We start from the raw sequence: 121,896 nt of genomic DNA, 5'->3' as shown, positions 1-121,896 counted from the left end.
AGCGGTCACCCTGGGTGGACTGTGTGCGTGTGTACATAGCACAAAAGGTAGGCAGGGTCACATGCTGGGTGGGGAGTTGCAAAGCACCACATAGGCCAATGTTCACTTTTACAGCCTTGTCTTTAAAGTGTAGCCTATTGGGATGGTAACATCTGTGTAAACAGAGGACCCGCCTCTGCAGCAGGCCACAGAAGCTGCTCCACTGGCCCCAGTCCCCTCCTGCACCGTCGTCCCAGGGGCCCCAGAAATGAGTGAGAATCTCAGGACTGCCCCAAGAGACACCTCTGCTCCCACCTAATGACAAGACCACTTGGAGAATCTTTTATTGTCTTAAAACATCTGGTATTACAAATAGAAAATACAAATTATGTTTATAAAGGAATGAATAATCTGGTAAACATTTTGTTAAAAAGTTTTAAGGAGCTGAAGAGTAAACACCTTTCTCCTTACCAGAAAGTAAGGCATGCTTTGTCTCCACCTCTCTTCCACTCCCCACTCAATCCCTCCACCAAGTGTGAACTTCTATTACATACAGAACATATTAAATGTCTGTACACACACACGTGCGCACGCGTGCGCGCGCACACACACACACACACACACGCCTCCCCTCAGGCAGTGGTCCAAGCACCCTGGCTCTGCTGCCAACCCAGGCTGCTCCCAAATGCCAAGCCTGGGCAGTGGTCACAGCCAAACAGCACCATGGTCATGATCACAGCTGCTCAATCCACAGGATAAATTACTAAAATGTCTTCTTTTCAGGGGACACTACCCCAGCCCGTGAGTAGAACCAGACAGCAGGCCAGACAAGACAGGAGGTCACCCTGAGTTGGTTTAAAGGGAATCCCTTTAAATTTACAATATCTGTTAAAAGATCATTGCTGGAAGGGGATGGGGAGAGGGGGATGAGGAGATGCAAATACTATCCCCTCCAGAGGCAGGATGCACATAATTCAAGTAGACTCAATTCCCATTTCAAGGGCCACCTTTCCTTCTGCTCCTTTCCTCTCATCTCAGAAGCATCTGTGAATTTCTCAGGGTAGAATGAAACACGGTTAGTTTTCAGTAAAGGTTACAGGACAAAAAAAAAAAAGTTACAGGACATTGGCAGGGATTTCCCTCCCTTTGAAGAAAGCAAGCACTAAGGCCAAATGGCAGAGTTTCTCAAGGCAGTATCCACATGAAGGCATCAGGTGACTATGACATGCACAGAAGTCCCTGGGCAGAGATTTTGCAGAAAAGAACTTTCCCATCCCCAAATCAAGCTACCAAATTCGGGCCTTCCCAAGTGCCCTCACACACCTACGTAGTTCACTCTCCCAAGTGGATTTCTCCTTCACGGCCACAGCAAAGTCTCTGTCAAGTTTATTGATGTTTGGTTTGATCAGCTCTTAGGAAAGGGTTTGGAAACAGACCCCAACCTTAGGGAAGGAGAAGCGAGGCCGAGTCCTGATGGGTTGGTTCTGATGCAGTGTTTCCTGATGGTGCTTTTCCACCCACAGAACATAAGCAGCCAGTATGGATGACCCCCAAATCACCCTCATCCAGAGTAGCTGCCTCTCCTTAGAACTGGGCTTCTAAGGGTCTTAGATACTAGAAAAAGTTAATATCCTGAATAAGCTTTCTTTCCATGATAATTTTGCAGGCTCTCTCCTTGCAGGATCGAGGTGAAGGGGGAAGACATGGTACCACCATTCTCCAGCAGCCTCTCCCAACACCAGCTCCCGCAACCTACAAGGGGGAGGGGGCGGGTATCGAGTGTGCATTTGGTGAAAGGTGCCATCCTCCCTAAATAGACCATGCAAGCTCTTGAGTGGGTTCCAGAAGGCAGAGGCACTGCCGTCCAAGCCACAAATATTCCAGCCGGATCCCTCCCAAAGCTGCTCCAGCGAAGACCTGTGTGCGGGCAGTGAGCACTGAAGGAAGAGGTGGGGAGTGCTTTCCATGGTCCCTGAGTCACCACCACCTTTTGCTCTCAGAGATTCTCAGACACAGTGGTGGGTGCTTTGCTGGTATTACTCTCTTCCTCTTCCTCTTCCTCTTCCTGGAGTTTCTGCAAGGCAAAACAAGCAGGCAGCCCTCTGGGTGAAGAGGTGAGGTACTCCACCCCGGGTTCGGACAGCTGCCTGTCCGTGACTATAATCAATGGGAAAATCAAGAGCCACAGGCCGCTCAGCAGCCCCAAGAGCAAATGAAGGGAAGTAGCAAAACAGCAACCAGCCTCTGCCAGTGTGCCCTTTTAAACACATTCACACTATAACAGCATCAGAGAAAAGCCAGAAAGTCCAGCTCTCTGTGACACCACAGCCACCCCAAACCACCTCGCTCCAAGTGCCACTATTTAGGCTCCCTCTCGGGACTGAAACAGAAGCAGAGCCCACTCTCCCTCTCCATTCATCATGACAGCCTAAAAATTACCTGGACTGACCATCAAGTAGCTATCCAAAGTGCCAGGTCTACAACTTCCCCAGAATTTCCGACTACCTGCCTTTGGAGGCAGCCCCCAGGATGATGAATATTATTATAGTGTGTGTGGAATGGATGCCACAAAGAGGATTTTTATAAAGGCAAGATGCAAATGAACACAGTGGCTAAAAATATGTATATATACTTTATGCCTAGAGGAGAAGACTTTGGGTCAGTTCGGCTTTGACTTTCTCAGGGAAAGATGGCCCAGGATTAGAAGGGTCCTCTGAGTCACACTTGTTTAGGTGGGTCTAGAATTAAATATGGCCTCGAAATGATCCTGTGAGGGCCCCTAGGTGTATGCTGTGCTTTGCTCCTTACCTCAAGCACTCATCTAGTTAGCGGGAAGGCCTTGGCACTGTACTGCTCCATCACCACTTGAGAGCTAAAGGAACATCTACAGACCCATGCCAACTGGACAAATGGTGCTTCTCCCCCACCAACTGTCTCAGGGCTAGTCCACGGCAGTACAACAGCTGTAGAAACCCAACCTGTCCATTCTCATTCTTGCCAGTTTGTTGGCACCAGGTCAGCCTCAGCCATGAGCAGCCTTCATTCAGTCCACGAGCAGCCTGCTTAAGTCAATCAGGCAGCCTCTCTCTTCTTGCTGACACACATGTGCACGCACATGCCCCCCTCCACACACACCAGCCCCCCTCCAAAGCCATCACCTTGAAAGCATAACCAGAAACACAGATTAGTGAGGGCAGAAGTACATCCACTGTCTGGCCAAGAACCACCAACTGGAAGAAAAATGGAACCCCATACAAGATTTTCAGCATCTAGATTAGTCATTAAAGCCAAGCTAAACATTCTGTTTCTTTTTACCAAAATGATTCAAATCATTTTGAACGATGTCAATCACTAATTCAAAAGATCAGCTCTGGCCACATATATTGGGGGCCCTGTCTTCACCTAGCTCTGAGAATGAATTTATGTGCCAGTGGCCAGGCCTCAACGCTGACTGCCATGGGATGTGTGGAGGGATGCTCCGTGACAGCCCTGGCTCCAGTGGAGGGATGCTCCATGACAGCCCTGGCTTCCCTGGTGTCAGCCCACCAGGATCCTGACCTTCCCACAACAATAAGCCTCCCCAGCTGCAAATGAGGTTCGAAGACCACGGTGAGTGATCTGGAGACACAGACTGTGGAGCACCATCCCCGGATTTGTCTCCTGCTGCCACTCCATGCTATTTCCAACACTCCATACAGAAGATGACTGAGCCAACAACTCCAACCTTGATTAATAAGTCTTCCCTGTGCACCAAGATACTGCTGCAGGAATAGTGAAATATTGGAACAACCTAAATATTAAACAAGAGGAAATGGACATACATATATGTAGATCCAAGGTGGTAGAATGACTGTGGAAAGGTTGTCAAACTACTGTTAAGTAAACAAACTGATTAGGCACCCCACCTGTCCAGGAGACCCATAGAAAAGAGCCCTAAACTATGGGCTACAATGTTACTAGGTTATCTCCAGGTGCCTGGATTATAGATGACCTTTTCTTTCTTCCTATTTGCCTATATCTGCCAACATAAACACAGATTACAAAGTAAACAGCAAAATCTTATACCCCTTGACACAATTTGTCACATTGCAAATTGAAACCTCCTCACAAGAAACCACTCCTGTTCCATTACGGGTACCTTTTTCTCAAGCTCACTATATGTTCCAAACCATTATGTTTCCTTGTACATGGCCCAGGTGAGAGACCATCACCATGGCACTAATGCCATGGTCCTCACACCAGTCTAGAGGATAGCATTTCTGCTCCAAGGCTTTCCCTGTCTCCCTGCTGAATTTCCTGTGCCTGGGGCAGCCTGACAACTCCAGAGTATGATATCAGAAGACAAATAATAAACTAAAGCTTATCATCTGTCTCCCAACATGTGTCCTTATGATAGTAAATATACTCTTTCAGATACCGTTTTTGCCTTAGAAAATTGGCAAAGTTCTCCAAAACAATAAATCCTCAGGGTTGGCACTCCTCCACTGCTACAGCAATATAAATTGATAGGATTGATAATACCTTTCTAGACAACAGTTTAGCAATACATATCAAGATCTTAAAAATATGCATGACCGCTGATCCATTTCTCAAGGAAATACTGTGCTTGAGAACATGCACAAAGATTCAGCTTCTAGGACATTAATCAATATTGTTTATAATGATTGAAAACAACCTTAATGCCCTGCCATAATTAGAAGTATGTTGTAAAAGAATAATGACCTGATAAGGTGTTCACAAGTAAAAAAAGGAGATAGAAGATTTCCATTTTCATTTTAAAAATATTTACATATCCATATGTAAGTATATATGGATATATATATGCGTGCATATTGTATGTATATATAGACACATAGTAATGGCAAAAAAACAGTATTTCATCTGCAGGTGATGATGTGACAGGATGATTTTTAAATTTCGTATACTTTTCTGTATAAAATGTAAAAAATATATTTTTTAGTTTTCCTACAAAGAACCCATGTTACCTCTATAACAGATTTGGGTGGTTTGTTTGTTTTTTAAGTAATATCCCACTTTTCCTCCTCAGATTTGAAATTGCTTTCATCCTGGCTCAGATTTGATACCTAACATTTTGGTTAAAATACTTCCCAGCTGGCACATCTGGGTGGCTCAGGCTCAGCAGTTGAACGTCTTGCCTTTGGCTCAGGGTGTGATTCGGGAGTCCCAGGATTGGAGTCCCGGCATCGAGTCCCACATCGGGCCCCTGCATGGAGCCTGCTTCTCCCTCTGCCTGTCTCTGCCTCTCTCTCTCTCTATCTATCTCTCATGAATAAATAAATAAAATCTTTAAAAAATATACTTCCCAGTTGATGAGAGCAGATAGGGAAACCCTCTTCCGTTCTAAATCATACTCCTGGTCCTCCCCCTTCTACCGCCATCAGCTCCTACTCCCTGACTTGCACTTTTAAAGACTTAATAGAAATGCACTGGCTCCATCCCTCCATCCCCATGGCACTGCCTAAGGGACTGTAACATGCCCAGGAGAGCCACTGCCTTGTGGCCAGCACCACTGTAGTCAAGGTAGGCTCCCACCTTTCCAGCCACTGACCCCAAGCTGAGAGCAGTGGAACCAGGGTCTCAGGACTTGTCTCAGGATCCAAGGAGTGGGTGCTGCTCAGTAGACTGTGACAACAGTGATGTACTCTGGGGACCACAGCAGGGAAGCCAGGAGAAGGGAAGGAAGCAGAAAAAGTCCGGGAAAGAGCAGCACAAAAGCCATGCTGAACACCCACCAAGGAAATGCTTGGGCGCCATGTTTATGCGAGTGGAGCTGGTCTCACAGCCTCCAGAGAACCAGTCCACTCTGGGAGCCCCCTGGGCCCACCCATGCTGCCACATCCTCAAACAAAGCCTGGGACCCAGCTCTCAGCCCAGCAAGCTTCCACATACTCACATTCTCAGGAGTTTCTTTGTTTGCTTTCTGCCTCCGAAGATCTGCCCTAATGAATGCTGAGGTCAAGAGATTGAGAAAGAACAACAAAGACAGAATCAATAAGCAGACCGATGTTCAAGCTCACCCAAGAAGAGGAGCCCTCATTTTATAAGGGTCACAGGTATCTCAGATCTACTCTAGATATTCCAGAGAGACAGAGGTTCCACTCGCCAACTTGACAAAGCCTCGGATCACTGATGTTCCTGACAGGCAGAAGGCAATGATGACATTGGCCTTCATTTACAGATCACTTATACTTGCCAGGGAGTTTTTGCACACATTGCTCTAATCCTCACAACAACTCCCATTTTATAGATTTAGGAAGTGAGCCTTCCAGAAGTTGGTCCACTTGTCCTATGTCAAACAGCTATGGAGGTCAGTGTCACAGTCTGGGATGCAAACAAGAGTCTTTTGGCGCCAAATCCCAGGCTCATTCCCCCAAAACACATTACTGCCTCTCAAACACATTTCCTAACAAGCCTTCCCCTCTGCGCCTCTGCATGTATGTCACCGATCTGTAGGATCAATCAAAACACTAAGGCTCTCAAATCGCCAACAGCCTAAGCCCATGAGCAGCCTGAGAATCATCTTGTCTTGAGACCCCAACTCACCAGTGAGGGCTGCTCCAAGGGTGAGGAACACACAGAGAAAGATGTTCCCAGGCATGGTTCCATAGTTGTCAATAATCTGGCCCTGGGAGATGGTGAAGATGATTCCGAATACCTGGAGAGGCACAGAGAAGACTGGAAACAAGGGACCTGGCCAGCTAGCCCATGGGATAACTGAGCTGCCATGATACAATGCCTGCAAGTAGGCCAAGTCAAGTAGGGAACAGAGAGCCACTGTTTTGGGGCCACCACCAAATAAGAGCCCTACCTGGGCAGACACGTTCAGAAGGCCAGACGATATGCCTTCTGATTCTGGGTATGTCAGCTCCACAGCAAACTCAAATCCCAGCGGGAGGTAGCCAGTCATGAAGAAGCTGAAGGCCAGATCACAGAAACAAGGTGATGGAGAACTTCAAGAACAAGAAGGTGAAGGAGCCCACCTCGCCTCCTCCCTTAGAACTCCTGTTCCTGTTTTGTTTCTTGTCATCAAGACATTCCAGGCCTTTGAATAATCAGGCCATCCCCCCAAGTGGCCACACCCAAGAAAGAGATACCCCTACAAGTGAGGAAGAAGTTCCTATGTAGGCTTCTTGCTCAGGAGGCCCCTGGGGTCCCCTGCTTCTTCTGTCTGGCCATTACTTACAACAGGGTCAGCATTTGCAGAAGGGCTAGGGATGCCTGCAGCTGAGAAATTCTGCATCTTGGGTCCCCAGGCTATGTGTTGCGAGTGGGAAGTCCCTGGACACTGAACAGCATCTCTATGCTCTCTAGGCTTGGAAGGAGGAGCTCAGAGTCCTCCTTTTTCCCTCTGGAGAGTCGCCAGTTGAGAAAGTCTCTGTCTCCCTGTCTCTCTCACACACACACACTTGTGTAGTGCCCACAGGACAATAACTGGGATGGGAAGCTAAGCAGAGACCCCTGTGGAAGGTGTGTCATTTCCTGTGCTTTCTCGTACAACTGGTCCAGAGCATTCCAATTATAATTTCTTATATCTGCACCACACTTCGTGCTGCTTTCACACCTGTGACTCTCCCACTCCTTGCAACAACTCTACAAGGCATGCTACCCTCATCTTCATTTCCAGATGAGGAAACCAAGGTTTCAGCACAATTAGGGGACACATCTGTCATCTAAAGGTCAGCAGCAGAACCGAGACTAGGACCCAGACTTCCTGATCCCCAGCCCTATGCACTTTCTTTGACCCCACACTGTCCCAGGCAGAGCTACAAAAGACTCTAAACATTTCCTAGCCTCCCTGAGGTCTGTGAAGGACAGACTCCATCCCAATGGCACAGAAGCCCCAGGCAACCTTTTGAAGTGCTTCAAGTAAACAAGACCTCTGGCTATAATTTCGACATCTTCAGGGGTCAATGAGAAGGCAACAAAGGGATCAGTGTTGCTTCCAAGGATGTCGGCAGCTCTAGGAGCCAAGGGATGCTGCTTCCCAATTAAACAGATGAGAGGCAAAACTTACCCCATCGTGCCAGCTGTGATGAACACTACCCACAGGTGTCCCAGGTTCAAGGTCAATGTGTACACCACCATGCCCACCACAGTCATGATGTAGACCACCAGGGTTGTTTCCCTGCAAGCAGAGGCAAAGAAGTTGAGTCATACACTTCTAACTATAACAGGATCATTCATTCATTCATTCATTATACAAATATCAATCGGGCATGTGCTGTGTGTCAAGCCCTCCACTGCGTGCCAGGACATCTGGTCTCACAGAACTTTCTGTCCATGAGGTTGATGGACACTGAACCTGTAATCACACAAATGGTTACTAAATTACACTGTGGCCAGTGCTACAAAGGGTAAGACCAGGAGAGTAGGAAACCGTCCTGCTGCATGAGTTCTCCTCCTGCAGAACCTCTCCGCAATACCAAGCTGCACCACAAGAAAGAAGGGCACAACCCCCTTCTTTCCTCATCCTCCACAAAAACAAAAACACTCCACAGAACGAACAGCAGCTATGGTCAGGCAGCAGTGGCGTGTGGGGCTACCCCAGGAGCCACCTAACTGTGCTGGTCTGCTTTGTCCTGAGACCCCATGGCCATGCTGGGCAGTGATCTGACTTTTAGGTTCTCTGTCATCTCAGAGTTTTTCCTGTGCCAATGGCACAGATTTTTCACCAAACCTGAACTACTCCACTACAGACAGCAGAAACTAAGCAAGAATGTTCTCCAATCCTGAACTAAGTGCTTAACTCCAAAGCCAAAGTGAGAATGCTCTGCCCACTTCCTGTTACATTTCCCTTTGCCAGTCCTCTCAGAGGGACCATCAGCAACCTGCTGCTTTCTGTTGGGTATTTACCCCACCTCTGTCCTTCCGCACACTTCTCCCATATTGCCCACTCATCGCTCTGCAACAGCCCTGACTCCTGCAACTGGACCTGTGTTCCTCATCCTGTCCTGCTTATTACAGGGTGCAGGCTCTGCACATCCCTCTGCCCTCCTGCCACAAAATGAAGACTCAGCAATGAAAGCTTAAAGCCTTCCCTCGTCTCCCCTGAAGCCAGAAACACAGTGGGGGCACCAGCAGATATATACTATGGTTGAATCAAGTGAATCCTGCATTTATTGGGTGCCAGGAATTCTGTTAAGCACTCTACGTGCATTTATTATTTCATTCAAGCCTTGCAAAAGCCCTGCAAGAAATGTAGAACTAGCCTTAATTTTGCAAATGAGGAAACTGAGGCCCAGACCAGTTAAGTTACTTATTCAGAGTCACCCCTTGAGTAAATGCAGAGCTGGGATTTGAAATCTATGCTGCTCTTTCTACTGCTGCAATACAGGATCTAGGACACTAATATACACAGATACACTACAGGGTTGCGTCTTTGGAAAAGCTCAAGGCCAGAGGCTACAAAGGATGCCCATCCCACTTGGTGCTTCAAAGCAGCTATTGAGGGTAGAGGAGCTTCCTTGTCCTCTACTGTACCTTCATCTAGTCCCACCCACGCCACAGAAGGCAACTTCATGGAGAAGTTGGCGACACAAGCTCCTCTTTTGCCACATTTGCTTAACCATAGCTTCATTTTAAACCACTGACTCATTTAGAAAAACTATATGTAGTCCCAGCCTCAAATAAAGAGACATAACCCACCCAATTTCCAGCCTCCAAACCAAATGGGACAAGTCTGGGAGTTGTCCTCAGGGAGAAGGAAACTGACACCAAAAATGACTAGATCACAGAGCTCTCATACTTTCTCTGCCCGGGTCTTAGCCCAGGGAAGACATCTCATGCTAACTGCTGGGGTCAGACATCAGTGACACTAGGAAACAGTGGCGTCTACATTCTCAAGTGTGCCCTCAGCCCTTTCATCACTGTATTTTCTAGTTCTTCTAAGTCATCTGGCTGCCCACAGCCCAGCCCAGCTGATGTTCCAATCCCTCCCTTCTCCAGCCACAGAGCGAGCCCTGGAAAAAGGGACACTGCTGTTCATTGGCTTGGAGGTGGCCAGTCCTCACTGCTCTCATGTCTGGCTGAAGCAAGCCACTGACAGATGGCAGAGACGAGATGGCAGCCAAGCTCCACCAGCAGTCATTAAGCCAAGCCAGACTCCACATTGTATTCAGCCAGGCGGCCACATCCTCAGAGATGGCCTCAATTGGCCTTTGTCTAGGGCAGCCAGAGTGAGACCTGGTCTGACCAGAGCCTCACAGAAGCGAGTCTGTGTGACAGGGAACAGGTCCACCACTGTCTGTCGCCTCCAGACACTGCATGCACAGCACTGGAAAGAAGCAACAGGAAGAGAAGGATGTTGAGTCTTCATTCTCCAGAGCCTTTTGTCCAAGCCTGGCTATTGAATTGAGGCACCCGGGTGGCTTGCCTTTTTGCTTTTTACAAATGCAGTTTCCCCTACTGAATTGGCATCCATGATAGTGGAGCCCAGGAATCTATTTTTAATAAGCATCCTGGATTAGCATGGCATATGCTAAAATCTTAGAAAGACTGCTCTGGGCTCCTGGAAACACACTGGGCATTCAGGCCCAAAGCACATCACAACATTTATGAAAGAGGTATAAGCAGTTGCAAGATGATACAATGTAAACCAGAGCAAGCACAGACATCTTGGTCAACCCATGGGGTCCAACAGGAAACTGGGGAATGGGGCAGAGGATCACTTCCTCATCACCATTCTTTGGGGTTTTCGTAAACTTTCCAACTGCTGGCATTTTTCTACCCTCATTTTCATTTCTCCCTCATCTGTCCCTTTCACAAACTACATGGGAGGGGGGGGAGTGTTCATGCTAGGCCTTGTGTCCTCCATCTCTAATCTTACCAAGATCCTCATGGAATGGGTACTATTTCCCTCACTTTATAAATGGAGAAACTGAGGCTTAGAAAAGATTAATGTGGACCACTTGGCCACTGAGACTCCCAGCTGCTGCACCCAAACCTTTGGAGCCATATTGCTTGAGTTCAAAACATGGGTTCAGTCCAAGAGGAGGTCACTTACTTGTAGGTTTTAGACCTATCCAGCCAGATGCCTGAGATCACAGCCCCAAGCATTCCTGCAATGACGATGGTCAGGCCGATTCTTCCAGCATTCACTTCTTCCCCCTGGGAAAACCACAACCCCAACGATCACCCAGGAATGGGACAAGTCACCAGACAGAGCATAGTCACCATGAGATGAAGGGGCAAAGGCAAGTAATTCAGTCTCCATTAGAGTCAGTTCTCTGAACATATCAGGGCAAGATGGCCTTTAAGAAGTTGCCAGTGGGGAGAAACTCCTAGAATAACTGTTCCTCCCAACCTAAAATAACCCTGGTTGTGTGCATGCTCATGATCCTGGATGCTGGAGTCAACCAAACTCTCCTAGTCCTACTTCGATGTGGATTTTTTTTTTAACTTAATCCTTACAGCAACACTTTTATCTTATTTATCATTATTCCCATTTGACAAATGGGGAAACTGAAATACATATATCCAAATATTCCACCCTTAGTTTTTTTGAGCTATCTGTGCCAAAAGGAATAAGAAGATGACAGTTATATAATCTCATTTGCTTCTCAAAATTCCCCACCGTAAGTTTAGAAATCAATATTCTCTACTTTACACATGAGAAAACCCCCAAGGCACAGTGGGATTAACCTACTAGCCCAAGGTCATGAGGCATTTAGTAAGTGCAGAGCTAGGATCTGAACTCAGACCTATCAAACTCCAAAATTGGAACACTTTAGCCACAGTGGCCTGCCACTTCTAAAGTATGAGACCTTTGTCCTTTCAAAAGAGGGTTGGACCTGGGATTCCTGACCCCAGGACACACAGTATCCCACTTCCAGAATCCAGCTCTTACGGGCTCTGGAAACATTTAAGAAATGCTTACAGTTGAGCAACTAAGAGTTCAAAATTAAATTCTGCCCCTATTTTACAAATTAAGTCTTTCATATGTGATCTATATGTACGCACGTTTACCTGCTGTATTGCTAGGCATCATGCCATGGGCTTTACATACATATAACACATGAATACACACACACACACACACACCTACATAGTATTATTTACTTTCTATCCTAAAAAAAAAAGAATGTTTCTAAAGTAATTACATTTCTCTTGCAGAAAGGAGAATAAGAGCTCAGAGAGGCTAAACAGCTTATCACACAATTCAGTGCCACCAGAGCCAGGGCTATTTCCCTCCGAATCCCATAAGCATACCACCATACCACACCACCTAGAACTTGGGGATGGGGAGCTAAAGTTAATCACTGCCCCAGCTCCTGCTGAGATGGACAGAAATCTCACTCTTTTCAGGCCCAGCATGCTCAGGGAACCCCCTTACCGGGTAGTGCAAAATCACCATACGATTCAGCAGAGTGGATAAGGCATAAAAAGCACCAGCATTCAGACCTGAAAGAGGGAGGAAGAAACACAGTATTAGGGGCAGCCTTCTGCTGGGGCCATTGCTAACTCCTCCCAGGTAGGGAGGTCAGAAATCCTCATCCTCATTGCCATTGTGAGTGGTGTCCTCAGAAAGGATGAGGCTACTCTGCAGTTTCTGTCAAAGAAAGACTCCAAAATAAACATTTTAACCATTTATCAGCCATACACCACTGCCCTCTGATCCCATTAGCCCTGCCCTGGAAACACAGGCCCTAGAAAGCATTACTCCCAGGTCAGAACTGTCTACCTCCCTCTCAAGCATTGACCTATTGACCTACAGGGTCAGCAGAACTGCTGGACACTTTCCATATCCTTCTGATGACCTGTCCCCTCTCCAGATTGCCTCAGGTCCCTCACCCCTAACATCACTCCTCCTGTGGACGCTTTCTCTTTTCTTTTCCCATTCCTTCGTCCACTCTCACTTCAGATCCAATGTAACACAAAATCTTAACATCTGGGCTGCCTGGGTGGCTGAGACAGTTGAGCATCTCTCTTCAGCTCAAGTCATGGTCCCAGGGTCCTGGGATCAAATCCCACATCGGGCTCCCTGCTCAACAGGGAGTCTGCTTCTCCCTCGGCACTTCCTTGCTGCTTGTGATCTCTTCTTTCTCACTCTCTCTTTCAAATAAATAGAATTTTTTTTTAAAAAATCTTATATCTGAAACCAGAAAGGACCCTAAGGAGTAGGGAGCTGACTCTCCTAACTCATCAATTTATCCAACAAATAAATGAAGAACCTAAAATTTACTGTATGAATCCATGAGGCCATTGGTCCAAAGCTATACAATGAATTAGTAGCTGAGACTGGAACTGACCCAAAGGAGAAAGGACCCTCCTGCCCTCCATCCATAATAACAATGGCAATGATGATGATGATGATGGTGGTGAGGATGACGAAGAGGATGATGTGAGGAGGGAGATGGCAACAGCACATACTTAAGTATTAGACACTATTGTAAGTACCTTACAATCCTCATAGCAAGGTAAGTAATATTATCATCCCCATTTTATAGAGGAGAAAAATGCATGCAGAGTTTAAAAAACAAATGCAGGGCAGCCCGGGTGGCTCAGTGGTGTAGCGCCACCTTCGGCCCAGGCTGTGATCCTGGAGACCCAAGATCGAGTTCCACGTCGGGCTCCCTGCATGGAGCCTGCTTCTCCCTCTGCCTGTGTCTCTGCCTCTCTCTCTCTCTCTCTCTCTCACTCTGTGTCTCTCATGAATAAATAAAATCTTTTTAAAAATTAAAAAATAAAAAACAAATGCAGAAGTCATTTATGATGCTTACCAGGGGTTGTTTGAATTTTAACTAATTTGGGGGCTCACAAGACCATCACTGACACACTTGACATTAGATACACTTAGAAGACTCAACTCTTGAGCAAGGCAGCCTCAGGAGTTCTTCTTCCATGAACCCCAGACCATGGAGCCATCCAGAAACCATCCTCTTTGGCCCCATGGTGATGGCATAGGTGCAGCGAAATGTGAGTATGGCAACCACCCTCCTTTAATACCTCACAGGAGCTACTATTGCTTGTAGGGTCTCCACAGGCATAGTGCCCAGGGGCCCCAGAGAGGACAGGCCAGTGAAAAGAGTTATAATTCTCAGAGAAGCACAAAGAATGGCCTCCTACCAGATATGAAAAGGTCCCCCAGTCCAGATAGTCATTTTTATCACAAGGTCATTTTTAAGGGGAGGAGGGCGGGGGGTGGGAGTGAATGGGTGACGGGCACTGGGTGTTATTCTGTATGTTAGTAAATTGAACACCAATAAAAAAAATAAAATAAAAAAAAAAAACAAGGTCATTTTTATCATATGCACTGTTGCCTAAATGCAGTTCACTTGCTCCCTTTATCACATTCCCAGAGGAATGAGACACAAAGTTAAGTGAAGGAAAGCATAAAAATGCAGATTCCTGTGGTGTTTGGGTGGCTCAGTCAGTTAAGCGTCTGCCTTTGGCTCAGGTCATGAGCCCAGAGTCCTAGGATTGAGCCCCACATTGGGCTCCCTGCTGAGCAGGAGCCTGCCTCTCCCACTCCTTCTGCCTGCCACTCCCTCTGCCTGTGTTGTGTGTGTGTGTGTGTGTGTGTGTGTGTGTCAAATGAATAAATAAAATCTAAAAAGAAAAATAAAGAAAGAAAGAAGAAAGAAAGAAAAAAAAGAAAAGAAAAGAAAAGAAAAGAAAAGAAAAGAAAAGAAAAGAAAAGAGAGATATTCCTGGGCTCTACCCTGGGTCTATTAAAACTGATTCTCCTGAAATGGAGCTAGGAATCTGCAATTGAAAATTAACAACAACAAGTGCCTGGATGGCTCAGTCAGTTGAGCATCAGACTCGATTTCAGCTCAGGCCATGATCTCAGGGTCATGAGATTGAGCCCCATATTGGGCTTCATGCTTGGGAGTCTGCTTGTCCCTTTCCCTCCCCCTCTGCCCCTTTCCCCAGTTGCTCCTATGCATGCTCTCCTTCTGTTTCTATCATGAATGAATGAATGAATGAATGAACGAATGAAATTTTTATAAACAACAACAGTGGGACCAGAGTGGCTCAGTCAGTTAAGCGCCCAATCTTGATTTCAGCTCAGGTCTTGATCTCAGGGTCTTGATTTCAAGCCATGCACTGGGCTCCACATTGGGTGTTGAGCCTACTTAAAAAACAACAACAAAACCCTATCATTTCTTAGATTCATTAGTTTGGAAATAAATGGCCTTGGGAATCTGGAAGATCAAAGACCAGGCCTAGGCTCCCAGGTGTTGAGGTTAACATGGTGGCAACTAGGATTGGAAGGGGCTTTAAGACCATGAGAATGACCCATAACATACCTACTTTAGAGGTGCTCAACCCTGCTGCAAACCAGAATTACCTGGAATGCCTTTTAAGAGCATATTCCCAGGCCCTCATCCAGACTTTCTGAATCTGAATTTCTAGAAGAAAGGCAGAGAAATCCAGGCACATACTCAACCAAGAACCCCAGGGGATTCTATCATCAGGCAAGCTTGGGAAACAGTGATCTTAGATCCTATCTCTGGGTTCTGGATACTGTGTTCATTTTCCTCGTGTCCTTCCTGAACTTGTTGTAAACGCTGGTTTTAAAAGGCCAGCCTCATCTCAGCCAAGCTCCAAGGAATCATGAGAAGGATATTATGCTCACTCTCAAGCAGGATCTGAGAGGGGCCATAAATCACCCTCCCTAAACCCATGGGGGATGGGCAGTAGTAAAGCTCTTGAGAGCTCCAAGGGAAGGTGATAATCTCCTGAGTTTGGATGCCAACACTAGAAAATTATTTAGAAGCATAGCTGAAGGCAAGGCTGGGGGGTAGCATGGAAAAGTATTCCCTTTGAGGACAATCTCTAGAAACACTTTTTTCAACATGGCAATCATTGTGCCACTGATGATAAGGAAGCAGAGGAGACCATGTGAAACAAGGCCACAGAAATCAAGGAGAAGGTAGCCAAAGAAAGGTTATTCTCTTACCCCATCCCACCTGTACCACTGTGATACACATCCTAAGGCCTTGCCCTGCCTCCAGACTCTAGCAGACCTATGGAGAAGCTGGTTCCAGCCCTGGGTCTTCCTGCATTGCCAAACCTGGAGAAGGGAGGGTATTTTGCTAGAGGAGGAGGCATTTTCTTATACCTGTGATATTTCAGCAACATCAAACACAAATCCCATCTCTACCCACTCCCCTCTAAGTTGGGCTGCCAGATGTAGGAGAAAAACAAACAAAAAAAAACATATTCAATTTCATTTGAATTTCAGGTAACAATTTTTTAGCATAAATATGCCCCCAAATACTTCATGGGACATGTTTATGCTGAAAAGAATGTGCTGTTTACCTGAAATTCAAATTAAGCTAGGTAGCCCCTATTTTATCTCTCAAAACTACCTCTGAGGGTATGATCAGAGATCTACAGGAAAAAGCCCCTGAAATTCCTCCAAAGCCCTCACCAGGCTCTGCTCTGGGCAGCTGACTCAGTGGCTTGGAGAAGCACTTTGAAAGCCACTATGAAGACAATACTGGACATCCCATCAGTGACATGGGAGCTACTCCCTACTTGGTGAAATCCAGTTCAGACCAAGGAAAGAATGAAAGAAAATCAGCAAGTTTACCAACACAGCAGCATATGGATTCATGCATGATCTATTTACAACTACTTTAAAAGCTTTCATTTCGACTCAGAGTACTCCAATGGGAAGCAAATTTGATTATTTTCTGAGATTCTTTTTCATGGGCACAGGATGGGTGAAGAAGGTATGCTCAGTAATTGGCAGAGCTGACATTAAAACTCAGACCCCTTATTCCTTACGTGCCAACTCTGGATTCACCACTCCAGCATTCAAGGCTCTTACTCCCAGACATGCTCTCCCATGTCCAGCAAATGTGCCCATTAAATGCTATCATCTGCTTGATCCAAGCTACGTGCTCTTGTGCATATAATTCAGAGGAAAATATGAATATCATAGGTATAACATAAAAAATTTGAACCATTTCCTTCTTCAAAGCCAACCTAAAACTACAGGAAGAATGGAGGACATTCTAGAGGGCTTCAAAGTATCTAGTTGAATTTATAGAGGGTTTTGTTTTGTTTGTAAATTGGAGCAAACATTTAATTTGGAAGAGAGCAGAGATTATTAGCTGGACTGAGTCCTAAACACTGCCCTTACATGACCTATTAGCCTTAGAGAGACATGCTAAAGTCAAGACCCCATTGTTTCCAAATCCCAAAGTTGGCTGGTCAGTATAAGTTGACCCTGCTTCAAAAACCCCAGAACTCGGCTCCGTGCGCTTGGTGCAGTGGGGCAGGGTCGTGGGCTAGTCATGGCATCCCCGTCTCGGAGACTGCAGACCAAACCAGTCATTACTTGTTTCAAGAGCGTCCTCTTGATCTACACTTTCATCTTCTGGATCACTGGTGTAATCCTTCTTGCCGTTGGCATTTGGGGCAAGGTGAGCCTAGATAATTATTTTTCCCTTTTAAATGAGAAGGCCACCAATGTCCCCTTTGTGCTCATTGGCACTGGCACTGTCATCATTCTTTTGGGCACCTTTGGCTGTTTTGCTACCTGCCGAGCTTCTGCATGGATGCTAAAACTGTATGCAATGTTTCTGACTCTCATTTTTTTGGTTGAATTGGTCGCTGCCATCGTAGGATTTGTTTTCAGACATGGAGATTAGGAAAAGCTTTAAGAATAATTATGAGAAAAAAAAGAATAATTATGAGAAAACTTCAAAGCAGTATAACTCTACGGGAGTTTATAGAAGCGATGCAGTAGACGAGATTCAAAATACATTACACTGTTGTGGTGTCACCGACTATAGAGACAATATTAGTATCCCCTCCAAGGGATACTAATTATTACTCAGAAAAAGGATTTCCCAAGAGTTGCTGTAAACTTGAAAATTGTTCTCCACAGAGAGATGCAGATAAAGTAAACAATGAAGGTTGTTTTATAAAGATGATGACCATTATAGAGTCAGAAATGGGAGTGGTTGCAGGAATTTCTTTTGGAGTTGCTTGCTTTCAGCTGGTTGGAATCTTTCTAGCCTACTGCCTCCCTCGCGCCATAACTAATAACCAGTGTGAGATAGTGTAATCATCAAACCACGGGCTTACTATTGTTCAGCTTTAAGGACATTTACATTCCCCCCCTGTGAGCTATGAGATTGCCTGGATGGAAGGTTGCCTAATACTACTTATGATAGACCAAAAAATTCCATCAATAATAGTCCGATTCAATCAAGACATTTGTGTAGGTCCACCTTTTGTCCCATTGGTGTTAATCATTGAAACCCCTGTATCACTGTGAAACACTGGAAGAGCTAATAAATTATAAATGAAGCGCAAAACAAAAACAAAAACAAAAAAAACAACAACAAAAAACACCAGAACTCTAGATCTGCATCTTAGGAGAAGGCAACTCCCAGGCAACTGGTCTGGAGGACTGAATCTGAGGAAATATATACTCCCCTAGGTAGACCCAAAGACTACTCAGACAAGTGGGGCTAAAAGACTTCTGTCTCTGTCTCTAAGATGTTCCTTTCTGCATGGGAAGGCAAAAGTGGCACGCTGGTTAGGAAGATGGGCTTTGGCATCAGATAGAAGTTTAAATTCAAGCTCTGTTGCTTGCTAGCTGTCCAGTTGTGAGCAAGCAACTAAATAGAGCCTCAGCTTCCTTGTATATAAAAAGGCGTGAGTTAAGAACTTACATCACGGTTTTGTTTTGAAGATTAAATGTGATCATGCCTGTGAAGCACTTAACATGGTACCTGACACACAGTAATGGCTCAATAAAATTCTTTCCAAGTCTATGATTAAGCCAAAAAATAATTTCCTTGTTAGCCAAGAGTTTTGTCACTAAGCCCAATTATCTATCATGAAAAAAAGGCTTGCAGTTTTCTGAGTATAATGAAATATATGCAAATATCAGATAAATTTAATTCTCTCTCATTGGAATAAACCCAGGCCTTTGAAAAACATTAATAAATTCTATCTGTACAATGGAGTCAAATGCTTCTAGAAACTCACAGGCAAATTATCTTTTTGGCTAGTGCTATCACAATTTAAATGACAATTTACTTCCATCCCTTCTCTCCTCACCTTCTGGGACTCCCATTATGCATATGTTGGTTTGCTTTATGGTTTCCCACAGATCTCAGGGGCTCTGCTTATTTTTTCCTAATTCCTTATTTTTTCCATTCCTCAGACAGGATAATTTCATTTAATCTATCTTCAAATTCACTGATTCTTTCTGCTGCCAGCTCAAATCTAATTTTGAGCCCTCCTGTGAGTTTTTCATTGCAGTTAGTGTTATTTTCAATTCCAGAATTTCTATTTGGTTTTTTTCTTATTCCTGTCTTTATTGACATTCTCTATTTGGTAAGACATTATTCTCCACCATTTTTTCATTCTTTAGACATGGTTTCTTTGGTTCTTTGAACATATTTATATTGTTGATTCATAATCTTTATTATGGGGCCCTGGGTGGCTTAGTGATTGAGGGTCACAGATCGTGATCCCAAGGAACCTGGAATCGAGTCCCACATCAGGCTCCCAATGGAGCCTGCTTCTCCCTCTGCCTATGTCTCTGTCTCTCTCTGTGTGTCTCTCATGAATAAATAAATAAAATCTGGGAAAAAAATCTTTATCATGCCCAACATCTGGGCCTCCTCAGAAACATTAAGAAACATTAAGTGCTTTTTCCCCCTTGTGTCTGAGTCATAGTTTTCTATTTCTTTGCATGTCTCATAATCTTTTGGGAAATTTGGACATTTTAAATACCATATCAACTCTGGAAATGAGATTCTACTCCCTCCCCAGAATTTGTTGCTGTTGCTGCTGTTTGTTTAGTGACTTTCCTGGACTCATTTTGTCAAGTTCTTTGTCATGGGTAGCCATTGAAGCTGCTACTCCATCAGTTAGTGGTGAGGTAATGATTAGGTAGAGATTTCCTTAAGTACCTTAAACCAATAAGTCTTCACCTTTGCTAAGGGTGTTCTCTGTGTGCAGGTTGAGGCTCTCCTTCAATGCTTCAGCAGGCAGATGTTAACTCTGCCTTAGCCTTCATTTCCTCCTTGTGCAGAACCTCGAGGCCAGCCAGAGGTGACAGTTTAGCACTTTCTCAGGTCTCTCCTGGTCATGTGCATGTGGACTTCTAGATTCCTAAAAATATGTCAGAGCTTTTCAAAGCCCTATGGCCTTCTCAGTCTCTAGATTTTTGTTTCAAGACTTTTTGGCCAGCTTCCTATTTACCCCAACTGATACTACTACCTTAGGCAGCTACAATGGTAAGCAGTGATTGTTTTCAACAAATGTCCTGGAAATAGTGCTTTTCCCACAGAGCAGGCTCTGAGTAGGTTAAATAAAAGCAGGTCTTCTGAATGGGGGCTCTTCTAGGGAACTGTCAAATATCAAATAATGACCTAAGAATGGGGCTTTTGGGGGAGCTCCAAAATTATTTTTGCCCCATCCGGTGGCTGGGAGGCTGCTGGTTTTCACAAGTATCATAGCTGTGAGGCTGCCGTTTTTCACAACCACCATGGCTGCTAGGCTGCTGGTTGTCAAGGCTACCACAGAGACTGGGAGAAGGCAGATCAGAATAGGGCAAGTTAAAACACAAAGCTCACTGTTCTTGACATTATTCAGCCATTTTTTTTCTTGAACAAATGTCCCCTGGATTGTTGCAAACCTTTGTTTAAGACTTCTGAAAATTTGATTTTAACAATGTTTGCCAGTGTACTTGTTTTATGGAAGAACAAATTATCCAAGGTCCTCACTCCAAAAGTGCTTCCTTATTTATTTCCTTTGTTATCATTTAACCAAATAGATGAATGTTCAGAAGTACAGCAATAAAATCACTCTGCCAAATTAAAGACCATATAAGCAACCAGCCATGCAAGAGGGGAAGAGGAGGAGTTGCTTTGCTCCCCTGCCTCTATAAAGGGATCATTGCCCAATTATCACCACTGTCATCATTCTTATCCATAGAAAATATTTATTAAGCACTCATCTGCCCTAGAATCCCAAGGTAGGCCTCAAATACCCTGATGTCAGATGCAATAAGATTTATGGTGTTCGAAGGTCAATGAACTTGAGATATTCAACTCAAGGAAGAATGAAAGTTCTTGGACCCATAGAATCCTGAGTCTGAAAGGGATTCCAAAGATCATCTGGCTTTACTAGCTTTATCCGTCTATGTAGCCTGATATTCTCCATAATATCCCCATTAAATGGTTGGTCCCATCTACACTTGAATGGGACACTCAAGTGTACTGATGGGCAATTCACATAACTTCTTTAGTTGTACATCTTAAGTATTGGAACCTGTCTTTATATTGTGGGTGCATGCAGAGACATATTTAGAACTGAAAAACTGGAGAGAATGAGAAATGGAGACCTGAGACCTTGAAGACTAATCTGCTCATCCAGCACTTTTCCAGGTGAGAGATCACTTATTTCTGTGAATGCCTGAAAAATAGGTGTGTCCCTTTACTGTGGATGATACTACCTCTTATCCAGAGCCTCAGCAGATAAACACTTTAATTTAGATAAGGAGCATGATAAGCCTAACATGAAACTCTGGCACAATCCTTGAAAGTGGTACAGGCATTTTGGAGTTAGATAAAACTGTATTTGAATCCTGGCTCTGCCAATTCAAAGCTGTGTGTTCTTCAGCTAGTTGCTTAACCTGTCTTGATTTTCAGTTTTCTCATCTGTTAAACAGGGATAACTATAGTACCTACCTCACATGGGCATGATGAGAGTTAAGTAAGTAAAATCATACATGAAAAGTCTTGGCACGTAATAAATGCTATTGTTATTATAAAATACAAAGGTTTGTGAACCTACAGAAAACAAGGTTATAGCCAACTGGGGTTTCACCAAGCATAAGTTATATCAAACCAACTTCATTTCTTTTCTTCTTATGGTTACTAAGTATGTTACACAACTGTTGACTCTTGATTTTAAACAAACTAACTACCTGCCACCTGAATGGCTCAGTTTGTTGAGTGTCTGACTCTTGGTTTCAGCTTGGGTCATGATCTGGAGATCATAGGATTGAGCCCTGTGTCAGACTCCACACTCAGCAAGGAGTCTGCTTTCCCCTCTCCGTCTCCCTCTGCTCTTCCCCCATGGCTTGTGTACCCTCTCTCTCTCCCTCTCTAAAATAAGTAAAACAAATTCTTTAAAACAAAATAAAAATAAACTTAACTAGTAGATTAAATGATCAAATGTAGGCTGGAGACCAATATAGCTAGGTGGGTCTGTTAAGACGCTCTTTACTGGAATGCCATAGGGCTCTGCCCTTGCCCTCATCTGGGTCAACATTCTTATTAAAGGCTGGAAAGAAGCTGCAGAAAACACCACGTTGGGAAAGTAAGCCAATATACTAGCATAAATATGTCAGTGTTTCTTACCAAAAGCCAAAAAAATAAAATGAAAGAGGGTCATGCATTCAGGTAAAAAAGCAGTCAGTGTTACAAGATGATAGAACATTGGTTGAAGAGTGGTTACAAGACTCATATGAACTCATTCATTCATTCATTCATTCATTCACTAAATAACTACTAGAGTGTCCAGGCCAGGCTGGCTACTCCTAGGGAGCTATAAAGATGAAAAGTCATAGATCCTCATTCTTGGGACATTCACAGTCTAGGGGGAAGACAGACCTGGAAATGTTGGGTTTTTTGTTTTTTTGTTTTTTTTTTAATGGTGTTAAGATGTACCAGGATCAGCACAATAAAAGAGGTAAAGGTCACTTTTACAGTAGTGACACTCAGATGAGACTTGAAGGATCAGCAGATATTTGTCAAACAACCTGATATGGGAAGGAATGGTTTTCTAGGTGAACTTTACAGAACATGCAAAGGTCCTAAGGCACAGCTGACTCTTCTGGTTGACCCCGAGAATGGCTTTACATACATATTTGGGATTTGGAAAAAGTAAGACACACAGACACATCAGATCTCTTTCTCACATTCCCAATTTAAATACACTCCTGGGCACATGTATACCTTACCGTAGGTGATGACTAGCAGCACAAAGTTGAGGTTTTTGAAGAGCCGGACAATGGAACTGAAGTATGAAGCATCAGGGGATGCCAAGGCATAGCTCAAGGACTGGGCTCTGCTGGGGGGATGTTTAGGCTTCTCCTTGAATACTGAAAGGAAAGAAACAGAGAGATCAATGCAAATCCCCATGGCCCCACCCCTGCAGAGCTGACACATGGACAAGAGCTGGCTCCCTCATCTGAGAAAAAATTAAGACCCAAAAAGGAAATATTAATTCTTCAATTAAATCCTTCAACACTTCCTTTCTTGAAGCTGCTTCTCACCATCTGTGGCTGAGTGAGTGGTCCTTTAATTACTTTTTCTTCATGGCCTGTAGATGGCTGCACTCCCTGGGCCTCCCAGGCAGTGTTCAAGGATCAAGGAGTCCCATAATAAATCAGCAAAAAACATACTGCACAGTGGTACTGAATATGCTGAATTCAGTACTGCATAGTGAAAATAACATAATAGTAATACATAGATAGAAAGGAAGTGAGAGCTGAGGCTTTGGGACGAGTGAGCCCAGTGAATGGCTTAGCACTAGAGCTCCCCCCAGAAGGGACTGTGTTGTCCACGCTCAGCTGAGAACCTGGCACATGGCAGCTAGGAAATATTCCCTGAATAAGTGACAAGATCTTCTATTGAAAAACCTCAAGTCCACTGATAGTTTGTCAAAGTCTGACTCTCATGTCTGCCTCAGGAAGAGACAAGAGGATTAACACATACCCCTACAGGAGTAGGCACTGTGATATGAAGGACTGGGGAGGGGCCGTGGGAAAACCATTCATTTTATGTTTGATTTTCAGCACAGTTGGTACAATCAATTTGATGGCATTGCTCTCTGTTCAGTTTCTGGGGGCAGAGAAGTGTAACCAGTTGTTTGGCTAAATTGGCCTCTCAGTTGGGTCCAGGCAAGCTCCATGTAGCCTTCTCCCACACCACAAGAATGCTCCTGAAAGGTCAATAGGCTGTCTCTAGTTAGAGGAAGCTCTGGAAATGAGGTTTACTCTCTTGAAGATCAAAGGGGCCCCCCACCCAGAAAACCTTCCAGCCCTAACCTCAGAGCCCTGCTTCTTCCTTTTCCAGAAATAGTCCTGGATCACTTCCTGCCACTAGAAACCATTCATACATTGTCTTGCCCATTCACCTCCCCTTGCAGCAGGGGAAAGAAAGCAAGGCAAGAGGTGATTTATCTTGGATTTGTTCAAGGACCTGGCCACCACAAATCAGAATTCAGATCAGATTTTTCAGTTTTTTACTCAATAAGCCACTCTCTGGCTTGATAATAAAATGTCAAAATATAGAAATGTCCTATCTTTGGAGTTTCAAATGCAAAGAAACAGGCCCTTATCTGCTACAAACACAAACATTTGAAGCTAGGCACATGACAATTTGAAACTTAAAGTTTGGTTGAATAAAAGGGTCTCTGGGCAGACTGTTCTTTCCTGCCACCATCCATTGCTCCATAGCTTCTCACCTTCCCAGAAACAGCAAGTTCTCTGCCCAAGATATCCTGCCAGCTTTGAAAAGCCATCAGCCTGTCTCATCTTGGACCCCAGATGAGAGAGAGAATGCTTCAGTGAGAAAGCTGAATGAGGTACACAATCATAAAACTGTTTTGTCTCTGGAGGTGAGGATGGCAGGGATGAATGAAACCTTTACCACATAAGGTAGAACGTTAGGAGGAAAGCTGGTTAACCTTTAAAGACAAATGACTAACTGAAAATGAAAGCCTCTACTATCCTGTTTCTGAATTTATCACAGCACATGTACTATCACTCAGATCATAGAAGAGGATATAAAATATATTAACCAATATCTCAATGATTAAATGTACATGCACATCAAATTAATAGTAGTTATCTAAGATTGGTGGTTGGAATTAACTGGTACCATCTAAATTAATGGGTTTTTTTAATTTTAATTATTTATTTAATTAATTTATTTAAGTAACCTCTAACCTCTACCCCCTACATGAGGCTCAAACTCATGACCCCTAAGATCAAGAGTTGCATGCTCTACCAACTGAGCCAGCCAGGCACCCTGGTTATTCTTTTCTTTATGCTTTTTTTGTATTTTCTAGATTTTTCCATAATGAGCATATATTTCTCTTATGATTTTTTATAAAAAGCCTCAAAAAATGTGGTCCCCAAGTGTTCTCAGATGAATCTATGAGAGTATTAATGTTTGTGGGTCAATTCAGTTTTATTTTGTTTTGTTCCAGAAATTTAAAGTATGGAGCTAGAAGGGTTAGGTAAGCTCTGCCACTTACTAGTTATCTGATCTCGAATGATTCACTTAACTCCTCTTAAGTCTCGTTTTCTTCTTTGTTAACTGAAATTGATGGCGATAATTTCATTCAATATTCAAGGAGATCAGGAATGCTTAGCACAGTGCCTCTGATATATATCATAAGCACTCACTGGGGTTTCATTAAGGGGATCAACAGCTTGTCCACTAATTCTAATAAGGTTTTATTGGGGAATTGGTTAATTGCAATTAAATCTTTACTTAGCAGCTAACAAATTACACAAGACCAGCTAGCACTGTATTGGCTAAGACACGTGAAGACCATCAGAAGCCTGGCCTCCAGTTTCTATAAATGTCCATGGTATTCTAAGGCCATGTTCGCAAGGTCCCCACCCAAGTCAGCAGAACCTCCCTGCCTCCTGGCCCCCCATCAGTCTACTAATGACCTTACCGATGATGACAAGGATGAAAAGCAGAGTGGCCACGCCTCCTATTATGTAAAACATGATGCTGATGTGGTAGGCAAGCTTGTCCCGGTCTTCGATGTTGGGTACCAAAACAGGAGGGACCAAGAACCCAATTGCAATTCCAAGCTACAGAAGACAGAGACAATCAATCACAGTTTCCAACAGCCAAGAAATGACAGCACAAATTTAAAGAGACTCCTGATAAGAAACATAAACCCTATCTTCCAGTCCTTCTTAAAACCCAAACAGGGATTGTTCCCCTTCTCAAAACACCAGAGAGATCTTACTTTTCCTTGACAACTCAACTCTTTCTTGATTAACAACATACCCCTGACCACCCTAACTATCAATACCTACTGAAAAACATTATAGTTGGAGTTCTCAATGCAGGCTGGCTCTTCTCTAGCTGCAGACTAATGAACAATGGTTTTCATACTTCCATCTCTAGATTAGAATAAAACAATGTTGGTTTTCTTTTTCCACTGAATTTTTCATTTTGCTGGATATGTTAACCTGGAGCTGAGAGACCAGCTAAGGGAAAAAGTCTACACCCTACAATCCCAAGAACTTGCATTCAGTAGATGAAAGCCTAAAGTTGTTACCCCATTCACAAATGTGAAAACTTAAGTTCATTGCATAGATAACTTTTAATTTACAAAGTATCTGTAGTGTGAAGTCACACGCTACAATGTAAATGTATATACACAGGACACGGGGACAGGAAAACTGGCTCTAAACACAGGCACAGGTAGATACCAACAAACTAAAACATCTTGTATCTGCCTTAGAGTTCAAACTCCAGTGACCCGACAGATAACGTGACTTGGGTATTTCCAAGGTCAGAAATGCCTTGATTCAGTAGTGACTAGCTGTGACACAACTCCCAAAAGCCCTTCTGCCACACATATATATTAAGGAAGAAGTTGGAAAACAGCCTGAGAATTCAGGTAAGCCTCAAATTGCAAAAGTAAAGGAAGATGAGTAAGTCTTTGCCTTAAGGTCCCACTTTTCCTTTATTGTACTTGAAAGGAACTGCAGGTAGAGAGCAAGTTGCTTTCATGCCACACTATAACACAATTCACTGGCTGCCCATCTGCTGACCACCTTGATTGCTTTCCCAGACTGCCAATTACAACTACTTGGGATGTTGGTTCTCAGCTCTGGAACAGTCACAAAAGTCATCATCAATAAGCTCAGTGTAGGGTTCCTCCAAATATGCCAATATATGAAAAATAAATGGAACAGATCTTTAAAGCATCTACTGTGTGAAAAGTAACCTGCTAGATATTTTACCAAGGTACCGAGATGTATATGGCATGATTCTCACCTTCAAGGAGCTTTATAATCTAGCGGGGGCAGGGAGTTTAAAACAAAGATACCAAAGATAACACAAATGGTGGTATTTGTGGGTTGAATTATAGAAAGTTATCGTTTTGAAAGTTCCTTTGTCATCATCTAGTACAACCTGATTATTAGAGAGTCAAATGGAGGGTAAATGAAATTAAGTTCTAGAAGGTAAGTCAGAGTCACAGGAGTTCTAACAGAGTTGAAATGAGAAAACAAATCTCCTAGCTTCTCAGGCCAGGACCTCCTCCACTGGTCCTGGCAAGGCTCTCCAGGGCTAAGAGCCCCAAGAAAGGGCCAAGTGAACAGGCCTCTCCAGAGGAGAATACATTTCATATCCTTGGAGCCTTATCTGATCCTGGCTCACAATGATTTGCCAGAATTGAGTCTAGCTTCTTAAGTGCTGATCTCCAAGACTTTAAGGGGTTAAATCCAGACATAGACAAAGGGACAAACACAACTGGCATAGCTGGGAAACAGAACCCACTGCAGGTCATATCTGGCCTCCCTACATATTTTAGCGTTGGAGATCTAGATGTTAAACAGAACCTCAAAGGGTCCCTTTTCCAAGAATGTGGGAATATTTAGGATATCATCCAAGGCTCTGTGATTTTTTTTACTCCCAAAAGGACCTTGACACAGGATAACCTAATTCCCATTAATCTTCTGCCTTGAAAAATATGTCCTCCCAGCTAGTTTTACACTACATGCCTGATCCCATTGGATCCACTACATGGACTCCATTCTCTGTCTATACCCTAGGGCTGTGTGCATGCTATTCCACCCCAACTTCAGCACTGAAGCCTTCTCCAGTTAGAAGGATGCAGCAGTCAGATGTAGGGGCCTGTGGGGACCCGACCAGAGAGCAACACTGCTTCACAGTACCCTCTCTTCAGGAGGAAATTGGCTTCCGAGGTACTCTCATGGTCAGAATGGAAAACAAAAACATAGGAATTGGACTGTCAACTGCTGCCTCTTTTTTGTTTTTTCAAGACATATTTGTTCCTGCTTCTTGAGAGCTATGTTCAGTGAGCGTTTACAGTTCTACTCAGCTCCTACTTCTTAAGTCTTGTCCCCTGGTAAGTGCTCAGTCATGTTAGCTGGTTGGACAAATGATGCACATTGCTGGAAAAATCTCAACTACACAAAGCTGGCAATATCACACAGATCCACGTTTTTTCTACAAAACACAGTGGATTCAGAGCAGTAAGGGCAAAAAAAAAAATGTTTACAGGGGAGAATAGGGAGAAGGCTGGCTATTTCTTGAGCATCGACTATGTACCAGGTATCTAAAAGAATTATCTTTTTTCATTTAACCCAAGAATCTTTACAACAAAGATAAATATGAGAAACACTGATGGTCTGTCCACACCTTGCCTAAGGTCACACAGGCAGCTAGCAGAAGAGCTGGCCGTCCTAAAGCAGTTCTGACTCCAGAACCTAAGCTCACCCACCGCTCATCTCCCATGAAATGTTGGTAGTCAACACGGAAGCCTCTATTCTTACCCATTCAAGTTCTGTCATGAATTTTCTAGGACACTTCAAGGGTAAAAATCAGAGACCTGCAGCCCAACTCAGTACAAGATTAATTCAAAGAGATGGGAGGATGCTGCCCTGGGAGGGTGGTGCCGGCACCCTTCTTACCTTCACAAAAACAGGACCCAGGCCATGATTGAAAATGATTAAAATCTATTGCCAACTGGTTTGGCTTGGCTTATGTCCTAGCATTTGTCCTAGTTTTATCATCCTCAAAAAAATATTAATCCATGGGCAAAATACACAATACACAGTCAAACCAGTCCAGTCTTAGCTCTTCAGGAACTTACTCTTTAAAAAATTGCTTTTAACATGGAATTAGATTCTCTTCATTTCTACAGAACCCATGGCAGTATTTCCAACATTGCCTGGAAAGGTCACCAGCCCTGACCCCACTGTGATCCTTCAGGTCTGATATTCGTCCTGAGTAGCTGTATTTTCATATGTAGGCAATCCTTATCAGCCATCAGGGGAGCTTGGGTGACAGTTTAGGCAGTTCCACTCTGCAGCCAGTGATATTTGCAAACTGTGATTGGATTATGTCCTTCCTCTACTTGCTTTTTTTTTTTTTAATTTTTTTTTAATTTTTATTTATTTATGATAGTCACACACAGAGAGAGAGAGAGAGAGGCAGAGACACAGGCAGAGAGAGAAGCAGGCTCCATGCACCGGGAGCCCGACATGGGATTCGATCCCGGGTCTCCAGGATCACGCCCTGGGCCAAAGGCAGGCGCTAAACCGCTGCGCCACCCAGGGATCCCCCTCTACTTGCTTTTAAACTAGGTAAACACACCCACAAAGTTGTGCAAAGGGGGGGGCGGTGGTTATCTGCCCCTGGTCAACTATTTACTCCCTGAGACCCTGCCACACTGGCCTCCTTTCTGTCTTTGAAATGTCCAAAGTGGGGCACCTGGGTGGCTCAGTCACTTAAGTGTCTGCCTTCACCTCAGCTCAGGTCATGATCCCAGGGTCCTAGGATACAACTCTGCCTCACCTCCTTGGGCTTCCTGCTCAGCAAGGAGTCTGCTTCTTCCTCTCCCTCTGACCGGCCCCCTCCCCTGCTTGTGTACATGTGCTTGCCCTCTCTCTCTCTCAAATAAATAAATAAATAAATAAATAAATAAATAAAATATTTTTTTAAATGTTCAAAGCACCTTCATGCCCAAGGACCACAGGGGATTTTGCACCAGCTTCCTCTGACCAGACTAGGAAGCCTTCCTTACTCCATTTCCCTGAGTAAATGCAGATCTCCTTCAGGCCTGAGCACAATCCACTTGCTCAGGGAGGCTTTCTCTGATGTCTCATTCAAAGTCAGGCCCCACACAGGTAGTTTTATACTTGTAAGATTATTCAATTAACATCTGTCTCGCAAACCAGACTATAAATTCCACAAAGGCAGGGCTCACATTTATCTCTAGAACCTAACACATAATACTAATCAGTAAAATGTACAGAGCTTTTCATGGAGTGTCTCCATCCTCAAAACAACCCCAGAAAAAGATGTGTAGGTATAATATTGTCTCAGTTTTACAGATGATGAAACTGAAGTGCAGAAAAGTTAAATGGCTTACCCCAGATTACACAGCTATAGGCAACAGAGCTTGAATTTAAACAGTAGTTTTGGGGCAGCCCTGGTGGTGCAGTGGTTTAGTGCCGCCTGCAGCCCAGGGTGTGATCCTGGGGATCCAGGATCGAGTCCCATTGGGCTCCTTCCACGGAGCCTGCATCTCCCTCTGCCTGCGTCTCTGCCTCTCTCTCTCTCTCTCTCTCTCTCTGTGTGTGTCTCTCATGAATAAATAAATAAAATCTTTAAAAAAATAAATAAATAAACAGCAGTTTTTATTCAGTAGTTCTGAATCCAGAGCCATGAGTCTAATCACTATGGTTCACTTCACCCCAAAGAAGGGGTTTAACAAATATGTGATGAACACAAGGATGAAAAGGCAGGCTGGGATATTCAATGTTCATATTCTATTTTATTTTTGCTCTTTCTGCAAACCCAAGGGTGACATCTAAACACTGTTGCAATCACTGATCATGAGTACTTTCAGAACAAATGTCACAGTCAAAAACACATCGGTGCAGCCTAAGGGGTTTGGGTAACAGGAAAAAACCATTACTTGTCATTCTTGCCTATTATGCATTTGGCAGAGCAAAGAGAAATCCAGAAAACCACCAGGCTGCATCCAAGAGGGTAAGATTTCCACATTTAATCCATTGCACAACACAATACATGTGTTATGTTGGCTCTAAGATCCACAGGACCACTATTCCCATCACCAACCACAATGGGGCATTCAATACCCCCCTCCTTCATTTCTACAGAACCCATGGCACTGAGTCAGAACCATGGCACATAGCTGCCCTTCTAAATGGTGTGCGGCCATGAATATGCCCAGACCATTAAACAAGGATCCTAGGGCTTCCACAAAAGGCAGGGAGCTCTATGTCAACACCATGGTGAAGTTTTTGGTCCTAATGGAACAGGGGCAGACCACTGGTCCCCATCTGAATCCTTTGCTAGGATTCTTATCATCTGTCCCTGGCCATTGGTAAGGTGGACACTGTTCTTTTTGGTAGGATGCAACAACCCCAGCAAACAGGTTCCCACTCACCCAACCTCCTCCTCTGCCCACTCCTGCCCCAGGCATACCTGCTAGTCAGACAAAGATGAGCCCACTCAGCGCCAGGGCTGGGCCATTCCTGGGCCATTGCCTCATTCTTTTCCCCTGGGCACAGTCACCAGGTCAGAGCCAGGCATGTCTCTGGGATTTCAGGGCTCCTAGAAGCTGGCTCCCTGGAGCCAATGGTAAAAAAAAAAATGTCCCCTAACTGGGTGGGCAGCTTTCTCTGCCACAGAGCCCCTAGGCTTGAAGTCTTACTTCAGACATAGTCTCCTTATGACCTAATGGAGGCTCACCTTGTTCCTCAAAGAATTCACATCTATGTTGTGTATATTTAAAAAGGAACTCCTCACTTTTCCTCCTTTCCACCTCAACAGTCCTAGAAGATATCATCACTCTAATACAGTGGTTAAGGGCTCAGGCTTTGGGTCAGAAAGATCTGAGTTCAAATCCCAGCTCTACCAATTATTATATGTCAGTTGAAAGTGGATTTACCACCTCGTGCCCATTCCCTAATCCACAAAAGGAATATAGTATTACTTAGTTATACTATCTCACTCTCAGGGTTGTTCTGGGGTCTAAATTAGCTCCTTTGAAAGGACTGTGCAGCAGAAAGCTTCACACCTAAGGAGTGCTGCAGGAACAGCTCTCCCCCGCACCCTCTCATAGTAATGGCGGACATGGGAAGCTACTGGGCTTTGGAGGCATGGTCTGTTTAGGGCAGTTGGACAAATCACCCTCCCCAGTTCCTTCCTTGCTGCTCTTTCTCAGTTCTCTCAGTCACCCCCGACCCTGCACTCTCACATCCACTCTGTCCCTGACCTCTCCAAGCCCTCCTTGGAGCCTACTTTGAATGGGCGTCTATGAGCTCTCCTCCATGGCCCTGCGCCAGGCACTCAGGTGCTGCTCGTTCCTCAGCGCTGTGCTGGCCATGAAACCCCTGCTTGGGAACCACCAAGGAGTCAGCCCTCTCAGAGGGAGGAAGGAAGTCCAAACCCCTCAGCCTGCTGTTCTTGGCTTTCTTCACCTACTTTCAACTACCTCTCCAGTCCCATCTCCGCCTACTTCCTGCTGTGTCCCTGATACTCCAGCCAGATTGGACTTGGGACGAGTCACGATTTCATTCTCTTCACGGTCTAGTTTCTACCTTTATGCAAGCAGCTTCCTTGTTTGGAAAGGACTCCCTCATTTAATCTTTCAGAGCTCATCTCAACAACAGCTCCTTTACTGGGTTTTCTCTGATTATCCTAGTGAGGAGAGATCTCCTTGCCCTAAACTCCTCTAATCCTTCCTTTGATGTTCTGAAATTTTTCTGACATTACTCTGGTGCCTGGTAAACAGAGCAGGGGCTCACTCAACAAATGGGTGTTGAATGAACGGGCTTCGGCTAACTGGCATGTCAGGAACATCACTCCACTACCAGAATAGCTGTGAACCTAGACCTGGGGAAAGATGTTGCTGGAAATAAATGCAAAGTTCTCACAGAAAGTTTGCTATTTTAAACCAAACCAAACAAACAAATGATTGAGGGCCCTTTGCATATTAGAGCCACACGAAAGATACACTGGCGTTCAATCCAGGTTTTCACACACTTAAAGTCCATCAATCCATGTGAGCAATCTTAAAGTGCACAGCACGATGCCACCCCCACAAGGGTATTTTTATATGATGAGTGACGAGATACACATGTGAACCTACACATCTCTATGTACACTAGAAATGGTCTTACTATCTAAATATTAATCTGAGGCTAAGGTTCACAGAGTACCACAGTTAAAGTAGCACCACAGGAAAAGTTAAACTACACAGACAAATGTCAGAAAATGTTACCACACAAAGGGTCATTTAAGTCCATGCAGAATTTTGGGCACTAAAATGTGCTAAAAAATGCAGTATGCCTAATTTCCATCCCATAACTAAATATGCCCACATACTTCTGGGGCTGTATGGCTTGACCACGGGTGTCTTAGGCACAAATAGCATGGCCACTGTCAGGGAGGCCACCACTGAAGCTTTGTCTCCCAGGACCACATACACGTGGGGAATTATGTGCAACACTCAGAAGTGACTTCAATACTCATTGCCCATTCCCAATGTGGACTGGTGTGGTATTTAAACACCCTAAAAATGGTGCTATTGAAACACGTTTATACACTTCAATATGTCATTTAGACATCTCTTTACACCTACATCTGGGTAAAATGATGTAAACGGGTGCTCCAGGGTCCCAAATGCAAGGGACTAGCCACAGTAAAGGCACTTTGCAGGAAAGCCACCTCTGAACTTGTGGAGGAGGCTCAGAGGGGCATCCTGGCATTGAGTCTGTGGATGCTTCCAAAAGAAGCAAGGAGGATGGGGTGGATGTTAGGACACTGAAACACTGAAGCCAAACAACAGTTGAACTATTAAAGTGAGCTCCAGTCACCTAGGAATGCCAGGCAGCTCCCAGGAAATGCCATAGTAAGCAATAATGTGCACGCAACGCCCACTCATATGACTGTATTTTTGAAATTCCCAAATCCAAGCCCTTGGCTTCTTTTGAAAAGGCCAACTCAGGATTAAGAAGGTGGCAGACCCTCAGGAACAAAACAATCCCATTGATTTGGGAGGAAATCACTCACCAAAGGGGTTTATGGATTTAAAAGGCTAAGCTGAAGTCTTGAAGAATTCAGGGAGCAAGGTCACAGTGGTCACAGACAGCTCATCAACTCAAGACTTCCTTAGGGCTCCCTCCCCATTCACAGGGTCTATCCTCAAATATATGATATGGCTTCTACTACCTGGACACTCTTGGACTTACTTCTTCAGTCCTTGGGGGGTGAGGGAGGAGATTAGGGAAATGCAGGAAGCAGCAGCTACAGAAATTAGGATAGTTTGCTTCTTAGGGAAAAAAACAGTAATAGCAGCTGATATGTGGAGCTCACCATGCCAGGCCACCATGGCACTACCAAACATAATCTTTTAATCCTTATCTTAAAACTGAGCATTCAGTGGGGGGAAAATGTGAGGAAATGACATTTGAGTAGCTTACCCAAGGTCCTATAGCAATAAGTGATAAGGCTTGATGTCAAGCTCAGGCTATCTGTGCTAGAGTCTGTATTCCTAACCATTAGGTTAAATGATCAGGTCTTGGGTATTAGCCAAACTGAAAGTAAGAGTCTGGTGCATAAAGAGTCCCTACTGTGTGCTAGGCAGTGTGCTAAATGATTTTTCACATTATTTCATATAATCCTTATGATAACCCCCTAAAGTTGCCATCATCATGTCTAACTTGGTTTTTATAGATGACAAAACATCTGTAATTTGCCCAAGGTCACTCAGCTTCTAATAGCAAGACTGGGATTCAAGCCCATGACTAGTTGACTCCAAATCCAATAAGTAGGGTAAATGTCACAGAAGTGACTGTCCTCAAACACCTGATAATTCCTCCAGTCTTATATGTTCCATTCTATAATTCAAGCACCTCCCTCTTGGTCTAACTGTTGGAGGTGAGAGGTATCTCCAGACATAGTCTATTTTGTTTACTACTTAGACCCTATAGGATTTCTTATTCTTATATGATACTTAGTTTTGGATTTTTTTTCTAGACAGGGTGTTGTTGTTTTCCCAAATAGATCATTAGCACCTTGAGGACAGGGTTGTTGATTGATATTGCTTTGTTTGACCCTTCCCCACATGGCACTCAGAATAATGCCAAGGGAAGAGATGGTGCTTGGGAAATATCTTCTTTATTCTATTTTATTTATTTATTCATGAGACACACAGAGAGAGGCAAAGACATAGGCAGAGGGAGAAGCAGGCTCCCTGCAGGGAGCCCGATGTGGGACTCGATTCCAGGACCCTGGAATCACACCCTGAGCCAAAGGCAGACACTCAACCACTGAGCCACCCAGGTGTCCTGGGAAATACCTTCTAAATAAAGAGTAATTCTTAGAATTGTGCAGCTCAGACCTAACTCAAATATTTACAGCCTCCTCTACAGCAAACAGGTTGGGCACAGTAGCAATTAGCTGTATTCTGAGAGTTTACCACCACAAGAAAGCAGATGTGAGGTGGAATGACAGAGTAGATCTCAAATTTAGGACTCTGAAGATCAGGGGATCCCTGGGTGGCTCAGAGGTTTAGCCCCTGCCTTTGGCTCAGGGCGTGATCCTGGAGTCCTGGGATCGAGTCCCACGTCAGGCTCCTTGCATGGAGCTGCTTCTCCCTCTGCCTGTGTCTCTGCCTCTCTCTCACACATCTCTGTGTTCCTCATGAATAAATAAATAAAATCTTTAAAAAAAAAAAAAAGGACTCTGAAGATCAGACATGGAGGCCATTGGAATATGGGACTTCCCACCCTCAAACCTACACTCGGTGTAGATTGAGCACTAAATGGTTGTACTGAAAAGAAAGGGAGGAGACAAAGAGCTCACATCACTAAGCTTATAAGCTATCTAATATACCTTGATCTTGACCTACAGCCTTGGTGCTGGGTTTCCTCCTCATCTTTGGGGGGTGCAATGTAGCTGAAGAGCAGAGGTACCCTAGGCTGTAAACAGAGAAGATGCTAAGTTTAGGGGAGGGGTTTGAGTGCTACAGGGAATTTTTTTAATGAAAAAAAAGGGGGGTGATGCTGACAAAGGGCTTTCTTTCTTTTTTTTTTTTTTTTTAACTGAGCCTCATATCTGTGCCTATTTTCAGTCATCGACTCAGGACACTCTTGGTACACACACTCCTTTTCCTCAGGGTTGGGGTTCCTCTTGACATTATCCTCCTGGTGACATCTACAAAGGGTCAGTCTAGGCTTATATGAGAGTAGACATAAAGCCTCCCCTGCCTTCCTCTCCACTAAAAGCCCAAGTCACTGCTGGCTTCACCATTCAAAGGTCCCTCCCTCTGCTGACAATGCTGATGGCCAAAGACTACAGGCTTCCATAACTCCCCCATGACTCAGTTGTGAAAGAAAGGAAACCAGGGGCAGCTTTTGAACCACCAGACCAGTCAAAATGGCAGAGCACAGACCTCACTTTCTCCTAGTTTTTCCCATTGGAAGTAGGCATGTGCACTGCTCTATTCAGCTGCTTTGGTGCTTCGCACCAACTCTATCCCAGATGCCCCCACACAGCAGCTGATGGATACACCTACTGTCCTGGGTACAGATGGTGGTAAAAGAGTCCAAAGCACTTGCTGTCATCCCTAAAGGTAGTTCACATACAATCAATGTCACTACCCATCCCAAATTTTCTTCTAAATCTAGCTGAACTTAGTGACAGCCTGCCCCTTCTGATTTCAGACCCAGGTGATTACTCACAGGGCAGGCCCTAGAAGAGTTACTACTTTCATGGGTTACCATGGAAAGACCCAGTTCCTCTTCCTTCAGGGTGTGCCTCCAGAAACAGGGTGGGCCCAAGCAGCTCTTTCCTAGGAAGCCAACTTGACAAGTTAACTAACCTTGCCTTGTGATCCTCATGAGAAATCTAGAAAGAGAAAGAAATCTAAGCCTCACATGAGGAAAACAATTAGCCACCCATATCTAACACTGCCCCAAGAAAGCAGCACCATCAGGTCTGGCCTGGTGATTAGGGAGTTACTTAGGGACCTACTTACACAAAAACATCTCCCAATATCCTGCTGTAAAGATGCCTCCCCTCCTACTTGGCCTGGTATTTTCACCATTAGTCACTCCATTAGTTGCTGCCTTACAGTTTCATGTCTCCTCCCTTAAATGTGAACTCAGAGACCTTTTCTTTCCCATTCACCGCTTCATCCTTAGCACTCAGAGTGATGCGTAGAATAAAGCAGATGCTCAATAAACATTTGTGCAGCAAAAAAAGCAAAGGTTGTGCTGCACTCTCAAAATAAACCCATAGCTCCAAGAGCGGACCATATAGGGCAAGAGCACTGAGCCCTAGACACAGAGCGTGTGGCCACCAACCCAAGGCTGTACTACCTGAGACAGGCCAAGAGGATGAGAGCCTTCCTTCACTGGCTCTCATTTGTCTGCTATCAACTGGAGAGATATGGGGAGGCTGCTTGGAGGGAATACGATTCAGAACAAGGTGGATTCAAGAAGACAAAGACGGGACAGCCCAGGGGCCTGTGCGGGTTATTTGCAAGGGACAGAGATCTGGCCCAGGGTGAGGACACCCCAGGAAAGGCCATGGGTTTTTGTGGAGCAGCATGAGAATACAGAGCTAGCTATTCCAGGGACAGATAATGGGGTACCCTCTTCTCTGAGGAACTTTGGTGAGAAAAAAGGAAGTGTCTTCACAAGGATAGCCCAAGCCCCACCAGTCCCTGCTTGTCACTGCCACTAGCTAACTGGCAAGAACAAGACCACCAGGCCCTCAGAAGAAAGTTTCTCACTCTGGGCCCTATCTCCTGATGGTGAGGACGGAATCAGCTCTGGGCTGTGCCACCACTGATACTCACCTACATTGAAGAAAGGAATCATCCTAGACACATATAAACTGAAAAGGTGGTTTGTGCCAACCCTTGACAAAAGCCCCTTCTGGGAATCAAAAGGAATCAGAATTTCTGCAGGACTCCTGGAGCTGCAGAATGGATCAGTTCAAGAGGCTCAAATCAGCAGAAATACTCCAGAACCCAGAAGCTCTGGGACAGGTTCCCATGGCCAGAATGACCAGAGCTCATTTTGAAATGAAGAGCTGGCTCTAAAGGTAAAAATGTCAAGGTCTGCAAATGGAGACTGTGGTCCTCAAGCCAAGTGCAACATCACACTTCACAAAAGAGATAGGACATTATTTGTGCACAGGAAAGCTGTTTTATTCCTTGAGGGTCCCTGAGCAAGCCCAGAGTCTTTTTTTCTTAAAGGCACTTAAAAGACAATGTTTTCACAACATATAATCTGAGCAGCAAGACAAACCCGGGGAGGCCAACAGCAGGATGCCTGAAGTCCTGGTGAAATGACACAGCCCTCTGAGGGGCATGCGGTGTTCTCCATTCCCTGAGTTAAAGCAACTTGCTGAATTCAGAGCAGGGAAGTAAACATCGGGATTTCTGATGCTCCCATTCCCAGCCCTGCTGTCTTCCCACAGAACCCTACAGAGTGATGGGGAAAGGGTCTGAGACTCCAGATGACCCAGGGCCTGCTGGAATCCTTTGCGATGTATTTGTTATACAACTGAGGAACGTGTTTGCGTCATCATACAATGGCTAACATATTTACTCTGTACATCTTATCAAAGTCCTTTCTGGACAGTGAATCAGGAGGCAGTCCAAAGGGAGGGGACAATGTGGCCTTAAGTCCCTCTAAATAAACCTCCAGCCAATGATGTGGGCTCTGAGAACACAACGTCATCTTCCCCCCACAACAGCCTGAGAACCCAACAGTAGCAAGGAGGACTGTCTCACTCCACAAACAGAGCGAGGGTTGTTGAGATGCTTGCCCCAGGGCCACAGAGCAGGCCGGGGACTGAGATTGTCTCAGAACAGACAGATTGGTGACAGGGACAAAGACACTCCAGGGCCACTCAGGACACAGGGGTGGAGATGGGTTAGAGGAAGTCACTCCAGAAACCAGAGAGTCCGGATCTTTACCGGTCCCGCCCCCCTCAAGCAGCCCCCCTCAGGCAGCCCGGAAGAGACAGGCTTTAACCACCTGCTGCTCTTCCTGAACACCTGCTTCAAAGGCTTCAAGAACTGAGGATAGAGGTGGAGGGAATCTTCTCAGGGGGCCTATTTACACACAGAAGGTGAAAAGATTAGTAAGAGAGTTGAGTGGAGCCACATTCTTCCCTCACCCCAACCCCTATCTGAGGCCACAGCTGACATTATTAGGTAATAATCACAGAAAATGCCCTGGAATCTTCTTTCAGCAATGAGAAGATAATGCCCCACAGCTGAAGTGTAAAACCAGAGCCCCAAAAATCCATCACCCCACCCGAATATCCTCAGTGGCTGCTGTGTGCAAGGCGTGGCCTCTTCTGGCCCATGTATTCTGAGCAAGGCCTTTGTGGGGGCTGATCTCTCTGCAGGAGGGCGGTGACACTGGCCCCAGCTAGCTCACCAGCTGAGAGAGTGGATACAGCTGGGGCTGCTTCAGTCCCCTAGTATGGCACTAGGGAGGGGGGATCTGCCAGCAAAGATTTCAGAGACGGTAGCAGAGATGAAGGAAAGTGGGTGAGATCTAAAGATGTCACCAAAAAATAAAAAAAAAATAAAAAAATAAAGATGTCACCAAGAGTGCTGCAGAGGCTGAGTATGGTAAGGAGGGAGAAGGTAGGTGTGGCCTCGGGAGCCATTTATGTGCTGGCCTTATTTATTTCAAGAGCTTCCACACTCTCCCTCACTTAACTCTGGTAGCAACCCAGATAACAGAGCTGATGCCCAAAGAGGGCAGGTGTCCTGCTGGATGCCCCCAACACAGCAGCCAGCAGAGCGGAGTCTGGGTTCCATGGCTTTTACACTAGGAGTTCTCAAACTTCAGTAGGCATCAGAATCCCTGACAGGTAATCAAAAACACAGATTCCTGAGCTGCCCCCCCAGACCCACCCCCAGAGAGGTTAATTCCTTGGGTCTGTCCTAGAGCCCAGGAATCTGCATTTTTAACCAACACCCTAGGTGGTTCTGATGCTGGAGGTTTATGGCCCACGTTTAACAGCAGCTCTCCGCTGCCCTCAAGAAGCCAAGAGACGATCCTCAGCTGTTGTCTTCCCTAGTGTCCTAGGCAGGGCTGGTGGGAGAGAGAGAGAGAGAGATCTGTATTCCTGCCTGGCTCCTCCAGAGAGAAGAAATGGTCCCCTGGGTGAGCACTGAGTGGTTCCACAAACATGTCCAGCACTGAACCAGAAGCCCAGGGCAAAGGTCTGAGGAGACACAGATTGCTTAAGGGGCAGCCACCACCCCAAACAAACGCCCATTGGAATGGGCCCTGCTTTAATATGATGACTCACGGCTGCTTACTTCCTCCAAATAGATGGACACCACGAATAGCCTTGTGTACAGAGAGCTGCCTCCAGAGCCATCAGAGGAGACCCAGGGATGCCAACACAGACATTTGGGGCAGAAAGCAGGAATTCCCAGGAGAGGAAAAGGGGAAAAAAGAAAAAGAAAAAAACAACTCCTACCTTTGCTCCACCTTCATTCCAGCACCCCACCACACCCACCACACCCCTCAAGCCAGCAGAACTGTCTAACCAGAAGCAGTCTCCTGAAAATGAAAGGGACTTGTGTTCACCCCCTCTCCAGAGAAGGAATCAGACAGGAGCCAAAGCAAACACTGCTCCATTATGAGGTTCTAAGACACACCAATTCCAAGAAGACCGTAAGCAAGTAAAGCCCAGCGCTGCCTCCCATCTCCTCTAAGCTGAAGTGTAAAACCACTGCCCTCAGGCCGAGCAAGACCTCATTCTGAACTGTGTGGGGCTGAGAAGCTGAGCTAATGTTTTTGCACAGCTTAAAAAAGGAAAGATGCCTGGAATAAGGGCAGAAAGCAGAAGAATCCAGGTGGACAGCCAGAGCCCACAGGAAGGCCTCCCACCTCTGAATGGTTTAGTAAAGAAAAAGGCCCTTAGTCCCTCAGAACTATGAGAAGAGAGACACTCCATTGGGTTAAGTTCAGGAATGGGACCAGATAGGAGTCAGGAGACAGAGAATGAAGAAAGAGGAGGAAACACCAGCTGTCACATTATCTATAGGGTTCTTTATCATCCCTGATGGGGTTCCAACCCTTATCCTGCAATCCACGCAGGACTGTTTCATGTTGGGGGTTGGAGGGAGTTGAAGTCCAGGAGAGGACATCCTGTTAACAGCATTGCTGGGAAAAGATCAAGAGCCAGGCAGTGGCAAACGACTGTGTCCAGCTAAGAGGCCTGGACATCCCACTTTCTCCAGTAGAACCTTAGGTTTGTGAGACTGAGGACTGAGGTGTGGGGGTAGTGGTTTCCCGGTATCTGTGTGACCCCAGAGGCTCCAAAGCCTTTATCACATTTGGTGTGATGTCATCACCATATGCTGGGAAAATACCCCCACCTCCCGGCACCTATATCCAGCTTTTAGTTTGAGTAGCTCTCTAGTGGGACAAGTCCCCATTACGATACTGCCTGGAGACTTCCCGGAATGGCCCACCGTCCCGAGTCACCCAACTCCTGGTCACTGCACTCATGAAGAATCAGCTCATCAAAATCACCTCCTCGGGGAAGCTGTCCAGCTTGCTGCCCATTGCGCTCACTCTGGGGTAATGTCCTCCCACATGCTGTGACCTCTAATGCCCCAGGCACATACATCTGTGAGCCTGACACATGGTGGTACTATGAGCATTTAAGTGTTGGCCACTCCTTCTAGATCAAGAGCCCCCTGCACACAGAAGCAATTACCTTTATTGATGGCAATACTGATAGCATCTGTTCTTCATTTAGCATTTTTTATGTCTGACCAATTCTTGGAGGAAGGGGCTCTCCCCTTGCCTCACTTAACCCCCCCCTTTACCATCTTCAATAGCCCATGTTATCTCCAGCTTACAAAGAAGAAATTAAAAGGCAGAAGACTTAAGGACTTGTCCGAAGGAACACAGCAGAGCTAAAGATGGTGTTCTCAACCCCCCGGGTCCGGCACGGTTCAAGGCACACAGTAAGGACTGCATAGCTCTTTCCATTGCAGGGATGAGAGTGAATCACATCAAAAGGACAAATCCAGGTATGACAGTCCCTTCCTCCAACGACCTGAGCTCTCAACTAAGTAGTCACCTTAATTCCCATGTATTAATTTGTCCTTCCATTGTAAGCACCTGTTACACCCAGAGCTCTGCTCTGAGGTATAGGAGAGGTGTATTAGTCAAATCTCCAGTCCTCTGACAAGTTTCCCATGTAGCCAAAAGACGAGGAGGAGAAAGAGGGGTAAAGGACAGAAGAAAAGATAAGAAAGAGGGGGGGAAACAAACCCTTCAGGCCAGTATCCCAGGGAACTCAGCTAGCACACAGAAGGCCCAGAATGCACTCCACCAGGCAGACTGATGAGTTGATGGCAAGGGGGTAAGCAGGTACCCAGCCAGAAGGAAACACCTCACAGGCAGTGGATCTCTCTCTCTCTCTTTTTGGTGGTAAACTATACATAGCATAAAACTTACCATTTTAACCATTTTTAGCTGTGTGGTCCAGTGCCATTGGGTCCATTCATATTGCTGTGCACCCATCTCCAGAACATTTCTCATCCTCCCAAACTGAAACTCTATACTCATCAACAACTAACTCCCCATCACCCCCCACCCGCCACCCCTTCTCTGGCAAGCACCATCCTACTTTCTGTCTCCACGAATTTGAGTATTCCTCGTACCTCTGATAGAATCAAAATAGATTTGCTCTTGGCCCCTGGTTCTGGGCACAGAGCTCTAACAGCCCTTGGAATCTCCTGAGTGATAGGAGTATCTTTTGTTACTCATAAGGAACCCCTTCTCCTCACACCTGAATTTATGCTATTGAGGTGACTCAGAGCAAGGCCTGATGGTCTTAGGATGATGGGCTAATCTCCAGAAAATTGTGATTAGACTTTGAGAACTTTCAGCCCCATCCTCCCCCTCACCTCTGAAGAGGGAACGGGAGCTAGAGATGACACTCCATAAAAACACACGAGCAAGGAAATTTGGTGAGCTTCCTGGACAGTAAACACATCACATCAGGGCTGGAGGGTGGCATGTCCAGAGACGCCCCCACGTCTCTTCTATTTGGCGGTTCCTGAATTGTATCCTTTATGATAAACGAGGAAAGTAAGTCACTTTCCCAGTAAGTAAAATGTTTACCTGTGTTCTGTGAGCCACTCTAGCAAATTATAGAACCTGAGTAGGGGTTGTAGGCACCCTCAATTTATAACTAGTCTGTGAGAAGTTTGGCTAGCCCCCAAGACTTGCAAATAGCATCTGAAGTGGAGGCAGTCTTGTGGAACTGAGCCCTTAACTTGTGGGGTTGGTCTGCATTAACGCCAAGTAGTCAGAGTCAGAATTAAATTGAATCGTAGGATACTCAGTTGGTGTTACAGAATCGGAGAATCGGTTGGTGTCCAAAAAAAAAGACACATCAAGACCTCATATAAGTGGAATCATATAGGATCTCTTTTCGCGGACTATCTTATTTCCCTTAGCATAATATCTTCAAGGTTCATCCATGTATAGCATGGGTCAGAATTTCCTTTCCTTTTAAGGCTGAATAGTATTTCATTTTATGTGTACATCACATTTTGTTTATCCGTTCACCTGTAGATGGATACTTGGATTGCTTTCTCCTTTGTGGCTATTGTGAATAATTGCTATAAACACGGGTATGCAAATATCTGTTTTAACTTCCTGCTTTCAATTCTTCTGGGTAAATAGCCAGAAGTAGAATTGCTGGATCATATGGTAATTCTATTTTTAATTTGTTGAGGAACTGCCATACTGTCTTCCATATGACTGCACCATTTTATATTTCATCAGCAACGCACAAGGGTTCTAATTTCTCCACATCCTTGCCTACACTTGTTTCTTTCTTTTCTCTTTTTCCATAGCCATCCTAATGAGCATGAAGTGGAATCTCACTGTGGTTTTAATTTGCATTTCCCTGATGATGAGCATCTTTTCATGTGCTTATTGACTGTTTGTATATATTTTTCAAAGAAATACCTGTTCAAGTCCTTTGTTCATTTGTAAATTAGGGTCTTTTTCTTGTTCAGCTGTAGGGATTCTTTATATATTCTAATATCAACTCCTTGTCAGATATATAATTTGAAAATGTTTTCTCCCATTCCATGAATTGCCTTTTCACTTTATTGATAATGTCCTCTGAGGCACAGAAATGTTTCATTTTGATGTAGTCCAATGAATCTATTTTTTTCTTTTGTTGCCCATGCTTTTAGCACCACAACTGAAAAATCATTGCCATCATTACCAAATCTGGAATCATTAAGCATTTTCCCTATGTTTTCTTCTTACAGTCTTACAGCTTTCCCAACACCGTTGGTTGAAAAGGCTAGCGATAATCATGGGTCAATGTAGGTTCATCAATTTTAACAAAGCTACCACTATGGTTTATAGTTTTCTCAACACCATTTGTTGAAAAGACTGGTGTGATCATGATGTGTTAATGTAAGTTCAACTGTAACAAATCCACCACTCTGGTGTCTGGTGGGGGTGCTGACGATGGAGGAGGCTGTGTATGCTGAGGAGTGGGGGTAAGAAGGGTAGGAAGAAATTGTACCTTCAACTTAATTTTGCTGCAAACCTAAAACTGCTCTAAAAGAACTTTTTTTTTTTTTTTTTTTTTTAAAGGAAAATGTTTCCATTGTCCTTGACATCCCTGTTGAAATCATTTGACCACATATGTGAAGGTTTACTTCTGGGTTCTCTATTCCATTGGTCTATATGTTTGTCTTTATGCCAACACCATACTGTCAGGATTACTACAGTTTTGTTATTAGTTTTAAAGTCAAGAAGTGTGGGACACCTGGGTGCCTCAGCTGTTGAGCATCTTCCTTTGGCTCAGGTCCTGATACCGGAGTCCTGGGATCGAGTCCCACATCGGGCTCCCTGAAGGGAGCCTGCTTCTCCCTCTACCTAGGTCTCTGCCAATCTCTCTCTCTCTCTCTCTCTCTCTCTCGGTCTCTCTGTCTCTCACGAATAAATAAATAAAATCTTTTTTAAAAATTCTACATGAATTTTTCTATTTTCCATTTTTCTATTTCTGCAAATAGTATCACTGGAATTTTGATGGAGATAGCATTGAATCTGTAGATTATTTTTGGTAGTATTTCCATCTTAACAATATTAAGTCTTCCAATCCACCAACACAAGATGTCTTTTCAGGTATTTATGACTTCTTCAATTTCTTTCAGCAATATTTTGTAGTTTTCAATGTATAAGTCTTTCACATTTTTGGTTAAACTTATTCCTGGGTATTTTGTTATTGATGCTTCTGTAAATGGAATTGTTTTTCCTAATTTCCTTTTTGGATTGTTCATAGTTAGTGTACAAAAATACAATGAGGGGATGCCTAGGTGGCTCAGCGCTTAGGCGTTTGCCTTAGGCACAGGGCATGATCCTGGAGTTCTGGATGAGTCCTGCATCTAGCTCCCTGCATGGAGCCTACTTCTCCCTCTCCCTGTCTCTCTCTCTCTCTCTCTCCACCTCTACCCCTTCTTCCCCCCCTCATGAATAAATGGGTTAAATGTTAAAAAAAATACAATGAGGTTAAAGTGTTGCAAATTTGATTCACAGAAAGTAACTGGCCATTGGGAGCACAGCATGGGGGAAATAGTAGGGGGTAGGACAAATAAGTAAAAAGGCCATGAAATTCCTACCATTTTGAATGGGGCTTTTTCTTGATTGGGTGTTTGCCTGGTTGCTATCTTTGACTAATCTCTAGAACTCCTTTAAAGACATTATTTTAGCTGGTTTCTAATTTACTTAGCATTTCTGTGGGGCGTGAGGGTCTAAAGCTTCCCAACCCACCATCTTGCTAATGTCATTCTTGGAGGCCTAAGGCTTATTCCCCAAGAGGCGAGTGTATCTTCAAGGAGAGAATTAAGGAACCAGATTGGTCAAAGCAAAGAGACAAGGCTGGAAGGGAACAAGAGACAGACTGCATAGAAAGAAATGGCAAGGAGTAGGGGTCTTAGCATGCTAACCTGAAGACTTAGATTTGATTCCACAGAGTTGCCAGGCACCTGCAATAATGCTGCCAATGCTACAAAGACAAGAAAGAAGTCAAGCCAGGCCACCCTAAGCCTCCTCCAGTGCCCTGAGCTGAAGGCCAAAAAACCAAAAGAAGTAAGATCATCAGCATGGTTCCACCTCACATTCCACCAGGGTCTGCCCCCCCCCCTCCATCCCCCACCCCCGGGTTGGAGTATATTTTTTTAAGATCTTAAATGAATCCGAATTATGAGCCCCAACCTCAGCCCGGCCTCTTTCCTCAATCTGACGGGTGAGTGGCTGAGCTCCCAACTGCTTCCACTTGCACACTGGACCAGTATACAGCAAACACATAATAAATCTGCCCTGACAAGAGTGTGGCTCCAAGCAAGAGGCTCTGCTTGGAGGTTCCCACAGCCTGGTGTTCTTCTCTCCTAACGATCCCAAAAACTGATCGCTGGTCTCACCTGGGAAGCCAGGTGAAAAGATAGGAACCTGGGCCCCACCCCTGGAGAGTCCAGTTAAGGTAGTCCAAGTGGGCGTCCAGGCATCTGTGTTTTTACCCAGCCCTTTGGGTGAGGCAAATCATCACCATTTTTGCCTTGGAGCACTGGTCTGATTTCCTCCTCAGAGAGACCAGCCTCCTAGCTCATTTCTGCTGGCCTGCGCCTTTGGCGAGGGCTTTCCAATTGCCGCAGGAGAGCTGGAATTCACTTCTACTTTCCCTTCCCCAGAAGCCTCAAACTGAAGTTTTATCTGATCCACAGTTTCAAAAAATAGACTATCAGTAAAGACACATACACATGAATTAGTTATCAGCACTTAAAAAACATACTTCATAAGCCAGACACAGAAAGACAAATATTGCATGATTCCACTTGTATGAAGTGCTTAGCACCAGCAAATTCATAGAAACTGAGAGGTAACTACGGGCTGGAGGGAGGGGGATAGGAAGAGTTATATTATTAGTATCTGATAGGAGGGAGGGAGGATAGGAGGAGTTATTATTTGATGTACACAGTTGTTGAGGGTGATGAAAAAGTTTCGGGTATAGATAGCTTACATAACATTGTAAATGTAGTTAATGCCATTGAATTGTACACTACGGATGGCTGAAATGATAAGTATTATGTCTCTTTTACCAGAATAATAATAATAATAATAAAAACAACAACAACAACCAGACTTCACCTAAAAATCTGGATCTCTGGTTTCTCTTTAAAGAAAAAATGAGGAGATCTGGCAATACCAGGTCATGCTTTGTATGCTAACAGTTGGCAGGAGCTGATGCATCTGCTGTCTTTAGATGGGAAATGGACTCTCACTTTACCATGACCCCATCACACCCTGATGTCATTTTGACTGTCACATTTATAAAACCTGGCTGGCTCCCAGGATCATTTGAAGGTATGGTCACAGCCTCACACCACTGCATGTAAGTCACCACTAGCCTCCTTCTGCCCTCCCAGTACTGGCCTATTCCTGTCTTCTAGTGCATAAGGGGAGGCCAGGAAGTGGTCAGCCACGTGGGCAGGCACCCCGTGTGCTTTTAGTAACAAGAATGATCACTAGAAGAGAACAAGACTTTGCCTTTGCCTCCCCCCACTTCAGTCAGACCTTGAAAGGCCTCTGACATTAGAAAATTCCAAATGATAAGCTTTAACACATGACCATGGCAAATGACCATGATTTCGGAACAAGAGTAGGCTGACCACCCACCTAATGACCCTGACCCCTGAGTCAATCTCAGATACCCAGCCTCTCTGGTACTACCACACGACCAGTCAGTCCAGCAGATGCCACCTCCTCAAGGCTGGACTCAGTTTCCTAGTGCTCATCTTGATCTGCTAGAAATATGATGTGGTTCTGGACATGCTCCTCCAAATGATGGCAGCTGGAATATTCTAAGCTGAGGGAGTCTCAGAAAACAGTAGAGCCAGCAGAGCAGGAGAGTCGTTCTGACTTCCTCCTCCTCCTCCTCCTCCTCCTCCTCCTCCTCCTCTTCCTCCTCCTCCTCCTCATACTCTCCTACCACTTCCTCCCCCTCCTCCTCCTGCTCCTCCCCCTACTTCCCTAAATCAGGCGCCTTAAATCCCTCCTATAAGAGGGGCCCCTCCCATACCCGGAGCAAAGCAGCACCCTTACCTCTGAAGACAAAAGGGTACCAGGTACAATCAAAACAAACAGGCCTCATTCAGTTTTCCAGTTCACTACACTAACTTCAAAGTCCTAACCTGCCATATTCCTCCACGATGCTGCATTTTCAAATCTAGCATAAAAGTACCTAGGGCTAACTGTTTCTTTATTTTCTTTGGAAGGCTCCCATATCATGTAATACTTACATTAAATAAATATGGATGACTTTCTCCTGATAATCTGTCTTCATCTGTTTAATTTTTAGACCCGACCAGGGCTCCTAAGAGGGTCAAGGAAAGCTCCCCCATCTTGCCCCCTAAATAGCTATGATAAAGTTCACTTTGTAAATTAGGCACAGTAAGAGATGAGCAATAACTAGTAATAAAATATAACAACTGGTAACAATATCCTGCAATAAAAGTTAGTTACGTGAATGTCACCGCTCTCTCTCAAAATATCTTATTGTACTGTGCTCACCCTTCTTACAACGATATGCGATGATAACATGCCAATGTGATGATATGAAGTGACAGGAATGACGTGGCATTAAGATATAGTATTAGGCCATGGATGATGTCCCTATAGGTCAGAAGAAGGATCATCTGTTTCCAGGTGGATCACAGGTGACTAAAACCATGGAAAGTGAAACCGGGATAAGGGGAGACTACTGGATTTTCTTAACTCGAAAAGCCAACAGTCTCCTACTACTCTTTCTGGTTGGCACCATGCCATCAGTTGTCCAAGGGTCCTTGAGAAAATCCCTTCCCATCTCGGTGCTCCAGGCTCCTCACGGGGGCTGAAGCTGACTTGGTCTCTCCCAACTCCCACATCTCTCCCTTCCAGGGCCACCAAGCTATCACCAGACTCTAGGACAGACAGGGCTTTCTTCCAATCCTTCCACTATAGCATCATCTATATCACTCAAAACACCACATGAATCATTTCCCTGACAGCAGTGGAACAACTGTTGCTACATGCCAGGCTGTCTCCACCTGTGCAAATGGCCAGAGCCAAAGGGATGAGGCTGTGCTACCATTCAAAGACTCCTTCCCACTCTCACCCCAGTTGAGGACCCACTGGTATCTTCTACCCAAAGACTGGAGCCCATCTTCCTGTGCCTCTTGCTAGGCTCAAAGAGGGAGAATCTGCCCTCAGCAGTTTATAACCCAGTGAGTGGGGAGGCAATGCTAATGCCAGGTGCTTAAAAACAGAAGGCAGAGGCAGAGGCTCTCAGATTCTGGAGAAAACTGGTGGACACTTCATCGCCACCAACAACCAGACACAAGGGACAAAATTCCAACCTCATAATCCTGCCCTCCCCCTTTATAAAAAATGCTTTAAAGTGGGTGCCTGGGTGGCTCAGTTGGTTAAGTGTGTGACTCTTGATCTCAGCTCAAGTCTTGACCTCAGGATCACGAGTTCAAGCCTTGTTCTGAGCTCCATGCTGGGTGTGGAGCCTACTTTAAAAGAACAATTAATTACTTAAGGAAATAAATAATTTAAAAATTTAAATATTAATTTAAAAAATTAAAAATACATGCTTTATCCACATGATAACTCGGTATTGGCCTATTGACATGGGCTTCTGGAGGTGGAGTTGCATTCAAATCTCTCTTCTATGATTTCGTAGCTGTATGACCCTGGGTAAGTTTGCTCCATTTATCTGGGTCTCATTTCCTTACCCATAACAATGGGGACAATTCCACCTGCCTCATAGAGTTGAAAAATTAAATAATAGATGAGAAAATGCATTGCACATGATAGGTGTTTGATAGATATTAGCTTCCTTCCTCTTCAATTTTCCCTAAGCAATTAGGCAAAGAAGATATTAAAAATCTCATGGAGTACTGAAAATAAATCCTTTATATGTCGATCTAGGCTTTTGTTTGTTTATCAGAATGTTAGTGCCTCATAAAATTTTAAAATCTAGTACAGGAACTCTGAGAAGGCAGAGATTATCTTTGTAGCCCTAGCATAGTGCCTGGCAAAAGGGGAGGCACTAGGTGAATGCTTCTTGAATGAATGAATGAATGAATGAATGAATGAATGACGAATTTAATGCAAGCAAGGCTGGTGCATGTGTGGAGTACCCAAGAGGCACTAGAAAAGAGAGGTCAGAATTACCAGGTACAGAGTTTTGCCGATCCATGTGGGGTTTGTAGGCCAAGAAGAATTATTCTGTGGAATAGCATTTGAAGTCTCTTTAGACAACTCTGTGGAGGCTTTTTTTTCTAAGCAGCAAAGCTCAAGGTACCCTAATACTATTTCTCCTCATTCAGCCATGCTTTATTCAGGAAGAAAGGCTAAATAAAACACATGCCAAGAACCAAACATAAGATAGTCATCTCTCAACGTGAGGAAGCAGAAACAATTCAGTTTTTCATCTTTTTTTTTTTTTTAGGGCTAAACCTAAAAGATCAAATTGAATAGATGGCTCCGTGATACAAATATATGCTGTCAGAGTGTTTTTAAATGTAAAATTCTTAGCATTTCCTGATCTTGGTGGGGACTGGGGAGAGGGAATTAATAAATAGTCTTATTAAATTTTAAAGATTTATCTGGCGTTAAGTTCCCTCACAGGTATGTGAGGAGGGGTCTGAAAAGCTATTAGTTTATGCATTATGGTTTACAAAAAAATTTTGGATTTGGCCACCTGAGGGCTTCTCCGAGTTAGCAATCCTGCTCTCCTCAAACAATGGGTTTGAGATTGCAGTGACCTAGTCTGTTCTGCTCCTAATAGGGAGATTTAACCATTGGGAAGTTTGAAAAGACCTACCTTTCACCTCGCAGTCTTACCCTCCTATAAGGGAAATATCTTATAAGAACAAAGGGTTACTGGTCATTTGTAAAATAAAATAAAATACATTAAATTAAAATAACAGCAACATTTGCAAGTGCTTCGGGGAAGAAATGAGACCTGGAGGCAGTGGTCTAGATAGAGAAGGACCCCATAAATACCTGCTTCAAATATTTGGAGAAGGTAGAGTCATAACATGCCCAACGTTTTGGGTCATAACCTCATTGAGATGCAAAGAATTTGAGATCATCCTTCCAAAAAGAAGGAAAGAAACGTGATTGAAATATGAACTTCTAAAAAAAAAGAAAGAAAAGAAAAGAAATTTGAACTTCCTGTGCCTTTCCAAAAAACTTTTCTAGGCCTGGGAAATTCAGAGCAAGATTTCTACTCCATCCTGCTATCTAACCCCCAGGGAAGCAGCGTGGCCCAAAGTACTATTCCCTCTGTCCTGGCTTCAGCTGTGTATTAAAGAAGGTAAACACGGAGCCAAACACCACCGGGCCAGCACTCTGTGATTCTATGTATAGTACAGGAGATGCTGCACTCTAGGAAAGCTGGTGGTCAGGTTAAACATCTGTCAAATTCTGACGATACCAGAATAATCTGGTCCCCAGGGGCTGCTCCCTGAGAAAGAACAGCTTTCCGGAAACCACAGGTCTAAGCACGTGGACTGACAGGGCCAGGAAGGAGATCATGAGCCCGTTGACATTCCAGAAGCATGCTTTCTGCAGGGGGAGGAGAAATTGTTGGTGAAAGACAAGGCCTCCTCTTTCAGCTCCCCTGCTCATCTCTTACACAGTCATCTAGTCACAATCCCCCACCCATACCCAGCCACGAAGTCACCCGGAGTCACAAACACTGCTGAAGTCAGGAAAGGCCAGGCTCACACAAGCAGGTGCCCTCAGGTCCAATCTAGCACACTGAGCCTCCCAATGATAGGATGCCCATTCCTCTGAACACCCGCCAACTCCTCGACCCACCTGATTGCCAAAGACAGCCATGGAGCAGGCTGTTGACACCTCATTAGCCCCGAACCAGACAGAAGCAATGCGGGAGGGCATGCCCAGGATGAACACCTGGGCCACAGAGCAGATGATCTGGCCTAGGACGGTGACGGGGAAGAGATGTGGCTTCAGGCTACCCAACTTCACCCAGGCCCCCAGGCAGTTGAGAGCAGAGCCGGTGAGGGCGATGGTGCGCAGGCCGAATTTCTCCAGCAGCCAGGCCACCGGCAGGAGCAGAGGGATGTAGGTCAGCATGTAACACATGGACAGCCAGTCGATGGCAAAGGCGCTGACCCCGTAGAAGTTCATGAAGATGTTGTTGATGGAGCCGTACTGGATCCACTGGAAGGCGTTGCACATGGAGTAGCAGCTGAAGAGCAGGACCACCACCCAGCGGCGCTTGCTCACCTTGATCACGCTAAGCTCCTCGGGACACGAGCTACTGGGGTGGGCCAAGCCCCCGGGCTGGGCCAAGGTACTGGGGTGCGCCGAACTGCTGGGGTGGGCCGAGACGCTGGGGTGGATGGAGACGCTGGGGTGGGCCGAGGCGCTGCGACCCGCGGGGAGTGCAGGCTCGGGCGCCGAGGGGCCATCGTCGTACTCCTGTAGGTTGGGGTCTTCATTCACCATGACCGCAGCCTCTCCTGGAGCCCGAGCAGGTGCCGGGGAGGCCTCGGGACAGAGCCTTGGCTGCGCCCTTAGGGCTGACAGCGCCGGCCCGGCCCAGCCCGGAGTACCCCGAGAGCCGAGCCCGCGTCCAGGCTGCGAGTCGAGCTCCCTGCACTCACCCCCCTTCGGCTCCCACTCTTCCTTGGTGACTTCGGCCCGGACCGCGGGCCCCCAGGCCGGCCGCGGACACCCCACCGGCTCCCGGTCCCGGCTCCCGGTGGCCCTGAGTCCTCCCGGGGCGGGTGCAGGCCAAGTTCAGTCCCCGCGTCCCGGAGAAAAGTTCGCGCCTGGCTCCGAGCCTCTAGGTGGGACTCGGCGCTGCTCGCCGGTGGCTTTGGGGCCCCGCCCCGGGGCGCACGTGACCGCCCCGCCCCCGTGCAGCGCGGCCGCCCCCACCCTCCTGCCCCCCTGGCCTCCCGCCTCCCGCGCGGGGCTGGGCCGGCTGCGCAGCTGTTTCGCCACAGCTTGCGGGGTGCATTCCTCCCCCACGCCCCGGGTGCCATGGAAACGGCCGGGTTAACCCCCACCCGCGCACCGCCCCTCAAATTCACTGCCCTCCGCCGGGGACCCCCCAACACACACACACACACACACGGAAATCCCCCCGGGGCCCCGGGAGGGAACCGCACCGAGACGGGCTGCTCCGCGGGCCCATCCCCGCCGCCCCGCGCCTCCAAAGTGCCCTCGGGGGATCCAGGAGGGATCCCCGGCTTTTTACCAATTGGATCCTTGCTGGACTTTCGGTACGAAGAGACGCGTGGGATTCCTCGGCCGTCGCGCTCCCCGGGGCCAACGGGAGTCGCAGGAAAGTCGTCTTCCCCGCTGCTGTGCCCGCGAACCTGGTCTCGTCTTAGGGAGCTCGGATTCGAACCCGGGACGTAGGCCTCCCCCTGCCGCGCGGCCCCGGACGGCCTGCTAGGCGAGCACCTGCGGGGGCGGGCGGACCCGGCTCTTCAGAGCTAGGGGCGCTGAGCGATGAAGTTCCCGGCCTGGCGCCGGCTCTGGACGAGGTCTGCAAATGGCCCTGGGCTGCCACCTGTTGACCGAGCCCATTACAGAGGCGACTCCTCAAATCATCGCCTCCAGAAAGTCAGGCCTGCAGGGCAGAAATGCCTGTTCGCAGTGTCCATTTCAGCCCCCGGAGGGAGAAGAGCCTAGATTCTCCCTGGGTTCCAACCACCAGCCTAGCAACTCCTAAGTGTGTGATGTAAATTAAGGTACTCCACCTCTCTGTGCCTCAGTTTCTTCATCCGTAAAAGAGGGGTGATGAAATCACAGTACCCACCTCAGACTGCTGTTTTGAGGCTTGAACGATACAAGACAGGAGAGTACTTTGAGAATTCCTGGCAGACCGTTAAGCGTTCCCCTGAGTGTTGGCTATCCTAATAATCCAAAGGCTAACGCGTGTTGTATCATGCTAAGCACGTTTACCACATTATGTTATTAAAGCATCACAAGAACTCTATGATGTAGTTACTATTGCATGCCTGCATTTAAGATCGGAAGGCTGAGGTTCAAAAAGTGAAGTGACTTCTTAGGATCCCAGCTGGCTTGCAGAGCCATAGTTTCCCAAGCAAGTCTGTATTCATTCAAGCTACAGACTCACGGCACAAATGCAGGCTGGGGACAGCAGTGTGGGCATCCCCCTGGCAGCTTGTTACAAGGGCAGACGCCCAGCCCACCCCAGACCTCCTGAAATAGAGGCTACATTTTAGAAGATCTCCAGGTGATTTGTTTGTTTGCACGTTAAAGTATGAGCGCCACTGGGTGCCACTGCTTTCCTTTTCAAATTTTCAGACACAAAAGGAATTTAAAGCTCTAAGCAGTGGTTCTCAACTTGGGCTGAACATTAGAATCACATGGAGAACTCAACATTGCCTGTGCCTCAGCCACAACCCAAATCAGGTTCTTAAAGAGTGGACCCCTGGCATGTACACGTTTAAAGCTCCACAAGGTGATCTCAGCAGGTAGCCAAGTCTGAGCACCCCTGATGGGGCCAGAGCCACTGGTTCCCGGGAGGCAGAACACTGTTTGGAGGCACCCACTTTTTGGCAAAAATTATGGGGTCTTGGATTATAATGGAATGTTTGAAGAGAAAGCTCATACCCACAAAGAATCTCCATGCTAATTTAACATTGCCTGTTCTCAAAATTCCAGCAGTGTTTCCTATCATTCTCCAAGGAGCACAACTTCCATTCTCTTGGAAGACCTTCCAAGACCTCTCACTGCTTCTTATTCCTAGATCATCATGGACCTCTCTCCAAATTCTTCCCAGGGTGTTCTTTTAAAAGAAAGAAAGAAACAAAGAAATTAATTTGTTAACTTTTTAGAGTAATCTCTGTACCCAAGGTGGGACTTGAATTCACAACAACCCCAAGATTAAGAGTCAGACACTCTATTGACTGAGCCAGCCAGGTACTCCTTTACAATATATTCTTAACTTCGCCTTACAGATATGGAAACTGAGGCTCAGAGAGTTGGAGCCTGTAACTCAGACCCCCACGACTACTTAGCATCAAAACAAGCAACAATACAGTTCTGTGAGTTCCCCTCCATGCAGCACACCTCCTCTCCCCACCATGTGCTCCTGTGGGGTAACGGATGCTTCAGTTTGGTGACAAATCCTAAGTGGTCTAACCTGCCGTTCTAGTGATATTTGGGGTTGCGTTTTATGGTACAGTGAGTCAGATTAAATGTGAGGTGCAGATATCTTCTACTAACCTCTCTATCCTTCAGTTTCTGATTTATAAAGATTCAAAAATACCTGCATATTGGTTTTGGTAATAATATTCTGGTGGCTGGGGATCCCTGGGTGGCTCAGCAGTTTGGCGTCTGCCTTCGGCCCAGGGCGTGATCCTGGAGTCCTGGGATTGAGTTCCACGTCAGACTCCCTGCATGGAGCCTGCTTCTCCCTCTGCCTGTGTCTCTGCCTCTCTCTCTCTCTCTCTCTCTCTCTCTCTGTGTGTGTGTGTGTCTCATGAATAAATAAATAAAAAATAAAAAAAATATTCTGGTGGCCACACAAGAATTCTGTCTCTTGGCTGGTTCCCATCAGGGGCGGACAGCTATATAAATGTTGGGTAGTTATTACATAGAAACCCTCTGTGTTCACCCATTGAAAAAACAAGTACTGAGCAGCTTCTATGTATTACATCCATCTATTGATCAATAGATACGTTCTATCTATAGGTGCACCTCGAAGGGGAACGGGAAATCCATTTTAGAGATTGCTTCCTGAAAGGGGGTCCTGATTCCTTGTTCTATCCCAGCTGATGTCCCAGGGACCTTGAGGGACCCTCTGGTATTGAACTCAAAGTCTCCTGGCCTTCAGCAGAATAGTAGCAAAGTCTGCCCTCTAGAGGCTAACAGCTACTCCCGACAATAAAAGTGGGGACTTGAAGTCCAAGCATCCCATCTGATAAGCAGGGCGCAGGTATGCGAGGCATGGAATTTGTTGAGTGCACAGGAAGGCTAAGTTGCTAATGAATGAATCAGATCGAGATTCTGGATTAGTCTCTCTTAAAAAATACTGGCTCTCGGAATTTGTGGAAATGTTGCTCTTACAAATCTTATATGTGTAATAGTGCATCCTCACCAATATCCTGTTTTTCCCTTATTTCCCACACTCCCATGCATTTCCAGGTCCTTAAGGAACGTTTGATGAGATAATCATACAGCACATGCTCTCAATACTTGTTGGTGGAATAGAATGGAATTACACATTACCATGAAGTTTGAGAAATCGGGGGCAAAGAGGAGCTCGGAGAGGTTTTCAGAGATTAAAAAACAGGTTTCGTAAGACGCTTTCCAAAAAAGCAGGCATAGAATGTCATCAGAGTTATCATCAAATCTGGAAACAGGAAGTCAGGGGACTGAAGCCTCTGAGACTCCAGACTCAACCCTGGAACTTCAGGGAAGCCTCTTCGGCCAACCGGTGTCCTCCAAAGCGGGGCCAGGGTGTCACCTCAGAAAAGTGGGTGTGTGGTCAGAGGCCCCATTACCTACACCCTAGTTTTGCCTGACCCTTCCTTGACCTTCTTACTGCTGCCGGTGACTTTGACACTTGCAGATTCTGTGGGGATCTTATCCCCTTACGTCTCCTACTTATGATGAAACTTCCATCGCGTCATCCAAAGATCATGCCCAGGTCCGCTTCTCCTCTGGGGTTCTGTCAATGAATAGCTCTGCCAGCAACCAGCCAGCCAGAGAAGGACCTGGAGAACTACCCAGAACCCTCTGTTCCCTGACTCTCAGTGTCCGCTGGCTGCTCATCGCCAACCCCCCCCCCCCCCCGGCTTCCCTTTCCTCCTTTCTCTTTGGCACCACCTTAGTTCAGCTTATTGTGGCTCCTCACCTCAATCCTGTGACCCCTTCCTTGTTGGTCTGACCCTTCCAGTGCAGCGCTGCGCCACTTCGCTTTGGGCCTCTTCCCTGCCTGGGGTCCTCCAGCAGCCACCCCTCGGTTGCAGAGGCTCCCCGCTCCTTTGTGATGCTGCTCTGGCCCCATCTCCTACCACCACCTACTCCACCTTGCACTCCAGGCAGGTGGAACCACCTGCAGCTCCTCCAAGCATTATGAACACATCATGCCTGCACACACCAGCCTTCACAATGCAGGGCAAGTGTCACCTCCTCCAGGAAGGCTTTCCCAGTGCCCGAAGCATGATTCAGAGGTTTCCTTCACACCCGTACCCTTCATACACACACCTTTATGGGAACTCCTATCACACCTGACCACACATGTTTATTTAGTTCTTTAAGTCATCCACTTGCCTTGAGTTTCTCAAGTTATCATGCCCTAGTCATAGTCAATGCCAATCTCTAGCTTGCTGTCTGGCCCAGACCAAGGAAATGAAGACGTGATTGAACTGCCTTCTGCGATGCAACCCCTAGACGAGGTCCACCTCCAGATGGCCTCAAAATGAATGAAAACGTGTCCAGCTTGTCCTGAATGCTCATGCCTCCTTTGCTTGTCTTTTTTTTTTTTCCTTAGAACTCCCACAGAGCCAATAGAGTGGGACAGCCAGGAGGTCAGTCCTGTGGTGTGGGATTCTGGATTCCTTCCCCATAAGGGTCCTCTGGGTTCACAGAGTCTCCTTGACGGGAATGCAATCAGGGCCTGCTGACACTGAGGAGGCCCATTCTCCTTAGAAGAGAGGACAGAATGAAAGCATCCTGCCTGAGGCACCTGGGTGGCTCAGTGGGCTAAGCATCTGCCTTCAGCTCAGGTCATGATCACTGGGTCCTAGAATCAAGCCCTCCTTTGGGCTTGCTGCTCCACCAGGAGTCTGCTTCTCCCTCTCCCTCTGCCCTTGTTCCTGTTTGTGCTCTCTCTCTCTCTTTCTATCACATAAATAAAATCTTGAAAGAAAGAAAGAAAGAAAGAAAGAAAGAAAGAAAGAAAGAAAGAAAGAAAGAAAAGAAAAGAAAAGAAAAGAAAAGAAAAGAAAAGAAAAGCTCCTACCTGGACATGTTAGAGGCCAGGCTCTGTCCTGGACACATGGTTTAAAGTGAATGTCTCAGTTCACTGGGAATACATGGCTCTATCTTGAAAGGCCTCAAAAGGTATTGGTCATTCTCTTAAAGAAAAGGCCTGTGGACTTGGGTGACATTGTATTTCCTCCACTGTTCATGTTTTGGTGTGTCCATCGCATTGTTCTTCGCACCCTTAGTTCTCTATAGATTTTAAATATTTCTTAATAATTAGAAAACCAAGTTCCTCCATAAACACGAGAAAGCCCTAACTAAACATGAGTCAAAGAGGAAGGAGATATTAAAATTTTTTTTGCATATTCTATAGAAAGCCCAGAGGTGTGAGGCTTTCTTTGCATAATGAGACAGAGGAAGTGTGGTAGCAGTGAGATTTGTTGATTACCAGGGCAACAGTTAAAGGTACCTGGGGTGACAAAGAAGAGGGGTGCTGACCAGGCAGGGTTATGTGATGTTGAAACCATAGTGTTAGAGAAAGGATCGATAGAATCATCTGGTTAAGCCCCTCAGTTAATACAGACAATACTCAGGCCCAGGGAGCTCTTTTAACAGAGTCCTTAGTTCATTCACACCTTTGTCTCCTGCAGGCCAACCACTGGGTGTCAGGGAAACAAAACACAACAGAGACAGCAGTCTTACCCTCTGAGAGTCCACAGACTAATGGTGAGGCAGGTTGGTGAGCAAGTCATTGCAGGGTGGCTCAGTAACTGCACGGTGAGGGTCCCTGCCGGCTCATGGATGGACAAAGCAGGAAGCTAGACAGGGTTTCTCAGGGAGATGTTTGAACGGGACCTTGAGGAACAGGTAAGACTCAGTCAGGACCTGTGGCCAGTGTTGGGGATCCTCTGGTGAGTAAAATGGTCCTTTCCTGCCCCCTTGGAGCTAATAGTTTAGTTGGGAGGACAACCACCCATCAAACTGTCACATGCATAAGTAAAATTGTTACAGGTGCTCTGAGGGTTATTTGTAAGAATTTGTAAAGAAGGACAGACAAGCTAGATCCCAAGCCAGCTCTTAAGAAAGAGTGAAAACTAAAAGAAAACAAACGAACAAAAACTAAAAAAAAAAAAAAAAAAAAGAAAGAAAGAAAGAGAAAACGAACTAGGTGAAAGAGAGAGGAAGGGCATTCTAGGCAAAGCAAACAGTATGTGCAAAGGCTCTGAGGCAGGAAGGAGCTGAACATCAGTGTGACTGGGGCAGAGTGAAGGTGAGGGCAACCCGAGAGAGAGGCAGCAGCTAGATGGTGCAGGCACCATTGAGGGATTTTTACTTTGTCCTAAGAGCAAAGGGGAGACATCAAGAGGTCTTAAGCAGATGAAGGGACATTATCAAAGTTGTCAATTGGAGAGTGCTGGCTGCTCTGGCTGCTTTGGGGAGAACCCAGTTGGGGTGGGGGGTGAGCATGGGGACAGAGGGACCTCTCAGGAGGTGTTGTGCTCACTCAGGTGAGAAGGGAGTTTGGAGACTCAGAGTGGCAGCAGTGAGAGGATGGGGAGGAGCTGCGGGCACAGGTGAGAGGCAGTGGTGGTGGGACTGGATGGCGGGAGGAATCAGGATAATGTCCTCTGGGGGGAGGGTAACAACTTCCCAGTAAACCTTGCAGAGCGAGAAGCAGAATGATATCATCACTACTGCCTCCTGTTGCTCTGTCCTTCTTCCTTTGCTGGGCCCCCACCCCTTCCTACAGCAACCTCAGCCACTGCAAGATAGAAAGGCCAGAGAAGCTGCTTTAAATTCTGAGTATAAGTTTCCATAAAAACCCAGCAATCAAATTTTATGGAAAGCAAGGAATCCTGAATTCATCCTCTCCTCTTTCACTCTTTGGCATCATGCCTCCTCAGGACTTCAGGGCAGGACACTTGGCTCAAGTTCACCTCACTTCTATGAATAAACAGAAAACTTAGAAAGAAACAAGTCCAAAATGAAACCCTTTACATATTTATGGATTCCCTTTAAGTTTTCCAAAGTAATAGTTGTGTGAAGTCCCTGCTGGTGATGCCATCAACTGCCCTGAGCTCTAAGGAGTCTTGAAAGTGCTTCTCCAAACAGGACAACCAAGAGTGCTTAACTGTATCCCAGTTTTTTCAATAACCTTTTTTTTTTTTTTAATTGTTGCACTGATTGTTATGCTGGTGCCCAATATGAACCAGCTTAAGCTGGAAAATAATGTGTTTCGAGAACACTGGAGGTGCTCCCAGACTTTACCTGTGTAGGAGCTGACCACTCAAGTGGCAGAAAGGGCTGAGTGTGGCTGAAGCCTTGGAAGCTGCCAGAGGCCGATGTGCTCACGGTTCCTTCCTTCTCAATTCCTGCCTGTGTCTCAGTGCATTTGGGCGGTTATAACAAAAATAGCTTGTAAATGCCAGAAATTTACTTCTCACAGTTCTAAAGGCTGATAGATCCCACAATCCGGGGGCTGGCAAATGTGGCATCTGGTGGGGCCCCCTCCCTGGTTCTCAGACAGCATCTTCTTGCTGTGACCTCATATGGTGGAAGAGGTGAGGAGCTCTCTGGGGTCTCTTTTGTAAGGGCACTGAAGCCATTCATGAGGGCACCCTCCTGACCTAGCCACCTCCTAAAGGCCCCCCCTGCTGATATCATCACACTGGAGGTTATGTTTCGAATATGAAACTGGGGGTACACAGACAGTCCATAGCATCTTCAAGGTCAGTTTTCTTTTTCCCTCTTCCTAAATATTAGTTTTCTTGGGGATCCCTGGGTGGCTCAGTGGTTTAACGCCTGCCTTTGGCCCAGGGTGCGATCCTAGAGTCCCGGGATCGAGTCCCGCACCGGGGTCCTGGCGTGGAGGCTGCTTCTCCCTCCTCCTGTGTCTCTGCCTCTCTCTCTTTCTCTCTTTCTCTCTCTCTATCATGAATAAATAAATAAATCTTAAAAAAAAAGATTAGTTTTCTCCACATTGGAGTTTCACCTCTTAACAACCTCAGCTTCCTGAGAGACGCTGCCCTGCTTTTCTGTCCTAAATACAAATGCCCAGATGCCCATTCCTTGACCCACCGACCATAACCATAGGGGCAGCTCCCAAGAGGGCTATATATTGAAATGGAAGATAAACAGTTTCCAGAAAGAGAGCGGCAATTAACCAAACAGATAAAGTGATCAGTGCCAGAAAGCCTACTGAATGGGAGAAGATTCTTACAAAAGACATATCCTATAAAAGGTTAGTAGCCAAAATACACCAAAAAAAACTTATACCACTCAACACCCAAAACACAAGTAATCCAATTAAAAAGTAGGCAGAAGACACAAACAGACATTTTTTCTGAAGAAGACAAACAGATGACCAACAGACACATGAAAAGATGTTCAACATCACTCATCACCAAGGAAATGCAAATCGAAACCACAATGAGATATCACCTCACACCTGTCAGCACGGCTAACGTCAAAAGCAAAAGAAACAACAGGGGTTGGTAACGATGTGGAGAAAAGGGAGCCCTTGTGCACTGTTGGTGGGAATGCAAACTGGTGCAGCCACTCTGAAAAATGGTATGGAAGCTTTTCAAAAAATTAAAAATAAAATGATCATATCATTCACTAATTCGACTACTGCATATTTGCACAAAGCATATGAAAACACTGAATTGAAAAGATGCACGCACCCTGTGTTTACTGCAGCACAATAGCCAAATTATGGAAGCAACCCAAGTGTCCATCAATAGACGAATAAAGAGGTGCCATATATATATATATATATATATATATATATATATATATATATACTCAGCCATAGAAAGAATGAAGTCTTGCCATTTGCAACAATATGGGTGGATCTAGAGGATATAATGCTAGGTGAAATAAGTCAGTCAAAGAAAAACAAGTACCATGATTTCACTCATATGCAGAATTTAAGAAACAAAACAAATGAACAAAGGAAAAAAGATACTAACAAAAAAACCCCAGACTCTTAGCTATAGAGAACAAACTAATGGTTAAGAGGGGAGGTGGGTGGGAGGATGGGTGAGATAGGTAAAGGGGATTAAAATACACTTATCGTGATGAGCACTGAGTAATGTACAGAGTTGTTGAATTACTATATTGTACACCTGAAACTAATCTGATGCCGTACATTAACTGCACTAGAATTTTTTTTAAAATGGCTAGTGGCTCTAACTCATAGGTACGGAGAATCACATATCTTTAGAAGTGAGGTACCTAGTTCCCTACACCCTTGGTGCTTGGAAGGATCCCTATTTTCTTTTAGGATCCCTATTTTCTTAATAAGGACCCCATCGTGTTTGCCAGAGAAATGATCTGGGAGCACAGTGACACTCAAGGGCTGGCTGTGCCCGTTTAATTTCTTATGCACAGTAGTCTGTGTGATTCTGTAGAACACTCTAGAACCCAAATACAGCTTTGTGCAGTTGGTATTTTCTTACAGATCTCTGTGTGACAAGGTACCTTTCTGTCTTCCCCACCTTATTCCTCATTCTTCGACCTTCTCCCTGGTCCACCAAGCTCTCAAGAACTCTTTTGTCTGCCCAGCAGGAGGGCACATTTCCGGCGTTCTGGCCCTGGGTGCCACTCCTGGGCTCCGTGTTCCAGTGTTTGTGCACTGATTCCAGATGGCAGGTGAGCAAACACAAGGGCTGCTGCCCAGCACAGACAACACACTCACTGTCCCGTCCCAGGAGGACAGACTGACCTCACAGCACCCCAGGCTCTAGGTCCCCAGGCCACTGCCTCCTTTCCCCCTCTCCCCATGAGACTCCCAGAGGCTGGCAGCCTTTCCTCCTCCTACTTTCTTCTCCCCTCAGCTCACCCCTTGGGACCTGACTCCCATGCCCAGCCCCCTCCCACCTTTGCTGCGGGGGGTGAGGGGCATTGGGAACAGCTCTCCCTCTGGGGCTGGATCCATCTGGCTGCTCACACTTTTCCTTTTGGTCTCCCTGATTTGCTAGTTTCCTTTTTAAAAAATATGTGTATCCAAGTAATAGGAGTGAATTGATTTAGAAAATGAGGTCATTAGTCGTGCAGATGGTTCATGGATGCTACAGAAATGGCGGTGGTGGCTTGTGCGTAACTCAAGTTTGGGAAATATTGAGTTAGATGAATGGGTACAAACTCTAATCGAAAACAGCTACCAGACTCACGCAATGACAACGGCCATGTGTCACCTAATTATATCTGTTGGCATGGCCTCGCTCTGTCTGCAAATCAGGTAACCACAATACAAAACTACTGACACAACCTGTTTCCATCCCCACAGCCTTTGTGACACAATGGGCCAGGACTCAGTCTCCCCTCTGTGCCTGGACCCAAGTACCCTCATGGAGCTTGTTACCTTCCGTATCCCAGACACTCACTCATTCTGGATGCTAACACATCCCTCTCATCTCCATGGCTATCAAAAGAATGTTTTTGGCCAGTGTGTTGAGGTTCAGGAGATCAGAAGAAATCCATGGGGTCTTGATATGGAGTATTCCCTTTTTTCTCTTTGAAAAAAGAGAAAAAGTGAGAGATTGGGAGGAAGCAGGGGATGAATGGTGGCTTGGGATGGGGCTATCCATTCACTCTCATGTATTCATTCAACAAACGTTGTTGAGTCTTGATTACATGTCCGGCACTGCTATGAGTACAGGAGATACAATGGTGAACACACTACAAGTTCCTACACCTTTGAAAGTTTACAATCCCAAGGAGAAAGTGGCAATATCATGAAAGATAGCAAGATAGAGAGTGAGGTGGTGGTTAGAGGAGGCCTCTCTAAGTTGACATTTAAGCATAAGTAAGGAAACAAGCCACATGGATATCTTGAGCTAAGAGTGCCCCAGGCACAGAAATAGCAAGTGGAAAGGCCCTGAGATAGGAACACACTTGCTATGTTCAAGGCAGAGCAGCTGCAGTAGGGAGAGTGTGGGGAGAAGAGGTCAGATAGGCAGATGGGGGCCAGATCCAGTGGGGTCTGGTGGGCTTTGGTGAGGGCTTGAGCTTCGATTGAGGTGAGAAGCTCCAGGAAGGTTTTAAGCAGAGGGGTGATGGGGAGTGACTTGTATTGTAAAAGGATCACTCTGACTGCCACGTGGGGAGCTGACAGGGGAGTGAGGGGGAACAGTTAGGAGACTTCAGTGGGGGATGAAGGAGAGGAACAGAAGTATCTGCTCTGAGGTGTGAAGCATGGATGTGCTGACAGGTGGGCTGGTCAGGCCATGTTCCCAACTGTGAAAAATGGGAGCTCCCTCTCTGGAAATGTAACTCAGCACCAGTACTTCTGGAGGCAATAGTTAGGAAGAGGTACAGTCATCTCTTCAGTATTTGGACACCTCAAGCCAAGAGATGGCAGCTCAGACCACACTGGGCATGTGCTGTTCCCACCACTTAGAACACATTTCTTCTCCCTCTTCATCCACTTGATATTATTTTCTGCACAGCATTCAGTTGAAATCTCACTTCCTTAGACTCCCCAGACCTCTTGTCCTCCAAGGAATAGGTCGGGTCCTTGGTGTATGCTTTCCTAGTACTTATCAGCATTGTCATTCATTAATTAGTATCATTAGTTCTTCTGTCTCTGCGTCCCCCACCAGACTGTAGACTCTGTGCAGGCAGGGACGTGGGTCTGCTTTATTCACGTCTCCATCTTTAGTCCCTAGCTATCTGCCTGACATGGGTGTTCAATATATTCTTGTTGAATGAATGGATCAATAAGTGAAGGAGAATAGAGCAAGTGCCAAAGATACAGCTGGGAGGAGAGCTGGTTCTCAAAGTAGAGATGCAAATAGGAACAGGGCTTGTGACAACTCAGAAATCAAAGGACTCACAGGCACTTAGCGTGGAAAGCATGAGGACTCCGTCCTGGACTTGCAGACAGACTCAGCCTTGTAGATATGCCTACATGTGTGGATAGACATGCATGTGCATGCACACGCACACATATACACACACACCAGCAGTAACAGCAGTAGCTCCTGTTATGAAGGGTAAAGATAGGTTAATAACAAAAAATCTCTACTCACCACATTTACTGAAGTTGGAGCAGAAACTAAGACTAGGGAAGACTCAGTGGTTGAGCATCGGCCTTCCACTCAGGTCGAGATCCCGGGGTCCTGGGATCGTATCCCTCATCAGGCTCTTCGCAGGGAGCCTGCTTCTCCCTCTGCCTGTCTCTGCCTCTCTCTGTGTGTCTCTCAAGAATAAATAAATAAATAAAATCTTAAAAAAAAAAAAGAAACCAAGACTAATATTTTGATGGCCACATTTGTTCTTGAGGCAAATGATGCAATCAAGTCTCATTTGAAACCAGATCAGTATTGATAGGAATTATGACACAATCAATTTGGTTTCAATGCTTCTAGCTCCAAGCCTCCAAGTTCCCTTCCACATCCCTTCTTCCAATCTCTAGCATTCTTATGCCCCCTCTACCTTCAGAGAATCAAAGACCTTTAGAGAAACAGTGGGCAAAAACTCTACATCTACAGGGTAAATGGCTGATAAGGCAAAGTATTACTCTTATCAAGAGCATTTGCACTTTGGTTGCAATGAATACCTTCAGCCACTGCAACAAAGTTTGGGGTTCTTATACCCTTGTGATTTTGTTCCATGGACAGCCAGCTGTCTCACAAACGCTGTTCTAATCTTTTATTCATTGCCCTTTGAAGGCATTGTGCATGGTGGTTATCTTAGCACAAGCGAGTACGTTTTGTCCAAGGGACATTTTTATATATCACTTTCAAAAACCACTATGGTTCCAACCATTAAAAATTCACAAAGTAATGAACCTTACATACATCCTCATTCCATCCTCATCCTTCCTTCTTACCACAGATGACACACTGTACCAGAGTGGCCCAATCAGAATGGCCTTTGAGTCAAACATTCTGCTTCATGTCAAGTAGGTTTACTTCTTGCAACTATGAAGACCTCCTGGCTCACTAAATTGTAGCAACTGATGAGAACTTCTGACTTCCAATTCAATGCTGCATGCCACCAACCACCCTGTCTCCTGGCAGCTGTGTTTCTTGAGTTTGGGGTGCATGGTGTGTTGATCGATGAAAGGTTTTCAACTTGGGGTCTATGAATGGATTCCAGGAGTCTATAATCCCTGAGATAATATCTTCCAAATTTGATAAGTATGTATATATTTTGTAAAGGAAAGGGGGGGGTAGTCCAGATTTTCATCAGATCTTCAAAGTGGTCCGATGACCACCAAATATAAGAAATCACAGGCTTAGATGGGTAATCTAGACATTTCAGGTAAAAACGTCTACTTTGATGCGTGTCACTTACTTAGTATCTGCCCTTACTCTCACTCAGTACATGGTGTTAGGGGCAGAGCTGCTGACTGTTCTGTTTATTTTGTCACTGGGCAACTGGTTTGATGCAGCACGTAATCTCAAGTGGATTTCCTGACATGAATGATGCACCTTGGAGACAACCTTTGACAACTAAACAGAGAAGTTTCTGGATTAACTTTGGGCAGAGTAAAGCACGTGTTTGGTGAGACCATCCTGCCTTCTAGAAGGTGACTTTTTATTCTCTCCATTTGCAACAAGATTCCAAGAACTGGGTCTAAAGGGAAAATGTCGCTGCTGGTTTCCGTGTGCAGGTGACCTTAGATTGGGAACGAGACCAGCAAGGGCTGCAGGGCATGGGGAGTGGGAATTGCTTCTGCTTACCCGCCCTGCTGGTATGTCCTATGCTGTGCAGGGGAGGGAGAAATCTTCCTCTACCCTTCAAGGTCTTCCAGCTGGAGTAAGAATTCAACGGACACAAAACAGATTAGTGGGAAGAAAAAACGAAGCTCTATTATGTGCGCCTGGAGACCCAATAATGAAATTGAGACCTAAAGAAAAGACCCAGGCAGGCAGTCTTTCTGTATTTTAGACAAAGAAATGATAAATTTGTGAAGAATTTACAGAGTAAGGAAAAACAGGTATTTGGAAGCTTTGATTGGTAAGGAATTTGGGCTGAGGGTGTAGATTAGTAAAAAATAACAAGGCTGATTTCTGTAGTTTTTTAGACTTTCAAGTCCCTATCTCAGGTGATAAGGATATCTATGTCCTTCTTAGTACAGGGAGGGATTTTTTTTTCTCTACATATATTTTTTAAAGATTTCATTTATTTATTCATGAGAGACACACAGAGAGAGGCAGAGACATAGGCAGAGGGAGAAGCAGGCTCCATGCAGGGAGCCAGATGTGGGACCTGATCCCCAGACTTGGGATCATGCCCTGGGCCAAAGGCAAACACTCAACCACTGAGCCCCCCCGGGCGCCCCCAGGGAGGGTATTTTCCATATGGGAGATTTATTTCCTGCTTTCAGGGGGACAGAGGAGGGTCAGAGTGTCCTTGCACTGGGCTGGTAGCTTCAATTCAAAGCAATCAGTGTGCTACCGCGGCACATGTGAGGGCGGCCTGCCCTGGGCCCCTGCATATGGCTGAGGCTAGAATCACTCCCCAGCCACACGTTTCAGATTGAGGTAACTCCCCGTTGCCTTAAAGGTCAGGAAAGCCGCTGTGCTGACACAGGCCCTTCTGCCCCTGACAGTCGGCCCCACATGGACTCTTGAGTCATCACATCTGGATGACTAGGCTGACAAAAACAAGGTTTCTTGGGGTGAGTCGAATCAGGGGGCAAGACTGTGGGGGAGCAGAAAGAACCCAGGACTTGGAGTCTGAGGATCTGGATTCGAGGCCTGTGAACGTGGGCATGCTGCTTTGATCCCTTTGGCTCTGGGGGGAAATTGGGGTAACACAAGTCACACTGCTGAACGCGGTACAAGGGACCCAACAGGTGCTCAGTGAAAGGGACTGGGCAGGACCCACACTTCGACAGAAGTCTTGGCCCTACAGCAGGATGTGGTCAGCGGTGAGCTACACCGTAGTGTCTTCAGAGGCCGTCTAGGGCGACCAGGCTGATCTCCAGACCTGTGGACACTTGCGCCCCAGTCATCCATTTATTCAGCAAAGGTGTCTTCAGAGCTGTGCTCAGGGAGGCCGCCCAGACCCATCGGGTTGGCTGGGGTAGAGCTCTGCGGCCTAGCCTGGGTCTCTCTTCCCTGGGAAGCTGGGACAGAGCGGGACTGGGGCAGCCAAGGGGGGTTGTCCCCACAGTTCTCTGCCTCATCACCAGGTGGCAGCACCAACTTAGGACTGCTGTCCCCACCCTCCTGGCAGTACCCTGGGACTTCAGAAATTCCCAAGTGCACCCCAGCTTGGTGTATAGCTCCAGTTTCGGAGGCAATGAAGACGAGCTTGAGTGCCATCCCCACACTTGGCTGTGCAAACTTGGGCAAAACGTTTAACTTTATTTTTTTTTTAAGATTTTATTTCTAAGTAATCTCTACTCCCAACACAGGGCTCAAACTCAACGACCCCAAGATGAAGAGTGGCATGCTCCACCCACGGAGCCACCCCTTTCCCCTCTGCCCCGTTTAACCTCTTTTGAGTCTGTTTATTTGCTAAATGGAGATGCTAATAGGTCCTGAAACAAGAGTGAACAGAAAAGCAGGTAAATGTTTGATAAATGGCAGCTGATATCAACCCAACCCCACAAGAAGATTAAGTGGCATGGTCCTCTTACTTTTTCATACATCACCCTTATTTTGCACCTTTTTTCCTCTTTCAAGGAGAGGATAATAAATTATAAATTTATAAATAATAAATTTATTATTTAAATGATTCTTTTTTTTTTTTTTTTTTTAAATTTATTTATGATAGTCACAGAGAGAGAGAGGCAGAGACACAGGCAGAGGGAGAAGCAGGCTCCATGCACCGGGAGCCCGACGTGGGATTCGATCCCGGGTCCCCAGGATCGCGCCCTGGGCCAAAGGCAGGCGCCAAACCGCTGCGCCACCCAGGGATCCCCTAAATTTATTATTTAAAATAAGCATGCAATCTTGGGGATAGTGTGGGTTTGATTCCAGGGTGTCACAATAAAGCAAACATTAAAGTAACAAAATAAAATAAAATAAGCCTGCAGATAAACATTTTGGGGTGGGGGAATGGGGAAGCAGGATGAAGGTCCACAGTGTAATTTTTCTAGAACAGAACTGACTTTTCCCCTTCCTTCCCTCCTCCGCTTCTTCTCATCCTCTTCATTTTCTTTCTTCTATCTTGGGATTTTTACTTTTTTTTTTTTAAAGATTTATTTATTTATTATTCATGATAGACAGAGAGAGAGAGAGAGAGAGGCAGAGACACAGGCAGAGGGAGAAGCAGGCTCCATGCCAGGAGGCCAACGTGGGACTCGATCCTGGGACTCCAGGATCGTGCCCTGAGCCAAAGGCAGGCGCCAAACCGCTGAGCCACCCAGGGATTCCCAAGGGGATTTTTACTTTTTAAAGCAAAAAGTAACTACTTGCTTTGTGTAAAGCCCTTAGTTAGGCAGGGACAGGTTGGGGGCAAAGGTTGAGGAGAGCAGAATTATACACACAGGAAAGAGTTCCAACCTCAGAGGTGCTCACTAATCTTGTAGCTGGTGAACTGATACCCAGGAGGCAGGCACCCAAATGCAACTAAAATGATCGCGCGGGTGGCTCAGCGGTTTAGTGCCTGCCTTCAAACCAGGGTGTGATCCTGGGGTCGTGATCGAGTCCCACATCGGGCTCCCTGCAAGGAGCCTGCTTCTCCCTCTGCCTGTGCCTCTGCCTCTCTCTCTCTCTCTCTCTCTCTGTGTGTGTCTCTCATGAATAAATAAGTAAAATCTTTAAAAATATATGTAAAAAAATAAAGTAATCGTTAAAATATTTACATTCTGGCTGGTCAGGGGCCCCTGCCCTAGGACCCAACTGTGCTGCAGTGCAAGCCCCAGCCCCAGCCCCTGCCCCTGCCCCTGCCCCTGCCCCTGCCCCTGCCCCAGCCCCAGGCCCAGGCCCAGCTTCAGGCCCAGCCTCAGGCCCAGCCCCTGCCCCAGCCCCAGCTCCAACCCCAGGCCTGGCCCCAGCTCCAGCCCCAGCATCTATTCTAATTGGCCAATGCCTGGCCTGACTTTTGAATACCTCCTGTGAGCAGGTTGGCTGGGCTCCATACACATAGGACCAAAGGGGATGGGGAATATAGTCTGGAGACTAAGTTAAAACTCCCAGTGATGGTTTTCAAATCACAGCCTAGGGTGCTTGCCAGAAGCAGTAATGGGTCATATCCAGGTTAGGCATGCCAGAGGCTGGTGCAGTTCTGGCTGAATGCCCAACTTCTGAAAGAGCACAGGGCATCTCAGAGAACCCTCTCAGAAAGCAGTCTACTCCTGCTGGCTCCTGACATTAGGATCTAGTGCCCCCTGCTTCCTGGGAAACTCGTATAGCTCATCATTCCTGAGTGTGGGGTTTCTTAACAGAAGCTTACTCTGGCTGGGGTGGCTTAAGCAAGAAGTGAATTTGCTGGAAGGATATTGTGTAGCTCACAGAATCCAGAGAAAGGCTGGAGAACAAGGCTCAGAATAAGGCAGGAACTAGAACATTTTCCACCACAGGGATTCTCTGGCTGGGGCTTCGCAGTTGGAGTGGAGGGCTCCCACCATCTTTTGGGTCTTTCCTTTGCTCTGTTCAAGGGTCAAATTCCCAGAAAAGAGGCTGTTTGGCTCAGCCTGGGTCACATGATTGCACCCTCGCCAGATAAAGCAGAGCACCTGACTGATAGCTGCTCTACACATTGAAACAGAAATTAGGGTACTTTACCAAAAGAGAGGGAGAAATGATCCCTCTAATCACCTGCATGCTAGTTTCAGATCACAGTTCAGTAGCATCCTGTCTTTGGCTTCCAGGGGTTAGACCGAGACAGAACTAGATCCTCATTCCAGTACTACAACCTTCCTGGAGGGCATCAGCAGGTTCTATGAGGGCAGGGATTGCAGAGGTTTTGCTCATGTTTGAATTCCCAGCCCCATGCATAGTAGCAGAGAACCTGACACACCGTAGGAATTCAGTAAATACTTGTTGGCTGAATGAATGGATGGATGAATGGGTGAAGGAATGAATGAAAGACAAAGCTTCTAGGAATGTAGAGTCCAAGACAATTCTTATTCTGACAATGGAATATGAGTAACAAAAAAAACATTTGCCCCATGTACAGATCGATCAGATCTTTAAGAACAGGAATCAAGGGAAGGGACTCATTCCCATGGAGATGGTAGAGATTGGGGCATGAGTCCTGGTGGGGCCAGAGGAGGCTAGGGTAGTAAGCTGTGTTTCTTGAGTCACACTGTCATCTAGCTTTTAGTCTTGTGTTTAGATGTCAGACAGAGACAAGGACCAGGATCAAAGTAAAATCAAGGTGGAATCCTGAGCAGGGCTCTGGAAAAGGAGATTTGTCTTTGTCTACCCTCTCAGTCTCAATCCTATTCCTCCATGTCCTGCTTCCTTGAGGATGTATAATAGAAGTTGGCCTGCCAGTCTAACTGGCTCTCTGTTCCCTCTCCACACACACACACACACACACACACACACACACACACACACAATGAACCAATCCTCTGACCCAGGGAGGAAAAAGGATACATTCAGATGCAGCCTCTTCAATTGGAGCCTCAAATATGACAACCATGTTGGTTTCTCCTGAGACCATTGAGAGACAGTGATAAAGACAAGACGTCCACCCGTATGATGAACGAAGCCACCAGTCATGACTAAGGGTAGCCAGTCAAATGGATAGGTCATTCACAAACCCATGAGCAAAGGCAGAGTTTGTCTCTGTCTTGATTATTTCTATATCCCTAGTACTCAACTAGAAGCCCCCTAGAAGTCCCCTAATACTTCTTGATTTGATAAAGGAAGGAAAGAAGGAATAAATGAAGTATCTCTTATAGTCTCAAGACTTATCTACTTCAGGTTAAAGTTACTTATGTCTCCTTCAGAAGTTACCATCCATGTCTATTCTGTTAACCAAATGGTCACAGTTAAATGTGGAATTTCAGTCTATTAATGGCTGTGAAAGAACACTACGTAGTGCTCTGAAACCACGTGATGATAGTGGGGACCTGAGTCTGGGAACCCGGTAAAACTTCCCTATGCTGATATTTGAAGAAGAGGTAGGAGTTATCTAGATGAGGGTGGGGAGATTACGGGAGAAAGAGCAGGTCAGCTGAGACTCAAGGGCGTGAGCAGGGTTCTGAAGTCTGAGGGAGCAGAGACAATCAGGGGAAGAGACAGAGGCCAGCACAGAGGAAATGAGAGTGGCCTGAGGTGAGCTGAGGGCCAGAGGGTATAAGGTCTCCAGGGTCCCAGCGAGGATTTACGCTTCCACCTTAGTAGTCACCTTAGTAGTAAACCCCAATCCTGCCATGTGCCCCAGACCATTGATAAGCATTTGAGTGAATGCTGCTGTTTCACTTACAAGATGTGCCAAGGGGGAGGGTGTGGGACCTTGTACCGATGTGACTTTCAACCTGACTTTACCACTCTGCTGGCACAGCTATGAAATGCTGATCTCCAGGAATGGGGACCTTTGTCTCTGCCCGTCGCAAGATGGTTTGGAAAATTTAGTGTCAGTTTCTTAAAATGCCACATGATAGGGAAATGAGATATGATGCTTTTCACTTTTCAGAACTGGATGTTCTCTAGAGAAAACAGAAGGGGGGAAATTTCAGGGATGCTCCTGGGCTTCCAAACTATAGTGTTTATTATACCCAATATTTGTTAAGCTTTAAAAATCTAAATATATGAATTTTTAAACAAGAGAAGACTTCAACCAATCTTGGTTTTGAATAACATGGAGGTTTTATTCTTATCTCTTAAAAGGGGCAAAACCTCTTCTTCCATGTCTTCTGTGCACTAACAACAAGGTAGAAAATAAAGCAAATATTTGCATTCTGTGTCCATTAAGAAAAGTGATGTTTCCTAAATGAAGCCTTTTTTTTTAGCATATTTCCTTATTTTTTTATTTTTTTACTTTTGAGAGAGAGCTCATGCGTGAGTTGGGGTGAGGGAGAGAGGGAGAGGGAGAGAGAGTCTTAAGCAGGCTCAACCCCCAGTGTAGAGCCTGACGTGGGACTTGATTTCATGACCCTGAGATCATGACCTGAGTGGAATTCAAGAGTCGGCCACTTAACCAACTGAGCCACCCAGGTGCCCCAAGCATAGTTTTCTTTAAATCAATTCCCTTTTTCTAGAAGTAAATTGATCTTTATAAGGATATATATATATATATATATATATATATCCTTATAATAGATATAATAGATATATATATATATCTCCTTATAATAGATGGAAAACCACTAAGTTTATTAGCATAAATATGCACTGATTAAATAAATATGTTTAACCAAGTGTCACCTAAAATCACCAAGAAGGCACTGTGGCAATGGAGGTGGATTTTAAAAAGTGGGTAGAATTTTGAAAAACCAATGTGGCATGTCATGCCACCTAGATCAGAATCACCAGGGAATCTCATTAAAAATGAATATTCCTGTGCCTCACTTAAAGAACCCCTGAAAAGATGACAGAGAGATTCTAGGCAGTGGAAACAACACAGAGGAAGCGTGAAGGCTCAGCTAATGTAAAATGCAAAATACGGTCCCAAACGTACTTCTTGGCCTGGCCCATTCACAGGATTTGTTTCTAAGAGAGGAGGGATGGCAAAGATACAGATGCAGTGAAATGGCAGGACACCTGCACCCCGATGTTTATAGCAGCAAAGTCCATAATAGCCAAACTGTGGAAGGAGCCTCGGTGTCCATCGAAAGATGAATAGATAAAGAAGCTGTGGTCTATGTATACAATGGAATATTCCTCAGCCATTAGAAACGACAAACACCCACCATTTGCTTCAATGTGGAGGGTATTGTGCTGAGTGAAGTCAGTCAATTGGAGAAGGACAAACATTATATGGTCTCATTCATTTTGGGAATATAAAAAATAGTGAAAGGGATTATAGGAGAAAGGAGAGAAAATGAGTGGGAAACATCAGAAAGGGAGACAGAACATGAGAGAACCTAACTCTGGGAAACGAACAAAGGGTAGTGGAAAGGGAGGTGGGTGGGGAGTTGGGGTGACTGGGTGATGGACACTGAGGGGGGGCACTTGATGGGATGAGCACTGGGTGGTATACTATATGTTGGCAAATTGAACTCCAATAATAAATAAATAAATAAATAAATAAATAAATAAATAAATAACTTACTTTTTTTAAAAAAAGAGGAGGGATGGGTGCCAGGACAGGTTAGCAGACTAAGCTCTCATAGTCTAGAAGCAACAAGGACTAACGCTCAGTTTCTCAGCCTCAGCACTGCTACCGCATGGGGCTGGATCCTCCTTAGCTGTGCAATCTGTCCTGTGTATGTTCAGCAGCATCCCTGGCCCCTGGTCATCATCTGTCTCCCATATCATAACAATAGAACATGTCTCCAGATGTTGCCAAATGTCCTCTGAGGGACAAAGATCACCCCCACTAGAGAACCACTGAGTGAGGGAAATGGGTGTTCCTCATTTGGGTGTTCTCGTGGCTCCTGCATCAGACAGAATTAGGTAAGTGGCACGTAATAATGCTGCTCATAGTGCCTTAAGCAAATAAATTCTTTTCTGCTCCACTTAGAAAAAAAAAAAAAAGTAGGCCTTCTAGAGCTTGTATCATTACATTTCTGTAGCATGACCAGGGACCCCCAAACTCTCTTCTTCCTTTGTACACAATCGTCTCATAGTCCTAAAATTGTTACCTTACTTCATGTATTGCATCTGTCCTCCACACGGAAAGGAGAGAGGCATGTACCAACTGAGATGACTCCATCTTTTTTTAAGATTAATTTATTTTTATTTGAGAGAGAAAGAGTGCAAGCGAGTGTGTGTGGGAGAGGCAGAGAGAGGGAGAGAGAGAATCTTAAGCTGATTCCCCGCTGGGTGTGGAACCTGATGCAGGACTCGATCTCATGACCCCAAGATCATGACCTGAGCTGAAATCAAGAGTTGGACACTTAATTGACTGAGCCATCCAGGTGCCTCTTGAGATGAACACCTTTTAAAGAGCTTTCCCATAAGCCCAGCCAGCAGTTTCTGCTTCTATCTCATTGATCTGTGTCACATAGCCATCCTAGCTGCAAGAGAGTCTGGGAAATGTCATCTTTTTAGCTGGGTACATTGCTATCCTAGACAACGTGAAGATGCTATAGTAAGGAAAAGGGGGAGAATGGCTTTGAGAGGTCAATTTTCATTTCTTACCAGTGTTCCTCATCTTTGCTTCTAGGTATAATGACAAGCTCAGCAGTCTCTCACCAGTGATCTTCCAGAAGGAGCTAGACAGACTACCAGGCAGCAGTGGAATTTGCCTATAAAAATTTCCCTAATAAATTCCTCTAAGATGGGACGCCTGGGTGGCTCAGCAGTTGAGCGTCTGCCTTCGGCTCAGGGTGTGATCCCAGGATCTGGGATCGAGTCCCATATTGGGCTCCTTGCGGGAAGCCTACCTCTCCCTCTGCCTATGCCTCTGCCTCTGTGTGTGTGTGTGTGTGTCTCATGAATAAATGAATAAAATCTTAAAACAAAAGCAAATTCCTCTAAGAGAATTTCTTAGCTCTGCCTGCTGGTAGAGTCTGTAAACCAAGATTGAACTTTCATTCTACTTTTCTGGAAGTAGATCAACTCAATGATATAGCGAGTGGTTGAAACACAAGGTTTTTAGGAGGGATGTCTCTGTCCCCTTCTTACCGTCATTTCCTGTCTCCCCAAGACCCATGCGAGGCCAGTGGGGTACCTGGTTATCCACATGGCAGCAAGTCTATTACGTGTCTGCTTTACACACTTGCTCCAAATGCCACCATTAGGCACTCACTCCTGGTGTCAGGTGTTATTCTTTCTGGGTGCCTCTTAGCATGCCAGTCCTCTCTGGCAGGGAGAAAAGATTATTTAATCCACCCCCTCATGTGGGTCTCAGTTCACTAGCCCTTTCCTTCCTTGGAATTCCTGAGCAACAGGGATGTGGGGCACCTAAATCCGTGCGGGAGAGGTGGCTAGGGGAGAAGAGAGAGACGGCATGTTTTACTGAAAAGAAGTGGGGCACCCAGCAGGTTCTCCTCCTTTACTGTAAAGCTGCAGCCACACTGGGACTTGGGTCAGAGGTATTAATAAACACTGCTGGTAAGTTTGGGTCCAGCAGATGGCAACCCCATGACCTTTCAGTTGACTTTGCCTCCCTTTCTCTCCCCACCCACACTTCTCAACCTGAAGACTAAAAATCTGGCTTTCCTGTAATTTGTTTTGACACTAACTTAGGGATTAACACTGCTGGTAAGAGACAAACACAGAGGGTGGTGGTGGGGTGGAGGGGCACGGATAAATATTCCCCAGGAAGCTTCATGTCAAAGTCACAGATAATGATGACGCTGTCATATGCCCATTTCTGGCTGCACGGAGCTTTCCTTTAGCCTGGGCTTTCCGGGGAGACATCACTGACCAAGGTTAGAATGAAACCGGCAGACCTCTGCAGGGCTGCCTCAGCCCCACAGGGAAGAGGTCCTCAGCCTCTTCTCCCCACCCTACAGGAATGGCACTGGCCCTCCTGTTAGACCCCTCCACACAGGGCAAGGAGTCCTTAGACCCAAAGGGTCATGCCTACCCAGGGCCCTCTGTCCCCTTTTAACTTTTATTTTTTAAAGATTTTATTTATTTACTTATTTGAGAAAGAGAGAGAGAGAGAAAGAGAGACAACAGGAGGAGGGGTAGAGGGAAAAGAGAATCTCAAGTAGACTGTGCTGAGCATGGAATCTGATGTGGGGCTCGATCTCATGACCCTAAGATCATGACCTGAGCAAAATCAAGAGTCAGAGTCTCAACCGATGGAGCCACCCAGGCTCCCCCTCTGTCCTTTCTCAAGCATGCTCCATCTACCCAAGAAATCCCAGAATTCCCCACTTGAGTGACCCTAAGCTGGCTTTCCAGGAGATGTGGGCCCCTTCCCTTAATGCTTCTTCTTTAGGGAAGACCAGACCACTGGTATATGCACCCCTGCACCCCAGGGATGGCCAAGGGATGGCTGTCTGTGGGGGAGGTGTGGAGAGGGAACCAAGTCTTGCAGGTTGGTATGTGTACCTACAGGAACCCGAAACCACTGAGGAGGAGCCAGAGGAGGGACAAGAAGAGGACAGGCTGAAGTCTTGGAGCTGTTTGTCCCTGTGCTTCCTTGTGCGAACACAAAATTCTGAAGTGTCTAAGAAGTCTAAATTCAAACCTCACCTTCCATGTTGTTATATAGATATATTTGTAGAACAAAAGAACATTTTTGCTCGACATATTTATTTTGTAAGCTTGGCTTATAATGTGTAAATATTTTAGACACATGGTATGTGGCCTCTGTTTGTGCTCTTGCCTCAGGCCCTGCAAATGCTAGGAGCCAACCTGCTTCACAAACATATTTTGTTTGGTCTGCGGAGTGTTTTAAAAATTGGGAAATTTCCGGGTATAAATTCTAATTTGGGCTTTCCTGGACACATCAGAAGATATGGCAACACTGGGCTGGAACTCCCACATGGTAGCATGGGGTAGAATGGAGGGGCAGCTGCCTGCTTTTAGCAGACAAGCACTTACTCTTCAGTTTGCCACACTCCCCACTACTCCCAACTGTCCTACATCTGGTGAGCTTCATGTATTTACAGTGGCTGCCTGAGCCATGGAGGCATTTGAGTGTGGGTCCTGAGGGAGCGGTCCCTGTCTGGTGTAGGACAGAGCTGGGACAAAGCTGGTGGGTGAGACCTCCATGGTCAGAGCTCTGGAAGTTCAAATTTATTCATAGCTGCCCCTCCAACGTTCCTGTGTGGAGATGAAGTCAGCACCAGCACTCACCCTAGGCTCAGCCTGATGCTTTCTCTACCAGACTGACCAGAAAGGAGAAGTGGAACTGCCTGGGGTCATTAGAAAGTAAAGAATGAAAGAGGAAGAGCGGTCCTTGTCGAGAGATGGGAACCACGCACGTGAGCTCTGCATTTCTAGTTGGGGCCCTGAGTGTCATTCAGTAGATGCCCAGCACAGGTCATGTGCCTTCTGTGGGGCTTTCTGGGGGAAAGTCACAGTGCTGGAGACGGCAGGGGGGAGGAAAATCTCTGATTGGAAGGAAGCCTGCCCCAACCTCCCATGCGAGGCCAGGCCTTGACACAGCTGGCTGCAGAAAAAGCAGGGCCTTACTTTCTGCTTCCTAAGAATGTGAAAGCCAAATGAATTCTTTTCAATGCATGTAACATCTGCAGTGACCCCTGGCTTCTTTGCTCTGCCCAGACCCTAGGAAACCGGTAAGTGGGTTGCAGCCCGTCATCACATATCCAAGTCCACACTGAGTCCACTCAGGAAGAGGAAGCCCCATTTACCAAGCATGTTAGGAGACCGCAGGTTAAAATGTCAGATTCTGCATTGGAAGCAGTGCTGATATTTGGGGAAGGTCTTCTGAGCTGTCTCCAGCAGACTCTGAGGGCCGTCCCCACACTCTGGGCGTCCCCGAGCATCATCTTCAGGGTTGAGGCACCCAATGGTGGCCACGTGCCTCCAGAGGCCCTTGGGTTGGACTCCTCCCGTAGATGGGCTACAAGGAGGTCAGGTGACCACACGCTGGCACCCCAGTTTTGCAGACCTCTGCAGAGTTCAATAGTCACACTAGGCCCACACTGGTGTGATCCTAGCAAGATAGGGGAGACTTGGGCAGGGGAGGCCCAGAGTTGAGACTTTGCATCAAACCAACCACAGCTGTCGACCTGGCAGGTTGAGGAGGAGCTGTTCTTCTTTTTCCCTGTGGTCATCACATCCCAAGATGGGGTGCCAACAGGGAGACCACGGACCATGGTAGTCCCTCTGAAGGACGAAGGGATGAGTTTGAGGTGGTGGCTGAAGGAACTGAATGAGACACTTCCCTGTCACTTTTGATCCCAGCTGACTCAATGGAAGCTGTGGGTATGGGCAGGCCCTGCCATTGGGTGAGGCCGTGTGTGCTGTGCAGGCCTAGGGAGCTGTGAGGAGCAGGTGGACATTGAAGCTGGGGAACCAGAGCATACCGGCTTCAGGCTCTGCCCAAATTAGTGAATTGTTTTTGTTCTTGCTTTCTTTAAAAAAAGATTTATCTATTCATGACAGACACACACAGAGAGGTAGAGACATAGGCAGAAGGAGAAGCAGGCTCCCTGAGCGGAGCCTGATGCAGGACTCAGTCCCAGGACCCTGGAATCATACCCTGAGCTGAAGGCAGACACTCAACTACTGAGTCCCCCAGGTGCCTCCCAAACTAGTGAATGTGAAGGCCTGAAGACAACCCTGTGCTGATGGGGCACTGCTGCCCTCAAACTGCTCAAAATGGCAGCCTGTGGAGCCCAATGGAGATAGGCAAAGTTGCGTGTGCTTTATCATAGCTTCCCAAGGGAGGTAGAGTCTTTAACAGGACATGTAGGCACATTGGCAGGAGAGTCCCCATGGACCCACTCCACATGCTGCCTCATGAGAGCATAAGGTAGTGCATTCCTTGTGTTGCCCTTGGGTTACTGGAACACGTTGCATGGGGCCTGGCACGCAGCGTTATCCAGGGCTGGCTGGCTGGCTGCACAGAGCTGAGTAGGTGTAGTTGTATGGGTGGTAGTATCAACCCAAATGACCCCTTCTCTGAACGGCATCTCATACTGGCCCTTCTCCTCTGCCTGGAACGTGGCCCTTTGACAATCCACAAAGTATGAGGTGGTGAGGAATGGAAAGTGGGGAGGTCATAGTGAAGTGATTGGGGGAGGAAACAGAAGATGCCTACAGGGAGGATTGAAGATACTTTGAAAAAACCCAGCTTCCCAAGTAGGTTAACAAACCATGGAAGAGAAGAGATACTAGCAGTCTCCAGAGCTTTGAGGGCTCTCGAGACCAAGAACAAAAGAAGGCGCCAACCCCACAGAACTTAGGGTTTCAAAGAACTGTGTAACAGAGGGAAACTGCCAAACTGGTTTCTTTTAAGAAATTTATTTAGAAAAATAACCCTCCCCTGCCCTCCCCCCTCTGTGCCAGGGGACTTGGGCATCATGTATGATAGAACTCTGGACTGGGCCTCCCACCTGCATGGGGGCTCGGCACACACTGACGGGCGGCCAGGCCACTGGGTGGCCTCACACGCTCTCAGCTGCTCCAGTCTTGTGCTCAATCCTTGTCCAGGCCTCCTCCGCCTCGGGGTGTCCGGATGGAGACAGGATCCTGAGGGGCGAGGGCAGCCTGGCCACAGTCTGTGTGCCCCTCCTGACGCCCGCCAGGGCAGCTGGGGGCGGGCGGCTGGGTCCCCCACCACCCCATCTCCGGAGAGTCAGGGCTGGAAGCGAGGCGAGCTGACGTGAGGCTGGTGGAAGGCGTGGGCGCTGTACACCACGTCGGGGGGCGAGGGCGTGCTGGCGGCCAGCACCGAGCACAGGGGCTCATGGCTGCTCAGCACCGACGTGAAATACTTCATCTCTTCCGTGAGCTGCTTGATCTCCTTGCGCAGAGCCGCGTTCTGTTTCTCTAGGTCTTCGCTCTCCTGTGAGGAGGAAGGTCAGCATCCGAGATTAGCAGCAAGGAAGGCACAGGGTGGGAGGAAGGGGGTGCAGGAGGAGTTTGGCTCGGGGTCTCACTGGCACAACCACAGGGAAGAGCGTCGGTGAATTTTTCTGCATGTGTGTGTGTGTATTTGTGTGTGTCGTATGTGGGTGTGGGTGCATTTACACACGCACATGTGTGTATAGACACTAGGTCAAACCCATGAAATTACTGATATCTGTCTGACCTATAAGGATAGCAGGTTCGTATGGGAGTACGCTCCTGTGTGTGTGTGTGTGTCCATGGTTCTCTGTGAGTGTGTACGTGGGTTGAGAGTGGCAAATGCATGTGAAGGGAAACTGGCTGGCAGGTCAAAGCCTGAAAAAATGGAAAAGGGTTTGCGAGAACAGCTTCTACTACTTTCACGCTTTTCCACCCTAGGTTAGGCCACGAGTTCTCCAAATGCTCCCAGTATCGGCTTTCAGACTTACGGAGGCCATGGTTAACTGCTTAACCAGATTCTTTTTTTAAGATTTTATTTATTTACTCATGAGAGATATGTAGAGAGAGGCAGACACACAGGCAAAGGGAGAAGCAGGCTCCATGCAGGGAGCCCGATGTGGGACTCGAACCCGGGATCCAGGATCACACCCTGAGCCAAAGGCAGGCGCTCAACCTCTGAGCCACCCAGGTGTCCCGTTAACTAAATTCTAGAACACGGGATCCCTGGGTGGCGCAGCGGTTTGGCACCTGCCTGTGGCCCAGGGCGCGATCCTGGAGACCCGGGATCGAGTCCCACGTCGGGCTCCCGGTGCATGGAGCCTGCTTCTCCCTCTGCCTGTGTCTCTGCCTCTCTCTCTGTGTGTGTGTGACTATCATAAATAAAAAAAAAATAATAAAATAAAATAAAATTCTAGAACACTAGGGTCTTTGTAAATATCAAATAGTCAGAATCCACCCCAATGTCCGATTCCACTCCATTCTGCTCACCCGAGAGCCTTGTTTAGAGCATTTGGGGTATGTCCCACCCATGCGCGTGCTTTTTTTCCCCAGAATCACCTTTCCCCTGTTGTCTAGGAGTACCATCTGATATACGCCAATCAGGCAAATTCTGCGTCAAAGAGTGCTAATTACTGATCACATCATTAATTAATCAACGATTCCACTCTGGCAATTAGTGTTTACTGGAAAACAATGCGGCCTAGGGGAATTGCATTTCCAATGTGCTTTTAAGGTTTTTCAAGGTTCCTTGAGTCAATCAAATAGATTGACGAATCTAATCACTGGTGCAACAGAGGCAGGGAAACTGGCATTGGAGATGCAAATAAATTACATTTCAGTTCAAAAAGCAATCTCAGAGTTGGCATCCAGGCCTTAATTTTTCTAGTTCTATTCAACTTAGCTCAGCATTTTCCAAACTTGCCAGAGTATTAGAATTAGTTTGAGGGCTTGTTAGAGTTTCAGGCTGTTCTTGGGATCTAGAGATTTGAACTCAAGTGGTTTGGGATTTTGGGTAAAATCTGGGAATTCACTGAATTTTTAACAAGTGCCCCAAGTCACTCTAATGATTGGGCAAGTTTGAAAACACAAGTTAAATACAATATTACGGGATCCCTGGGTGGCGCAGCGGTTTGGCGCCTGCCTTTGGCCCAGGGCGTGATCCTGGAGACCCGGGATCGAATCCCATGTCAGGCTCCCGGTGCATGGAGCCTGCTTCTCCCTCTGCCTGTGTCTCTGCCTCTCTCTCTCTCTCTCTCTGTGTGACTGTCATAAATTAAAAAAAAAAAATTAGATACAATATTACATTTGTCTTAACTAGTCAAGTACTTCTTAAGTGCCTATCTGTTAAGGACCTGGGACATAGTATGAGCTCAAATGTCTGCTGCTCGACTGGCTGATGACTCCAATTTTTTGGACTAGAAGTTGACTCAAAACCATGGTGGGCAGTGGGCAGATATACGATAGGGTGGCATTTAAGAGGTGCCTTATACAACCCATCAGGAGCGTGAGCTGTGGTCTAATGAGTGAACCAGGTACACTTCCAACTGCCTTAATCCATGAACCCAGGAGTCCTTTTTTAAGTGGTAGAGGAGTGTATGGCTGTGGTCTTACCCATCAAGCCAGCTTCCAACCATTTGTGAAGGACAGACGCAAGCATGCTCAGCCCCAGCCTGGCATTTCCTGTCTGTGGCTTTGAGCTAGAAAATGTGCCTAGGTCAGTACAAAGGAAACTCCCATCTCTAAAATGGGGTGGGGGTGGGTGGGACACTCAGACCCACGACGGTGGAGTCGGAGGCACTGGCTGCTGCTTCTGCAAGGTATGGCTGGCTCACTTATTGTACCATTTGGTTGTTTCCAGGCATATCCCAGAGGTAGGGCATCCCCTCTTTACCGAAAGGTAAGAGAAAGCAACACGAGACAGGGTGGGGGGTGGTTGGTAAGACGGGAACTGGGGGCCGGGAGTCCTGGCCCCTTCTTCTAGCCCTTTCCTCGCCCCCTCTGAGAGTTTCCACTGGTGACAACGTTTACTGTAAATTCTGTGCTCTAAAGAGCCTGGGCAAACCCCGAGGCAGAAGGGAGGGGTGGGGTAGGCGGGCCACAGGGACCAACCGCTCTGACCTTCTCCCCGCCTAGAGGCAGGCCCCGCTTTCGGGAAGTGACAGCAGGTTCTTCCTCCCCAGGCAAGCTCCGCTGAGCTCTCTCTAGCTTTCTCTCCCTGCCCCCCTGGCTTGCAGATCCCAGAGCTCTAGGAGGGGGTTCACAACCACAGCGGCCTCTAACCAGAAAACAACTACTTGTGACAAGAAATTTGTCTTTACCTTGGGAAGCAAGACTGCTTCCTGCTAGGGCCCCAGAGGAACCATGCGGCCAGCCAGCCACTGGCAAGAGGAAGAGTTTGACTTCCCTTGCAGGAGGAAGTGGCTGAGCTGGGGCCTCCTCGCAGCATGTTCCCCACCTGCCAGGGCTCAGGCCACCCTGACCGTCGTCCCTGGGGCAGTCACGCCCTGGAAAGGACTCAGACTCACACAGGGACAGCTGGCAAAGGTGGCCACGGAGCAGCTGTTTACTCAGAGGTACAATGATCACATCTCCTGACTTCCGTTCACTTCCCAGTGGTGGCTGGAAACAGGACTCAATGAGTGGGGAGAAGAGAAGAATGTTTGGGAAAGAAATTGTGGCCTCTTGCATGCACGTCCTCTGTTCCTAGTAAGGGAGCACTAAGCCCGCACCAGGGCTTCTGTGTCACCTGCTTTCTACTTTTCAGAATTCCTTTCAGTCCTTCAGGCTCCTCACAGTATCCCCCTGAGGTGGACGTGGGAGGCCAGCCGTTCCCGTGACCTCTATTTTTCAAGTGAGGCCAACTGAGATCCTAGGACAAACCTGCCCCCAGATACCCCTCAAAGTGACCCCAGGCTGGTGGCAGCAGCTCCTGGGAGAAAGGGCTTTGGAATTCACCTCAAGACATTGATTTTCTCAGAGATCCAGACACTTCAGCCATTGACCCAAAGCCGCAGAACCACATAGGGGCAGAGCAGGGTTTGGCTCAAGGCTTCTCCAGCCCCATTCTTCTTCTGGCACACCCAATGCTTTCCCCGAGAGACTGGTGACTTAAGTGACTAAAGGTCTTCAGAGATTACTAAGAAGTCCTCAGCTGCCTATAGTCTCCCAAGTGAACACTGGGTCTTGATTTTGGTGGTCTTTCAACACCACACTGGAACCCTGAGTTGGTCACACTCTTCTAATCACAGAGCTGATTGTCTGCCTCCTGCCCAGAGTTGAGAGGGAATTTCCCATCCAGCTACTCCTTTTTAAAATTTTTTAAAAGATTTTATTTTTGAGAGAGAAAGAAGGGGAGAGAGTGCATGAGCAGGGGGAGGGGGAGAGGGAGAAGCAGATTCCCTGCTGAGCAGGGAGCCCAACAAGGGGTTCTGTCTCAGGACCCTGGGATCATGACCTGAGCTGAAGGCAGATGCTTAACCGACTGAGCCACCCAGGTGTCCCCTGTCCAAGGTACTCTTTTAGAGGGCTCACTCAAGGTCAGGCCTTTGTCCACATGCAGAATGAGTTCCAAAACATATGGGAATAGTGGGCTGCATCAACAGTAACTGGGGACTGAGGTCCTGGCAAGGTGAGCCTCTGTGACTCACTTTCCCCTCTCTGAGCCCCAGTTCCTGTTAGAACAGGAAGACTGGACCACAACAATGATTCTCAACCTTGGCCACACGTTGGGATCATTGGTATCCCCGGGGGAGCTTCACCCATACAGGTGCCTGATTCTGATGTAAGCAGTGTGGGGTGCAGCCCGGAGTTGGGTTGGTAAAGGCTCCCAGAGGATTGTAATGTGCAGTGAACACTGAAAATCATTAGAAGGAACCATTAGCTTAGAAAAATCTCCAAGCCCTCTTCAACTCTCAAATATTTCAGATTCTGAACTAAATACCTGAGTATATTAGACTTTAACCCCCACTTGTTGGGAAGGGGTGTGCATGTCAGGGAGAAGATTGTCAGGGACAGAGGGATATAGATTCAACTTATAGGAGAAAAATTAGTGGAAACCAAATTTTTAAAAGAATAGTCTAACTTGGCTTAATAACTAACATTTATTGAATGCTACCATGTGCTGATCACTTTTCTACGTGTTTTAGTTATTAGTATATGTAATCTTTGCAACAACCGTATGTGGCAGATAATACAATTACCCACATTTTACAGATAGGACAACCTCAAGTACAGGGAAGTTAAATAACTCATTTGAGGTTACACAGCTTGTAAGTGCCAGCACCACAACTTGAATGAGGCAGTCTGGGTTCAGAGTCTGTGCTCTTTGTTTATATCTTATGATGTTTGTTTATATCTTATGATGTTTGGTAATTAGCTCCTGGGAAGCCTCAGCCCTCTTGGCTTTCCAATTCCATCTTCCCTCTTTTCCTACCTCTTGCAAATCCAGATGATAATGTTCACAATCCACTCTCATTTCTAAAGCTACCCTATCATGAACTATGAGTAGCTTGGGGGTGGCTAAGGAAGAGGCTTCATGGGGGTGTGGGAACATTCTGGGAAATTCCCTACTGGAGGGGCTGAAAGGGGGTCACTCAAAGAGCTCTTGAATGATGGGGAATCCCCACACAGTTCTCTTACCCACAGGGAAGCCAGTTAGGACCAAGGCCAAGGACAGGCTCTGGGCCAAGGCTCTGGCAGGCACTCTCTGGGCATTCTGAGGAGGGCATTAGTTCTCCTTCCTGCCAGCTCTGACTTAGTGCCTTGACCCTCTCCTTGAATTTTCTAATCAAATTTCTGGAAGAGTGAAAATAGTCCTTGTGTGTTCCTCCTCAACAGAACATGTAGTCACTTATTGATTGGGTGGCCTTTTAGCTCCCACCTACACTTAAACATGAGAGTAGTGAGCAAAGCTTATCCCTTACATCCAGCTGTGTTCAAACTCCAGAAGTTACCAATCCTCTTCCACCAAATGCAGATACAGAGTAAAGCCCTCAGGAGAAGTCTGAAAACTGACATAGGCCATTTCCCAAGCCTGGGTAGGATCTATGCCTACCTCTTCCCACCAACCCTGGGGAAATTAGCCCAACTCCTCTTCCTCACCCAATGAAAAGTGAGAAATCATTAAACCACAGGTATCTGCACTGAATAATGAACAAGTCTGATCCTGGAAAAATCTTTACTTTCTCACCATCCTAAACTCCTTTCCCTTGTTTACTTTCCTCTAGATAGCTAGAAAAAGAATTTATCAAATTCTCAGCTTCCCTTGCAGCTAGACAAGACCATGTGACAGATTCTGACCAATACGATGTAAGCAGAAATACCTGGGGGTGGAGCTTTTCAATTAAGAAGACAAAGCTTCTCCAGCACAAAAGCCACCCTCCCTCAACACAGATTGATGCTTGGAGGTCCAGCAGCTATCTTGCAGCCCTGAGGATGAAAGCCACATACTGAGGATACCCGCACACAGAAGTAGCTTGTTCTTTGATGACAATATTGCCCTAGCCCTGGTCTGTTCACTTGAATTCCTTGTGATATGAGAAAGATAAACTGTGACTTAGTGATGCCTGTTTGATAATCCTTCTATTACTGGTAGCTGAATGCAATCCTGACTGATATCTCGAGTTAGAAAGGTTATCACTAGTAAGCTCAATTCCAAAAAACAAACAACTAATAATTGCCATGAACACAGAGGTTTGAATTAAAAAAAAATTTTAAGCCTGCCAGGCCTCTGCGGACAGTGTCTGGGTATATAGACGCCCATAATTACCCCAAAGTCACTCCACACATTCTATCACACACACCAGCTACACAGTGAAGTCACCTGACGAGCTTCAAAAAGCTTAATTCCTGAACTTCACCCGTATGACAGGTTCTAATTTGATTGTTCTGGAGTGGGTCTTAGACATCAAGACTTTATTTTTTTTTTTTTTTTTTGACATCAAGACTTTAAAAGAAAGTATTTTGCAGGTGAGCTTAGTGAGCAACTAGCTTGAGAATCCTGTTCATAGCTGAATCCTCTTCAAAATATAGGAGTCCACTGACAGATGAATCAATGAAGATGTGCTATATATACAATGGAATATTACTCAGCCATCAAAAAGAATAAAATCTTGCCATTTGCCACAATGTGGATGGAACTAGAGGGTATCATACTAAGTGAAATAAGTCAGAGAAAGACAAACACAATATGATTTCACTCGTGTATGGAATTTAAGACACAAAACAGATGACCATAGCGGAAAAGAAGGAAAAATAAGAGGAAAATAAAGGGGGAGGCAAACCACAAGAGTCTCTTAACTCTAGGAAACAAATTGAGGGTTGCTGGAGGGGAGGTGTGTTGAGGCAAGGGGTAACTGGGTGATGGGCACTAAGGAGGGCACTTGGTGTAATGAGCACTGGGTGTGATATGCAACTGATGAAGCACTAAATTCTACCCCTAAAACTAATACAGTATATGTTAACTAAATTGAATCTAAACAAAATAATTAAAATACTATATATAATATAGATATAGGCAATGTTTAATTTTATTAAATTTATATATTTATATTTTTGTTTTATTAAATTTTTTATTTTATAACTTATATAATCCTATAATATATAGGATACATAATGTAAATATAATGTAAATAACTTTAGAGAAGTGGAAGAATGTTTCTAAGTCAAAAAAATCTTCTGAAAGTAAATGTCTGTTTAAGGGAAAGTGTCTCACTGTCACATTGCTATTATATTTGATGAAAACAATTTCAAGTAGTCCAGAACAGTTCGTTTTTTGATGGACAAGGAGGTAGGTTATCTATTAGAATCTCATTAATGACAACTTTATCAAACTGGTTACCCTTTAGATTGCTGAGCTCCTTGAGGGTCTATCAACTGTCTTCATTGTTCTGTCATCTTTGACTAGGACAGTGCTTGGCACATAGTAAGTATTCAATAAACTCATGTTGCTTGACTGCCAACTTGGACTCTGTAATAATTTACCAAAGCCTGCATATGAAAAGTCTTCTAAGTAAATTTGTAACGTCCATGAATCTTCCAAGGGAGTGTTTAACCAAGCCCTTAATAGCTTTTATAGCTTCTACTTTATATAGTTACAAATGAGTGTAAGAGATTCACTGTTTAAAAAAGGGCCCAGGTCAGATCCCTACTTAGCAGTACTTTTGTTCTCCAAACTGAAGCTGTGGGTGGGAGTAGCAGAATTAATAGCATTTTAATTTAAGAACTCTACATATGGTTTCCTTAGCTGGAACTTGACTTTCCCCATCTATACCAAATGAAGGAGACTTGACCAGCGGTGGTGAAAAGCCAGGCCGGTGAAACAATTAGTGCTCTTAAAGTTCTTATAAATAACTGGAAAGAAGGGCATGTGTTTTCATATATAATAGTACTTCTGATATCTTCATCTGGTGGATTTATAGGAAAATGCCAAGTGATTTTTATTCTAATGCATGAATAAATATAACCTTCTCCCCAATGCAAAACCAAACGAATCCAATATTGCTTTGTTTTTATATTTGCTCTGTCATTTAACTCTTAACAGCCCAGTGACATACTTCCCATTTTGTAGATCAGACCCAGGCAGACCTGAATTAGTTTGGTTGACCCACATACCCCCAGCCCTACCCTACCCCCATCTGGTTTCTGCTCCCTGCAGCACCATCATCCCTGTTCCTGAGCTCCTGTTCATGTTCTCAGAGGCCCCGTCCACAAGGCATCTTTCCAACCTTTGGCCACACGTAGTTTGGCCTCAAGGTTCTGCTGAGCACACCCTTTTCCCAGATCTTCCCAATCTCCTTCACTGACCACTATTCGATCTCAAATGTTGGGGTCTCAGAACTTCCTTGATCATTGTCCCCACCCAGTCCCTTCGCCACGTTCAACATTGCACTATTTGATTTTATTTGAAGTACTCTTCACATGGTGTGATTACCCTATTCATTTATTTGCCTATTTTCCAGTGTGACTTCCTGGTGAATGTAAGGTCCATGAATTCAGGGACTCTGTCTTGTCCCTGCTGTATTCTTAGTGACCAGAATAAACCATACCTGGCACGTAGGAGGCTAATATGTGGATGAATCATTTCAGCTAACATTGGATCTAGTACTGGGAATATGGCCTTTGCGTTTAGAATTTTTTGTGTGTGTGTATGTTTAGAATTTTCTAGATCTCCCTACACCTTTAGCAGTAAGGCATGTTCTTTTACCAGCTGAGGACCCAGAAAACATTTTGGTTAGAGGATCCTCAGTTGCAAGAAATTACATTTTGGCCCTAGGAATCCAGTCTACTCCGCTTGGCTCTGAACTTTATTCTACTTTTTTTTTTTTTTATCTTTATTTATTTATGATAGTCACACAGAGAGAGAGAGACAGAGACACAGGCAGAGAGAGAAGCAGGCTCCATGCACCTGGAGCCCGACATGGGATTCGATCCCGGGTCTCCAGGATTGTGCCCTGGGCCAAAGGCAGGCGCCAAACCGCTGCACCACCCAGGGATCCCTTTATTCTACTTTTGAATAAATATCTTACTTTATAAGATCTCCAGGTCATCCTCCTTGGTTTTCCTAAACTGAGGGTGATGAGATGTGTACTGGGACAGTCCCAGTCAATCCCTGTTGTCCTGGGTGTCATTCTTACTAGTGCTCTTTTCACTTCTAAAAGTGTTCTGGTTTGGAGGATAAATGGTAAGATTTACTAAAACCTGATCCCCAAATTCTAGCTCAATGGTATCATCTCTGTCCTTGTCCTCCAGAGTTCTCAGACCTCTATCTGACCATTTTCATATTTTTAAATAAAAAATATACAATATAACTACATTTAAGATATTTTTTTAAAAAATCATACCCACCCATGATCCTAGTACTTTGAACACAACTGTTTTCATTTGCACATCTTGCCATCTTGTCCTTTTTAAGAAACACAGATACGTATAAAATTTCAATCATTGTACGTAATACAATTTGTATTTTGCTCTGTCATAACTTTGTGACATCTACATAATTATCACTTTTAATGGCTACATCATCAAATGGAAGATCCACAATTTACCCAAAATGGCTTTTTAATGTCAGACATTTTTGTTCCTATCAAAATGTTGCTATTATAAGTAATGCTACAGTGAACATCTTGATCCATACTGGGTTTTGTTCAATTATTTCCTAGGATAAATTTGAAGGAATAAGATTAGTGGGACAAAGGGCACGACCCGTCTTCCAGTTCATGGTTGCATTGCTGTAAAAAGATTACGTAAGTATACAGTGTCACCAGCAGTGAACACGTGTCAATTTTACTACAACACCTTTGGCATTTAGGCAGTATAATTTTATTTTTTAAAAAGATTTTATTTATTTATTCATAGACACACACAGAGAGAGAGAGAGAGAGAGAGAGGCAGAGACACAGGCAGAGGGAGAAGCAGGCTCCATGCAGGAAGCCCGATGTGGGACTCGATCCTGGGTCTCCAGGATCACACCCCAGGCTGCAGGCAGCGCCAAACCACTGCGCCACCGGGGCTGCCCTAGGCAGTATAATTTTAAGTAACTTATTTTGCCAATTAGCCTCTTGAAGTTTTCTTAATTTCTTTTTTTTTTTTAAAGGATTTTACTTATTTGAGAGAGAGAGAGAGCACACAAACAAGGGGAGGGGAAGAAAAAGAGGGAGAAGCAGACCCATTGTGAAGCAGAGAGCCCAACACAGGGCTCAATCCCAGGATATGACCTGAGCCAAAGGCAGATGCTTAACTGACTGAGCCACCCAGGTGCCCCAGGTTTCTCAATTTCATTGTAATGTTAAAAGTTATTGATTACTAAGGAGGAAGAGTTTTCTATGCGTCTATTCCCTGGTACAACATTCCCAACCAGGAACAATTTTGCTTCCCAGGGGACATTTGACAAGAAATGTCAAATGGAAATATTTTTCATTGTCACACCTGTGAGGTGAAGTGCTACTACTGGTATCTAGTGGGTAGATTTTAGATTCTACAGTGCACAGCATCCCCCCTCCTGAGCAAAGAATTATGCGACCCAAAATGTCGATAGTGCCGAGGCTGAGAAACCCTTAGTGTGTATCATTTTCACAATCAGAATAGAAAATTGGGTTGTTTTCATTTTGGTAGGAAAAACATTACATAAGCTTTCTGCTCCTAGCTTCTGCCCACTTACCTATTGGAGCCTTGATGTTTTTCTTAAAAAGGATGTTCTTTCTATGGTATAAATATAAAATCTACATTTATTTAATTTGATGCAAATATTTTCCCCTGATGTATTATTGGCCTTTTAATTATGGATCACACCTTTAAGACCTTTTTAAAATAAAGGAACGTTTAAACTTCAGCCTCTCTCAAACTTGGACTTTCTCATCTCTTGCTGTGTAAGCTTGAGTTATATTACTAAAGATTGTCTAGATTATTCAGACCTTCTGGTTAATAGCTTACTTTTTGGCTTACCCTTTGCAAAAGGACATGTAAGAGCAACACCATCTGCAGAGCAAAGTCCTGTTCAACAAGATGGTACAAAACAAAAGCAAATTATGGGCAGATAAGAGGTTTGCGTTCTTAGATGTCCTGAGAAAGACCTCAGTGTCCCCATTGGTTACATGGCAGGTTAGTCTACAGCATCTCTTGAGTTTTCTTTTAATTCTGTGATCCTATAAACAAGGAATATGACCATAATTATTGTTAGCTCCCCGCCCCAAGCTACCATGTGGACCCATAATGAGAATGTCTACAGATATTCCACAATCTGAAGGGGACTTTGTCCTTTGGAACCAATCTATGCCCCCTAGGAAGCAGGGTGCCAGACTGAATCCAAAGGAGGAAACTAAGAAAATCCCCAACCAGCTTGGGAAAGGACTTTTTGGTGAGACTCCCATTCTTTCAAGAGAAGGACGTTTGGGTGCTGTTGATGGCAGCTTTGTGAAGACTCCTGCTTGAATGAGCACTGTTAATTTGTGATCTGGGACCTGTAATCTCATTTGAACAGAAATTCTTCATAAATGTCAAGATTGGGGTGGAGCTGGCCTCCTTTCAAATATGCCTCGCAAACTTAACCACACTGACTCATCATCAGTGGTACAAGTACTTATAGGTGGTGGATTGCCGTGACATGTTTTTCTTTCCCAAATGAAGAGTCTAACTTTGTTATTTGATTTTTAAAATGGTACATGTTGGGACACCTGGGTGGCTCAGTGGTTGAGCACCTGCCTTCAGGCCAGGGCATGATCCTAGAGTCCTGGGATCGAGTCCCACATCGGGCTCCCTGTATGGAGCCTGCCTCTCTCTCCGCCTGTGTCTCTGCCTCTCTCTCTCTCTCTCTGTCTCTCATGAATAAATAAAATCTTTAAAAAATAAAATAAAATAATAAAATAAAATAAAATGGTACATGTTCATTACAATAAAAAAAATAGAGAAAAATACTAGGGTAAGGAAAGCTACTCAAAAATTAACCACTCAGAAAGAACCACTATTAGCATTTTGGAGTATATCTCTCCAGATATTTCTTTTTCTTTTTTTTTTTTTTTGGTTCTCCAGATATTTCTTTACGCATGCAAACATACCTCAAACCCACAAATTTTATATTAACAGGATTATACTCTCCATATTCTTTGGAAGTTGCTGTTTTTCCCTCAGTGTTATGTCACTGACATCTTTGGGTGATACAGATTTACATAGTCATTTTTAGTGGCAGCATAAAATTCTAGTGTCTGAATGTATCATAATATGCTTAATCATCTATTATTGGGCATATGTCCAATTTTATAATATCGATAAAGTGTTTACTATTCGTGATGAATTGAACATCTTTGTGCATCATTTTTTCTTCAAACTCGTACAAGTGCCAAAGAGTATTCTCACATGAGCTAATATTTACTGCTATACAGCTTTCTTTAAAAAGAGTTTCAATGGCTATATTATAATATTACATAGAGACTTTACTTTCTTACTTTCACGACTAGACCTAATAACAGGGAAGGACCAAGTGTGCATTTTGGAGGATGTTGCTTAAGGACAAAAAAGTCAAGTCAGGAAGAGACTAAGGGAGGATATCACGGAAGATGGATGAGAGTCCAAAGGGAGAGGCAGTTCAGTGTCGTGGTTAGGGAGCTGGGCTCTATTTAAAGTCAGGCAGAGCTAGGTACAAGCTGTGTGACCTTGGGCAAGTTACTTAACCTAATACAAGAGTTATAAAACACAGTTTTTGTACAGATTAAATGAAATACTATAGGCAGAGCACTTAACACACAGCGCCTGTACATAGTCATGTATATGTATTCAATGTTTTTAAAACATATGTTTTATGTTTTAAACATAATGTTTTAAACATAAATTTAAGTAATGTTTAGCATTTAATATGTTTTTAATAAAAAGAAATTCATAGCAATACAGAACCAAGACAGATGCCTCTTTTCCACAGATGGCTCACTGATTTTCACTGAATTTTTTAAGGGTGGAGCTAGTCAGAACATTCCTTGTGTTTTTGTTTTCAACCTATGTCTTCTCTATGCCAAAACACCTTAAGACATGGTCTCCCAGAGAGAAGAAAAAAGAACTCCAGGAGTGAAAAAGCACCACAAACAGCATTCTCTTCCAGGCTCCCCTAGAAGACTAGAGTGTCATTCTAAGGAGGCCTCGGGGGTTGACATCTTTGTTGAGCTGTTTTTCCTCCATGACTCATTTTCCCTCTGATTGTAAATACCTTCTCACAGTAACAGCTTAAAGCTTCATTTCATGCATAATTTATACTCATGATGTTTGTTATATATGGCATTAAAATATATCCTGGAACCTGTAAAGCTTTCTCTTTTTTTAGACTAGTATGAGACTCCCTCAGGAGTCAGCTCCAGGAAAGCACCTTTCCCACCCCTAGGTAAGGGAGGACCCAAGTTCCAGCTTTCAGATCTGGCCTTGTTACTCCACCTTGCTTCCAGTTCCACCCTTGAGGCCAGATCTGACTTGTCAAAGGCATAACTCTGGGGTTATATTACTATCTGCCCACCACCTCTTCTACTTTTAGCCTTTTCATGAACAAAGCTTCTCAACTGATCTTAACTCTCTTTCCCACTGACCTAGGACATTGACTTGAAATCCTCTGAGCCACTGCCATCAACTTGCCATACAAGTGACACTGATTTGCCATCCCTTATAGTAGCTTATCTAGTACTATAGACTTTAGGAAAACTCTTTACAAATCCCAACTGACATTTGATTCTCCCAAAGGACTGAGATATTTATGCAGGATGTTCAAGAGATCAAATGTCACAGAGGAAGACTATTCAATGTTTGAAATCAAAATTAGAAATCATCCTAATGCATATGTTGTAGTGATTGGTGTTGAGAATGTAAATATCTGCATTATAAAAATAAAAGCACATGATAAAAACATCCAAACTATATAAGAAAGGAAAGAATGCAAAGCATCTCTCTTCTGCTTTAGACCTTTCATCCTACTTTTCAGAAATAAATATTAACCTTGGGGGAAAACCTATTTGAAAAATTCTAAGTTCATACACATATGCACATATATGCTTTTGGTTTAAAACATACTCCACTTAAGAGTATAGAAGCTTAATAATCTTTTCAGATTAACAAAATTCAGATGTAATTTATTTTATAACAACTCCATAGTATTCCACTGAATGAACAAAGTATAGTTTATTTAATTAGTTCCTCATCCGTGGATATTTAGCTTGTTTCCAGTCTTTACTATAACAAACAATGCAGCAATGATTATCTTCACATGTATATAGTTATATAATCAGTGGGTACATTTGTAAATAGACTTCTAGTTGTAAACTTGCCAAGTTACAGAGCATGTGCACTTATAATTTTGATAGACATGGTTAAATTGCCCTCTAATGGAGTTGTACCAACACACTCCTACTAGTAAGTGTGTGGGAATGCCTGCGTCTCCATTGTCTTGGCAACATTATATATTAGCAACATTTTTTGTCTTTGCTAGTCTGGCAGGGAATCTCACTGTTCCTTTCATTGTCATTTCCCTAAGTGAGGCCTATAATCTTTTCCATATTTATTTGCTATTTATGTCTCTCTTTCTGTAAATTGCCTATTCATAATCATTGCTCATTTTTCTTTTGGGTTATTCATTTTCTTATTCATAAGAGGTCTCATATATGAAGTAAATATGCCCTTTTTTGGTCATATGTGTTACAGATATTTTCCCCAATCTGTCATTTGCTTTGATTTTGCATATAGTATTTTGAGCTATATAGAAATTTTCACTTTTTATGTATAAAGGTAATATATATCAGTTTTTTTCCTTTATGGTTTCAGGGTTTTATACTTTGTCTCAGAAAGTCTTCATTACAAAATAATCTTTCAATGCTCTTTTTTCCCCCAAATTTCTTTAGTGTTCTTTTTTTAACATTTAATCCATATACGTGTTGTATGAGAAATGAATACTCTAGTTTATTCCTCCCCAAATGGCTAGCCAGTTGTCCCAATTCTACGTATTGAATAATTCAGGTTTTCTTCATTGGTTTAAAATGCCATTATCATCATTTTGCATTTGTTGTGTCTTGTTTTAGGAATTGACATATGTACTTGGGTCTTAAATTTCAGTTTGCTTTGGGGTTTCTTTCTGTATTCTGTTCTGCCCAATTCTCTGTCTTTTCCACATTGTTTTGACTTCTATATTTATAATTCACTTTAATATCTTGTTCAGCTAATCTTTAATTACCCTCCTCTAAAATTTTCCTGGAAATTGTCATACGGTGGTGTCTTTTAAAGATTTATTTATTTGACAGAGAGACAGAGGGAGAGAGAAGGCACAAGTAGGAGGAGTGGCAGAGGGAGGAGAAGCAGACTCCCTGCTGAGCAGGGAGCCCAATGCAGAGTTTGGTCCCAGGACCCTCAAATCATGACCTGAGCCAAGGCAGACATTTAACTGACTGAGCCACCCAGGCGCCCCAGTTGTTTTTCACTAAGAACTTAGAATAGCTAATCTAAGTCTCCTCTAACTGCTAGAAAGTCATATTGGGTTTTTTTGGGGATCACATTAAGTTAAATTAAATTTATAGATTTTGTAAAATTGCTATTTTTATATAGGTATATCTTTCCACTTATTTGAGTGTTTTTGAAGTCATTTAGAATAATTTTAAAGTTTTTAAAAATTAAGCCCTACATATTTTTGTTAATTATATTACTTCTTTCCATTTGCCAGTGTTGGTATTATAAATGGAATCTTTCCTCCCATTAAATTTTCTAATTGGTTATGGTTTATATATATAGGAATGTTATTACTTTCTCTGTTAACTTTGAAAGCTGACAGGATTCCCTTATTATTTTTAATAGTTTTTCAACTGGTTATCTTGGATCCACTTATTAGCTCCTGATGTCTTTTGGAGATGATGAACTGGTCCAGATGTTAATGAACCGGAATTTAAATAAAAACTTAAAAATATAAAATTTTAATTAAAAAAAACTATGTGCCTTTCTCCTTTTTAATCAATGCATTTACTATGCCTCACGGATTTTATGGTTGTCTGCGGGAGGAAAGGAAATAAGCATAGTAGGGGCTTGTGTGAAACATCCAACAAAGGAGAATTAAAGCAAAATGTGGACTCTGTTGATATCGTGATTATGAAAAGAAGCACTTGATCCAATTTGTGCGAGCAGTAGTCAATGCCAAGGATGTTACAAAATTGGCATAAGATTAAATAATCGTGGAAGGAGGCTCCTACCCTACTCTGCGTTTTAAAAGCAATCAGTGTACAGTGTTTTATTATAAACCATTTATAGGATAGATACTGCAAATGTTAAATAGTAAGTATCCCACACTCTCACTGGAGAAATGAAGTTATGCTTTTGGTATTTTGAGAGAGATAATAATGACAAAGCTGAAACCGAGAAAACATTACCCCAGCCTATGAAGCTAGCACAGTAATACAAACACGGTCCTTATTTAATATAGTACTCTCAGTAGCTGGTCTTTAGAATATTGGTAGATGGGTCCTATGGCTATGTCTGAGGGCCAGAGAATAGTTCCAGGACCTCATCATGTGGAGCCAAGCATGGAATCAAGGGTAAACCAAACTCTCAACCCTCAGAATGCTAGTGGTAAACCAGAAGATTTTCTACCTGAATCACAAACATAATTATGAGGATAATGGATGGAGAAGATGGGTGATTATGTCTGGGAGGAAATGAACATTTCAGACCACAGCCAAACACTCTGTTTGATGGTGGCAGATTTATATGTTGCTGCCAAAAGCTTTTACCCAAAGTCAAGAAACAAGCTGAACTGGCCGCAACCCTCAGGCAAGCTGGTAAACCAATGTGACCTACTCACCAGGCAAAAAGTGAAGATAAATGCTGTGGTGCTCAAAAGAAAAGAATGGGGAGGAGTTTGTGTCCAGAGGGGAGGAAGATGGGAATATTCTAGAGTCTGAGGCTGGAGGTGTGGGTGTGAGGATAGTGACTGCCTCACTGGGGGCTCCATGTACTCCAAGCTCTAGAGATCATGTCAATCTAGTCATGGCTAGTATAATCAAGATGGGCCAACTCTTCTGGATCTAGCTCTTGTTTTACAGAGAAAAAGAGAAACTTGAGTCCATTGAAAACCTCACCACAGCAAAGAAACATATATGTCCCCCACCTTGATATGTCCCCCTGGGCTTGAACGAACACTAGTGGGTTGAATTTACAGGGAAACAGTGGTGCAGCTCAAGATAGGCATGACTCCTCTGCTCATGTCAGGAGGAAAGGAGCTCTCTGTCGTTAGAAGTGAGCAGGCATCCGTTGGGGACCATTTCAGTGGAGAGGCAGGGGTATGTGGGGGGAGAGTGTGTAGACGAATCTCAAGCATCAAAAGTGTGTCTGAACTTTCCAGCTGTTAAGAAATCTCTCGGCCCTGAGAGTCTATGATATATATATATGATCAATTATATATATATTATTGATAGATTTTAGTTGTGATTTTTTAAAGTTTTGTTTATTTTGAAAGAGAGAGCGTGTATGCACAGACACAAGCAGAGGGAAGGACAGAGGGAGAGGGAGGAGAGAAGCAGACACCCGACTGAGCTCAGAGCCCTTTGAGGGGCTTGATCTCACAACCCCGAGATCATGACCTGAGCTGAAATTAAGAGTCCAACACTTAACCAACTGAGCCACCCAAGTGCCCCAGTTGTGATTACTTATTTGTTTCTATAGTAACAACTATTATTAAAATTACTCCTATTATATTTGATTTTTTGAGTGTTATATGGTAGGCACTGTGTTGGAGCTTTTTATATGCAATATCTCTATGAGGTAGTTACTATCATTTCCCATCCTATAGATAGGGAAACTGAGTCTAAGGGAGGTTACCAATGTCTTTAAGATCTGTCACACAGATGAAAACGGAGGAGCTAGGATCAAACCCTGTCCTTCTGACTGCAGAGCCACTGAGCTATGCTTAATTTTTACTTTTTTTTAAATATTACAAACTTATAAAGTTTATAGTAGTTTTACAGTCTCAAGACATTGTCTACTTAGACAAAAAAGGTTTTATCCTTTCCAATTTTTGTTTGCTTGCTCTAAAGAATATTTAATTAGAATGAGACTCTATAGAGACAAGTGAGTGATTATAGATTTTCAAGCTTCAAATAGTAAACTGGAGTGTGTTAAGACTCTAAGCCAAAATGAAATCACAGAGGACATATAAGTAGCAGGGTCATTGACAACATTTAGGCAGCTGATCATATTATCATCAAAGAGAAGAAAGAATTTGGTGTTCATTCATTTTTTTCAATCTGACAAATATTTATGAATGTACAATGAGGTTGGAATGCAATGGAAGGTATGCTGAATATATTTCTAATAAAACATAAGCATCTAGTCAGAATGTTGGCGCAGATCTTTCTCTGTTTCCTTACAAAGCTAAAAGAAGCATCTTTCCCCCCCTAAAATTACATCTTACTCTTTTTTTAAAAAAGATTTTATTTATTTATTTATTTGAGAGAGAAAGAGCACTCGTGAGGGTTGGGGAGGGCAGAAGGAGAGGGGAAGCAGTCTCCCCACTGAGCAGGCTCCCTACATTCCCGCCCCCAAAATCTTACTCTTTTTTGATGAAATTGAAATGACTATTCTAGGGGCTCCTGGGTGGCTCAGTTGGTCAAGCATCTACCTTTGGCTCAGCTCAGGTCATGATCTCAGGTCCTGGGATCAAGGCCCGAATCAGGTTTCCTGCTCAGCAGGAGAGGGATGATGGTATGCTTCTCCCTCTCCCCCCACCCCCCACCCCCCACACACACATAAGTGCGCGCTCTCTCTCTCTCAAATAAATTTTTAAAAATTTAAGACAACTATTCTAACGGGCTGGCTGCCATGGTAATCTTTCAAATAAACACAAACATACTAATTTTGTGTACCAATTGCCCTTTTGACCATTAAGGTGAATTACTAGGATGCTAGAGGTTTGAGAATGGTTCAGGAGGATGGACAGGAAGGGGAGAGTGGCTAGGGGGAGGAGAGAGGGTATAAGAGGAAGGAGCCAGAGAATTAAGAGTCAATTGATCAAGGACCAAAGGAAGAGGCAGAATGAAGAGAGCTAAGGTGGTAAGGTATGGGAGACCAGGACGATGCACGCTCAGTGAAGCACGTGGCCAGAATTCAGAAATGCTGACCAGGGCCTTGGTCCTCCAGTGGACTGACAGTTCAGCATTACCCAAGACTCCTGCTCAAGCCAGCAGTCAAGGCCTCCTCTAAAAAGCTTGAGACTGGAGGCAACTCAACCAAAATAGGGACCATCCAGATGCGTGCCCTTGAAGCTGCATCTTTCATAGATCCTTTGGGATATGATGAAAGAGATTTCTAAATAAAACCTTAATGATGTTCAGGAGAGAGGAGTAAGGAACAGCACCCTATGGACCTCCTCATCCCAAATACAGGGACCAGGGTGGCTGCCAACCGGCCTCCTAGGGGATGGGACCACATGCGTTCCTAACACTGGGATCATGGGCTCCCCCAAAGTGCCTACCACCTTCTAAGTTCCTCCAAAGACAGTCCTGCCTCCTGCTCTCTAGGTTCAAGAGGGATAGAGTTCTCTCTGGCTACTCCATCTCTGAGCAAGTGGTTCTGCTTCCACCCAACCTTCTTCTGGGCTTTGCATGATCAACTCATTTACACCTTGTGCCCTCTTGGGGATCAGGAAGAAAGGCTCTTTTTCAGTCCCCCAGCTCTTAAATCTTGCTACTAAATCTTCTCAATACACCCAAAGGAGAATCTCTCCTCTGCACTGCACCCTGTATCCTTCTTCCCCCCACTTAACAGCCCCCCCACTCAACACACACATTCATATGCAGGCAGCCTCAAAGCTATGGTCCAAGCATCTCTGGGTGGTAGGGAGCCTATAGCTCAAGAGGTTGAAAAAATGTCTGAACACTCACCAAGTGCAGGGTGTCAGCTTTCTGCGTCTGCCTCTGTCGGCTCTTCTGGGCAGCAATGCGATTTTTCTCCCTTCTCTGAACTTTTCTCACATCATCGGAGGAGTCCTGGGAAGCAGAAACGATGGGAATTAGGTGAGTGCGTTCTCTCTTTTGGATTAAAGCAGGTTCTCATGCTGTTTGGTATCCGTCTGTGCATCCTTCCGTTTCTTCATCTTTTCATTTGCCCCTTCACCCCCTGCTTACCAAAATGCTGAGCCTGCAAGAGAACTCTTCCCCACACTCTGTTACGCTCCCTTAGGTCCCTATAGCTGTTTTGGCCAAAAGCTACAGGAAGAGGAAAAAGACCCTGGGGCCTCGATAGGGCTGTATTTGGAAAAAAATGGTCAAGGCGATGAAGTGTGTTCATCACCTCTCCTCTTCAGGGCTGCTCCACCCTTACTCTCTTTTTTTTTTTTGGACTAGCATTTTCTTGCCTTTTTTTTTTTTTTTTCCAAAACTTTGCCGAGGACCTACAATATGCCAACTTCTGCGCAAGTGCTTTTTCAGAGTTGCTCTGGTTTAATTCCTCAGTTCTGTGAAGTTGATATTATTGTTTCTATCTTATACGTGAGGAGACTGAGTGAGGCTCAAAGGGCTTGCCGAGGAGCCTAGGTAATCTGGGGCCTTGTGTCTTCTGATGCTAAGTCTGATGCCTTTCCAAGCCACTCCCCACCCCTCACTGGTTTGTACCCACATGTCTTCCACCACATACCTGGGCTGAGGTCCCCATCCCAGATCTTTTCTCCCGCATTCTTTTCTCCTTACATTCCCTTCATTATGCTCAGTGATGTTGACCTTCCCTATGGTCCTGAGTACAATGCCTAATAGAAACCAGTAGCCAAGAACAGCTTTAATGGTGGAGATTACCTGGCTGTGGCAGGTACTGAATGGGTGCTTAGCACAGGAGGACCTCCGGGTGTCCTCTAAGTATATCCCACAGACGGACATGTCCTCTGCTTGGGCAGAGAGGTTAGCTCCAGCATTCCCCTAGATACTGCAGGATAAGTATAGGAGTTTGAGTAAGACCCTTCTGCAGCTCCTGCCCTGTTCCCTCTCACACCCACACAGGAGACAGGGACACTATTTCCCGGGCAAGACTCTGTGCTCACCAAGCATAAGTCTCAGCAGCGTGCCCAGCACTTCCAGGCCATTGCAGCAGGAGGGCATGGTGTTAGATGGGAAGGAAGTGCTTTGCTCTAAGCGGCATGGGGAACCAGGTTACCATGGAAGCCATGAGTAATTTCCTTCCTAAGAAGAGTACAGACTTCCAGGCAGCCTGACCCATCGTGATACCATCTGGAGCAGAGGCCTGGACTGGTTGCCCTCTAGAGGTCTCCACTATAACTCCTTCCAACCTGCTGCTCCTCTGTGCAACATTTATGACAGATGCTGTATTAGACGTTTATATACTCTTATTTCAGCTGCAGCATCTTGGAAGCCCTCTTGGATAACTGTGCTAAGGAAAGAATGTGGCTTTTAAACCACAAAGTTGGAGAAGAAGTTTTAATCCTTTGAGGTATTGGGTGAGAATGAAGAAGCCTTTCTCTGGAGAGGAATGCCAAGAAATGCGGAGAAGACAAAGCTCCAGAAGCTTTGGGGGAAGGCAGGGTGCCCTATTTCTTGGCAAGCCTCAAGCTGAAAACTTTGGACTTGGAAGTCACAATCTAGATTCCAAACACTCCCAGACTCTCTACCTCCATCACTGTGGTTTCCCCCCGAGCCGAGCCAAGCTTCTAGTGAGTGTCTCCAGGAAGCTCCAATGCCCCCTCCTGATTCTTTCCTCGGGTCCAGAAGCCACGGGCGGAAGAGGCTTGGTGGCAGCTCCGGCATCCGTCTCTGCTGGCTGTGCTAGCAGCAGGGGCAGTGCCCCAGTAGATAAGAGAGATTCTTCTAGGCTTGCCTGGCTTCCTCCTCTAACTTGCTTTTTTTTTTCTCCTTTCCTTTTCCCTGACGCTTCCCTCTCTTGCCCTGATGGCCGCCTCCCCCGAAGGCACAGGCCGGCCCAGCCCTGTGATGCTGTGCCTCTCCCGTTCCTACTGCCTCGGAGCAAGGGGGACCTCCTCCTTTGAGAGACCAGGGCTCTTTGGTGCACATTCTCCTCCGGGCTTCCTAGAAAGCTCGGTGGGGTGGGGACCCGGGGGAGGCAGGCAGCGGGAGCAGAGAGGTAAAGGGTCCTGGGTAGAACAGGTGCAGGGCCAGGGTCCCCGGCCGCTTCATTGCAAGGACCAGGTCGCCAGCGTGACAGGCTGCTCCTGCCACCAGCCACTTCCTCGCTCGCTGGGCCCCTGGACAGGCCGAGGGAGCCTGGCCCTCCGACGCCCCCACCCCCGTCCCTCCCCAGAGAGGGAGAAGGTGGGCTGCAGGGGAAGGGGCTCTACCTGTTTGCCAGGGGGAGGAGAGCGGCTGAAGCTGGAGTCGCTGCTGTCGGAGCTGTGAGGCATGGCTGCAGTCTTCCGGGCTCCCCGCACCGCCCCAGGCGCCCCTGGGCTCTGGGTCACCAGCGGGCGTCCCTGGCTGCCGGCTCCCAGGCCAGCGGCCCAGCCCCCTGCGCAGGTGGCTCCTGTGCCCGCGCCGCCGCCTCTGGCCCCTGCGTCCTCCTCACTCTGGGGTGCAGAGGCACTGCTCCCCACAGGGACATGTCGCTCGCTTTGGGGCTCGTGCGCGCGCTCTCTCTCTTGTGGTTTCTGGTAACTCACACTGGAAGTCACATGGGCGGAAACTTAAACAAGTTAGAAGTTAATTTGAGAGAAAATACATATCTGGGAAAAGACCCGCAGAATTATATGAAAGGAAGAAAAAAAAATACACAAAACCCCAGATACCTTCCGACTGTTTGAAAGGCAGCACAGCTCTCTTCAATTGATGAAGATAAAAGAGAAAAACAGCCCGGGCAGGGAAAAACCCCAGCCCGAATTAGCAAGGCCGCCTCCCGTCAACACGGGCCGGAGGGCAGAGGGAAAGAGTTTCCATTATCAGCCGACTTGATTTTTGAACCAAAATAAAGCAATGAGATTGGGATTTCTTTCTGTTGTTTGTGTGTGTGTGTGTGTGTGTGTTTTGTTTTTTTTACCCCAAAGCAGCCGCCCAACCTGCCCCGTGGTGGGCCTGGGCCTTGCCCGACTACCCGGCAGAAGAGGCCCGGAGAGACCTGAAGGCCGGCGACAGGCTCTGCCGTGCGTGTTCCCAACATCTGCCGGTCACCTCGGCCCCTCAGCAGCGTGCTGTCTTTGGGGAAGGGCTGCTTCTCTCGTCCAGGGTCTTTCAGGAGCTCAGGATGGGCTTCGAATCTTCATGATTCAAGTGCGTCACCGGGTCAAAGCCCAGAATGGAGGAACCGTAAGAAACAGTGAAATGAGCACTGTACCGGGGACTTGCATTCTGACTTTCCAGAACGCCGGTGGCCTTGGGTAGCTCACCTGAGCTCTACGCCCCTCTACCTCCACCTGTAAATGGAGCGCAATAAAATCCTCCCTGCCCACTTCTTGGGCTGTTTCCAGAAGCAAGCGGGTAAGCGTGGATTAGAACGCCCCTAGTAGGCGGTAAAATATGCTGTGAAGACAGGTGTTACTTGTGCTATTAGCCTTGCCATGAGCACATTTGTGGAGTTCTCAGTAAGCAATCCAACCCTCACGGGGGCATTTTGGCTTTAAAAAAAAAAGCCTTTGCTTTATTCCCAGTATGGCTCAAAGCCAAATGCTTGCCTTGCTTAGTCTTAGGAAAGCTAGGAAGCATGGCCCCTAAAGGATTTTGTATCCACTGGTGGGAATTTCTGTCTGAAGGCAATATTGTCCCATAGGATATATTGAGCAAAACAAAATTCCTTTCCTCCTGGAAGTTATATTCGAGCGGAAGAGGCAGACAATAAACAAAGTGATATTCCGTTGTATATATCCCATAAGTTTTCTTGTATTGTAGTTTTTGTTCATCTCTAAGTATTTTTAAATATCCCTTGTCATTTCTTCTTTGTAATATTCCTTCTAATTTCTCCTTTGATCCATTGGTTGTTTAAGAGTTTGTTGTTTAATTCCTACAGATCTGTGAACTTTCTACCTTTATTTCCTTTTAATGGGTTTGGTCTCTAACCTCATCCCGTTTTGGCAGAAGATATTTTGTATAATATATATCTTTCTAAAAATATTAATTCTTAATCGTGGCCTAACATATCCTGTAAAAATGTCCCCTGTGCATTTGAGAAGAATGTGTGTGCTGTTGTTCTAGGGTAGAATATTCTGTATATGTTTGATCTGGTTGGTTTGTTCTGTTAATTAAGCCCACATTTTTTTCTTATCCTCTGATTGTTCTATTCATTATTGAGAATGAAGTATTGAAATTTCAAAAAAAAAAAGACAGTAAACAAAGAAGTTAATATATAATTCGTCAGCTGGTGACAAGTGCCGTGGAGAAAGATAAAGCAGAGGGGGCCGGGGTAGGGAATTCTGGGGGTCAGTGCGTTGCTGTTTCTACAGGGTGGTCAGGAAGATCTTACTGAAAGGAGGGCATCTGAATAGTGACTTGAACATTCAGTCACATTGGGAAGGGAACATTCCAGCAAGGACCTGAGGTGTAAGTGTTTGGTGTGTTAGCAGTGAGACAGTGAGGGGCAGAAGATGAAGTCGGCAGGGTCAGGGCCAGGTCATGGAGGGCCTTGGAAGCCATGATAAAGATTTTGGCTTTCATTCTGAAAGACACGGAGAGCCTCAGAAATACCCCTTCCCACTTCCACTCTGTGGTTCTCTACCCCAGCCATTATTTGTGTCCTTCATAGCACTTAGCAAATTTTGTGAGCATTTTACTAGTTAGGTTTTTTTCCCCTGTTTCGCTCTTTAGAATCCTTTTATGAAAAAAAAAAAGAATCCTTTTATGAATTTAATTCAACATATGTTTATTGAGCACCTACCATGTACAGGCAATGTTGTGAGTACAGGAGATACAGTTAGTGCTTTGACTTTTTCCCTGAACAAGATGGTGAATCCATTTGCTTTTGCTGCCTAACAAACCACAAAAGAAATTCAATGGCATAAAACAACTATTTATTTAGCTCATGGGTCATCTGGAAGGTTCTTCTGGTAAAGACTGAGCAAGGCTGGGCTCTGTCTGTGTCCTCAGACAGCTGGAAGGTTGGCTGATAATTAGTCTTAGCTGGGTCAGCTCTGCTCCATGTGATCTCTCATCCCTCCAACAGGCTTGTTTATCTAGCAGGTGCAGGATTCCAAAGGTAAGCACAGAGGTGTTCAAACCTTCTGAGGCCTGGGCTTGGAATTGTTCCTTCTGCCACACTCTGCTAGACAAAGAACGTCCCAAGGCCAGCCCAGACTCAGGGTTTGAGATTTGAGATAAACCTCTCAATAAGAGATTTAAAGACTTGGGCAGCCCAGGTGGCTCAGCGGTTTAGCACCTGCCTTCGGCCCAGGGCATGATCCTGGAGCCCCAGAATCGAGTCCCACGTCGGGCTCCCTGAATGGAGCCTGCTTCTCCCACTGCCTATGTCTCTGCCTCTCTCTCTGTGTCTCTCATGAATAAATAAATAAAATCTTTAAAAAAAAGAGAGAGAGAGAGAGATTTAAAGACTTGTGGCCATTCCTGCAATCTCCCACAGGTTTTAGAGCAGAGGAGTGATGAGCTCTAACTTGGGTTTTAACAAGATTTTCTGGATGCAGTTGAGCAGTTGAGCTTTTACTGTAGAGGAACAAAGTGGAAGTAGAGAGACTAGTCAGGATTACGGAATTGGGTTTTATTATTATTGTAATAATCCAAGTAAAAGATGTTGGTGGCATAGGCCAGTGAAGTGAAATTGGTTTTTTATCATGTAAAAACCAATGACTGTGTCTCTCTTGTTAACAATTGCATGCCCAGCGCCTAGTAGGTGCCTAATAAATAGTTGTCAAGTGAATACATGTATGAATAAATTCCCACAGAACTTGGCTCATACTTAGGGCACTTATCATGACCTGCATTATCCTCTATCTTTTCTCACCCTTAGTGTATAGAAAGCTCTATAAGGATAAAAACTATCATATTTATGTTTTCTTCAATTTAACATTTATTAATACCTATCATGTGGCCGAAATCATACACAGTAATAAGACAGAGCCTCTGTTCTCATAGGAAGAAGGGGAAGTAGTCAAATAACCAAATAGGTTATTATCAGTGTTATAATGTTCAGATGAAGTTCTTTGCTCTTTGAGCATTCTATCATTCAGTAGTAAATACTTGTTGGCTGAATGATTGCTTGATTCTGTGGTTCCGAATCAATATACTGATTTAATACTTAACAGAGACTAAAGAAGAGAAAAGTAAAAAATTATCTCTTACATGGAAAGATGGTCTCTTTCAAGAGTACTGATTATGAATGATTTTTACATACTTAAGATTAAAGAAAAAACACTTGCATATCTACCATTAAGCATAAGAAATAAACTATGAATAGAGCTGAAGGCCCCTGTATATCCCTACCTAACCTCATTTCCTCCCCACCCACATAACTATTTTCCAGAACATGGTCTTAATAGTGCCACACATGTCTCTATACTTGAACCATATCTATACATATACCCAAAGCAACGCATAGTGTTGACATGCATGGTTTTAAGTTTTTTACATTGTCAATATTTTTACATTTAATTTTTAGTTTTTATCTGTATCTATACCTGAAAGGTCATGGCAAGGCTTGGGATATTGACATCCTCCTGAGGTTTTTCCAGAGAACTCCACAAAGCCACCAAGTAACAGTTGTACTACAGCCAGCAGCAACTCACTAAACATCAGCCCAAAGCCTCAGGATAATGCTACGGTAGCATTTACTAGACACTTAAATCCCTTATGCTGACAAGAACACGTATCAGGCTAGTTGTTGGCTCATGTTTGGCCCTGTACAATTTAGAAAACAGTGCCACCTCTTGGTAGGCAATCTGAGGCCAAAGGGCAGGGACTGACGAGCCCCTATTTGACTTCTAAGGTTGAGGCTCTTGAACAGTCAATAGTTTGTACAATTGTGCCCAGCATCCTTGCTATAGATCATTTACTATATGCCAGACAATACATTGATTCATCCCATTCTCAAAATAGTCCTAGGAGGTAATATTATGGCTGTGAAATCCTAAGGTATAGAGAAGTTAAGTAAATTTTTCAAGGTCATACTGGCAGCTAACTTTCCCCAGAACAATCAATCTGAGAGAGAGAGAGAAGGAGGAGGAGGATGTGGCAATATCTTTTATGACCTAACCCCCCAACACTTCTGCTTTATTATATTTGGTAGAAGTGAGACTCTAAGTTCAGGCCACACTTGAGGGGAGGCAAAGGAGGCTCCATCTCTCAAAGGGGGGAATATTCAAGAACTTGTGGATACAACACTTTTCCATACTGATTTCTTTCTTTCTTTTTTTTTTAAGATTTTATTTATTCATGAGAGAGAGAGGGGCAGAGAAACGGCACAGGGAGAAGCAGACTCCATGCAGGGAGCCCGATGTGGGACTCGATCCCAAGTCTTCAGGATCATGCCCTGGGCTGAAGGCGGCACCAACCGCTGAGCCACGTGGGCTGCTCTCCAAACTGATTTCTGAGGGGATATTTAGCTGGATGCAAGCAATCTGCTGTGAGACCAGGAGGGAATCAAGGGGCAGCATTTTGTTTGCTCCTAGCTCTGTACCCAATCACTTTGTGACCTTAGGAAGGTCCCTTTCCCTCTCCCCGGGTGCTCACTTGGTGGCAGGGAATGCAAGAGAGGAGGAAATTCTAGTTTACTCTCTTAATCTAAGTTTGGCAAAGGAAAAAAGCCCCACCACACTAGCTCATGACTGTCTTTTCTCAGGTTGAGAGTAGCGGACTCTGTGGCCCGATTGACCTACAAGCCCAACTCTCCCCTTATCAGCTGGTGACCTTGAGGCTAAGTTACTCAACCCGTCTGTACCTTGACTTCCACATCTATAACACGGGAGAATATAACATTACCGATCTCATAGGGTCGTTACAAGGATGAAATAAATCCACATTTGTGAAGTTCTCAGGACAGTACCATTATAGGAGTCTTTGTTAAAAGAACAAACTTGTATTGCCCTCACTGAATATGGCAAGCAGACAGCCTTGGAGCAAGCTGCTCTTGTGAGTAGATTGAGATGGTTTAAAATCAAGGATGAAAAAAAAATTTTTTTTAATAAAAATAAAAATAAAATCAAGGATGACACATGTGACAACCTGTACCATGTGGGCATCCAGCAGTCAGAACAGATCTGGGCCACCGCTGTATTGAGCAAATAAACTTTGAGGAGCTCGATCATGGGAGGCAAGAAAGGGGGTGGTCCTGAAGGAAGAGAAAGGAGAAGGAGAGGGGAGGAGGGACTCTAAGAATTCAAGACAGCATCTGTTTGCCAGTTTGTATTTCAGCATTTTAGTAACTGGTGCCATAACACTGGTGCCTATCGGACCAGCCTTGTTTCAGGTGAGCAGAATGTGTTGGAGGTAAATGTGCTCCTCAAAGTAATTGAAAATAGATGGTGTTGAATGCACATACTTGCTATCTTCCCACCAGTTCAATTCTCCTATTCCTTAGCTGTTCCTAGGGCCAGGACAGATATGTACAGTTGGCCCTTGAACAGCGTGGGTTTGAACTGCATGGGTCCCCCATATGCAGATTTGGGGGAGGGGATACAGTATAGTGCTATAAATGTATTTTCTCTTCCTTATGACCTTTCACACAACATTTCTCCGGTTTCTTTTTTCTTTTTTCTTTTTTAAGATTTTATTTACTTATTCATGAGAGACACAGAGAGAGAGGCAGAGACACAGGCAGAGGGAGAAGCAGGCTCCATGGAGGAAGCCCAATGTGGAACTCGATCCCGGGACTCCAGGATCACACCTTGGGCTGAAGGCAGGTGCCAAACCGCTGAGCCACCCAGGGATCCCCCGGCTTATTTTTTCGTAAGAATGCAGTGTATAATATCTGTAATATACAAAATAGGTGTGAACAGACTGTTTATGGGTAAGGGTGCTAGTCAACAGCAGGCTGTTAGTAGTGAAGTTTTAGGGGAGCAAGAAATTATACGTGGATTTTCAATCGGGCAGGGGGGTCAGCACCCCAACCCCAAAGTTATTCAAGGGTCAACTCAACTCAACTTCAGTCTAATCCCTCCTGACTCAGCTCGTTTCCAAGCCTTTGGGATCTAACTGACCTATGTTTAACAAGAGCAAAGATGCTGTGACCAAGTCGTGAAGGCAATGAGCTGAAACAGAGCAGAAACCTCCCGTGTGTTTGTGGTGTGCCTCCCCCTGTAAGGTGGGAGGCTGCCTATAGAATAGGTGCTTTTCCTTCAAGAGAGTCATTTCAGAAGTCAGGCTTCCCTCCCTGGAAGGAGGTGCAAAAATCTCCCAAGGCCGAAAAGAAGGAAGGAAATACTCGCTTGGGATGCACGGTCAGATAATCCCATCTAATTGGTCTGAGCCGGGGTATTTTTCTAAAGCTCCCTGAGGTGGTTCTAGTAGGCAGCCTTCTCAGTAAGGGAAATTTTTTTTTTTTGTAAAGATTTAATTATTCATGAAAGACAGAGTGAGAGAGAGAGAGAGAGAGAGAGAGAGAGGCAGAGGCATAGTTGGGACTTGATCCCCGGACCCCAGGATCACGCCCTGAGCTGAAGGCACTCAACCACTGAGCCACCCAGGCATCCCTGACTAGGGGAAATCTTGAAGCCCATTTCTCCAGGATGGCCCATTTGTGGCCTCCAGATCCAGGTAGGCTTCCAGGCCCAGAAGGAAGAGATGCCCGCCTGGCTCTCTGGTCTCTCTGGTCACTCTCTCAGCTGCCCGGGGGCACACAGACAACAGCCAGATTCCAGCGACCTCAAGTTAACTGGTTTCTAATCTGTTCTCATCACCTGCTTGGAGCCAGTAAGAGGCCCATTTAAGTTCACCCTAGGGTCAAGTCCACCAAAGCATGCTGCCCAAGACCCAGGGCCTGAGGGGCACTGAGGGTCAGGAAGTGTCGGCAGCCCTCCCCTGTCCTGGTAGGTGCTCAGTGTAGTCAGCCACGAGGCCACCCTCTGAACCTTGGGTCCCTGTGCTTTTTCCACTGAGAGGCAGTTCGCTTTCAAGGGTGTTTTGCCTTGTGTTCCCTAAGAGCCCACTCTCGAGTTAGAAAAGACTAGACTTTCCCCAGGGGCCCCACACTGAGGTGGCGGCTGGCAGCTGGGGGAGGAGTGGGCGGCCTTTCCCGCCAGCTGCTGCCCACCCCCCCTCAGGCTGCTCCCCCACGGTCACAATTCCCAGGTTACAGCAGCCCAGGGTAGAACAGGAACTCATGAATACGAAACCCACTCTTCCCACCCCCAGTTCCCTCTGAGTGCCATTTTGAGGGCCAATTGATAGATGTGTCACCTGTGAAATCTGAAGGGTCAACTGCCACTTTTATTTATTTGACTTAAATAATAAAAATCCCCTAGCTGTCTTAATTTTTTTTTCACCGTACAGTACGTCTTCACCGCTTACAAGAGGGCTAAAGGGGATTTTTCTTGAAGTTTCCCAAACATGTAGGGAAAACATTTACCTGAGGGCAGAGCTCTCCAGCAGAGGGCCCAGAGGGGGTGGCCAGGTGAAGACAGGGGAATTCCCCAAGGGGCATGGCCTATAGTCCAAACCTCTCTGGCTTCCAGCCCAAATGAGAACTTGTAGAAGCTTCTTAGAAGGGCATGACAGCCCTGCTCCCAGTGGGCCTCCAAGGGTTTGAAGCAGAGTTTCTCAGCCGTGGCACTTTGACATTTTACATAGATGATTCCTGGTTGTCGGGGCTGAACTGGGTATTGTGGGATGCTCTGGTGCATCTCTGGTCTCTACCCGCTAGATGCCAGTAACCCCCTCTCCACACTTGTGAAAATCAAAAAAGTTTCCAGACCTGGCCAGATGCCCTTTGGGGAAGGGACCAACATGACCCCCAGTGAGAACCACTGAATTAAAAGAACAAGCAGCCAGGGGCACCTGGGTGGCTCAGTGGTTGAGCCCCTGCCTCCGGCACAAGGAGTGATCCCAGGGTCCCAGGATCAAGTCCCACATGGGGCTCTCCACAGGGAACCTACTTCTCCCTCTGCCTCTCTCTCTGCCTCTCTCTCTCTCTCTCTCCATCTCTCAGGAATAAATAAATAAAATCTTTTTTTTTAAAAAGAACAAGCACCCAAAAGCCACGTTTTTCAGTCAATCTGGACCTGGTAGCTTCCTCACAAATGCCCTCAACGCCTCTGTGTGTGTGGCCATGCTGACAGCAGAGCCACTGGCAGCTCCCAGAGTGGGCATCAGCGTGGTTGTTTCTGGTACATTCCCCTCTTCCTGCTTCCTTCAGATAGGAGGGAGCAAGGCCTCTCAAAGGTCGTCAAAGACCACTCCTGTTTCTAGTTTTCCACCAGAGTAAAAACGAGCCTATATCAAAATGAGTTAACAAATATTACGGTATATTTTAAAAGCAATGTACTTGTGCTAGAACTAGGTAATTATGAGATTTATAGAATTATTAATTCATGACTCATTGGAGGTGGTAGTGTCAGACAGTGAGAAAGAATCTCCCTCCTCTCAGACCAGGGCGAGAGTCTCTGATTGGACATATACCCTTGTTTGGAGTTAAGGTGTACGGGGAATGTGAGGCCTGAACCAAATCATTTTGGGGCACCTCTCCCCGACCCACCCAACCTTGAGAGGGTGTGGAGGGGGCCGTGGCCAGGAAAGAAGGTCAGAATAAGGGAAATGACTTCTCAGCTCTAGGTTTGAATGCAAAATGGAATGTTCTGGCTCTGCCACTTAGTAACGCCATCTTGGGCAGCACATTTGAAACTCTGTGCCACGCTCTATGTAATGGGGGTACAGTACCCACCTCCCAGACTGGGACATATTGGGACATATAGCACTCAGTACTTGTGCTTCGTAGGCATGCAGTACTCATAGCCATTATTGCTGTGATATTTATTTCAGGGTGCATCCTGGTACTGTGTCTCATCCAAAAGAAACATTGAGAAGAGGGAATCACATCATGTACCAACGTTCTGAAAATCCACTCTATACATTTTTTTCCCAAAGTCACCCTCCTCGTGTTTATTGTGCCAGTCTATACTTTCTCTGTTTCTGCTTCCCGGGCCCCACAGCCCCACAGAAGGTCTGTGACCTTCACAGGTTGTCTCCTGCTGGACAACACTCGTCTCTACCTCCCAACCAAGTGTGCGCTGCTCCTCAGCGGGACATCTCCAAGACCAGGTGAGAAGTGGTCTACCTTTTGTTTCCATCATCTGCCTCTCTAGCTCCTCCAGCAGAGGTTCCATAGCTACAGGGCCAGAACCAAGAGACCCTCCTCCAAGGGCCACTTGTTAGCTGTTCACCTACTGGTGGACATTTTGATCTGTCTTTGGGTTTTGACGATTAAAAATAAAGTGGCTACACATATGCATGTTTAAGTCTTCAGGGGGCCAAATGCCTTCCTTTCTCTTGGGCAAATACCTAGCAGAAAATACCAGCAACCTTGGTCTAGTCATTTGTGAGTTCTAGTTGCTTTCATGTGGATTCCTCAGGATTTTCTCAGATGCTTACATTGTCTTGGGTGAAGATGATTTTACTCTTTCCCAGCTGACACCTTTGACTTTTCTCCTTGCTTTATTGCATTTCTCTTTTGTACAGTGCAATGTGGAAGAAAGGGGTTGAAAGTAAACATCCCTGCCTTCTGATCATAAGAGCCAAAAGCCCTCAGTCTTCTATCATTAAGTCTAATGTAAACTACGGGTTTATTTTTATAGGTTCTGTTTTATCGGGTTGAGGAAATTCCCTTCTATTTCTAGATGGCTGATAGCCTTCATCATGAATGTGTATTGAATTTTGTCAAATGCCTTTTCTGAATTTATTGATACAGATTCTTGGTTTCCCCCACTTTATTCCATTATTGGGATGAATCACATCAATTGATTCTTTTTCTCTCTCCTTTATTTATTTATTTATTTATTTATTTAAGAGAGAGAGAGAAAGAGAGAGTGTGTGTGTGTGCATGAGTGGGGGAAGGGGCAGAGGGAGAGGAATCTTCAACAGATTTCCCACTGAGCTTAGAGCCCCACTCATGGCTCTATCTCATGACCTTGAGATCATGACCTGAGCTGAAATCAAGAGTTAGATGCTTAACTGACTGAGCCACCCAGGCACCTCACATCAATTGATTCTTAAATGTTAAACCAACCTTGCATTCCTAGGATGCACTCTACTTGCTCATATTCCTTAGCATATTTTTAAATTGAGCTATAATTCACCTACCATGAAATTTACCCTTTGAAAATGCACAATCCAGTGGTTTTTAGTATATTCACAAAACTGTGCAACCATCACTATCTAATTTCAGAACATTTTTATTACCCCCAAAAGAAATTCAGTACTTGTTACCAACTACTCTTTATTGCCTTCTCCCTCCAATCCTTGAACATTTCATATATATGGAATTGTATGTGGCCTTTTGTGACTAGCTTCTTTCATTTGACATAACATTTTCTACATTGTAACATGTGTCAGAACTTCACTCCTTTCCATAGCCCAACAATATTCAATTGTATAGACATACTATATTTTGTTTGTCCATTTACCACTTCATGGACATATGGGTTGTTTCTACACTTTGGCTATTACGAATAATGCTGCTGCAAACATCTGTGTACAAGTTTTTGCATGGACATATATTTTCAGTTCTCTTGGGCATACACGTAGGAGTGGCATTGCTGGGTCATATGTCACTCTATGCTTAGCTTTTGAGAAACTATCAGACAAGTTTGAACAGGAGCTGCCCCATTTTACATTCCCTAGCCATCTATGAAGATTTCTAGTTCTTCACATCTTCATCAACATTTGTTATCCATCTTTTTTACTACAGTTATCCTACTAGGTGTGAAGTGGCATCTCATTAAGATTTTGACTTGCATTTGCCTATGACTAATGATGTTGAATAACTTTTCTTATGCTTATTGGCCATTCATATATCATCTTTGAGAAATGTCTGTTCTTAATCCTTTGCTCATGTAAAAAATGGACTTCTGGGCTTTTTTTTTGTTGAGTTGTGAGACTTCTTTGTATATTCTGGATGCTAGATCTTTATAGTATATTATTCACAAATATTTTTTGTGGTTTGCCTTTTACTTTCTTTCTTTTTTTTTATTTATGATAGTCACAGAGAGAGAGAGAGAGAGAGAGAGAGAGAAAGGCAGAAACACAGGCAGAGGGAGAAGCAGGCTCCATGCACCGGGAGCCCGATGTGGGATTCGATCCCGGGTCTCCAGGATCACGCCCTGGGCCAAAGGCAGGCGCCAAACCGCTGTGCCACCCAGGGATCCCTACTTTCTTTTTTTAAGATTTATGTATTTGAGAGAAAACAAGAGAGAGCATGAGTGAGGGGGAGGGGCAGAAGAGGAGGAAGAGAGAGAATCTCAAGCAGACTCTCCACTGAGTGATGAACCTGATGTGGGGCTCCATCTCACAACCCTGAGATCATGACCTGAGCCAAAATCAATAGTTGAACACTCAACAGACTCAACCACCCAGGTATTCCTACTTTTTTTTTTTTTTAATTTATGCTATATTGTGTTACAAATTTTAGGTATAGAGTATAGAGGATTTTACCAGATTGATTATACTATATTCTACGCTGGCTTTTTAATGAGGTTCTGGCAATTGTTGAACATGGTGTAATCATTTTATGATAGTTGGAACAAGATTTTGGAATAATTTGGAAGGAATGATTTTAATCACAAAACTGTAGGGAGATGAATTGAACTCTTCTTCCAAGTTTAATTACAACTACTGTTTGCTCCTCCTGAAATTAGTTAAACCTGAGCTTGATGACTTACTTGCTTTTTTTGTTGAAATAGTATCTTTCACTTTGTTGATAGTATTATTTTGAATGCAAACATTTTAAATTATAATTAAGTCCAAGTTATGTATTTTTTTCCCTTTTGTCGTTTGTGCTTTTGGTGTTGTATCTAAGAAACTGCTGCTAAACCCAAAGTCACAAAGATTTACACCAACATTTTCTTCTCTGAGTTTTGTAGTCTTAAATCTTATATTTAGGTTTTTGATCCATTTTGAGTTAATTATGTGATAGTAGTCCAAACTTTCTTTTGCATATGAACATACAATTGTTCTAGCACTATTTTTTTAAAAAGACTATTCTTTATTGAATGATTTTTGGCACCTTTGTCAAAAATCAATTAACTATAAATATAAAGATTTGTTTCTGGACTCTAAAATGTCTTCTATTGGGACACCTGGGTGGCTCAGTGGTTGAATGTCTGCCTGCCGCTCAGGAAGTGATCCTGGGGTTCTGGGATCAAGTCCCACATCAAGCTCCTTGCAAGGAGCCTGCTTCTCCCTCTGCCTGTGTGTCTGCCTCTTTCTCTCTCATGAATAAATAAATAAAATCCTTTTTAAAAATAAAATCTCTTCTATTGATTTATATATCTATCTATATGCTAATACCACCCTGTCTTGAATTAAGTTTTGAAATTGAGAAATGTGAGTCTCCAACTTTATTCTTTTTTTTTTCAAGATTTTTTAGGCTATTCTGGAACCCTTGTAATACCATATGAATTTTAGGACCAGCTTGTCCTAAAATGTGGATGGAAAATGATATGGATTGCATCAGAGCTGTAGATCAGTTTGGAAAGCATTGCCCTCTTAACAATACTAAGTCCTCCAATCTATGAACATGGCATGTCTTTCCACTTATCTGGGTCTCCTTTCACTTCTTTCAGTGATATTTTATAGTTTTTAGTATATAAGGCTTATACTTTTTTGGCTAACTTTAGTTCTAAGTATTTTATTCTTTTTGGTGCTGCTATAAATAGAATTATTTTCTCCATTTCATTTTTGCACCATTCATTGCTAATGTATAGCAATATAATTGATTTTCATATATTGATCTTGTATTCTGCAACCTTGTTGAACTTCTTTATTAGCTTTTACAATTGCGCGTGCGTGCATGTGCATGTGTGTGTGTATGTTCTTTATTCCTTAGGATTTTCTCTATAAAAGATTATGTCATCTATAGATAGAGATACTTTTACTTTTTTCTTTCCAATCTGGATGTTTTTGATTTCTTTTTCTTGCCTAACTTCCCTGGCTAAAAATTCCAGTACACTGTTGAATAGAAGTGCTGAGAGAGGATATCCTTTTTTGGTTCCTGATCTTAGTGGGAAAACTTTCAGTCAGATTTTCACTATTAAGCATAATGTTAGCTGTGGGTTTTTCATGGACGTTTTTTATTATGTTGGGAAGTTCTCTTTTACTTCAGGTTTGTTGAGGTTATCATGAAAAGCTGATGGATTTGGGTTGTTTTTTTTTTAAAAGATTTTATTTATTTATTTATTTGACAGAGAGAGAGAGAGAGAACAAGCAGAGGGAGCAGCAGGCAGAGGGAGAGGGAGAATCAGATTCACTGCTGAGCAAGGAGCCTGATGTAGAACTCGATCTCAGGATTCTGGGATCATGACCTGAACTGAAGGTAGATGCTTAACCGACTGAGGCCACCCAGGCATCCCAGCTGTTGGATTTGTCAAAGACTTTTTCTCCATCTATTGAGATGATTATGTGGGTTTTGTTCCATATTCTTTTAATATGGTGTGTTACGCTGATTACTTTTTAGATGTTGAACCAACTTTTCATTCCTGAGATAAATTCCACCTGGTCATCTTGTACTATCCTTTTCATACCTTGTCAGATTCAATTTGCTAGTATTCTGTTGAGGATTTTTGCATCTACAGGATAGAGGTCTGTAGTATTATTTTCTTGTGATTTATTTCTCTAGCTTAGGTATCAGGGTAATACTAGCCTCAAATGAGTTGAGAAGTATTCTCTCCTCTTCTAATTTTCTCCTTCCTCTAATTTTTGTTAATTGTTCTTTAAACATTTGGTAGAATTTGTCAGTGAAGCCATTTGGTCCTAGGCTTTTCTTTGTGGCAAGTTCTTGACTACTAATTCAGTCCCATTATTTATTTTCAGTCTTTTTAGTTTTCTATTTCTTCTTGACTAAGTTTCAGTAATTTGCATCTTTCTAGGAATTTTTCCATTTTATCTAGGTTATCCAATTTGTTTGCATACAATTGTTCATAATATTCTCTTACAATCCTAATCCTTTTTATTTCTGTAAAAGCAAAAGCATATCCCTTTCTCAGTCTTGATTTTAGTAATTTGAGTCTTCTATCTCTTTTTTCTCAGTCAGACTAGCTAGTGGTTTTTCAACTATGTAGATCTTTTCAAAGGACCAGCTTTCGGTTTCATTGAGTTTTTCTATTTTTTTTCTATTCTCTATTTCATTTATGTCTGCTTTAATTATTTTTATTTCTCTCCTTGTGCTTCCTTTAGGTAAGCTTGCCCTTCTTTTTCTAATTTCTTAAGGTGGAGGGTTAGGTTACTGATACAAGATTTTTCTTTTCTAATATAGGCATGTACAGCTATAAATTTCCCTCTAAGTATGGCTTTAGCTGCATCTTATAAGTTTTGGGTTGTTAAGTTTTTGTTTTCATTCATCTGAAAGTATTTTCTAGTTTCCTGTGACTTCTTTGATATATTTGTAATTCAGGAGTGTATTATTTTGTACATACTTGTTAATTTCCCAACTTTTTACTGTTACTGATTTCCAATTTCATTCCATTGTGATTGGAGAACACACTTTGTATGATTTCTAGCTTTATAACTTTTATAGTCTATTCTTGGGGTGCCTGGGTGGCTCAGTTGGTTAAGTGTCCAATTCTTGATTTTAGCTCAGGGCATGATCTCAGAGTCATGAGATCAAACCCTGCTCAGCAGGGAGTCTGCTTCAATTTCTCTCTCTCCCTCTCCCCATGCCCCATGCCCTCAAATAAATAAATAAATAAATCTTTAAAAAGAAAAGAAGAAAAACCCAAATGGTCCATTCTGGAAAATCTTCTGTGGTATACTAGAGAAGAATGTGTATTCTGCAAAATTTTGTTGGGTGGAATGTTCTATTGATGCCTGCTTTAATTGGTCTGGAATGTTGTTCAAGTTTTCTTTTTTTTCCCCCTTAATCTTATATCTAGTTGTTCTATCTATTAATGAAAGTAGAGTCCTAGAGTCTTCAATTATTATTTTTGAATTGTCTGTTTCTCCCTTTAATTTTGCCAGGTTTTGCTTCTTGTATTTTATTTTATTTTATTTTATTTGACTCCACACCCAGCATGGCACCCAGCATGGAGCTTAAACTCATGACCTTGACATCAAGACCCAAGCTGAGACCAAGAGTCAGATATTCAGCCCACTGACTGAGCCACCCAGGTGTCCCTGCTTCCTGCATTTTACAGACTTTGTTGTTAGATGTGTATATGTTTATAATTATGTCTTCTTAATGGAGACTCTTTTATTATCATAAAATGTCCTTTGCCACGGTAGTGATAGTTATCTTCAGGTCTATTTGTCTGTTATTAGCATAGCCATCCATCTTTCTTTTGGCTACTGTTTGTATAGTATACGTTTTCTGATTCTATTATATCCACCCTGTTTTTGTCTTTGAATCTAGTGTGTTCCTTAGATAGCATATGGTTGATTCTTTATTTTTTAAGTCCATTTTGCCAATTGCTGCTTTTTTGATTGGAGTGTTTAATGCATTCAAATTTAATGTAATTGCCAATAAGGTAGGATTTATATCTGCCATTTTGCTACTTGTTTTCTACATGCCTTATTTTTGGGGGGCCTCTATTTCTTCATTACTCCTTGCCTTTATGTTAAATAGATATTTTCTAGTGTACAATTTTAATGTCCTTATTTTCTTTTTACAATATCTTTTGAGTTATTTTCTTAGTGGCAGCTCTGGGGATTATAATTGACATATTCTAGCTATCCAGTTTGAGTTAATACAAACTTAATTGCAATAATATACAAATAAATATTCTCCTATAAACTCCATCCCTTCCTACTTTGTGCTAATATTATCATACAAATTACTACTTTATATATTCTATGCCTATCAAAACAGATTTATAATTATTGCTTTATGCAGTTCTCCTTTAAATAAGATTAAAGATAAAAGTGTTATAAACAAAATACACATTTATATTGTCTTTTAATCACTATAGTTATAATTGCCATGGCTTTTGATTTCTTCATACAGATTCAAGTTACTATCTAGCATTCTTTCATTTCAACCTGAAAAATTACTTTTAGCATTTCTTCTGGGGTAGGCCTGCTGGTAATAAATTTTCTCAGGTTTTGTTTACCTGGGGATGTATCACATTCCCCTTTATTTTTAACAGCTTTTTAAGGAAAAAGGCAATGTCTCTTATAGATGTATAGTATGTAATAGTTGGGGTTCTCCAGAGAAACAGAACCAATAGATGTGTATGTATAATAAGAGAGGGAGAAAGAGGGGGAAATTTATTATAAGGAATTGGCTCAACAAGATCTGTAATCAGCAAGCTGGAGATCCAGGATTGCTGACGTGTAGATCCAATCCAAATTGGAAGGCCTGAGAGACAGGGGAGCCAGTAGTGTAGTTCCAGTCCTAAGGCAGTAGTAGGCTTGAAACCCAGGAAGAACAGATATTTCAATTTGAGTCTGAAGGCAGGATAAAACAATGTCCTAGCTTGCAGGTAGTAGGAATTCCCTCATATCTGGGAGAGTGTTGGCCTTTTTATTTTCTTCAGGCCTCCAATTAATTAAATGAAGCCCACCACATTAAGGAGGTGCTAGGACTTTGTAAAATTAACATTTGTTAACTGAAGCTCAGTGTATGGAATGGGGAGACACAAGAGAAATTGAGAAAGAGTTTATTATTCACAGGTCCTAGAGGATTTATACAGTACACTTCAAGGAGTCATGTTGAGAGATCAAGGCAGGGTATAAGCAGAGATAGGGCCTGTGGCATGGGCCTTTATTAGAATCTGTGGGTAAAGTGCTTTGGAGTTCCCAGGAAGAAGCCAGATTGGCCAATTTAAACCAAGAAGAGCAGGGTTTTGGTAAGATCCATGGGGATCTTATCTAAGGAGTACACAAGAGGAAGACCCTGGGAGGTAAGGGGACTGTTGATCACAGCACTGCTGGGGGAGTCACATCAGGAACTTACATTTGTGACTCTATGGGCTACATCTAGTAAATGTGCTGGCATGAGGGGCTAGTGTTGGCTTTAAGCCCCTACAGGCCACTTGGCCAAAGAAAATGGATGCCAAGGCAGTAATGCCATGAAGTAATTTAACTAAACTCTCAACAAGAGGGTAATCTGTTTTATTAAGTCTATCAATTTAAATGTTAAATTCATCCAGAAACACCCTCACAAAAAAACCTCTCACAATAATGTTTGACCAAATACCTGGGACCCTGATGGCCTAATCAAGTTGATACACAAAATTAACCATTATACAACATGCAACAGAATAGTAAATAATTGAACAAAAAAGACTATACAAAGAGGCAAGGCTGCTGAGATTGAACTGCTGGCTGGCTGGGAGAATCACCAAATAGCCCCCCTTCCCCAATCCCTGTTGAAATGGCAGCAGTAAGAAAGAAGTGCAGTAAGGAGTTGACTCATAACAAAATCGATCATGGAAGGAGAAGATATTGGAGACCAGAGGCTCTGATGTATTTCTGGAAGACTGAAAAAAAAGTTGGAAATGTGCATTCTTTAGCTAATAAGCAAAAATCCTATTTAGCACACGAAAGGAGACTGACCAGAGAGACAATGGTTCGATAGAACACTGTGCCTCTGTGACAAATAATGTTACAAAAGAATATTTAATTTAAAAATTAATGACATACAAAGGCATTTAACATGTAAAAATAAAAAGTGGGTTTAAAAAACATTATCTTTAGCATGTTCCTATTTTTCTTAAGAAAATACATTTCTGTATTTAATCAGGAGACTACACACTGTTAACTATGTTAACAATGACTATCTCACTATTTTCTCTAGCAAATACGTATACCGTGATTATAATAAAAGTGACTTTCAACTATTACATACCTACAAGAGACTGAAATTTTCAAATATCTCCATACATTTCTAAGACTGTGGCTGCTGTGGGAGGAATGGCAGTATTAGACAGGTGGGTGGTTTGTATAGCTCAGTAAAACAGATGAACTCACAGCAGACTGGCCTCCCTCCTCTTTGTGAGCTTCAGCTATATATGTGTCAAGTTTCCCAATTCATGTCACATGAAACTCTTTCATCACTCTGGTTCCTCAGCAAACAGTATGATTTGTCTTAACTTATAGAGTCTCTATGTTTGGATAGACATGTTTCCATACTGCCCATGTTCTCTGTGATCTTCCAACTTTCCTTTAATCTAGTCTCTACCAATGGTGGAGGTAATCATCTTCAGAAACTTAGGTGACAAATCTAATGGCCAGACCCACATAACGCCTTACTAAGTGCCACACACGGAGGGAGGGACTCATTTTCCCAGTAAGCCATTCTTTTAAATAGACAAGAATTCACATAAGTGAGAAATCTCTCATGAATATATTATAAAGAGAATCTGATTTAACTGTGAAATTAATTTAGGAGACATTTGATTTGTATTACTTCTCTGGACATAAGTGAGATAGAATATATGACAGCCCCTGTGTGCCCACTATCACCCCCAAGGTATGTCTAAGAGGATACAAAATTCTTATCCCTTTCTCTTTCTACTGTCAGTGTAGCTTCCTTGGATCCATGAAGACCTATGGTAGGATTAGGGTTAGGTGCTGAAATACA

General features: G+C 44.7%; 2 protein-coding genes, 1 long non-coding RNA gene and 1 pseudogene across 10 annotated transcripts; 2 read left to right on the top strand and 2 right to left on the bottom strand.

Moving 5' to 3' along the window:
• Positions 1-298: 298 nt before the first annotated feature.
• Positions 299-56,944, bottom strand: FLVCR2 (FLVCR choline and putative heme transporter 2). Of its 7 annotated transcripts, XM_077910080.1 has the most exons (14): positions 56,760-56,895; positions 54,512-54,686; positions 53,124-53,501; positions 51,713-52,339; positions 51,327-51,457; positions 35,646-35,731; positions 22,949-23,089; positions 12,332-12,399; positions 11,003-11,106; positions 8,015-8,125; positions 6,809-6,914; positions 6,544-6,655; positions 5,894-5,949; positions 299-2,053 (listed from the first exon to the last, which is right to left on the bottom strand). In XM_077910080.1, the coding sequence occupies exons 4-14, from the start codon at positions 52,094-52,096 to the stop codon at positions 1,976-1,978; spliced, it is 1,377 nt and encodes a 458-aa protein (XP_077766206.1). In that variant the 5' UTR covers positions 52,097-52,339; positions 53,124-53,501; positions 54,512-54,686; positions 56,760-56,895; the 3' UTR covers positions 299-1,975. The 7 variants fall into 7 exon arrangements, 6 of the variants coding, with proteins under 6 accessions (XP_077766206.1, XP_077766203.1, XP_077766202.1 ...); XR_013386550.1 differs by lacking the exons at positions 53,124-53,501; positions 54,512-54,686; positions 56,760-56,895 and adding an exon at positions 5,533-5,643 and having other exon boundaries at positions 51,713-52,746; XM_077910077.1 differs by lacking the exons at positions 53,124-53,501; positions 54,512-54,686; positions 56,760-56,895 and adding an exon at positions 5,549-5,643 and having other exon boundaries at positions 51,713-52,747.
• On the top strand, positions 17,248-18,292 carry LOC144320147 (tetraspanin-6 pseudogene; annotated as a pseudogene).
• LOC144320932 (uncharacterized) lies at positions 51,572-75,327 on the top strand. The gene is made up of 2 exons (XR_013386552.1): positions 51,572-52,211; positions 75,023-75,327. It is a non-coding gene; the product is annotated as an uncharacterized LOC144320932 (long non-coding RNA).
• A 4,406-nt stretch (positions 75,328-79,733) lies between these two features.
• BATF (basic leucine zipper ATF-like transcription factor) lies at positions 79,734-102,903 on the bottom strand. Of its 2 annotated transcripts, none has more exons than XM_077910047.1 (3): positions 102,587-102,903; positions 100,170-100,274; positions 79,734-80,293 (listed from the first exon to the last, which is right to left on the bottom strand). In XM_077910047.1, the coding sequence occupies exons 1-3, from the start codon at positions 102,647-102,649 to the stop codon at positions 80,084-80,086; spliced, it is 378 nt and encodes a 125-aa protein (XP_077766173.1). In that variant the 5' UTR covers positions 102,650-102,903; the 3' UTR covers positions 79,734-80,083. The 2 variants fall into 2 exon arrangements, with proteins under 2 accessions (XP_077766173.1, XP_077766172.1); XM_077910046.1 differs by lacking the exon at positions 102,587-102,903 and adding an exon at positions 101,076-101,189.
• Between the last annotated feature and the right edge of the window lie 18,993 nt (positions 102,904-121,896).

Source organism: Canis aureus, chromosome 9 (assembly GCF_053574225.1).
Source record: "Canis aureus isolate CA01 chromosome 9, VMU_Caureus_v.1.0, whole genome shotgun sequence".
Classification (NCBI taxonomy): Eukaryota; Metazoa; Chordata; class Mammalia; order Carnivora; family Canidae; genus Canis; species Canis aureus.
This window is presented reverse-complemented; position numbering and strand designations above follow the sequence as displayed.

Excerpts from the sequence above, each read along its gene's own strand:
- FLVCR2 (XM_077910076.1), bottom strand. The coding sequence starts at position 52,366 with ATGGTGAATGAAGACCCCAACCTACAGGAGTACGACGATGGCCCCTCG. Across the intron at positions 51,458-51,712 it reads TGGCTGTCTTTGGCAATCAG|AAAGCATGCTTCTGGAATGT; the intron begins GTGGGTCGAGGA and ends CTCCCCCTGCAG. Across the intron at positions 12,400-22,948 it reads GCTGCTAGTCATCACCTACG|GTCTGAATGCTGGTGCTTTT; the intron begins GTAAGGTATACA and ends TCCCTCTTTCAG.
- BATF (XM_077910046.1), bottom strand. The coding sequence starts at position 101,156 with ATGTCCGTCTGTGGGATATACTTAGAGGACACCCGGAGGTCCTCCTGT. Across the intron at positions 100,275-101,075 it reads TCAGTACCTGCCACAGCCAG|GACTCCTCCGATGATGTGAG; the intron begins GTAATCTCCACC and ends TCTGCTTCCCAG. Across the intron at positions 80,294-100,169 it reads AAGCTGACACCCTGCACTTG|GAGAGCGAAGACCTAGAGAA; the intron begins GTGAGTGTTCAG and ends TCCTCCTCACAG.